The 118,909-nt window shown below is 36.1% G+C and overlaps 2 protein-coding genes across 6 annotated transcripts; one reads left to right on the top strand and one right to left on the bottom strand.

Moving 5' to 3' along the window:
* Nucleotides 1-1,931: 1,931 nt before the first annotated feature.
* On the top strand, nucleotides 1,932-84,070 carry UGGT2 (UDP-glucose glycoprotein glucosyltransferase 2). Of its 5 annotated transcripts, XM_029960976.1 has the most exons (38): nucleotides 1,932-2,010; nucleotides 9,590-9,720; nucleotides 10,855-10,967; nucleotides 15,157-15,331; nucleotides 17,135-17,231; nucleotides 18,284-18,365; nucleotides 20,428-20,528; nucleotides 23,482-23,581; nucleotides 27,403-27,463; nucleotides 32,454-32,545; nucleotides 34,071-34,221; nucleotides 35,196-35,315; nucleotides 37,852-37,937; nucleotides 41,480-41,615; nucleotides 43,008-43,139; nucleotides 44,510-44,674; nucleotides 45,121-45,244; nucleotides 45,333-45,431; nucleotides 47,506-47,600; nucleotides 50,077-50,283; nucleotides 51,605-51,736; nucleotides 53,654-53,781; nucleotides 55,008-55,103; nucleotides 56,813-56,915; nucleotides 61,611-61,690; nucleotides 63,039-63,228; nucleotides 64,095-64,253; nucleotides 65,382-65,467; nucleotides 69,662-69,746; nucleotides 71,428-71,510; nucleotides 74,754-74,852; nucleotides 75,531-75,615; nucleotides 76,086-76,268; nucleotides 77,524-77,684; nucleotides 77,979-78,093; nucleotides 81,074-81,190; nucleotides 82,226-82,370; nucleotides 83,242-84,070. In XM_029960976.1, the coding sequence occupies exons 2-38, from the start codon at nucleotides 9,709-9,711 to the stop codon at nucleotides 83,262-83,264; spliced, it is 4,218 nt and encodes a 1,405-aa protein (XP_029816836.1). In that variant the 5' UTR covers nucleotides 1,932-2,010; nucleotides 9,590-9,708; the 3' UTR covers nucleotides 83,265-84,070. The 5 variants fall into 5 exon arrangements, with proteins under 5 accessions (XP_029816836.1, XP_029816834.1, XP_029816837.1 ...); XM_029960974.1 differs by lacking the exons at nucleotides 1,932-2,010; nucleotides 81,074-81,190; nucleotides 82,226-82,370; nucleotides 83,242-84,070 and adding an exon at nucleotides 78,442-78,553 and having other exon boundaries at nucleotides 9,599-9,720; XM_029960975.1 differs by lacking the exons at nucleotides 1,932-2,010; nucleotides 9,590-9,720; nucleotides 10,855-10,967; nucleotides 15,157-15,331 and adding an exon at nucleotides 16,379-16,445.
* A 2,427-nt stretch (nucleotides 84,071-86,497) lies between these two features.
* On the bottom strand, nucleotides 86,498-116,688 carry DNAJC3 (DnaJ heat shock protein family (Hsp40) member C3). The gene is made up of 12 exons (XM_029960999.1): nucleotides 116,553-116,688; nucleotides 113,383-113,493; nucleotides 110,791-110,915; nucleotides 109,599-109,673; nucleotides 100,862-101,014; nucleotides 99,380-99,561; nucleotides 97,556-97,675; nucleotides 95,718-95,823; nucleotides 95,495-95,615; nucleotides 91,546-91,678; nucleotides 90,609-90,757; nucleotides 86,498-90,170 (listed from the first exon to the last, which is right to left on the bottom strand). Exons 1-12 carry the CDS (start codon nucleotides 116,686-116,688, stop codon nucleotides 90,013-90,015), a joined length of 1,569 nt encoding a protein of 522 aa, XP_029816859.1. The 3' UTR covers nucleotides 86,498-90,012.
* Nucleotides 116,689-118,909: the final 2,221 nt, after the last annotated feature.

Below are 118,909 nucleotides of genomic sequence, written 5' to 3'. Positions count from 1 at the left end.
TGGAGGCGAGGTGCGTGCAGCCTCCTCCTCCTTCTCCTCCTCCTCTTCCTCCCAGCTGCGGTTCCTGCCCTGCTGTCTCCTGGGGGGCAGGACGAGGGAGGGACCCCCTTTTCCCTCCGCTGAGCGGGAAGGCCGGCTGTCAGAGGGGGATGGCCGCGTTTCTCCCAGTCGGAGGGTGTGTTACAGTACTCCTTGGGTGTAAGGCTGAACTGCTTTCTCCCCTCGTGAAACGGTGCGGATGGTGCGGGCAGAGTCCCACGCTTCGAGTGCGCTGTGCAAGCGGCTTCGTTTGTAGCCTGCTCAGACGTTTTGCAGGTCTTTAGGTTGAGGAAATGTAATGAGCCAATGTACACAATCACTGTCTTCCACTGAGTAACAGGATCTCTTCTATCTCACCCTTCATTAAATGATTTTAAAGGTATTGTGAACATGTGAAGCTGTAGTAGTAAAACATTTTTTTTTAAAAAAGATATTGTTAACTTGTAATAATAGTTTCAGCCTGGAGAAGAGAAGGGTTCAGGGTGAACTAATTGTGGCCTTCCAGTACCTGAAGGGGACCTACAGGAAAGATGGAGAGGAACTTTTTAGAAGTTGACACAACAAAGGATAATGAATTCAAACTGAAAGAGGGTGTGTTTAGATTACATAGAAGCAAGAAATTCTTTACTGTGAGGCATTGAAACAGGTCGTCCAGAGAGGCTGTGGATGCTTCATCCTCGGAAGTGTTCAAGGCCAGGCTGGATGGGGCTTTGAGCAGCCTGGTCTAGCGGAAGGCCCACAGCAGCGGGGCTGGAACTAGATGATCTTTAAGGTCCCTTCCAAACCCAAATCGTTCTGTGATTTACAATAGGAAGTGAAAATGTTTTCCAGTTTTATGTGTTTGAGACTTCCCTGCCTGTTTGCCTTAAATTTGTTTTGGTTTTAAACTTATTTGCTGCTGTTCAGAGAACTCCCATGAAAGGGAGAGCTGCAAGCTTCTGTAATCAAAGGAGGGGCAAACTTCCAAAGTAAAGATTAGAAAACAATTCAGTCATGCTACCAAGTGGAAGTTTTTGGCAGACATAAGCAGAGGGAAAATAAGCAACTGATGTTACCTTAAGGAAAAAAACTTAAAAAGCGTTACCAGTAAACTGTAGAATCACAGAATGGTTTGGGTTGGAAGGGACCTTCAGATAAAGATCATTTAGTTCCAGCCTCCCTGCCGTGGGCAGGAACACCTTTCACTAGACCAGGTTGCTCGAAGCCCCATCCAAGCTGGCCTTAAATACTTCCAGGAATGGGGCATCCTCAGCTTCTCTGGGTAACTTGTTCCAGTGCCTTACTGCCCTAAGAATAAAGAATTTCTTCAGTGTATCTCACCTAAATTTCACCTCTTTCAGTTTGAAATTAAAAAATGAAAGAATGGTATTTGGAATAGAGCAAACTTTATCTTTTATGCTTTGTAAGAATTAAGCCATTTCAGAAATTGATGATCTCCCCCCTGCAAAGCAAAGTAGACATTGCCATTGATGGAAGCCTGTAATGTAATGAAAAACTATAACCTGACAGAGTATATGTTCTTATTCATGTATTTAACCACTATTAAATAAAGCTTGCTTAGTGAAGTGATTTTATTTATAACTGTGTATTGGAATAGCTGTGGAAAAATAAAGTGAAAAATTTGGGGGTTTTCTGTATCAAGAGAATAGTCTACCTGTTTTACAGCTCTCATTGTTGACTTTGGATGGTAGTACTTTGTTCAAAATCTCTTTTAATCAAAGTACACCTCTGTTCAGTGTTTTATGCTACAGAGATATTAGAAGGTCATTGAATATGTAACACTTGGTTGCTGCTGGATATTTATTATTTTAAACAACTGAAGGTTTTTACTGTGTTACATCTTTGGACGAAGTCAACCTGTAGACAATTCATTTTTATTTTTGAACAGTGAATTCATTGCAGAGGATGGTAATGAGAAGTTTTGGCAGTTCTTGGAAACTGTACGGGAATTAACAGTTTATAAGCAAGGAGGTAAGTTAAACAACATGCTAGTTTTTAATACATTATCTTGCACTGTATTTAATTTTGAGACAGAACACATTAACTGGTTCCAGGCAGGTCAAGCCTAACTCTTCCATTATTGCTTATTAGATAGTTTTTTTTCAGAGAGTTGTAGCATATCCTTGAGAACAATACTTGTAGAGGAGTTAAAAAAAAAAAAAGAACACAAGATGAACTAAACTTACAATATGGAACAGAAGTGTAAAGATTAAAGATACCTATCTGAGTATGTGACTCAGCAAGAGCTTATAGGATATTGAGACTTCCTGTTTTCTCTAAGGTGGATGCTTGTAGGGGAGAGAATCCCACAAATAACTAAAGGAAAAAATTAAAAGAGTTACCAGAAAAGGTGTAATACTTGTAGATGGTATAGAGACTGTTTTCTAGCATCAATACAGGTGTTTTAGAATACAGTTTTATCACTGACAAAATAGGATTAAAAATACCTTGCATGATTAGACAAATGAATATTGTTAAAAATTTGGAGAGAAGAACAAAGCATAAAAGAAGCATAAAAAGCCAGCTGAGAAGATACCTTGGAGAGCAGTTTACTAGAAATGTCCATGGTAATGAAAAATCGAGAAACCTACCGGTGGCTTTACACCAGGTTGGTCAGTATTAGACCTGCTTGGTAGGTCAACAGATGAACAAGGTGAAAAAAAGTGTAAAAACAAGATAAGGCTGCTTCATTTTACTCTTTACTTCAGAATAGTACAACACTTCAGACATGAGTGTGAGGACCTAACACCACTTGTGGAAGAGACTTCAGGGAAATTGAATGTTAAATCAGTAGTTAAAAGCTAACAAATTGCAGAAAGATCATGTAGAAAATGGCAGTGAGAAATGAAGGTACATGAAAAATGCTGTATAGGGGAGAGAGAACTTGAGAAACAATGTGTTTCAACAATTGTGACCGACTGAATAAAAGTTAAAAATTTGTGGTATCAATGTGAAAATGGTCTTTGAGTGCTCAGCAGTGGGAGAAATTGAGAAGCTGAAAGAAAAGGCTGTGTCATTAGGGGGGCCTTTACAAGCTGGAGAGAGAGGAGAACAGAAACATCGGGAAATTCAGCAAAGGCACTTTACAGACTCGGCAACAGTGTAATCTTGGCACTTACTCTCAAAAAGCAGTTTCTTTGAGAAACAGACTTGGGGATCCTTGTAAACAGTTGCATTATATTATGCCTGAGAAGACTAACTACATGCCAGGCTGCCGCAGCAAGAGTGTAGCCCGCAGGTCAAGGAAAATGACCGCTGTATGGGGCACTTGTAAATGTGTCTGGAATACTGGGCCCAGGTTGGGGGTCCCTTTTAAAAGTCAAGAGTTCAGTATTGGAGGAAGTATAGGAGTGGATCCCCAGAAGGATTAGGGAGCTGGAGCAGACTCCTGAGAAAAGGCTGAGAGAACTGGGTTTTATTGAACCTGAGAAAGAGAACAGTAAGGAGAGACCTCATATCTCCAGCTTTCTAATAGAATTGTGTAGGGAAGATGGAACTAAACCCTTCCTGAAGGTACACAGCAGTATGAAGAAAAAGCAAAGGGCACAAGTTGCAACATGAAATTTGGCAGAAAATATTTCTGCCATAGGGTCGGGTAGGCACTGGAACAGCCTGCCCCAGGAGGCTGCAGAATCTACATTCTTGGAGGTACTCAAAACTCTGCTGCATGAGGCCTTGAGCAGCCTAATCAAGCCTTGAATTAGATCTCTAAGTAACAGTTTGGATGAGGTGACCTCCAGAAATCACTTTTGACTTGAATTATTTTTTTTTTTCTATGAGTGGTTTAGATGCAGTTATTATTGCTTTGAGACAAGACTGCTGTATTAGATGATCTGTCAGAGTTTTTTTATCAGCCATCTCTTTTCTGCTTGCTTGGACACACTTCCCAAGGAATTTGAAATTTTAGTGATGTTTATTGTTTGTGACACAGGTGTCTGTTGAAATCAGCTGTTAATTAAATACCTACTCCACGTGGATAAACTGTGATTAAGAATAAATAAATTACCAATAGGATGATCTCCATGACCAGTCATGCCAGTGAAGTGTTAGATGCTGGTGGTGGGGAATCTTGAGATGTACTAAAATATTACTTTAATTAAGCATATTGAGGAATTGATGTGTATATTTATCACTATGGCCAACACACATCTGTGTTGATAATGCAGAAAAATTTGAAGTTCTGGCACCCAGTGGCTTTCCTAAAAGTCAGTTTGTAGTTGGAGTAGTCTTATATAAGCAAACCAATGCTCTTCATGAACAGGATGTGAAGGAAAGATTCAGTTTTAGAGAAAAGCAAAGTGGTTACTTAATGACTAAATCACATCAATATTGATTCTTCCAACTTAAGACTGTCTTACTGAAAGTCAACATGCAAAGTATAAAGTGGAAATAATATGAGCATCATATATATGCAGCAATAGTTAAGTCATTTTTAGTAGAGAATTCTACAGTAGGTTTACAATAAAATGATCAGCTTGAGTGAAGAATCTGGTACTGCAATACTGGAGTGGCACAGTTACTGAGAGATGTGTAGTGGTTCACCTCTGAGGAGGTGTTCTCTATGTGGTATGGAATGGGTTCTGCCTTAGCTGTTGCGTGTCAGGACACATTGACGTAGGGGGATGTTCATGATGCATTATAGCTGATGTAACAACAACTACCTGAGCAGATAAAAGGATCTGGCTTAAAAAGAGTTGGTTGGCCTGATGGCCTTTTCAGTTCTTCTCTGGGTGATACTGAGACCAGATAGGATGAATAAGCAGGAAATAAAAACATTGGTTTTTAAAGTAGAAACATTTTCATAAAAGGTGAAGAATTACTATATTTGAAGCTGAAAATCTGGGTTTATAGAAGAATCGGATGATAGATTTATATCCCAGCATACTGTTGAACTTTAGAAGAGTCATGAAGTATTAAAGCTAAAAGGCAACTTAAAAAACTGAATATGGTGGCTTTTTTCTTTTAAATAATTCCTTGGATGATTTTCAATCTGGTCTTTTTATCAGTTCTCAGAACTTGTAGTTTTAAATTTAGAATAATCAAATGAACATCTGTTGTTAATTTGTTCATTTAAAATATTCAGCCTCAGCAAATTATGTCTATTAATGGTCTCTTTAGCTATGATATATGTAGCAATGTAAAAGATTTGGTAGGAATTACATAAATGGAATTTGGTAAAGCATTTAGTCTGGTGATGCATTTGATGGTTTTAACATTTTTTTTTTAATATGAACTCGAATCAACTCGGGCATCATTTTGATTATACCCTATGGAAAACATCAGTAACGAAGGTTAGCGATGGGATACACTGTATTAAATTAGAGTGAGGTCTTCAGGTAGCATGGACAGCTTGTTTATGTCCTCTTAATATGCAACATAGTTTCTGCCAGGCTTGTGAAATACTTAGAAATGCAGATGGTGGTATTTTGGGCTGCAGGTATGTTATAAAGAAATCAAAGCTACAAAAATTTCATATTAAAACCAGCAGTTACTGAACACTAAATGTGTCATTTTAAACTTGCTGCTGCTTTTATATCTCTAAAGGTTAATTTATGAATACAGAGTGAAGGTAAGTAGCCAGTTCCCTGCCGACTAATTATCACTTGAGTGTTTACTGATTTCCCAAGTGCTTTTTATATATTGAATTTTCAGCATAAATATATATTACAGACCAAAACAAAAGCAACAAACAAACATATTTTCTCTAGGGAAACTTTCTCTGAAAAAAATGTAGCAGTATATTACATATAAGCAACAGTCCTACAAATTATTTGTTGTAATCTAGAAGACTACACATTATTCACATATCACTAAATTAGATAAATATTTTTATGTGCGTATCAACCTTAAAGATTCTAGAGGAATCATTTTCACAAGCATAGCACTTGTATGCTAATCATGCAATAAAACAAAGTATTCCCTCTCTACAGGCATTTTAAATGTCATAGAGATTTGACTGGCCAGTGATTGCCTGAACTGCCATTACCTGGCATCTCTAATTCCCTAGCTGATCTATGGATACAGATATACACATCTATGCAGTTGGAACAACCACCATATTCTATCCATCAAAATAACGATCCCAGCATGCTGTGGTTTTTCTGATTGATTACATCCCTTAGGTTTACTCTGTCTACCTCCTGTGCCTCAGTAGTTTGAATTCTCACATGGGTCACCAGCATATTCTGCTTAATTTTGTGCTCTGTGTGCATGAGGTCTGAGGAGCTGTGGTGTAAACTTTTCCTTTCCTTTTGGTACTGCCCTGGTTGTCTGTTTTAAATTATTATTAACTTACCTGTGATGAAATACTGCTGTAGATTGTGGGTAGTAATATTCAACATTTAAATGTGGGTCTGCTTAGCTAGCTATTCAGTTCTTGCTGTAGTCAATCAATTTGGCTACAGGAGTTGAGAGAGCTATTCAGATGACAAATTAAGGCATCTTTAGAGTGAGCTAAATAGCTTTTGAGGTTTTGTTGGCTTTATCTCTCGTGGCTGGAATGAAATTTTATAGATACGTAGCTCATACATGTGCATTCAGATGTCTGAAATCTGGAGTTGTATCCTGTTAATGTGTTCTCATTTATTTTTAAATCCACTTCATTAATGATTTATTGGTAATATGCTATCATGCAGGATTTTATAACCAAAAAAACCTGGTACTTTGTGATTCCCTGTAACATCTTAAGAGATTTATTCTGTCTTCTACTCTCTGGCATAGAGTACAGTGTTAAAAGGAGCTTGGAGGGCAAGTAATGATCAAGTTTCAAGGATCCAATACTACGTGAAAATAATTTGCAAAACGGAAACCATAGTTCTCATTAACTGAGATTGGCTCAGTTGGTTAGAGCATGGTACTAATAACATCAAGGTCAGGGTTCAATTCCTGTATGGGTCATTCACTTAAGAGGTGGACTCGATGATCCTTGTGAGTCCCTTCCAACTCAGAATATTCTGTGTGATTCTGTGTATGTAATAAACTTTAAAAATTGTTTTTGCATTATGTGGATCATGTAGCATTTCATGTGCTTTAATTTGTCTTGCTGAAGTTTAAAGTACAGTTGTATTCTGAATGAAGCCAGCAGCATTAATAGAAGTTGAAGTAGTAGGAGTGGATGCATGATCTGGTAAATGTATCCTTGTCAATGTTATACAATCATTTTTGAAGGCACATAACTATCTTTTTTTTAACTTATTAAAATCATTATGATAATCATCTTCCAGAAAAAAAAAGCTGTTTTAAATACAGCAGTGAAAGCACAGCTGGAATTTGTAAGCCAAAGAATTTAAAGACTAGGTAAAAATACTTTATTGAGGAGGTATCATTAGAATTGTCTATTTAATAGCTCTTCATTGTCTTCAATAGGATGTTATTTGGGGCTGAGTGGAGAGGCAAAAATTTTGGATTTCACTTTTATTTTTGTGGAGATACTTTGAAGAAAATTTGAAAATATAGTTATTGAAAAAACGTTTCAATCTGGAAGGGTTTGCCCCTTGCAAATTTTTACATTCATTGTTTTGAATGTGTGAAGCCAAATTTATCTCATTTAGAATCAAAGAATCATTAAGGTTGGAAAAGGCCTCCAAGATCGAGTCCAACCTTTGACTGATCACCACTCTGCCAACTCAACCATAGCACCAAGTGCCACATCCAGTTATTTCTTGAACACCTTCAGGGATAGTGACTCTACCACCTTCCCGGGCAGCTCATTCCAGTGCTTAACCACCCAGTGAAGAAATTCTTCCTGATGTCTAGCATGAACCTCCCCTGGCATAGCTTGAGGCCATTTCCTTTTGTCTTGTTGCTGGTTGCCTGGGAGAAGAGGCCAATCCCCACCTGGCTACATCCTCCTTTGATGTAGTTGTAGAGAGTGATGAGGTCATCCCTGAATTTCCTTTTCTCCAGGCTAAACAGCCCAACACTACCAACTGGTCCTCGCAGGACGTGCACTCTAGAGCCTTCACCAGCTTTGTTGCTATTTGAGTTCTGCCAGGGCTACGTGTAGGTATAGAAAACATAGAAGAGATGGGTTTTTCATCCTTTGAATTTAATGTAAGACAGTAATAATCGTATGTCGTGGTTTAACTCCAGGCAGCGATGAAGTACCACATGCCTGCTCTCTGTGTCCCTTCAGTGAGACAAGGAAGAGAGTTGGGAAAGGTGAAACCTGTGAGTTGAGATAAGAACAGTTTAATAATAGAAATAAAGTAAAATATAATAATAATAATAGGAAAAAGAGGAAAGAGGAACAAAACTTGTGCCAAGTGATGCACAGTATAGTTGCTCACCACCCACTAACCTATGTCCAGCCCATCCCTGAGCAAGGATCACTGCTCCTGGCCAAGTCCCCTCAGTTTATAAACGGAGCATGACATTTTATGGTATGGAATAGCCCTTTGGGCAGCTAGGGTCAGCCTCTCCTGGCCATGCCCACTTCTGGCTTCTTGTGCACCTCCTCGCTGGCAGAGCATGGGAAACTGAAAAGTCCTTGCGTAGGGTAAGCACTACTTGGCCACAACTAAAACACTAGTGTGTTATCCATGTTATTCTCATATTGAATCCAAAACACAGCCCTGTACCAGCTACTAGGAAGAAAATTAACTCTATCCCAGCTGAAACCAGGCATATAAAATTTATGGGAAGGAGCTTTCTTAAAATGCAGATTATATACTTTTATAATCTTAGGTTTTTCCTAGTGAATTACAGCAAACTCAGCCTTTCTAAATAATGAGTTTTAAGAAGAAGGAGGCAGAAAGGAGATACTAGAGGCTTTAGAGCAAAAGAATATTTTTTGACAACCACAACAGGGTTGTAAAAGGAAAATGAGAGGATAGGAGGTACTTAGTTATGAAAATTGAATATGCCTCTAGAATGAGAAAAGACGGCTAATTTTTTCCAACCAATGTTCTGTATTATCACTTCTGTCATTCCTGGACACCATCCACCTATCTTCTTACTTAGAGTCCTGATCTTGTCCTTGAAAACACAAGGTATGCAGGGAGAAGGGAAGTACTTCACCTGTTACATCCATTCTCACACTCTTGTTTATCACGTATTTTTAGGGGAGAAACAGATTATGTGAGAGTAGCCCAAAGAATTTTATTTATGTAAGCTGCATTGTTGGAGTGTTTCAAGGCTAAATGCGAGGAAATTATTTGTAAAATAATGCTGGTTGAAAGTAAGTAACCTTGAACATTTTTGTTAAAAGGGTGGCATAATCTTGACAAACAGAAATGAGGGAATAAATTCTGTTCAGGGCTTTCCGTATGTATCTTAGAAGAGACATTATTGTATTGAGTGGATTTATATATTGCTGAAAATATTTGAGATATTAACTAGTGCTATTGAGCTCTCTTTTCTTCTATTTGTGCTGTATGAGACCTTTAGATTGGTAGTAAAGTAAGCAATTGTCAGTGGACAATATTCAAGATTTTTGAACTGCCAAGCAGCGCTAGCATTAATGTTTGCCTATTATGTAGTGTGGGTAGATATACCACATCATTTGTGGCTAAATACTAAAAGTTTGTCTTCTTTTTTTTTTCTTCAACAGATTCAGAGTATTCCTATTACAATTTAATCTTGAAAAAAGCAGGACAATTTTTATCCAATTTGCAAATCAATCTGTTGAAGTTTGCACTTTCCATACGGGCTTATTCTCCAACTGTTCAGATGTTTCAGCAGGTGACTGTATTATCTGATGTATTTGATACATGATTAAATGTGGTATTTTGGTTACAGAGTAGAGAATGTTCATTGTTACAGTTCAATAAAATGTATGCCGATATTATTTGGAATCAAACATGGTCCGTTCACAGAGGTGGTGTTTTATAAGCTGGTTATACTGACAGGAATAAATATTGATGTTCAATTGTATTGATAGCATTACTTGCAGGGTACAATTTTTTGCAGTTGATCACTTTATAAAACTCGAGTTGTGGGGATTTTTTGCATTGCTTTAAATAATCCTACAGGAATTCAGACATACCCAAATTAGGACATTTCCTGTAGCTTCAAGTAATTTATATCTATTATGTAGTGGATTTCTCATCTGTTGTGATTTTTGTATTTGAAAAGTTGAAAAATAAGGTAAATAAGTACCTGCTTTATTAACAAAAGAGTGGGAGGGCATAAATTCACTCTGCTTCTAAGCCTAAAACTGCTCCTCCTCCTTTCAGCAATACCATCTTCATGATAAAGTAAGAAATCCATTTTTCTGAAAGGTAATAAGCTATAATAAAGTTAGGGGGTTTTGCAAGTGTTCTTTAGAGGAATATCATCATCTCAGACTCATGTCTTTTGACTTTTATTTTGCAGCGTGTGAATCTGGATTCATTGGCATGCAGTCATATGATTCCCACTTTACATAGCTGAACAGAGTTAAAAAAAAAAGCAGGGGGTGAGAAGGAGAGAAAACCAAAAATTTACATCAATTATTTGGGATTTATTGGTTTAGAAATTTAATCTTTGTACATTAACATGATTGCGGATAGCAACTAAAATTAAAAATGTCTCAGAGTACAGGCTGTGATTTCAGCCAGTGGAGAAGATTCCTCAGCCCTGTCTTTACAGAACATAAATAGACTTGTATTTTCTGCAGTATGACTCTATTTGATAGACTACATCTCACAAAGGTTATAAGGTCTTAATCTTCTAATATTTTTCTTTTTTTTTTTTTTACGTGTACCCAATTTTGAATGGGCTTAATTGGAAACACAACTTAATGGCAGCTGTTGAGTTATTTTAATCAAAGGGATGTGAGTTTAAGTTGAAGTGCAATCAAAGTGTTCTGGTTGAGTGTAATTGTTGAAATATTAGATTGCAGCTGATGAACCTCCACCAGAAGGCTGCAGTGCATTTGTGGTTATCCATGAGAAGCACACCTGTAAGACTAATGAAATAAAAAAGCTGCTGAAGAAGGCTACTAAGAGGTAAATGTAGTGATTTAAGAGGAAAAATAGGTTACTAAAGAGGAAAATGTATTATTGCATGTAAAGTCATAGTACTTTGAAATTTTATGCCAAGCTCATAAAGCCCAGTTTACTAGATCTTTAAAGTCATACCCTTTTAAAGTATATGTTATTTTAAAAGACTTACTTTTGATTTTGAAATACTTTAAACACTTCATGTTAAGAGAATTCATCAATTATGAATTGAAGTAGGGTTTTAAAATAAAATCATAGAGCTTTGCTCATCTGATCACATGGATAATTTTGTATTTCTTCAGGGTTTTTGGGGTTTTTTTTATACGGAATAGTCAAGTTTAAGTTACTGTGTACTTTCTGTACAAACTTACAGTTTCATGTGCCTGAGACAGTACTCTCCTGACAGACCTTTCTACGTCGTCAGTGCCACTGCACTTGAGGTTTTCTAGATTGCAAGGGCTTGGCACAGGAGTGGAAGAGAAGTCTGCCTCAGCTGGCATAACCTTTCCTCACCTTGTGCTAGACTTTGCACTTATCAAGCCTTTCTGGAGTCTGGGCATCAGCCCAGAATTAATTTGACCTGTGAACTAAAATATGCAGAACCTATTAAAATAACAGTAACAAAATAATGAAAGCATAATATTTAATCTCTGTTTAAAAAAAAAATTAATTTGTGTTTTTTCAAGACCTGTGTATAACATTTTTTTCTTTGAGTTTTTTTTCCTGCAGTGGCCAAGGTGACCATAATATACATTAGTGCCCATACCCTCAGCCACTTCATGAAGATAGGCAGAACTGAAAGATGATTTAGTAGGGTATATTTCTTGGATTTTGCTTTCTGTCAAATATAAATTGTGGGGAAAAAAAATGAAAACCTGTAAACTTGTCTCTTTGTGGTTAGTTGCTTCTGAGAACAATTTTGTCTTCCCCATATGTGATTTATGGTATATTCTAAGTCTATTGATTCAATTACAACCTACTAAATCATTGTCTTTTACTTATTCAATAGCCAGGGTTTTTGAAAAAACAGTCAATTGTCTATTTTACTATGTCCCATTTTTAACTATTATGGTCTACTAACAAATGTCTCTTACTTTCTTAGATAAAAGCCAAAATATAGTACAAATGTGATCATACATTAAAGCATCGTAAGACCTTAACATTTTATTACAGTGTCTGAATATAATTATCTTTTAAAGCAGTTAACTGGATTCAGCACATTCTCCATTCTGGAGATACTATTCCCAAATTTACAAGATTCTGGAAAATCACAGTACTAAACAATAGAATCCCAAATTATTCAGAAGTGAGAGAGTTAGACTTCTGGAAATCATTAACTTTAGGAATGTGCAACAAAATTGAAGTTTTTTTCTGATTGATTGGTCTTGTATTTTTGGTAGTTTTGCATGCACCAGTCACATTACAACCTTTAGAGTTGCAGGGACAAAATCTTGATAAATTTCATCTCCTCTCCACCCCAAAAGTAGTTGTGTCACTCAAATATTTAGAGTTCCTGGACCTAGACTTTGAGAAAAACACATTCACCTTCACATATTCAGGTAATCGTTTCCACTATTATTTTCATTTGTACTCTGCTTAGCAGATGTTTTTCACTTCTGCAGGACATGTTTAGCCTAGGTGATAGAGATAAGGCTGTGCTCCTGTTCTTTCTTTTCTATATGGTGAACAAATGATATATAAGACAGTATGCCATCTTGCTGTTGGTTCCTCTAAACCAGTCATTCTTTTTATCTATCCTGTATGAAGAGAGATCATTATGATTTATTGATTTCTTTGTATTTCAAACTATTTTCTGTTGTGTTTCATTTTCTGTCTGTCATGACTCTTCTACTTAAGCTGGGCCAGTTTAAGCTATGCTTTCAGTTGTGTCCTAAAGTTCACATTTGGATGAGGACACTAGAAATATTCTAATTTGATATCAATATATCAATATCCAGTTATATATTGGATTGATAGCTTCAAATGTCTCTGGAAGAGAAGAAGAGACTGCAGCATAGTTTTATGTGGGTGGATCCATCAACTCAACTCAAGATTCAGGAAGTCTCAGGCTCTTTGGATCCAGGAGAGCCCAAATATTCTGCCTATCAAAGTCAGGGTTTTGCTTCACGCAGTCCTTTATGTAGCAGCTACTGTGATTTTGCCTGTTACACTTTCAGCTGTGTTGCAATGGACTGCTCGGCTCTAATAGGGAGTGTTTTGTGTGAAAGTGCAGTGGCTGCTCAAGGGCTCTGTCGAAGGACATGTGGTTAAATGGGATTTCTTATCTTGCAAACTGTCTAAAACACAATACTAAGACCGCTGGGGATGTTGCTGCTAAGAGAAGAAGCATTAATTGGAGTCACGTTTTGTTCAAAACAGTCAGTGCCTTAGGTTTGTCAGTACATGCATCTGCTATCATGTTCCTTCTGCATCCTGTCCTGGCAACTGTCTAGGCAAGCATATAGTTGCCTATACTATCCTAGTGACTGATTAGCAAGTGCTGAACTCCACATCCATGTAATTTTTTTTATCTTTTTTTTTTGTCAGCCCAGCTGTTCTTCCTTGCTTTTCAGGCAGCCTTCTTATGAGAATCTCTTATGGCAGGAAATTAATTAGCTTTCAGCTCTAAGAGCAAGAGAATCAATTCCTTTGCACAGTGTTGAAGAGAAACAGAGAACAGAGGCTTATCTTGGATTTACAAGGGTTGAACACCTTAATTCTCCTATCCAAGGTCATTAGGGTAGCTCTATGCAGTGTTATTTCACTGCAGCACTTAATTTTTTAGTGAAGCATGTTCATTAGCGTATGAAACGCTTTCTTTGAGTCTGTCAGTGTTCAGGAAGGTCATGGCAGCACTTGGTAACCACCTTAGTTAAGGTGGTTAAGGCTAGTTAAGAAAAGTGAAACTTTTAGGGTTTTCACTCTTAAAAGTGACTGTGACAGTTCTTGTCTCTCTGGATATGAGAAGGAAGCTGCACAAGCCACATCCTGTGTATAATGCTTTCACTGGGGCAGATCTGGGTCAGTTCTTGAACGGAGCTTACTCATTCAGGAGTTGTTTTAGACTCCCAGGTGACACCTGCTTGGTCAGCCTCATCCAGTGATAGCAGTGGCAAAGCTTGCCTGATATTCCTGTGACACATGGCCACACACACCGAAGTTAATTCTCGAACTTGGCCCCTCCTTTTATTTCTGCCTTACAAATGAAGTCTGTAGTTGCATACCTACAGAACTTACATAGGACGTTGATGTTAAGACCCTGAGTAACCTGATACAAATTGTCCCTGCTTTGAGTGAGAATTTGCAGCAGATTACCTCCAAAGGTCCTTTGTAGTGCATGTTATTGTGTGATTCTTACATTGAAGATATTTCTAAGCTTTGCATCACAGAAACTGGTGTGTATGGAGTTCTGCTCACACCTTTCTAGTATGACTTTTCAGTGAGTGTCTACTACACAAATTTATTGTGTTTTGGATTAAAGTTTCATAACTTTCAAATGTGGCTGTGCAAAGGCTTTGAAAAGAAATGTGCTCATCCATAATTACCACCTTGCATATATTGCTCAGTGATATCCTCTGTTACTTCTCCATCTTTCCCATGTTTTATTCAAAAGATGTTTTTAGTCATCTAAGAAATCATTGCAGTATAACTTTTCTAGTCATGGTTTTCAGTGAGAAGGGTAGGCAGGCAGTCAAAATTTGCAAAATTAGCTAAATTAAGAGAGCTTGATGGTGTTAAAGTAGTATAACCCCAGTTAGTGTCCGTGTGTGTTAGCAGCTTTCTCAAATGTCACAAAATATCCCTCTGCTACTCTGTTACTCGCTGATTGCTCTGTACATTTCTAATAGATGTAATGAATCATTCAAATTAAAAGCTTCAAGCTGTTACTGATTATTGCAACAAAATCTCCAAGTGCTATGCTTTTCATTTGCTTTGTGTGGTAATTTGATAAAATATATTAAAGTAGAATAAACTGAAAAGTCAACATCAACTATAAATAATTTTAATTTGTGAATTTGGTGTTCTAGGCTCATCTGTGAGCAATCATGATTATTTTGTGATGCTTTTAACATGGCTTGTATACTTTTAGGATATAAGCCTTCACTGTTTTTTTCAATTATGAAGTAGAAAAATTGCCACTGTTTTAATTTATTTTCTGACTATGTAATATCACAAGTATTTGTTTTAAAACCAGACCCAGGCCATATCTTTTTAAAGGAGACCATAAATTCCCAGCTGTCAAAGAGGATGGCCCAGTGGTTGTTCTGTATGCAGAAATGGGTACAAAAGACTTTGCCAAATTCCACAAGATTTTATCTGAGAAGGCACAAAAGGAGGAAATTGTTTATGTTCTCCGGCATTATGTTCAGGTATGTAATTAAAATCAGCAATCTTTCAGTAAACTGTTAGTATTCTGTCTTTGTTTTGCTTGCTTTTTGACAAAACACATTTTCTGCATTTATTTTTGCATTTACCTACATGATGTGCAATATATGCTCTAATTTTAAAACTTTCTAGCTGAAGTGATTCACTTAATACAAATTTTGAAGCTGGGAAAGCATGATAATATTATCTAATCTTGCATGCAAGAGCTATTTGCATCACTGATTGATCTTGAAATACCTCTTTTTTGGTTTAATGTCTGGATTTAGTACACCATAGAAAGATCTTGGGTGAATTTTGGTATAGCAGACTGAACATTATAATAGCAAGAACTAGAAAAATGGAAAGCAGAATAGAAAATGAAGTTGAAACATTATTAATTATACTTATGTTCTTATAAATGCTCAATATGATCTCGTATGTGCATTGTAGTACAGCAGTGTGGGCTGTCACGGTCAGTGTCATTGACTAGTTTTTTGATGTTTGCATTCCACAGTGTCAGTATTTGAAACATAATGTTTCTGAATTCTTTCCTTAACTTACTCTTCTCCCTGAAACAAAGCAAATAAAATACCAGTACATGGAACTGTATTGTCCCCAGTTTTGGTTTTGGAAGGCTTTTATAATTTATATTCAAAGAACAGCTCTTAAATAGTGTGACAAATATGAGAATAACCTGATGAAGTGAGAGCTTGCTGTGATTCATGTAGACCAGACATTTCAGGGAGATGAGCTACGTAGTTTGCAGATGACTTTGAATTGTTTGCTCATAGTAATGAAATAGAGAATTTGAGGATGCCAGTCTTGAATTGTAAGTTGTGTGGGTTATAGTTTTTACCGAACTTGGTTCTTTTATGCTCTTTTATTTCAATTAAATGCCTACTTGCATATTAAATGTCTCATTGTTCTGCCTGGCTTATGCACCATGGTCCCCCCAAACATGTGTTGTCTTCCTGCCTGCACTTTTTCTCTCTTCAGATCTCTGTCCCCTTTTCTTTCTTCCTCACAACCTCCATTTTTATTCTTTGGTTCCCACTGAGACGGATCCTCCCTCCTTTTTTACATTAAATGCCAGAAGAGGGAGCATTGAGTACAGAAGAGGTACGATCTCTCTGCTGTCTTTTTTTTTTTGCCAGTATCAGCTAGACTATTTACAGAGTGCAGTGCTCTCTCTGCACTGAGATTTGCTTAGAGGATGGACAGAGAAAACCCCCAGCCCTACTGGGTTTTCACTTGTGGGTTGGAGGATTCTCAGTACAGAATGATTCTTAGAAATTGCAAGCTAAAGCTGAAAGGCTTTTAAGAAATTACTGCTGTGCGTGTGCAAATTGCATTTTGGAAAGGGCATTTCCATTTGGGGCAAATTAGGGCACATTTTCAGATACAAATATTCTCTGTGTAATTACAGTATTGAATTTCAAACTTCCACTCCCAAGTTAGAAGTACTTATTTGTTTCTAACAAAGTGGCAACTTGATTTTAGCAGTGATACTCTTAATACGTTGTCTTAATCTGCCTTGCAGAAATTGATTAACTGTTTTCTCAAAACTTTTTAAAAGAATCAATCTGATGCAAAAATAGAGAATTGCTTCCTAACATGCTGAAGGTCTGGTAACATTAGAAAGAAATTCATAGCAGTTTAAAATGTGAATTGTGAAGTATCGATAGTTGTATACGGTGCTATGAGCTCTTCCTGTTCTAGTCCTTCTTGAGTATTATATATTGTTAATCTCCTATGAATACCTTTTTAACTTATATTTTTTCTTCTGTTAAAATAATATCGTCAAGCAGAAACCAGGTCCCAGGAAAATGTATTTATCTGGATATAGTGTGGAACTTGCAATAAAGAGTACAGAATATAAAGCAGTAGATGACACGCAGGTTAAAGGTATGTGCTTTTTTAATTTATTGATATCTCATTGGAGATACGATTGAAATGTGTTAGAATCTTCAGTTTGTACAATCTTCAGTCATTAATGTTTTGAGGGCTATGCTTAATTTCTTTCTACAGAAGGAAATCTCAGGTATTAGGAACTAAGACATCAAAATACATGAGAACATTTATAAAGATCTGTGCTTAGGATACAGTTTATTATCTAAGCTCTAATTGTTGTTTTCTCTGGATCTTCAAAACATAACCCAGTCTTCTTTCAGTAAGTTTAAAATTGCTTAATCTTTCTCCTTCAGTTACTTCATATTTGTTGGCATCTCTCATGTGCTGGTGACTACAGTATCTACCCATTAGTGTTTGAGGGGTGAGGGTTTTTTTTCTGAATTTATGTGGAAATATTTTCACAATCTCCTGTAGGAAAGATGTGATGTGTCCTAGCATTGGGAGCAGTGTATATTACATGTTGAAATGAGGCATTTACCACAGGAAGTGGTAGCTATAGCATGTTGACACAGAGAAGTTGCTTTGCATGGACGTTTACAAGATATAATGAAAGTTAACTCTCTTTGGTAAGACTAAGGTTTAAAAACCTTTGAGTCATGTAAAAAAATAGTTTAACCTTTTAAAGGTAAAGAAACTGATCTCTGACTTAGATCAAATTCCAGCTGGAGATTCATGCGCTTAACAGTCATCAGGCTTTTCAAGCATAAATTTGGTAGTAGTTGGCTGATAAGAGTTATATCTTATCACTTAATAAAACTGAGAAATGGCTGTTTTGGGAAGTGAACTGTTTAACTATATCAATTTCATTTATATAAAAAATGTTACCATTGGATGAATCATATTTATAAATTAATTTGGATGTTGTGAAGTTTTGTAAAGTAATTAATTCTGATGCCAAAATGTGTAAATATAAATCTAATTAAAATTACATCTGGGAATGACGACTTTCTGATTGTGTGTTTCTGTTAACTGCTTTATAATTCATAAGAACATAACAGAACAGTAACTTTCTTGGCTTATGTTGTCTACATGTGCTATGTGTTCAGGAGCAAATGAGACAAAAGAAGAGGAAGATGAGGAAGAGGAAGAGGAAAGTGATGTCCAGGGATTTCTCTTTGGCAAATTAAAGTGAGTTGATACAAGTTTTAACTAAATGTCTGCATTTTTTTCTGGAACCTGAACCAATTTTTTAATTTTTTTTTTTTAATAGAAAACGTAAGATTTATGTTGGAAATTTTTTTATTGGGTGAAAATACTGATTTTTGGGGGGGGGTATGTCTTCTGAATGTAAAGATGCAACTGTTGTTTATTCTGTGAATTCCAATTTATTCCTTGTAGTTTTCTAATTCTCTGTGAACCTATACAGTAAACTTTTTAAAATAAAAAAAATCTGTCTGGATAGCAGTCACAAAAACTTAGAACACCATGTTTTCATATTGGTAAGATACTTAGAATCAAAATGTTGTTTTTTTAAAAATGCAAATAGTTGCACAATGAACACAAATCCATGTGCCGTAGCTACATAAGGTCTTTTTAAGAAGGATAGTAGTTAATTTCATAGGAGTGATATTTCGTGGAAGATGTGCTTATTATAGATATCTTATTGTGGAGTTGGTGAATTTGTGTTCCGGCAGGAACTCTTATCTCCAGGTTGCAATCTGTTAGATGAAATTGAATGTTACCCTATCGAGGGCTCCTTCCAGTCCTCAGTTGTGGATACATTTCGTGGTTTCAGTCATCCAAAGTGCTTCCCTTTTCCTGTAACAGATCCATGCAGAGAATCATGAATTGTTTTTAATTCAGGAAAAACACCAAGACTGTGGGTCTTCTCTGGTGTCATTCTGTCTCTTACCACTGAAAGCAAAAAGTAAACTTGTTTGTAGATAATTGTCACTAAGCTGTGAGTCTCAGAGTTCAGAGCATCTAATTCTGTCTAAATTCTTGAGAGCCCATCCCCTTTCCTGCCTTTTTTAAACAGATTGAGTTAGAAGTGCATCTAGATCTGCAGGCTCCCTTGTTTCACCTGGATATTAGAGACCTTCCACAGCAGGTCATACCAAATGCTTATGTCATATCTTTATCTGAGCTTTTTTCTTCTTGGATTCTGATAGGTTTAGCTATACTTAGTTTCTTGATGTTGCACTGTGACTGGTTTGTGAAGCTGTCAGATAATTCTTCAGACTTTTTGACATTGTCTCTAGACTCTTTTTTTTTTCTCTTCTCTGTTTCATACAGGAGGTGAAATAGATATTTCAGTCTGTAAATTGTCCCTCAGGTATACCCATGCTAAACATTATAGTTTTCTCAGCTGTGAAATAGTTATGAATGGAAGCAGAAGACATAAAATCTTTAGAAATCTAATGGAGATTGTTCAAGGATATCTTGGAGCAGGCTGAAGTGTTTGCCCTCAGAACTTCTTTACACTACCCTATTATCTTTTCAAAACAAAGAGCTAAGCTTTTGGGTACCATGCTCTTCTTCAGGTCAGACTAGTGATTTGTGTGCTCAGTAGTTTGATTTTGTCAGCAATGTTAATTTATAACAGATGTTCTCAACATTGTCTTGCCTTTATCTTTTGTAAGTAATGCCACAAACTCTGCATACAGTTACAGTCAATGTATAGTACAGTTAATATACAGTTACATTATGCTATAATAAACAAACTACACAGTTTACCTGTATTGTGTGTTGATACTGTTTAATCTTTGAGTTCATTTATTCCATCAGAATTTATGTGGCAGGTTTTGAGGCAGATCACTACAAAACAATTGAACTCCTTATATCTAGTAAGAATTTCCTCATGGAGAGGGTTGTTAGGCATTGGGAAAAGCTGCCTGGAGAAGTGGTTGAGTCTCCATCCCTGGATAGATGTGGCACTGAGGAACATGGTTTAATAGTGGACTTGGCAGGGCTGGGTTAATGGTCAGACTTGATGCTCTGATGATCTTCAAGGTCTGTTCCAACCTAAATGATTCTACTCTTAAGACTCTAATTAACTGATTTTTAGTCTTCAGTAATCACCTTTTCTTACCACAAATCTTTTTTTTTTTTTAAGAATGAATTCAAGTTTTCATTCTTGATTGTTACCCTAAAGATACAGTATTAGCTGTGAGCAATATTGTGGGTGAAAGCAAACATTGATGGATGTAATTGATTCTGCCTTTGTTAAAAGGATAATGTTTTATTGTAGACAGATATATCCTGATCTGAAAAATAACCTGAAAAAGTTTAAAAAACATCTAATTGAAACTACTAACAACATGGAACCGCTGAAGGTTTGGGAGCTACAGGGTATGTATTGTATTTTTTTCTGGACTAACACAATACTCTATTTAATTTTCCTTTGTTATGTTGATGTATTAACATCGCAATAAAAGCATCTTTTAAAAAGAGACACAGTTTCATAAAAAGGCTGTATTACATTAAGTATTTAAAAGGCATGTGTTGGTATCTTCTATGTAGAAAATAAAGAAACATTGAAGTAATTTTATAAGATAGAGAAGTAATTTTATAAGATGCCTGTTTTTTTTCCTGATGTGCAATCTTGGGTATTAAATTTAGTTTCAGATTTTTTTTTAGAGGTCAGGCAAAAGGTATGACTCTTGTGTCAGGATGAAATACATGTTAAAGACAGTTTGTTTAATTCATAAATTCTAACTTTTATCAGTGTCCTGGAGTTCACATTGATACATTTTTTAATGTAACATCAAATGGAAGAACATGCTTTTAAAAGCTTTCCTGAAGAAAAGGAGAACAAATCAACAAATCTGTATAAGTTGATTTCTCAACAGCTTCTGTGTTGGTGACCTGCAGGACATTCTGTAGCTTGAATGAAATTATAAACCACTCTAATACAGGTCCCTAAAATGTCATGACACTTAAGTTTAGGCAACAAAATTTTTCCTGTTACATTCTTCAATTTCAGAGGGCAACCTGATCAAAAATGATTTGCCTTCATACTACTGCAGTGAAGGAGGCTGAGCTTTAGTTTCTTTTTGGGACCCTGGTGTTATGGAGCTTGCTAGCAGTGTCCAGTCTGATATTAGGTATTTGTGATAATTGTATTTCACTTGCAGTCTTCTATGTGTGAACTTCAACTACTGGATTTATCTTTGTCCAGAATAAAAAACAATTGAAAAACACTGCTTTTAAGTTCTCCTGAGAAACCTACTTTGCAAGCAAATAGAAACTACTCTTTTTGACTATTTAATTTTGTTTACATTATTGAATACCACTCAGTTGATGTTAAAGCAGAAGAAGTGAAACTTCGATCCCTTTAACATACACATTCAAAAGCCAGCACAAGGTCTTTATTTAGTGGTGGTCTTTTCTGTGGTGTCATGGCTGTATAAAGAAAACATGAAATTGGTGCTAACCCCCAAGAAACCAGTTCTTAGTGTTGAAAGTAGTTACGCTTTGTGATGCTGTTTGTTTAGTTGTAGTGACTGTTATTCAGGGTCTTCTTAGACGGGGGTCTCCAGCCCCAATTTTTATGGTGCTCTTGTTTTGATACTCTTACTGCTGACATGACAGGGTGCTTTCTTTAGTTCATTCTTAATGACTAATTATACTGGCTGAATTAATGGCTCAGCTTCTCTCTGATTTCCTTTAATTAGCTTCCAAGTAAAAATTTAACTAAATTTAAGCAAAACTACTTCAGCTATAGGGCATACTTCTATTTATAAATGAACCTAAACACCATTCAAGAGTTGTCTTTCAAGAGCTTTTATATTTTAGATAAGTAATTAGTAAGTACATTTTCCCCAAGGTGCCTTACACTGCACTCTCAGCTGTGTCAAGGTGCTGCAAGGGTAGGTCGGTAAGTGACAGCCCCAACCAGAGATAACCAAGAATGTCAAAAGATGTCAGTTGGCCTCAGTTTGAATATTCATACTCTAGCTGTTCAGCATAAAATGGAATTTACTAACAATTTGTGAAGGATTTTAAGCATGTGCTCTTAAGTTCACCGCAGGTAAGACATCACTATCTGTAGTAACAGCAGCAACTGGGTGTTGCTTCACCTGATGACAAGTTATGTGCCTGTTGAAAGGGATCTGAAACGTACTTTTTAAAAGAGCAATCTCTTTTTATACTTTTTTTTTATAAGTATTAAGAAATACCAAGGTAACATTCCACCTCTCACCTTTCTTTGCAGCCAAGGTATACTTTATCAGGCTAAACTAAGAGTGTATGTTATTTACTTTCCTTCAGCCTTCTTTTTTTTTTTTAATTCCTAATTACTTTGAAAAGTCGGTGCAAAGTTTTAGTAGGCAGCATCCTCAATTATTTTCTGCCCAGCACTTTTTACAATATGTGGCATCAGCTTTCCTCAAACTCAATAATCCAAGGCTTTCAGTTTCTGCTCAGGTGTCTTAACTAGCAAATTAGGAGGAAGAAGCATTATTGCCCTGAGGTAGTTAAGCAGACTGTATCCAAGGTACATGGAAGCACCTGGTATATTATTGTCTTACCTCATCGGTACCAAAATTGGAGTTTCCCAATTCTTAAGTGCCAAAATTTGCCACACTCAAGTTAGATGCCAGAGACAGCTAACTGAATTCCATCATTGTTTTTTTAGTGCATAGACAAATGAATTTTAAACTGTTCTGAAATCTGAAAATTTACTTCATTCTGAGAAAAAGCATAGAGAGAAAAATGAAATCCCTTTAAAAATTGTGCTGGACACTTAGGAGAACCTGATATTTGACAGATTGACCTTTCTTTCACAAGTCTCCGTTTTCTTTCTGTGAAATTGCTGTTACTTTTGAAAACTGTACTATTCACGTGCTCAGTGCAACCTTCTATGTTAAATATATCTGTTCTCTGAAAATCTTGTTAAGTTCTGGAGCTGGAAAAATCTTACTCTTTCCTGCAGTTCTGGTTTTCCATGGATTGGTTTGTATCTAGGTTTGAGTGTGAGATACCCTTGTGATAACACCGTAATACCATGTGATGAATGGTCTGGGTTTGTTTCAGTGTGTTTCTGTAAATTTAGAAATTACACGTACAATGTGTATGTTCAAGAAAGTTAAGCAGAATTCTGTAGAAAATCCTGAATTTGATATTCCAACTTTCAAGTGACCATCTTTTCAACCTTAATAATGTTACTTCTTGCTGAATCATTGATTGAAACATAAAATACGTTAATAGTGAGTGTTTATATAGAACACTTTTCTGATTGTAGGCAGTAATGATTGGGAGTGATATTTCCAGTGATCTTGTTTTTTATTTCCCCCTATGCCAGATCTTAGTTTTCAAGCAGCTGCTCGAGTTATGTCTGCCCCTGTTTATGATGCTTTAAAGGTAATGAAAGACATTGCTCAGAACTTCCCAATAAGAGCCAGGTATGATACTTAAACTTGTTTTTCAAAAACTGTTTTCATGTTTGCATTTGAATTTAATGACAGTAATACAGATTTATATCCAAATCCCGCAGTCAGATATTCATGTATGACAGCTTGCTAGATAGATCCCAGGCAATTTGAGTAGAAGATGACTCCAGGGAGAGCTCATGATTGATCTCTTAAATGTTTCCTATCTGATGCAGGGGATGCCATGAAGACATGCTAATTCTTCAGGCTCTTATGGTTGAATGCGTAGTCCTTATGGATTTTACTGGATTGGTATTTTCTGGGGTGGAAATTTCTGTTGAATAATTAGCAGATTCTAGTCACAGTAGGAAGAGGCAACATTGTATTAATAAATTTCAGGGGGATCCACACACATTAGTTCTAAGCACAACATTGCTTGGAGATTGGGCCCTGGCTACTGTATGTTAGCGTTCTTACTGGGGAAGATCTGTCTTCCATAAGAGATTACTTAATAGAAGATCAAGATAAATATTAAATAAATGGATGTGGCCTCAATATTGTCTGTCCTAATATTAAAAATTACTTTTCCTGTAAGCCAATTTTATTATAATTGAGAAATGCTTTTCTTCATACTTAGTAAGTTCTTCATGTAATCCTATCAGCAATATTTGCTTGAATACTGAATTAAATGTGATGCTAAATAGGGTTCTTAACTCAGAGTGCTTTCACATTTTACCACTCTTGTTTAATTATCACAGTGTTTCATTGTCACCCCTGATTGTCTGTTAGAGAAAATCTACACTGTAATGGAAAAGCTACCATTGTAACATCTTGTTTCAAGGAAGCAAAATGCCTTTTAAAATGCCTGAAGCATAATTATTATGAAGTAGTATGATATAAGTTTACGTTCAGGTTATCAATCAGAAAATTCAGCTTTCCAGTAGGAGATAGTGGAAGTGTACATAATGTTGAACTTCAAGGCAAGTTCCATTCTTTAAAGGACAGGGAAAAGTCATTTTGAAGTATGCTAGGTGACATTTAAATAATTGATTTAAAAAGTCATTAAATTGTTACGCGACAGGAGTTGAAATGGGATGTATTTGTGGCATTAGAGAGCACAGTTTACCTACTCCTCAAACATTTTATGGGTAAAAGTATAAGAAGACTTTAAAATTATTAAAAGAGGAATCATGTATTCTAACATGGTAATCTAGCATGTTATTTTTAACGTGAGAGATTACAGATATTTAAATAATTTAAATTTAGTAGGCCTGCATTGACAACAAACTTAAATCCAAGGGGCATTGTGTAAAAACAGTGCACAGAATAGATTTCATTAATAAGGTAATCGTGCTTAACTTGATGAGTCAAAAGTACTAATTTGGAAAAATAAAAATGAGAATAAACAAGACATGAAGACATATTGCTTAATCACTTTAGATAGATAACTGATCATTATATTAATAGTATTTTAAGATTGTTTCAGTTTCAGACAGTTTATATATGAAAAGAACTATTTCTAATTTTGCAAATTATGCTTTGAAAAGGCTGTATAAAAATTTTAGAACTGTAGTTATGAAAATAAAAATTAAATATTATATGTTCCTTAAAAATGGAGGAGTCTGTTAGACCATAAAAAAAATAATGTACCATTCCTCTGAAAGTTTCTTTCACTTTCTAATTTACAGCCTGCATTTTGTGTCTCAGTATTTCCAGCTGAAAAGGTTAGTCTGAGGTAGATTTTACAAAATGTCATCAGATGTAGACAGTGTAACAACTGATATATGTCATGGCGACATTTTGATAATTCATTTTATAGGGTATTTTTCATCTTTGTTTTGTTGTATACTTGTCATATTATTGCATTCTTAAAGAACAGATAATGAAGTATTATAATGTTCTGTTACTTACTATTTATTAATCATTCATGAATGTTAACTTTATGACCATGTGAAAGGTTTCGTTTTTTCCTTCAATACTCAGTACTATGTATATGTATATATATATATATATATTTATATATATGTATATATGTACTTGTCCAGGTAAGAACAAAGATGCACAAAATTATATGATAGAGAATATTTCAACTTTAAGGTCATATTAGAACATTTCTTCATCATGTAGAAAGATAAATAGTATCCATTTACTTGCTAGAAGTAGAAAAACTTGCATAAAAACTTTGTGAAGCTCTGAACAAATCGAACAAATGACAGAATTCAAAATGAACAGATGCCTTTCACAGGTACTTCTGTTACCTCAGATTCGTAGGGTGTTCTTTTCCAGGACCAGCCATCACACCCTCTCCGTAAAATCTTGCTAGAATCCTGCATTGTCAACTGCCATGCATAGACAAGGAGCTATTTAATAATTCCTAAGGGTGTTGCTTTCCTGTTACCAAAACTATCAGTAAAGCTTACCTTTTGCTGATAGGTATTTTGCTTCCTTGCTAAGATTGGACCGGCTTTGTATTGTCTTTTCCAGCTTTTCGTTTTTTTCACATTCATGTTTTATTTTTCTGCCTAACTACTCACAGTAGGAGCCATTTGGAAATGGTTGTCCTTTTTCTCTGCATTTTTTTTAACTGTGTGTGCAGAATGAAGCATCACTTCTGAGAGCTAAAGGACCTACTATTTATGTTGAGTTCAGCATGATAAAAATCAGCTGGTTTTGTTTTCCCTAACATATATTTAATTCAGGACTCTCTAAAACCAAGCTTGGAAATCATAGTGTTTGCTCCTAACAAGTAGTCTCTCTGATTGTCTGGAAAGCTTGAATAGTTGTTTAAAATAAACTGATTTTATGTCTTACTTCTGACATATTGTGAGCAATGTGGAGTATACTAGCAAGATCTATTCTGAATCAGTTTCTTTGGGGAGGAAGTGAGGATTTATATTATTAAATAACTGCTTTGTTATCCATAAGTATTGAAGTTGGCTTCATATAGGAGCATTCTCAGTTTGCTTGGTTAACTTTCAGGTTTAAGACGATTCCAGTTTTTCTTGAAGCCCCATACAATTTGCTAAAACATGTACAACCTTGTTTTGAAAAAAAATGCTTGTATAGGCAACTAGCATATTTTTTTTGGCATTTATCAGGACAGTCAGGTTTAGGTTTTCTTAAAATATGGAAAGATTAATTTGCCTCTGGAAGTATTTTAAGATAACCTGACATACAATACACTGTGGCAGAGGAAGATAAAATAGTTTTCCAGAACATTCAGAGGTAAAAAAAGACAAATCAATGCATTATCTTTGAAAGGTAGAATGACTAAGGAAATTAAAATTTTGACTGTCTGTTAATGCTTAACATTTTCAAGGGTCTCAATCAGTGAATCTCTTTTTTAAGTCTCACCTAATTTTAAGTGGTCATTCTTTGCGTTTTCCTTGCCTTTATCCAGACAAATCCTTACCTGTCTGTGCTGTAATGTTGAGTAGCATGAAGTTAGTAACAGTAACTTAAAATATACAAATATGGGTTGTATTTAGGTAATAATTTAGATGACCAAGCAGCTTACTTTTTGTATGCATGTTATTTTCCAGAAAAAAAACACCAAAACTACAAGAGAAAAAATTGAGAGTGGTAAAACATATGTTGATTATATTACTTCAACAAAACCTAGTCTGAATTTGAAACCTGGGTTTACTAGAGTAATATGGAACAATATTTGGTTTGAAAATACAAAATTTATGACACTGCATCACTCTTCTTTTTAAGATTTAATTACAGCATTCTTCAATTACAGATGTTTTATTAAAGTGCATTGGATGTTTTATTAAAATACCTATTTCACATTATTTAATGATATTTTGAAAATGTGGTGGTTGAGTGATACAAATATTTTATTTTAACAGATCACTGACAAGAGTGACCATAGACAAGGAAATGCGAAATGAAATAGAAGAAAATCAGAAGGTTTGTTTTTATTTCAAGTAGACATTTGAGTTACTATCATATTGCTGCTTTTGGAGATTTTTATTAGTGTAGCAACTTTCACATGGTTGCTATCAGAGAAAAAGAGTTAATTGGTCTAAAAATCTGTTACTAGATAGGTAACATTTAAATGCCCAATTCAAATAGTTTACTTTCTGCTGTTCATGACACTTTTTCCCATCTCTTTTTTGGCTTTATAGAACTAGGCAAGGCCAAACAATTTTCACAGAGTGTTGTGTTGAGTCACAAATCGTGTGCTGTGAAAGCAAAATAGGTATCAGTTAATTTTTCTAGAGCTTTGTTGCTGAATCTAGGCCTGCTGCTTACATTATGGTCAGCACATGCTAGCTTTGAGCTTTCCACGCTCCAGAATCCACATTCTCAGAATCACACATGCAACTATTCTGCGAAGTGTTTCAAACATCTGGTGGTTTTATTTTTGTCCTTGAGTCACTGCATCTTTTGTTCCTTGTGTCACATGAGGAGCCCTTTATCCTGTGATTTTGACTGATCTGAGATTTATCCTGAGATGCCACTTTGTGTTTGAGTTCATGATGTCTCTTGTATTCTGTTCGGTGGTTGGACTTTTTCTTTCAAGTTGAGTGTTATAGTTAAATGTTAACCACCATGCTTTTAGGAGTGGTCTCATGAAATGACATCCATAGCACTGCCCTTGTCCTGATCTTCAGAACATGTATCTTCAGAACATGTATTTTTGTATGGTGTTAAGATTGACCAACCACTGTATTACTTATGGCACTCCTGTACTTCTGCAACATTTTCATGTATCATATTGCTTTGTATCCATTCAGGCCTTTTCCTCTTGCCTTGCCAAGGCTAGTATCTCCAGGGGAATGCCTTTCCAGTTTCTTCCAACCTTCCAAAACAGAGAAAGTGAACAATGTACCTGTTGCACTGGTTGCTTGTCATCTTTATTGTAGCAAAAATATCACATAAATGTGTTAGAGCTCTCCACTATGCAAAACTAATGTAAGGCTTTCCAGTGTCTTGAGTGTTACCTGCCCAAATAGTGACAGGATCGAGTGTTAAATCCTTGTAAATGGTTAAGCAAACAATTGTGGAGGCCTTTTTCTGTCCTTTGGTGATTGCACTTGGGGCTGGTATATGGAGAAGATATTTCATGTATTTCAGCATTTCACTGCCTTGACCCCTTCAGCTTTCTTGTGTGCAGAGTGCATGTTTGATTTTTGGGTTTTCACAGAGATCTTCTTAAATTGAAGCTCTGTTAATGCAAAAATCAAAACTAACTGCTTAATCAAAAACTACTCCTCCACCCTAAAATGCAAAAAAAAAAAAAAAAGTAAAAAAAGTAAAGGTCTACCATGAATTGAAGTGGTAATTAGTAAGTATAAGGATTAGGAAAAGTAACTTAAAATTTGGATTGAAATGAAGTATGTATTTAGGCAAAACTATATATGTATATATAAACTGTTATGACAATGAAGATGTAGTCAATGGACATCAAAAACAATTTAACTTGTTCAGTGTTTCTTTTATGGGGCACAACTGAGTTACCTAAGCCTAAATTTGTGATGTCATTTGAGATGCTACAGGTTATCCAAGATAGCCACACAGGTCTGGCATATGTGTCCACTGGGACATCCATTCCCTTCTGCCTCACCTGTATTTTCCAGTCCAAAGATATATTGCCCTGAAACAAATTACATGAGCTGAATCACTCATATGATTCCATGACTGTATTAACTACATTAAGAGGATTTTATGCACCTCTCACACTGAGTTTAAATTTCCTACTGCATCCTTCGTGTAGTCTAAAGGCTACAGGCCTTTCGACAGCTGAAAACAAAAATCTGTTGAATAAAAGTAGGGAAACTTCCTGAACACTGCTACTTGAGCACAATAACTTGGAATGTGCATTCTTGAACTGCAGTACATCCATCTAGCAGCAGGAGAGATATGGTCCCATGCTGTGTGTAACTGGATGATTCCCTCTCAAGATAATGAAAGTTGAATAGGAAATGCAACGGGAGGAAATAAAGGTATTGTAAGTTGAAAGACATGTGATGATTTAGGTGTAATGAATTGATACCTAACCAAGAAATAGACAAAGAACTGCTATAGAGAAAAGAAAAAAATAAAATCTCATTAAACACAACTCACAACTTCCAGTGCAATAATTTGCTGACAGTTTAGCAAGAAAATACTATATGACTATTATCAGCCTTAAATTCTAGTATGGGCTGCCTAAATACTCCATCCATCAATGTTTTTATGGCAAATTGGATGCGCTTCTGAACAATCAAGTGCCTAGCATCAAAATTGTATCATGAGTCTCACCTCTGATTTATCAATGTCTATAAGTATCTGAAGGGAGGGCATCAAGAGGATGGTACCAAGCAATAGGACAAGAGGAAACTGATGCACAGGAAGTTCCACGTAAATATGATGAAGAACTTCTTTGCTATGTGGGTGACCATGCACTGGAACAGATTGTCCAGAAAAGTTGTGGAGTCTCCCTCACTGGAGATATTCAAGAACCATCTTGATGCAATCCTATGCCATGTGCTGCTCTACCTGCTTGAGCAGGAATGTTGGACCAGGCAACCTCCTCTGTGGTCCCTTCCAACCTGACACATCCAGTGATTCAGCTCAGATCTTTTTCTACTGCAGTACTGAAGAATTTGACAAACTTTTAATCCCATTTCAATACCCAGTGAATTATAATTTTTTCATTATTCTTGCATTCATTTTAGTTAGTGTTTTTATGACCTACATCAGCCAGTTACAGTCTTTTTCAGTATCTATGTATACATGAATGTCTGGCTTATGACAGTAAGCTTCAGTAGTGATAAGAGATCTCATATCCTAAATGCTGATTTTGGTGCTTCAGTGAGAGGGCTGTTCTAGCTGATCTCACAAGATCTGTGTAAGAGCTCTGAAGGATACTGGTAAGACTGCTGGAGACTGTAATCATCTTTATATTTATTGTTCACTGCTTGAGTCCAGTGGCATTGAGAGGGATTGCTTTGTGGTCAGAGCACTTCATAGCACAATGCTGTTATTAACCCTTAGTCCAAGTTCGATTTGTTAAGTACAGGAAAATTCCAGTATACCTAGGACTGGCTGGTGCAGAGGAGGCTCATGGCTGTGTGCCTGGCTGTTTCAGTTTGTCTTTTCTGCCTGTTTTGTTTGTGTCTCAGGATCAAACTATGTAGGTAAAATGACTGGAAGTGTTACCTGCTGCAAGGGCGCTTGGTATTGTCAGGTACTTGTGAATTTTGGCTGCTTAGAAGGGATGTGTCGAGTGAGACCTTGGGAGAGCATGTAATTGAAGCTGTAGTAGGAAAAATGTAAATGTCAGACACTAGCCACTACTTCTAGTTGGTTTTTAATGTTTGCATGAGATTTCACAAAGATAAATACAAAGTCCAACACTTGGACTGGAGTAATCCAAAGCAACAATTAGTTGTAAGGAAGATAGAAGTCCTTCTTCTGTACCAAGTTCTGGGACATACAAAAAAAGGAAAAAAATCTGTAATTTACATGAGTATAGGATTGGGAATAAAGTGGGGTTTACAAATTAGGAAACTAATAAATTATCTCTTTTCAGTTTGGTTTTCAAAGTCAAGGACAGATATTGGACTTAAATAAACATTCTTTCTATGTTAGACTTATCACAGGTGCAGTTTTCCTTCATGGAGAACCCTGCCTTTCATAAACTAGTATTAGGTACTATTGTATATTTTCATTCTGCTTGGGGTTTTGGAAATGTTTATATATACTAAGGAATATGGTACATTCTCAATGAGTGATGAGCAATAATGCACGTATGTTCGATTACAAGGAGCTTCAAGGAAACTGTTGTCTCATTTATGTAGGTTTGCACTTGTAATGCCACAAACCAGTTAGCTTTGAGTTTATTTGCATTTTACTGTGTGAAAGTAACCACCCTGTTTTAAAGAAATAATACTATTTTTAATATATGCTCATTTTTTTCTTTCATTTGTTCAGTGACAGGCTTATAAGTGGAGTAATATATGCAGCCCGAGTTACTTGCTTTAAATGTGCTTTTCTTCAAAGTGCATGTTTTGTTCACACTTATTTTATTTAGCAAGTGGGAGCTAAATGGGTAAAAATATTTTTTTTTGCCTTTTTTTTGCATATTTTTTTACTTACTATTCCTCTACTGGGAATTAAGACAGATCCAGAAATCTGATTCCTATGGGGTGAGTTGGGATACACTACTGCTGTTGCTTCTGTTACTTATCTTGATACAGCCACCTGAGATTGAACCAGATAGTTCCTCAGAGCTCTCCTCAGAGACATACTTTACTCCCTAAATGCTTCTGTTGTATTTGTTTATTGTGGGTCTCTTTTCTTCTTTGCAAAGTAAAGATATGCTATGCTATCCCTTTCTAATCGGCATTTTTCCTGAGGTCCCCTTGTTAGAGGAGATTTTGGGTTTCTTGTCTGTTTTTCTTAATTCCCTAAAACAATTGCGAATAGACTTTTTTTGGAATTGAGAGATGTTGTGCTATTGCAAAAGCTGCTTTCAGGTGGAGGGTCTGAAGGACACATGTAAGTTCTCATTCCTGAACAGATATGTAGAATTTTTCAAAAACTTACAAGACATATTTCTGTATGTGTATTTTCACTTTCTGTTGGCAAACATTGAGAATGTGTCTTTTTTTCTGCCTTGTACAGATAGGGACACTGTAGATTGTTTTGGGGGGAATTACCAGCTGTTTTCATTTGTATTTGTACAAAGTGTATTAAATAGCACTCATTGATGTCGGTATTTTTTCCAACACTCAAATACAAGAAGGAATTGTGTGGAAGAGAATTGGTGTGTATATTTTGCAGAATTTCTTTAGGGCTTTTATAGATATGTGATATAGATTTATAGATATATGTGTGTGTATGTATTTATATATGTGTGTTTGTGGTTGACATATGCCTAAATAAGTAAGCAGTACTTTTTACTTTTTAGCATTTTCATGAAACACTTGGAATCCAACCTGGAGAAGCACATTTGTTTCTAAATGGCCTTCCTATTGACTTGGATTTTCATGATCCTTTTAGGTAAGATGGTACATCTTGTTTGAAGATTACAGAATTACTAATAATACTGGAAAAGTTGTGCTCATGGTGATAATCTCATCTGTTGCATGAGGGGGGGCCTGGATGTCCTCCAGTAGAGAGAACACTGGTTTACAGTGGTTTTGCTTTGAATATGAACATTGTATAAGTAGTTGAAAACAGCATTTTTTCTTGGATGTTTTTTCTAATTTACTTAAAATTTTACTTACCATGTAAAATTAATTTGGAAATGGAAGGAATCCAATCAGCAGCTGTAAAAAGGTGGGGAAAGTACTTTTGACAGTAAATTAAATGTTTTCATATCCCTGTTTATTAAAAATTAAAAAAAAAAATTGCAGGCATTAAATTTAGATATCCAACAGCTTGGGTTACTTTTGACATGCTTGCAAGTCTCTATCTGGCCACCTTTTATAATAACTTCTGTTAATGCAAAGGTAGTATGCTTTTTGGTATAAGAAATCTTTTTCTAGTTTGTGCAATTATAGTATAATTATTTTGGGTGTGACTTGCCTCTTTTATGCAAGCACTCAAGCCACAAACATCTTCTGTTGCATTCTTCTGTGTTGTCAAGGACAACAAACAGGACTACTTCAAAATTGTTTTTGATGGCCTGCAAAACTGTTAGTAAATCTACTAATTTGTCACAGTCTATAATTATTTATTTTCAATTTTTAACTCATGTCTTATTTTCTTTTCCATAAAGATTCTTAAACTTTCTTGGGCTTAGTATTTATGCTTGCAATTTTACCTATTTTTTTGTCAACCAGAGTTTTGAGATGGAGTGACTTGAATCTTTCATAGTAATTATGCATTTTTTAATGATAGTGCTGGGTTTCATTTCAACATATTTTAGAAGAAAGCTTTAGGAATAGAGAAGACTCAAAATGAAGCAGGATAGAAATGAAGGCAGTTGTAAAATCTTGCAAGCCGTGTTCTACAGTGGAGTACTTCAGGGTTTGTTTCCTTCCCAGATTTGAACTTTCAGATTGTAGCAGGTGTTCTAGAGTCCCACTTGGTTTTCTGGGAAACTTTAGAGGTGTGGCTGTGTGTTTCCTCCATGCTGTTTTCAGGGTTCTGCAGTGATGCAGACTTAGAGCTCACCTGTGTCCCTATCATGTACTGCCTACTTCTCTGCCTACTTGCAAAGCTTCCTCTTAGGATACCCCAGCTTGGGTTTCTGCCTCGGCCAGGACAGTACAGCAAGAAACCTTGTGCTCTGCTGTCCTGCCACGTCTTACTAAAGATGGATAAAATTGCTTCATATACAATAAATGTGAATCAACAAAAGAGTTGTATTGTCTCTTGTAGTTCTGTTTTGAAGTAAGTTAAGGATGTACAATTAGGGTGTTACTAACTGATACATTTTTTCAACATTAGTCTGTGGGAGAATATAGAAAGAAAAATATTTCTAAGACTGTTAATATGAGGATTATTTTTAGTATGAAAAATAGTTTTTATGTCATGACAAGACTTCTGTGTAGACATGTATTTTATCTTCCTGAAAAAGTATCTTAGAGACTCTTAAACTGGAAGGAAAAGTGATGCATGGCCTTCATGAACTTGGAATCAAAGAGGAGATCCTGAGTAAATTTATGAGGTTGCATATACATCCTACAGATAACAGTTATGCACTAGATATTCGTCACTCTTCGATAGTAGTAAGTAATTTTAAAATTATTTATTTAAATATTACATATATGATAATTCTATGTATGAGATAAACTATCTTTTTTGATAGTGTAATTGAAATACTAGTCCTAAGACTATATTTTTGAGGATGATATTCCTTCAATATATTTGAGGAGTAATTTTCTCTAGTTTATACCTTATTAAAATTTTAAGACGTAAGATATTTAAAAGAAAAGAAAAATGTATCTGAGAGTGGTTTCACACTTACAGCAATAGAATTTGACTTTACAGCAATTAAGCTAGCCACATAATACTATGTGGTATCATCCTGTTATGCAAGACTTCTAAGTGTAGTTTACAGGTATGATAAATGAATTGTGGACCACATAAATATTTTGTTTCTAACTGACCAATGACTGAGCTTCAAAATATATGCAGGTTTCACTATAAAGGTTATATACCGGTGAAAAAGGCACTAAAATAAAATTATTTTTACCTGAAAGAGCCATATTTCACTCTTCTGCTTGCCAAGGCTTACACAGAAAGGACTAGAAGAACAAATTGACCACATATGGATTCGTTATTTTGGTATATCCAAAGTGCTGTTACTGCACGTTAAAGATAAATACTGTATTTGGATTACAAGGTGGTTATGCTGGGTTACCCACATATATGTGATATGTTGTTATGATGTTTGTATTGTGAAAGTAGCTTCCACACTTGAAAAAAATGATTTTATTCACATCCTTATGCATAGTACAAATTGTCCTTTTTCCTTTTCCATCCATTAATAGTTTCATGTGTACTGCAAATGAAAACAGTTTGACTGGAAAAAAAAAGAGATTAATTTTAGAAGCTACTTTCTGTTACTATTTAAAAAAAAAAGGGAAGACATTTTATTCTTTGCAGTCTTTCCATGTGTTTCAAAATATTATTATTTATGCCCATGTATTTTACTCAGTGTTCAGTGTGTGTTTTTTAAGTGACTGCCTTTTTGTTTCAGTGGATTAATAATATCGAACAAGATCACAGCTATAGCACATGGCCTGAAAGCTATCAGGAACTGCTAAGACCCACACTTCCTGGAGTTCTGCAGCAGATTAGACGCAATTTACATAATTTGGTAAGTTTGGAGAACTTAATATTTTTGCATAGCGTATCTATTAATATGTGAACAGACAGTTTATTAAAAAATACACATGCTGGATTTATTGTTAAGATTTGTTTTCTATGTGGATCTGCTAATAATAGTGAAGAGTGCTTTGTCTAGTGAGTCATATGCAGTTATTGTCTGATTTCCAGAAATGGACTTGGGCACAGTTTTGTCAGGAGTTTTTGTGTTCCTTTCCATGTTACACATAGATAATTCACTAATATAGAAGAATTTTTTCATAGTACACTACTGAGGGAACTGTCCTTGTTTTAGAGATGGTGAACAGATGTACAAAAAGATTTATGTTTTAAAGGATACGAATTATGAGTGTCTTGTAGCCTAATTTTTCCTCTGCATATAGCATTCTGTATCCCTTAGTGAGTTAAGGAAGCAGCTATTGCTGATTTAAAATATAAAAGGTATGAACTATAGAATCATAAAATGGTTTGGGTTGGAAAGGACCATTAAAGGTTATCTAGCCCAACCCTCCTGCAGTGACCAGTGACATCTTCAACAAGACCAGGTTGCTCAGAACCTCATCCAGTCTGTCCTTTACCAGTTTAAATAGTGGTCCCTCCACAGCTTCTCTGGGCAACCGGTTCCCCTGTGACACCTTTGGTACCTCACCACCCTCATTTCTTCATATTCAATGTAAATCTGCCCTCTTTTAGTTCAAAACTGTTATCTCTTGTTCTGTTACTACAGTGTCACTGCTACTGGTATAAAGCCTCTCTCCATTTTTCTTATAAGTTTCCCTCTACTCATAGGAGAGGTTCTCTAGCCATCTGATTGTTTTTGTGGCCCTCCTTTGGACCTGCTCCAACTGGTCCATGTCTTTCCCATACTGAGGGCCCCAGAGCTGGATACTCCAGGTGGGGTCTCACCAGAGTGGAGCAGAGGGGCAGAATCACCTCCTTTGACCTGCTGGTCATGTTTCTTTTGATGCAGCCCAGGATAAAATTCACTTCCTGGGCTGCAAGCACACACTGCCAGCTCATGTCTAGCCTCTCATCCACCAGCACCTGCAAATCTTTCTCTGCAAGGCTGTTGTCAATACCTTCATCCCTCAGCCTGCATTGTAAACTGGGAGTTGCCTCAACCCAGGTGCAGCACTCGGCCTTGCTGAACCTCTTGAGATTCCCATGGACACACTTCTTGAGCTTGTTCAGGTCCCTCTGGATGGCATCCCGTCCTTCAGTTGTGTCAGTTGCACCACTCAGCTTGGTGTCATCTGCAAATTTGCTGAGGGTGCTCTCAATCACTTGGTCTGTGTCACTAATGAAGATATTGAGTAACACTGGTCACAATACAGACCAGATATTGAGCTGGATGCAACCATCCCACCAATTTCTGATTAGGTCATCCATCAGCTCCATCTCTCTCCAATTTAAAGAGAAGGATGTTGTGGAGAACCATGTCAAAGGCCTTACAGAAACCCAGATTGATGAAATCTGTAGCACTTTGCTTGTCCATTGATGCAGTTGTTTAAAGTGACACTAAGTTCAGTATATAAAAAGACAGTGAAATTACAAGCAATGTGTAATAAAAAATGTATGTTTCTATGAAGCATACATAGAAACAAAAATAAATATTGGCTTAAAACTTTAATTAAAAGATAGAGCTTTGGGAAAGAATTCTTCCTTTCTGTTCACATATTTTTGTAGTCACTCTTTCACTTCTAATGAAGCATAAGATGTGTGTAATATGAAGTAGATTGCATTATTTATTCAGAGTTAAATTTGTTAAATGTAACAACTGTATTATAGAAGTCTACAACATATCATTTAACTATAATCTGAGGGGGAGAGCAATCAAAATTTTGCAAGTTATTCTGCTGCATTTCATCTGCTTTAGCAAATATGATACATTCTAAGGGGAGTTTGCAGTGCAAAGCTGAATAAATAAGGTACAGATGTCATAATTAAATCTACATAAGGATAATCTATCTATGCAGATACATCCCACTTTTAGGTTCTATGCATGCCTGAAAGATCTAATTTTATATTCTAAGCTACACTAAGTGAGAGACTACAAAAATATATGAGACAGAAAGGAAGAATTCTTTCCCAAAGCTCCATCTTTTAACTAAAGTTTTAAGCCAATATATTCCATTTATTTATTTTTGTTTGGTTTTCACAACAGAGAGTCAGTTAAAAGAACTAACATAAAAATAGTCATTATATCCTTTTTAAAATAAAGTTCATTAATATAAACAAAGTAATGGCACAGAGTCTTTCAAATGAGAAAACAGTATCACTTGGTTTGAAGTTCAATAAATGGTTAAATCCTGTTTTCAGCATTTGATCCAAATGCATTAGTTCTGAAGTTATTTTCATTTATGCTTTTAATGTTTTCTTACAATGAATGCTCTAAAAAATTGAAAACAGTTGAGGCGTACAGCTCCTTTGGAAATTAATGTTCTTATCTTGGATTTTATGTCTGACAAAAAAATAAAAGCAGACATCAAGAATAAATGTTGGCTGCATGATATGTTTTCTCTTCTTAGGTACTTTTTGTTGATCCTGTCCAAGAAGATACAGGTGATTACATGAAAGTGGCAGAGTTATTCTACCATTATAATGTACCACTTAGGTAAGGAAAACTGAAAATCTTGAGGAAGAGTCTTTAAATAAGGTTACTTTCCGTTTTTTCTTCTTCATCTTCATCTTCTGTTTTGCTAGACAAAGATGTGAATTTAAATGAAGTCCAACTCAACCACGTTCTAATAAGACACATTGGTTACCCACTTGTGTCAAGCTTACTCAGGTATTAAGTCTTCTTAAGCAAATAGATTGCAAGGGATAATGTACTTGACTGTGTGTAAAATGAACTGCAAAAGTCTGATAAAAATTTGTTTTGTCAAATAGTCCCACTGCAGGCCCTTGTGAAGCTGCATCGTAATCAAAATATGCTGTAATTAAAACATATTTTGAGAGAATTTTTTAAATTCAATTATTTCAGTTGAGGTTGCTTTACTTAACTTTGGTTTTATATAAAAACTTTTAAGACTAAAGCAAGATTGTCCTCATCAAGTTTTGAATTTCTAAAAATTAGCTGTCTGGGTCTGAACTAGTTAGCATTTGAGATAAAGACACTTTTAGGGAACAGTCTGGTTAATCTGAGATGCCTACTTTTAAGAAAAAATGAATTGTTTCGTTTTTATGAAAAAGGAAACTGTTTATTTCCACAGCTTACAAATGAAGGGTTTCCAAGGTTTAGCAAGATGAATTCCATGTTAATTATTTAAAATCTTCTTGGGAAATGTTTTTTGTTTCCTCAATAAATTACATGGTTTTCCTTTTTCTTTAAAATTTTACTATCTCTGATAATTGTTTTATTTTTCTTAATGTTTTATTTTTCAATTACAAAAACATAATGCAGGACAGATATTAGTTACATGTGCGTTTTGTCACTACCTGGGAGACAATACTCCTTCAGTCCTTGAGGAGAATATAGCCTAGAACATGATTTGCCTTTTGTGATACATAACAGCATAAGAGTAGCTAAACTGGGTCAGGGTAAAGATCCATTTTGGTCAGTCTGTCTACAAGAAGCCACAAGGAATTGTCTTGGTATGATAAAAAGCATAGTGGAACCAGTTTCTTTACCTGAGTATTTTTCTGGCATTCATGCATTTAGAGATCAAAGAATTCCTAGGATACTTAGGATACTTAGCTATCCTCAATGGGTTTCTGTTCCACAAACTTTTCTGGTTTTCCCTCAAATTCCTGTAAAGTTTTAGCACCCCCAGTATCCTTTTCCGGGTATTTTCACAGTTGAACTATGTGATGAAAAACTGCTTTATTTGTTTTGAGCCAGAGTTTTAGTAGCTTCATTTACTGTCTCTGCGCTCTTATAAATAGGAACCTAAGCAGTCTATCCCTCTCTCTCTTGATTTTATAGGTGTCATGACTTTATAAAGCTCTGCTGTGTTCAACAGCACTCATTTCATTCCCTAGGTTACAAGTTATTCTTTTCCTGAAAGCTGTTCCAAAGTTTGTTTTATTTTCTGAGTTATCTCTCTCCAGACTTTCCTAGAGTTAATATGTCTTCTCTGAGATGAGAGCAACAGCCATGTACACAGTATTCAAGATGTAGACAAGTCATGGGGTCTATCTTGTCATGTGATATTTAGTTTTGCTGACTGTTCCTATGGCATCCAGGTGACATAAGTCTTTGAGAAAAGTTATTTGCAATAGTGAGATGTAAAAAATGGGAGAAGCAATTAGTTGTAGAACATGTTGCATCTTTATGCATTGATTATTATTTGTATCTTTTTAGAAAACTTGCTGTATTTCTTAATCCCTCTGTCCTGTGATCTGATACACACCTGATTGTCCTGAACACCTGTCTAAATGATTTTATACTGATAAGACAGATTTCATTTTAATAGCCTTAAGATATCTAATGTGAAGTGGCTATCTAAGTGAAAAGCTGACTTCCTAAATCAACCTACTGATTGTAAATATGAAGGTCCACTGAAGCATGGGCTCAGCCTTGCAGGTGGTCGTGTCGTTGTAGTAGCTCTCATGTATCACAGGACCAGCAGGTGCCTCCTGTTCTTGTAGCAGCTATGGCAGAACTGTACGCTTCGTGGAAATACTTGCAAGAAGCACGGTGTTTTGGATAGCAGGAGCCAGATTTGGGTCTCTGATAGTTCTTCAGAAAGACTGTAATTCTCTTGTTTTGCCTTGCAATTTACCTCTTTTCTATAGTTGGCATAAATTTCGATCTTTCAACCAGCTGCTGCATGTGGGACATTATCCAGTGCTGTCATATGTGTGGTCAGGAATAGGCAGCAGCTTATACAGCTGTAGTTCATAGACGGCTGTGGTTGTGTAAGCCATTTTGCGCATTATTAGATGGTTTTGGTTGCAGGTTGGCAACCAGAGACATCTCTACCTGTAGGTTGGCTATAAAGTAAATGTAGAGGAGAAAAAAATTGAATCGCTGCTTCCGTAGAGATTTCTCATGGAGCAGCCTTTTGGTGGCCTGTTAGGTTTGTTTTGGGACAAGTGACAGCTAAAGACAGAGGATTTTGCTGCAGATCTAGTATGTATAGCATTAACTGCAGGTGCTCAGCATGATTCAAGGATGTGTTCTGGAAAACTACATGCTGCCCCAGAGTGCGAAATATTTGCATAAAATCTCTATTTCTGATTCATAAAAGTATCTGGTTTTTACCGTCTTCCTCATGGCTCTCTCCCATTACACAAGCAGGTTTCATGTTAAAATGCTGGTTAAAATGCAGTTCTAAGAAAATGTATTGATAGTAGAGAGTGGAAGGCTTGGAAATGTTTAGAAGGGTTCTGATGGCTTTGGACTCACAAAATTCTGGATGACTGGCAGAATCCATCTTCCTAGTCTTCATCTTTTAATGGAAACGGCTATGTTCATGAATAGGCATATATTTTTTCCTCTTCAGAATCCATAAGTTCTAGCCATGGACATAGATGTGCTCTGTCACTTGGGACTCAGCAGAAGGATTTTTCGTGTCCTTTTCCTATATCATGTATGATGTGGAATGGACTGTAATGATCAGAATTCCTTTCCAATAGTGAAGTAGAGACCAGAAGGATCCTTATTTGTTCTTGGCAGGGAATATAACTTCAGATATCTTCAGTTTTCTCTCTCCTGGGTGTTTAGTTTGGGAAAGACTTTGTGCTTTAGTCATGCTGCTATTTGCAGTCTGTTTGACCAGATTGTCTCATTGCTCAAAGTCTTTGTTCCCCTGAGAAACAAGATCTTCACATCAGTGTCTTGGACTTTTAGGCTTTCTGGATGTTGTGGTTTTACCCCAGCCTGCAGTTAAAGCCCTCAGAGCCGCTGGGTCACTGCTCCTTGGTGAAATGGGGTAGAGAATTGGAAGAGTAAAAGTGAGAGAACATGTGGGTTGAGATAAAGACTAATAGGTAAAGCAAAACCCATGAACACGAACAAAGCAAAACAAGGAATTCATTCACCACTTCCCTTGGGCAGGCAGGTTTTCAGCCATCTCTAGGTACAGGGTTTTCATCACTAAGTGTTGGGCAGATTACTTAAATGCAAACATCTTATTCTTCTGTGTTGGTATTAGAATGCGTGTGAAGCGGATATTGTTTTAAGATGTATGATCTCTTTTTGCTTGTTTATAGAATTGGAATTGTTTTCATTTTAAATACAAAAGAAGAAATTGATGGAAATGAAGATGCTGGAATAGCTCTTTGGAGAAGTTTTAGTTACATTGCGGAGGAATATGACACCTTTCAGGCCTTTACCTCAATAATTAAGGTTAGTTCATTCACGAGAAATCACCTTTTTTCTTCTTTTTTATTAAAATTTGTTAATTTTTAATATAATTAGGATTTTACTACCGTGTGATAACATGAGATGTATGCATTTACTTTATACAGAAATGTTAGAAACATGTGTAGCATTAATATTCTATTATTTGCAGAAATACTTTCCTTCCCCAGAAACCAACTTGCTCTTTTCATTTTACCTATCAACAGGCTGTCTTTAATAATATAAAAAATTAGATACATGCCTTTCAGCTTTTAGTATTTTCTTATGAAAAATTATAATGCTTGATAATGCTTGAGCTGTTCATGAATGTACAAAACATAGAGACGCTCCAGGCTTGCAGCTTAATGCTTGACACAGGCTTTCTTTGTGAGAGAATGCAGGTTCTTGTAAAGACAGGAGGTGAGAGATGAATGGAGGAAAATAAAGTGAGCAGTCCATGTAAAGGCTCTGCAGGTAAAAATTACATCAGAGAATGTGGTATTAATGCATAACATTTTTACTTACATTTCTTTTCTGTTTTTCTTTTTAGTGCTTAGAAACTGATGTCATGGATAAACTTAGAGAGCTTAAGATGAAAGAAATTAAAGTAACTAGGATTACCCTGGAAGAGAAATCCACAGATGTTAGGGAGCTGACATGCATGGGTGACAATTATCCCTGACCAGAATCACGAAATATAATTTACAGTGTGCTTTTTAAAATGTTGTGTTCCTCTTTTTACTTTGTTTCATAATATAAAAAGGAGAGAATGATAAATATAATTAAAAGATTGCAAAAATATAATCAATAAAATACAAGTTTGAGATACTCAGATCTATAGAGGAAAATGTATTGTTCCTCATTTGAAAAGAAGTGGATTGAATATTTTTCCCTTCAAATTTCTATTGTATGTTTAATGAAAGTAATAAAATATTATTCTATGAAATAAAATAACATTTCTAAGGAAAAATTATTACTGTAGGAAAAAGTATCACTGACTAATTTAGGCTTGGATTAATCCCATATAGATTCAGGTAACTACCCATGATTAGGTAGTTTATTGAAAGAACTTAGATTGCTTCTCTAATTAGTGGAGAGAAATAACCTTTCACATTCAACTCACATAAGTGTATTTCCTTTGCCACTTCAGATTTAGACTAAAGGTATAATAATACATTAATCAGAACAGTACTCTGATGTAAAATTGTGTATATGAGCAATGGTGATAATTACTAAAGCAATATAAAAACTTCAATACAGCAATATAAAATTATATTGATACAAAATTTGATAGAGCATTATAAAAAATTATTGTTTATATACTTTTATTAATTTTATTGAGTTATGTTTGACAATTCACCACATTTTTTTAATTTCTTTCTGTTATAATTTTTACAGATGTACCATGAAGTGAGAGATGGAAGTGTTCTAACAGTAGATGATGTGAAAGATGTCCTTAGAAGTGAATACCCCAATGCTGATGTTCAGAGTATACTAGGTGTTCATTCTGAATATGATGAAGGGAGGAAGGTATGTTGAGAGCCAAGTGTTAAGAAATACTGCAGTGTAATACTTAATGCATTTGCTAAGCTGAAGGATTGTTAAATGTTAAAGTAAGTAGATAGAGCACCTTTGAGTCATTTTCTTCAGCTACCATTCAGTCATTAATGGAAATGCTGCAGGGATTTCTGCATTACTACTCTCACTATGAAAATTTACTCTTGCCTGCTGCATTCAGGAGCACAAGTTTTTTTTTTAGTAGTCATGTCAAGTGGTCTCTCTCATGCTGTAGAAATTATATGTGTCTCTGGGTGAAGAGCTGAAACCTGTCTTCTAGGTGGATCATTGTTTTCTTTAATTCTGCCTTCTGGTTATAATATCCTTCGGGAAAGACAGCTGTGGATTTTTATTTAAAGGCTGTAGAGAAGACATTTTTATCTGTGATTGAGTAGACAGTTTTCTGCTAAAACATACATAAAATACCTTTTTTCTCTGTGTGTCTTCAGCCATACTGTTCATACAGTCTTGTGTTCTTGACTCCATTTAATTTATTTCCTTTTAAAATTTGTTATCTAATGTGTATTATATTTCTTTAAAAAGATGTATTGGGGCAGCCAGAAAAAAAGGGTGCTCTATGCCTTACGCTGTTTATTCCTCACTGGAACGAAGTCTAGAGGCTTTGTGTGGCAGGGCAGTTTGAATCTGTCCTGGAAACAGGTGGGTACAGTTAGGAGAAGAAAGTCTCCCACAGAGAATATTAAAGACAGAAAAATAGTCAGCCACCAGGAAGAAGTCCCCTGTACAAGCGGGGACAGTGAGACTGTGTTGAAGACCAAGGAGGAGACAGTGGGATGACAGAAAGATGAACACATAGATATTGCAAGAAAACATGAAACAATGCAGAATATAAGAAGGGAGAGTTGCTTACAATACATCTTTATTTCTCTTTGTCTCACTGACTTTTCTAACTTTGAGGAAAAATCAGCTTGTTCTGATTTCTTATCAAATAAGACTTCACTTATGAACGTAAAAGCCTTTTGAGGTTTTTTTAGGGTACTTTCTTTGGGAAAAGAAAACTTTGTCTCAAGGTTTTTCTCTAATGTTGTTGCTTAATTTTTTTTTTCCTAAGAATGTTAAGCAAAATAAAAGAATATTTCTCAGCAAGTTTAAAACACCATCTACAGAGCTATGATTTCTTTTGTCATTCTGTTTGAGAAATGAGTCCCATCTGTTCCTCTGTGCTTTCCAAACGCTTCTTGTTTTTTCCCTGCTACTCATGAGAAGGTGTGACAGTGAAGAGTGCGTGGAGATTAGAGTTCATCCTCTCTTGATATTAGTTTCATTTTTTGCAGCAGTCAGCCACAGTCTGTTTAATCCTGTGATATTTCTGATGTGATCAGGCAGGAGCAACCTTTTATAAAAGGAGTGGCCTGGGCCCATTGCCTCAAGTGCTGTTTAATGGCGTGCCCTTTAATAGAGACGAGATGGATGTTGAAGAGTTAGAGACAGTTATTCTTCAGAGGATTATTGATGCCACCAAGTTCTTCCAGCGGGCAGTGTTCATGGTATGTTCAACATTCCTGAACGAAGGCAAGATGAAATATTTGGCAGTAAATTGTTTGAGTCATGTTTATCTATTAAGTTTTTTATAATGAGATGGCTTGGAATTAATAATAGCACACCTGCAGTTACATTGTTACATTAATTTGTGGTCATGGTTTTGAAACAGTACATTTAAATTATTCAAGACTGGAGGATCAACTGAGCATATAGTAATTATATTGGTTTTTTCAACCAGAAACTGAGACTACACTGCACTTGTTCATTGAAAAATGTACATCTGATATTTTGAAATACTGTCTGTCTGATATAACTTATGTGGTTTTGACTTGACATAGTCCATAATTTGGTGTATATAGAAGCTTTAAGCTCAGTTGAAAGACTGTACAAATACTTGGTCTTTGTCTTGAAACTATAAAAGTACAGATTTAATTTTTTTCTCTTACTACAGGGTTTGCTAAATGATCACATGAATGCAATAGATTTTCTTATGGACCAGAACAACATAGTTTCCCGTATAAACCCCACTATTCTTGGAGCAGAAAGAAGATACATACCTTTCAGACCCACATCCGGTAACTACTTTTCTCAGATTGGCTGTTGTTATGATTTTTCTTTTTTTTTTTTTTTAATGTTTAACATGTTGCATTTTACATTTTGCAGTTCCATTTGATGTGGAAGACTTCTCTACTTTCTCCTTTTTGGACTCACAAGATAAAAGTGCTGTAATTTCAGACAACATGAAGTATTTAACAAAAAAGGGTATATTAATTTCCTGTATGGGTTATCTGTCTATCTGTATATAGATATTACATAGTTAAATTGTTGAAGTTTGCCAGTAAAATATCCTGAATAAGTCAGTATCCCAAGGATCGCATATAAACAACTACATTTTCTAATATCCTAGTACCTTCTTTAAGGAGCCAGATCACATCCTAATATTATAAGCATAAATTATAATTAACAGGATAGTTATTTTCAAATTTGTAGTTTTGAAATGGGTTGGATGTGGTGACTAGTTGTTTTTTGTTTCACAAACATAAAGTTTAAAAGCTTTGCAAGACTTTTCAGCTTTGGAAACAGACGCAGTTTTCAAACTAATATGATTTTACTTGAGAATGTTAGAGGATATTAAGTTTTCAAGTGACTCTTAGCTGCACCATTATCAAATGCAGAATATATAGTCTTTGTAATATCTGTACCAAAATTAGGTATATCTGTAATTTCAGGAATAATTGATTATATATCTTATTTATTAGCATAAGTATCTTCTTATTTTTCACCTAGTTAGATGGTTTAATTTTGCTATATGAAGCTTTGTCTTTTTGTAGAAAAGAAATAAAATATATTCTGATAAGCTCTGTCAGGGGAAGTTTAGGTTGGATATTAGGAAGAAGTTTTTTACGGAGAGAGTAATCAGACATTGGAATGGGCTGCCCAGGGAGGTGGTGGATTCACCATCCCTGGAGGTTTTTAAGATGAGACTGGATGTGGCACTTAGTGCCATGGTCTAGTAACCACGGCGGTGTTGGATCAAGGGTTGGACTGGATGATCTCGGAGGTCTTTTCCAACCCAGTTGATTCTATGATTCTATGATATTATCACTCATTGATACATTTTATATTTATTAAAACTCAAATTTTTTGTATATTTGAACTATTTTTTAATGTAAACATTCTTATTGCATATAGAAGTACATTCCCTTGGAGTTAGAGGAAATTACAAGAGGGGGCATATTTCTGCATAGAATTTTACCTTATTTACTTCTAGGAGGGAACAGTTAACAATTGCTCTTAACTAGTCCATCAAGAGACAGAATAACCATGTTAACAAAGTGCTGTTCTTTCAGTGATTTTTATGTAATATTTACAGAGTTTTTACTTATTCCGTTTTCAGAAGTAAATGCCAAATACTTAAATTTCTTCAGAATACAGTTATTTGGCTCTGTTCGATTCTGTGTCTTCAACCATAGGGACATCCCAGCTAGCTGTCAAATGACTGACTTTCAATTTTAGGCTTATTTGTAAGATTGAGATCTCTTGTGTAAAGCCCATAACCTTTAAACTGGAATCTATGTTTCATATCTCTGTCCCCAGTATGTTTCTCTAGACCACAGCAAGAGTTAATAATAACCTCTTCCTAGAATCTCACCAGAACCTTTGAAAATTTCTGTCTATATGTATTACCTTTTAGGGGATATATGATAGACCTGGGTAGACTGATATTCTTCTACAGATAATTTTGCAGAATTTTTCACATACCATTCCTCTTCTGTGACAAGTAAAGAACAGGAGACTGCAGAGCAGAAAAATAGGAAATTTTCTGCAAATACACTTACACAGTAGTTTACTTTCTTTGGACTGTATTTATTATTATTCCCATTTGTGTCCAGAAGGTTTTTTCCAGCATTTAGTTGAAGGACTCTACTGCCAGAGAAAGTGGTTAGCCTAGTTTATGCATTCTTGTAACTACTTAATTCTTCTCATTTCTGGCTATATGAGCAGCCTCCAATCCAATGTTCAGAAGTAACCTCTGGTAAAGCAGATCTTGTTAATTGGAGCTATCTTATTACTTAGGGCCCTTTTGTTTCAGTGCTGCAACAATGACTTGGCTCTTTTAGTGACTTTGTCCTATTAACATGGTAAATTACCTTCTAAGAATCCTATTTCAATTCAGAGAACAAAAGATTCTGATGTGGCAAAGATTAATCTTGCAATTGAAGTCAGCAGTCAAACATACACATAAATTTTGAAATCTCAAACAGAATTAATTCATTATTCATTAGTTGTGAGAAGATTCTCCAGAAAGTAATGCAGGATTTTCTTTAATTTTCAGATGAAGATGCATTATATGCTGTTACTATCTGGATTATTGCTGATTTTGATAAGCCATCTGGTAGACGACTGCTTTCTAATGCCTTGAAAAGCCTGGTGAGTTTCTAGTAGGTTTTATGAAATTAATTATTATGAATATGTTCTTAACAACGCTCTGCACATTCAATAATTATACTGCTACATAAAGGTGTAACAACATTTTTTTTGTGGGTCAGGTGCATACTTGAGAGACTGTGCTTTTGTTTTGCCCAACTGCCCCCCTGAAATGATCATTTGGTTGGTTCATGGGCTCATGACACAGGAGAGAAACTGTGACACTGTGTACTAAAAGGGTGAATGTCTTCCCAGTTACAGACTTTCTCCCATCAGGTAGCCTAGCATGTGACCTGGGCCAAGGAATTTAGCATACTGCCTGTTGATGTGAGCCATTATGCAGTGTTCTCCTGTTATATGGCATAGCTGTGGTCATGAAGCGACCATTTTTTCATGTACTGTTTGTGTGCTTCAAAGACAGATTAATTTTTGTGTGTGTGTTCTTAATATGTTAGGAGGATCATCCACATTCATGAGTTTGCTTTTTTTTTTAAGTTCTGTATTAATAATAGGATTTAAAGTATAAAATACAAATATGTAAATATACTTTATAAAGTATAAATGTCTCATGTGAATATAAATGATGAAAAACTCTCAGTTCGGGTCAGGTTAGGAGAGTGCTTAAACTGAAATTGGGAAAGCATCTACATTTTCCAATCAGGAATGAAATAGGAACCACCCTAAGGGAATTAGAAGATTGGTATCTTGCAGAGAGCCTGTGATAACAAGTATGTATTAGAGAGAGGCTTTAAAAAACGTAAAGAGGAATATTCAGTACAAGTCCTTGTTACAGAAAAACAATTTCAGTGACCCAAGCTTGACATGTCTTCCATCTGTAGTTTCGTTTTCTGCCCACCACTTCAGCAGAGGAAAAATTCCATATTCCCAGCTAAGAGGTGAGAACTGCCTAGGCAAGTCCCCATGTGTTAGTAAGGAGAATCTAGGAAAAAAAACTATTAGAAAAAACCATTCTGAATAAGGTTTGTTGAATCTTCAATGCAACAGCAGTTTAATTGGTTGTCTTCATTCTAATTCATAGATTGATTCACATAAACCTCCTGTACTGCTTGGTCTAGTGACTTTCAAGTGTCATGACAAAAAAACAGAACCAGTATTTTTCTGAAGTCCACTGATTTGTATGGAGGTTCTCCTTTCTAGTCCCTTTTGTCTGTCAAATCAGCGTCTAGTAGAATTTCTGATAGTTGCAGAATTGGCACAAACACCTCTTGCTCATGACTTGCCATCAGCATTTGAAGAAAAAGTGCAAGAATCTGGGCGGGAAAGTGGCTGAAGGAAATTCACTTTTAACTATTCCAACTAATATATACTGTTTTGAAAACTACAAATATATTTTTACTTCATTTGAAAAAAAAGCTAGAGATGTCTTAGCTGGAAGAGACCTTTAGAGTTCATCCAGTTCAGCCTCCCACTCAGAGTGGGATTACTGCCTTTATTAGATCAGGTCAACTGTAGGTGTGTCTGAAGGATTCCTGGAAATCTCCAAGGAGGCAACTCTGTCCCCTCCCTTTAGAATTTGCTCTGGTGTTGCACTGCCTTCCTAGTACAGTTTTTTCTGCCAGGCCAAAATTTGTGACCATTAACCCTTGTTATACTCTGCTGCTACCAAGAAGGATTTGGCCCCAGTCATGTTTTTCGTTCCCCTTCAGTAGCAGTTGGTTGCTATTAGAGTCCCTTGTAGCCTCCTCTTTGCCAGACTGAGCAAGCCCAGGTTCTTCAAGTACTTCCTCGTAGTCTTCTGACCATCTTAAAAGCCCTTTGCTGAAGCCTCTCCAGCATTTCAATATCTTTTACTGCACTGGGGGGGGGACCATAACTGTTTTAACAAAGTTTTTCTCAAGGGCTGCAATTTAAAGTTTGCTAAAGTTTAGTGTGTTGAGTACCAGTGATTGCACTACTTATTTTTTTATTCCTAACTGCAGTAAAGTCCATTTACCTTTTCTTCAGTTAGTGATGCTATTTGATCCTACCTTAGAATCCTCATGCTCTCTGGTAAAATTTGAGTGGCATCACTGACTTTAGCAGGTGAAAGATTTTTCTGCTGATTAAGATTAAAGGGGTAAGTGGATAAATTTGCTTGCATTTATTTTATGTTTAGTTTGATAGTTTTTGAAAAACAGAAAAATGTCTACAAAACCAGTTCTGAAGTCTGTAAATGAACACTTGTGTATATCCTTTGTTAAAAATACTCTTCTGCAAAATGCTCAAAGGCAATTGTTCTATTAAAAAAACCCTTCTCTTTAAAATATGTATTACACAATAGGTAAATCCTTTCTAATCATGTTTTAACTCCTAGTTGAAATTATGAATTATATTACGGCATTGAAGTATATTTTCTAAAGACAAATAGCTGCAAAAAAATTAAATACTTAAGTTCATTTCACAGAGACACGAATACACTACATAACAGCAGATGGAACTGTAAATGAATGTGCTTATTATTCTGTATTTTTCTTTGCAGAAAACAAGCAGTCATACACGAGTAGGGATTTTGAACAATCCTTCATCAAAAATAAAGGAATCTAACACAGCCATTGCAAGAGGAATTTTGTCTGCTTTTCTAACACAAAATAACAGCAACTTAAAAAGTTTCCTCAGTAAACTCAGTAAGGAAGAGACAGCAAAATCCCTTGCTGCTGGAACTAAAATTACTAAATTCCTCATCCCAGTGAGTAAAAACTAAATTAGATTACTTTCTTTTTCATTTTACATATATTTTATTGTAAGGGGGCATGGTTGAGAGTGACAGTGTGTGGCCAAATATTACTAAGTTTATAACCCTTATACAGTTTCTGCTCAAGCAGATTTGGATTTTTGGCAACTTTTATACAGTTGAAGAATAAAGAATTTATTTAAAGTCAAGCAAGAGTACTGAAAAATAGAAAGTACAGATACTGGATAACCGAAACCAAAATAGTTTATTTTTTAATTGTTGATTTTTTTTGATAACTCTCAGTTAAAATTACAATATTAATGTTTTTCAAGAATTAAGACTTCAGAAGTAACTTTTTACTGCTGCTGTGGTTGTGAGCAGTAGTAGGCACAGACTGAAGCATTATACAGTTCTGGACAACATTTTCTGCTGTGTTTTTATGCAAATTCATTGGTTTAAAATACAAATGTTGCTGATTTCAAATTTCTCATGTGGAGTGGAGCTGAGTTATCAAATAACAACTGCTAACTACAGGTTTTGTTTCAGAAGGAGCTATAAATTGTCATCTTTTTAAATAGGAGGTGTTGCAAAACTAAGAGAACTCTGGCAACATACTGGAAAATTAATTAGTTACTTTGAGTCATACTTTTATTTCTTTAATAGATTTTGAAAGACGTAAAGGTAGATAATCAAGCAGGCATGTTACTGATTTATCTTGTTTTGTTTATTCTGATACATTAGTTGTATCTGAACGAATCTATTTGCTTGGTCTGCATATTACTAGTGAAGAAATACATATCAGGAGAGTTTAATATAGCAAGATAATTTTGACAGGTAAGGCACAGTGCCAGTGTAAGTTTTGACATTTTTTCCCACTTTGGACATGGATTTGTTGTATGTCTTACTGGATGATGTTGGCTTCCCCAAAACATATTCAAGTTGTACCCAGTGGCCACATGAATGACTGTTAGGTTTTTGGGGTATTATGGATTTTTTGTACATCTTTTTCCTAAAAGTGAGAATATAGTTCAGTTCTTAACAGAAAATGTTATTTTTCATGCAGCTGTGTGCTGGATTGTGGAAAAAGTGCTTACCCTCAGGCTCAGTTTACCTCTCACGGTTATTCAGAGTTGCCCCAGGGTAAAAACAGCACCCTAGCTAATTGTGAGACCTTGGCTCCACAACAACAGTTGTGTACTTACACTGAAGTTGAGGTTGTTTTGCTTTGATTTCTCATTACCACATAACTTAAAAAAAAATCTTTGATTACCTCATCTGTTACAAAATTTATTTTTGCTGAATCATTCCACCCTCTTATGCTTTACCTTTGCTTTAGGGAATGGATGGCAATACTTTTGAGAAGAAGTACAACACTTTAGGACTGGATTTAATTAAAACCCACCAGATGTTCTGCCAAGAGGTTCTTAAACTGCTTCCTGGGCAAATGGCTGTTATGAGCAATGGCAGGGTAAGAAAGAAAGTAATTCATCACTCAGTCTTCTTGTAGGAATTTTTTACTTCCTGGAACTTCAGTTTCAAGCTAAAGAAAATGCATTATAATAATTTCCCAGTTATTCATCCTATAGTTAGAGAATGGTATGAATGTTTGCCTTTGGGGTTTTTTAGTTTGTTTTACTCCTGTTTTTTTCATGAGCTCTATTCCATTGAAGCTGCTATGTATGTGTGTAATTCCCACAGCTATTTTAGAGTTAATCTGACGAAATTCTCTAAATGGTTTAATATCTGATTTTTTTATTTATGATATTTAAGAATAAATTTTGATCCTGAGCTTACCTATATTATACCACATAAATAAATATATATAAATTACATTGTCTAGGTTAGTATTTCAAGCTGTAAAACACCACATTTTTTATAAATATTAAGTTGTTTTATAGTCTTAATTCTTAATATTCAGATAAAAGTATAGTAATTTTTTTGTTTCTTATATGTATATCCTGGAACCAATAGCCTTAATTCCAGTGTGTCTGTAGGTGAACTGTGGTTTAAAAAATACAATGTTGCATTCAATATTTAGTACTTTTTAAATGACAGTCAGTATCTTACATTGTAAATAAAATCTATACAGATTACTCCTTTACTCTTTTCTATTTTCTGTTTATTGCTCCAGCATTAGAAAGAAAGAGATACTGTGTTGGCATCTCATTACTGGAACCTCTCTTTAAATTGTGACTTTAGTTATTTTTGTGCATCCTAAATGCTTCTGAGATGCAACTGAAACACCTCTAATAGACACACAGAAAACATTTCTGTTGATGAAGCATAAAAGAATTGTTGGCTTTTTTGGTGTCAACTCCCCCATAGCTAAATATGCAATGTTATTTTATAAATTATTATTACTGTTTTCTATGCCTAAAAAGCTCAAATAATGTCATATTTTAAGTTTTGGGGAAATAGGTTTCCTAAAAATACTTGGATAAATTTGATAATGCACATTCCATCTGAATGTGTGTTTTCACTTAAAAGATTACTTTAAAAAAAAGATATGGGATATCCTTCACTTCTATCCTAGCTATTTCAGCACTTTAGTTTCATGAGCAAATTAATTTTTTTTCTAGTTATAACTTGTACAAAATTAGCATGGTATTTTATAATCACACTGTGGTTTCATCTATCTCATACATCATTAATACTGATAAACAGTCAAAAGTGAAATAACTCCAGAGAGGTTACATAACCTCTCATTTTCAGGAAGCAGTTGAATTTTGGGAGAGAGGCGTTCAACGCCAAACTTACATCATGACATTCTACATCCTGGGCACTGTGTAAGGTGACTTGGGTCCATTTAGCTTGGTGGAAGTTGAGTAGAAAATCCAAACAGCATCCTCAAAGCTATTTTCTGGCACTTCAAGGCACCTTCTTTTCCTTCAGACACCAAAATAACATAGTAGTTCTATATCTTGTCTCTTATTCTGCATTTCTTATCCTTTACTCTTTTCTTTCTTTCTGTACATTCTGCTTAGAATGGATAGAAAGCCTTGAGAAGTTAAGATTGTGCTCACAGAATTAAACAACTAAATAGTGTAGTAGACAGACAGTAATTTGAGTTTAAATTAATGTACCTAACAGAACTTCTTCTTAACCTTAGAGTTGTTATTTCTAAGTAGTGTGTTCCTTTACAAAGGGACGTATAATGAAAGATAGTATTTTTTGTGATTGAAAATTAACTGTAATCACATAACTGTAAAAACCTAATTCTGCATGGTTACTATAAAGTTTAGTGTTTTATAGTTACTAATATTGAAGTGTATGGGGATGGGGGTTGAATATTGTGCATTCATTTAAAATATTAATGTATTTTTACTTACAAATGGAACAGTATTGGGACATTCCACACTTAATGACATTTTTTTCTCTATCTAAGGTACTGGGTCCTTTAGATGAAAATGAATTCTATGCAGAAGACTTTGATTTGTTAGAAAAGATAACATACAGTACCTCTGCGGAGAAGATTAAAGCTCTTGTCAAAGAGATGGGAAACAGCAGTAAAAGGTAAAATTCTCTTGCATTTTGAGGCTTTATGATGTACTGTCTTGTTTATTGCCTGTGACAAATTAATTATCTTTTTGCATGGGAAAATATGAACAAAGGTTCAAGTATATAGTCATAGTACTCTCCATGCTATATATATACACTCTACATGCACTTAAAGTGTTTGTTGTTTGAATGCTGTATATTTGCTATCCTCTTACTTAGCATTTGAATACTTCTGTGCAGACAGGTTTGTCTGTCCTTCATTGCCTGGTTAGCATTTCCCTGACAGACTTAATATACTTATCTACTCCAGCCTTTACCCCGTTTTCCAGAAGAAATTACACATCTGCTAAATTCTGTATCACCTTTATGCTTGGCTGATTATGCTATTTAACATAGTTTTCCACTATATATATAAACTGTGTATTTTGGTTTTCAACTGCCTGTGTCATCCTGCTGGTGACAGCCTCTTTGTTGCCTCATTGTTACAGCACAGAGGAGAATAAAAGGCATCCTGTGTTACTCAAAAGAAGTGCACTCTCTTGTCATCGCACATATATGTGATGAGGTTAAGGCATAAGAGATCCCTGTGTGTCCAAAAAATCACATCCTCTCCAACTCACCTCATCTCATGTGTGCAGACAACATTCACACATGTAGAGATGAGTTCTAGACATCTTTTAGTCTAAGGATCCAGATGATGTACAAAGAAGAGAGAAAAATTATATTATTTTTACAATATCTGTTGGCTTTTAAGTCTGAGTATCATTTCTGTTATCTGGAAGGACTGGCACAACTGAAAGAATCACTACCAGAAAAAAAAAATCAGCAAGAGTTAGATATCCAGGAGACAAGTAGTGAGAAGCAAAACATTCAGACAAATATTGTGACTTAGTGACACTGAAAAAAAAATAAGAAAAAGAAGGAATAAAGAGTTATAAATGTCAGCAGATTGTAGCATCGAAACTGTGTGGCTGAATTATAATTATGCAAATTTTGCATCAGTTAAAATTAAGTGTGCAGTTCACAAGCTCTAAGGCTGTAGTGGTTCTTGGGCATTGTCATGCTAAAGGTTTTAGTCCTCAGAGCTACAAATACTGAGGTGATAATTCCTTTAAAGAGTCCAGGTTTGGGATATGGGCTTCTTAAATATTATGCAGACAGACAGACAGACAGACATTAGAATATAAATGTTTTATTCCTTTTCTAATGAAAAAGAACTATATGTGCTTTATTTAATATAGTGGCAGTGATTTGATTATGAAAATAGATGCCCTGCTGTCATCTTTGCCTAAAACAGAGACGAGACAGGATGCTGAATTACTTAAAGAGCAGCACAGGTAAGTTCTGTCTGTCGTGATAATGCATTTACAGTACTTTCATATAGAAATTAGAATGTACTGATGACTACATGAGGTCTCTGGAAACTTGAGTAAGCATTCCAGTTTGGAAAGAAGTTGTTGATTCTGTGTCTGTATGAACAACCTGTTCATCTGCCATAGCATAATGTGTTTTTACTTTTTTCTTAATAAATTAATTAGTAATACCTAATGATTTTCCAACCTTATACTTTGCTGAAAAAGGAGTGATTACAATTGATGTGAATAGGAGTGGTTGATTCAGAGTTAGAAAACTTGGAGTCAATACACTTACTAAGATGTTAGAAGGAGTTCCACTGATTAGAACTAAAAGAAGTCTCCACTAATTTTTGTTAATGTGGAAAACTAGCACAGCTTTTTATGTCTGTGGATCTTGATTACTGTTGCCAAGACTGATATACATGTTCTTATACCTGGATAACAGTTTATGGCTTAGCAGTGTCATTCTTGACCACAGCTAATACAACTAGATTACATTAAAATGCAAATTAATAGGGCTCACTGGCAGCTAATTCCTTAAGGAAAAGCGAACCCCCTGTCATCAGCCAGCAGATTTAGACCTGGGAAGCTCATGTGTCTTTAGTATCCTTACTTGTGTGTTGACTCCTTGTGTTTGGAATACTGCATTTAGAAAGTGAATATGCCCTGTCACCTTTTGTTGTTATTGTTGATGAATGAGACCTGAAGTACCAAGATGAGCATCTGTGAATCCTGTCCTCTCTGTAAGGGGATACTGGTTTTAAATTAAGCTTAGCTGGGGCAAGCTTATTGGAGAGACAGGTACATTTTTTAAAAGGACATATGGTAACACGAGAACTATGATCAAGCTACAGATTTTTGAAATGTTATTTTGGAATCCCTACTTGTTTTACTGGTAAATGTCCTCCAGTGTGCTGTGCTTGGTGGGCTGCCCCTGTTGTTGAAAACAGGAGTAAAATCAGTAGTAGCCTGTTTTAAGAGGCTAACACCTTTGTCAAAGTTAGTTACTGACTAGTAACAGTCAGTACTGTGCTGCTACCATACCTTTTGTGGAAAACAAATTCAGACAGTCCCTTTTGTGTATTTACAGCACATTGGTTTTTGTCTTTTTTAAAGTGAGGTTTACTAACATTTCCTTCCTGTCAATCTAGAGTACTTTAAATAGCGTCTCCCTGACTTAGTCTAATCAAGTTTATCAAACTAAATTATTTTCTGGAACACATAAAGCTAATCCATCTTGTCAAGTTTCACACTTCTCAGTTGCCATTTTTCCAACTGCTTGGTTCTTTTTCTTTTTTCTAAATTGTAGCACTGCCAGCACTTGTCTCATCTGATGGTTCTAGATGTTGGTGAAGGAAACTGTAGATGAGTATCAAAAAGGCCATATTTTTCCAAGTTTTACTATGGTTTATTCTATTAATTTTGTTGTGAGGAATGTATCTAATCAATAACCAGTATAGAACTATGCAGATCAATGCTAAATTTTTAATGTCTGTTCTCATTTAGCTTCCCTAGTGATATCACAGAGAGTAATCATGATTATTGCTTGAAATGAGGGAAGTGTCTTCTTGAATAGTAAAATCTGAAGTGCTTCTGATATTACAAATTCATGCCTAAAAATGCTTGTCATTTCCACAAATTCAGTTCAGAGTTTTCATTTTTAATGAATATTTTTAATACTTTTTTAACAGTGTAGTAAAAGTCGACCCTCAACAAAATGAACCATTCTATGATGTTATTGCTATTGTGGATCCATTGACAAGAGAAGCACAGAAGATGTCTCATTTATTGATTGTAAGATGGTGGTAATTTTTTTTAATTTACGTATTTGTAGCTTAATTTTTACTAAACTTGTTCTAATTTTCATGTACAGTATAATAAAAGGCTAAACAAAATTTAGTTTTTTTTCTTTTAAATATGTGTTTAGTTATTTTAATTCATATAAAAAAGTTGGGGGTGACCTAATTCATCATTGTGAGTACTGTATTTGCAAGTGAAGTTCATATGCCCCATGCACCAGTCCTCTTAAAGAGCACTTATGGACTCACTTTTATAGTGAATAGAAGGAAAGGAGGAGATTGTCTACATAATACAGAGGAATAGAATCTTCCATCTCAAATTTTTAAGAGACATATGCTTCATTCTATTAAACCAGATCACCTTAGTTTTCCAAGGTACTCAGTTGAGGTGGTCTAAATCTGACCTGTTATATCATCATAAGAAGATTGGACTATAAACCTTTCAGCTCTTGGAGGGGTATTTCTCAGTTGATTAATGCTACTGAGTATTTCTAGATGGTCTTCCATTGTGTGTAGCTATTGATCTTTGAAAGAGAAATGGGCCTAAAAACATAGCTGCTAAAATGATTTTCTTTTTTCACTTACTGCAGAATATCACTGCCTCAGGTTCCTTTATAGTTTCCCATAAAAATGCAAATTTTTTCTTCACTTTATGGTCTGCTACAGTTCTGAAGCCTGTAACTTATCTTCTTTTTTCTTCAGTAATTATGCAAGTTTTGTAAATTCTTATATTACTTTTTCCCCTCACATTTTCATACCCTTTTTTGTCAAAGGTTGAAGCATCCACTCTCTCTTCATATATAATAGTGAAGCAAAGTAAAATGTTTTAAAAGATTCGTGAAAATTCTGATATTTCAGGACACTGAAATACTAGCTTTTCTCTAGAATGAGATCTTTCATTTCACTATTCTCAGTTAAAATGAAAGCTTGTATTACCAAATGAAAATATTTCCATGTTGAAATTGACTGGAAACTCTCCATTTAGCCAGAAGTTCATATTAGGAGTATAAATCATGTTAAGAACCTTGCAGTTCAGACCAGAAGCCTTCATTCCTCCTGGCACAACAGGTGCCCTCATGCATGCCTGGGCAAATGACTCCCATGGTGAACCAAGCTGTTCAGCTATCCCAGATCCTACTGGATTCACAGGAGCTCTAGTTTTATTCAAGAAGCCAGCCTTTAGGAGAGAATAATAAAATGCTGTTGAAAGTAAACAAATCAGAACTGTTTTAATGTAGATGACACTTTTTGGTAATATTTTTAAAAAACTAAAAATAACCTGGAAATTATATATTAAAAATATATATAATTATCTGGAAAGCCACCACGTCCTGGTGTTGAGACAAAACAGGCATACAAATACAGCAAGCCCCAGATTCAAAGTTCTTAAATGGATGCCTTTCTTACTGTATATATGGGTGACTTAAATACTGTAAACTTTAAGCACCTGAATGTATTTGTATTTAAAGGTTCTTCTTTTGAGTAACATAATTGGATTCGTGCCCAGTCTATTGTTTTGGTAACCATTCATGGTGCAAAATTTGTGTAGTAGCTACCATAGCAAACACATGATTCTTGCCCAGTCTGCATTGAATATGTCCATTTCATGATTTTATTTTTTTTTTACCGTGGTGAAACCAGGCTATTATATTACTTTCTGTGTCACTTTCTACAGAGAAATCTTTTGTTTTGTTTTTTTTTTTTTAAATATCAACAAAAAGTTACTCAGATTAAGTGGAATTGAAATTGAGAAGGGTGTAAATATGTATAGGTAAAATGTAATCTAAAATTTACTGCTTAGTCTGAGAATCTGGCAATTTAAGGATGGAGGTATGGTATGAGTCAGATCATGAATGAGAGCTGAGTAAAGGCTTCTGTCTGGTTTTAAAATATATACTGGATTGTACCATAAGAACTGCTCTATATCCTTTCCAGAGTGAGGCAGATAGCACTCTCCATATAATGTGTGTTTTCCCTTTTTCAGAAGTTTCGTTACAGCCTTGGGCATCAAGTATTTCCAGATAAGGCACAGGCACTGTCTATAGTAAATATTTAAATACCTGCCATAACTTAACCATGATCGGACCACATAAGTTCCTAGCAGAATATATGGAATGGCTAATTAGTTCTGAAGTTAGGAAGGTGATCTCTAAGGTGATGTGGAAAAAAATTGAAATTCCTTCTGCTAAAATGGAGGACAAAATCGAAGAGTTGTGTTGTTTTTAACTCATGGTTCACCAAAAACAGCTGAAAAATTATTATACGTACTCTTAGGATTGTCTACCTTTCTTTTTCTTGTTCCAGTAGGTGTCCAGTAATTTAAAAATGTGGAAAGAAAAATCAAACCTTTTCTTTTTTTCCTGTCAGTTATCTTTTGCCTTTTTTCCTAGATTCATTCTGTCCTCAGAGAGAAACTCTTATTCCATCCCTTAAGTAAAAGGAGTCCTGGAAGGAGCCCTTTTGATAATATAGTCTGATTTCCTATAAAACACGGGTCATAGGACTTCTTTTTATCAATTAGTATCTGAAGTAGAAATAATTTCTTAATCAATTCCTAATTTAAATATTATCAAGTAGTTGAGTGCAAATTGGAGCTCCTACTGAGCTTTTCCAGTGGGTAAGTAACCTGACTTGGACTTGGCATTATGGATTTTTATTTAGATCCATGCTGTAAGCATTCATCTTCTCATTATTTTGCCAGTTCTGTTGAAGATTCTATTATAAGAGTTTGTTTTCAGTTTAGATGCATTGTATTATGGTAACATTCACAAACAATTCCACGTGATTGATTGAATAATCATGGTTTAGTGAGTTAATGCTCTTCAGATGAGTTGTGGTAACTTAAGTGTTTTGCAGAGTGACTACATATGCACAATAGAACTTGCTCTTAAATAATTTTCAGACCTAGTAAACTGAAATAATTCAGCCACTTTTTACAGTATGAAATGCTCTGTGAATTAAATTTACATTAAATTCGAATTTTCTGATTTAAAGTAAACAGACTGAACTCTTCATGTATCCTATAAAAGAGGCTTTCCAGTCTTATAACCATTTTCATGTGTTGCTTTATGTCCTGGCTTTTGGTGTCCTTATAAGACCTAAATAACAGAACCAAATTCAGTATTCCAGAAGTTGAATTGTTGAAAAACACAGAAATAATGCATTATTGTCTTATTTGTCATTTCCTATTTAAATTCCTTTGAAATGTTAATTAAGAATGGCGTTATTCTTTTTGCTACTGTACTAAATGTCATGGTCAGCTGATGAATTAGGATGATACCTCAGCCTTTTGCACGATCATTTCATTTTACACACAACATCCTATCAATGCAGATTGCTGAAGTGTATCATTCCTGCTATAATGGGATGAGGGGTTTGTGTTGTTTAGAGGTGAAGTCCAATACATTTATATCATGATTTTTATTCTGAATGATAGATATTTGAGTCACTTGGACCTCTATTTTAATGGTCTTAAACTTCCATCACGTAATACTTTCCCTTCTTATGCTTCCAGTGCTGTTGGGTTCCCGTTTCTTGGTTCTTCACTTGTTCCATAGCCTTTATTTTTTGTTCAGTAGTTTTCCAGTGATGGTATTCAGGTGACACAAAGGAATGAGGAACTAGGAATAGAACAGGTCCCTAGGGCCATGTAAAGTTACAGCACTGTAGTAAAGAATGTGTGTAAGCCATGGGTTGAACTGAGGAAAGAAAAAATACAGTTATAATAAAAGAGAAACTTAACAATGACCGTTGTCTTGCTTTGTTCCCAATTTATTTGCCCTTATAATTTTCGATTTTAGCCCCAGTGGTATCAATATTCTAACTTAGCTTTTATATCTTATTGACTATTCTAATAATATCCATAAATGTAGACACAGATGCTTTATACTTTCAGATAAGCACTTTGTATCAGAAAGCACAGAAATGAAGATAACTTGATAAAGGTTTTTTTGGGTGCTTTAAATAAATTAATAACATTGTTAGCTTTAAAAAAAACAGATTGCTCATTAAATTAAGAAAAAGCTATTGTCCTAATTTTATGGTTCTTATGTAAAATCATCCATAACATTAGTATTTTAGAAATAAACAGATGAAGAAACTGAGAAAAAAAAAGTAGAAATGTATTAACTTACTGAAATTTTTTGAAGTTGATTGAATGATTTAATACATTGTTAATGTATTGTTGACTTGTAAAATTATTAAGTAACTAAATATTAAAATAATTCTCTGTATTCAGCAATTTTCTGTATACAACTATTTTAATAAGAATGAAAGTAACCATTTTAAGACAAGTTATTGAGTAAAAGGTATGTGTTTGTACTTAGAGAACTTCAAGTGTTTTAAAATCTTCTAGAAAACACAATGTAAGAAAGGTGATAATATAATTTACTCAAGTATTGGAAAATGGGAGCAGCTGCTCTTCGTAAAACAGCATCACTAGGAGAAAACATTAACATTTTGACTATCAAGAATAGCATGTGCTAAATCATGCAGTTTTAGAAAAGGTCATATCTTTATTTGGAATATCTGACAACATCCTTTAATAGACAGATATATTTAGAACATTAAGCAATCTGAGATTTCTACTGAAACTTGAGAAATTATAGGACGTCACAAGGATGACTTTGGCTTATTTTCAAGGTTTGGTGATTACCAAGAACCATTTCTTAAAGAGATTTTTTTTCTGTAGGTACTCAAGGACGTTATCAATATGAAGCTCAGGTTATTTTTGAATTGCAAATCTAAGCTGTCAGAACTGCCACTGAAGAGGTAAGTAGTTTCTAGCTTTTCTTCTATGATCTTGCTCAGTTTGGGAAAACAACCTTAACAGTGTATGTTCCCTTAAAAAAAATAACATTGCTCTGTGTTTCTGGATTCTTTTTTCGTTGAATGTTACCTTAGCAGCTTGCATTTGTCTAGAGAAAAAATTTTGTTCTAAGGTGTCAAGCATGGGATCACAGGGAAGTGATCCAGTCCATCAAATGCACCTCTAATAAACAGACCTCATAGAAATCAGTGGAGAGTCTTTTATGCCTATGAAAACTCATAGAGGAAGGTGGTCTGCATAACTTGATCCCTTCTTACAGCCTACTGTCTGTGCAATGAATTTGACAGATTCAGTACTCTTAATAATGAAATTCATCTGAATAAATGTACAGTCTGCAGTATTTCAGAAAGAAGATTAGATCCTGAAAGTACTACCATAAATTGAAGTTTCTTTCAATTCTCTGTAGAAAACAAGGTTTGCTAATTTAGTGATAGACATTTACACTGAAATGAATTCCTCAGAGAGGATTCCTTTCCCTCTAGGAGAAATGTTTAAGCACAGCCATCTCTTTGGCAGATATTTTACCTCTAATTTTAATAAATTTATTACTAATTCCCTATGAGAGAGGTAGGTGGTAGTGCCTGCCCTTTAGCCAGTGGGCTGGAGAATTAATCACTTGCCCACAAAACAGAAGTCCTTAGTTTCTCTTTGGTTTGAGAGGAATTACTCATATCTCTTAGACTGCAAGAGTGTCTGAATCATCAGTCTTCTGAGTATCTTGTGTGAACATTGTCATGATTACTTTTAAAGCTGGGCACTTTGCAGATGTTAATGCCTGGCTCTTTTCTTGTGCTTGGGAGAACTTTCAGCTGTGGAATAAATGGGGTAAAGAGCTGGAGAGGAATAGAGAGACCACTGCCTTTCCTCTGTTCTGTCTTTTCTTCTGCTAGCGTCAGGAGCAGTTCTAAAAGACTCTTTTGTTTTAATAGAGATTAGTCCCTCTGCTTAGTTCAGTGATACAGAATCTGAGAATAGGAGGCTGTTCACGGTCAAGATGTTCAGATGCACCTCTTGGCTATTCACCTTCACAGCCCTTAGAATATTAGTGGAAAATATGCACTTTCACAGCAAAAAATTATCAAAAGCAAATAGATGTGTTCATCTACCAGCCCGTTTGAGTTCCTGTTGGTATTGTCTGATGGTATTCCAAAAGCATAGGGAACTACTGTGCTTCTAAACTTCATTAATTTGGTAAACATTCCCTATATTTTAAAGTATTTTAGAAGAACTTCATGTTTGGAACTTTTTGCTTTAGTACAAATATTTTTTCTAACACTTCTTTTTCAACAGCTTCTATCGGTTTGTTCTGGAACCAGAATTAAATTATGGGATTAACAAACACCTTCCTTCTGAGCCTGTGGCAAAATTCCTAGAATTGCCAGAATCGCCTCTTTTGACTCTAAACATGATCACTCCAGAAAGCTGGCTGGTTGAAGCAGTAAACAGTTCATGTGATCTCGATAACATTCATTTACAGGAGGTAAGTAATAGTTTTTAAACACTATAAAACTTGTGTTGGACCTTCTACTTCAAGAGGGAAATGGAAATACTGTGAGATTTTTTTTTTTTGTGTCTGTTCTCCAGAAATATTTTCTTTGGTAGTTGATTATTTAGTCAGTATTTTACCATTTCTATTGTCATGGTCTTTCTTTCATTTTCTCTTGCTTAAAAAAAGACAAACCTTAAAAGAAACCAATGAAACAGAAAAAAATCAGAATGCAGAGTACAAGTCAAGGCAATTTACCTGCTATGTTAAGCTTTATGTTTACAAAAATAAGTAAAGCAATTAAAGGATTCTTTATGGTAGCTTCCTAGTTCTTTTTTATTTTTATATATATTTTTGGTAGTAATAGGATTAACCTAGGTAAATCTTCAAATAAACCTGAATATATGACTGTTCTTTAATGTAGGTTAAAATGTCTTTCACCCTCATTTAATTCACAGTTCTTTTAATTATATTTTAATCCCTCATCTTCAAAGTCACTAGATTTGTTTTGGTCAGTAAGCTAATGCAGAATATTGGGGGTGTTTGATTGACCAGAACTGTGTATTTGGAAGGTGTATTGTGAAAATAAAAGTTGGGATTTACCTTACCAAAGCGGAGATGACTCAACTTCCTCAGCAGTCAGTGGAGAGAAGGTACCTCCAGGCAGTGATCCTTCCTCTTAATCTTGGATACCTGTTTTATAATTGAGTGAAGTTCCTTCTGGAAGGACCTTTCTGGGGTTTTTTGACTCTTGAATTAAGTTGGGGTAAATCCCATACAACATATTTGCCTCTGTAATATGTTGCTTTTTCCCACACGGTTAAATGACGTAATGTAATGATGAAATGTTCCTTCCATAGGTAAAAGGGGCAGTTATAGCAGAATATGAACTGGAATATATATTGCTTGAAGGGCATTGCTTTGATGTGACAACTGGACAACCTCCTCGAGGGTTACAGTTCACTTTGGGCACAAAGAATAATCCTGTCGTGGTTGATACTATTGTGATGGCCAACCTCGTAAGTGTTAAGTACACGAATAGTCATTACAGTTGCACACTCTGTGAGAATTCTTTATGAGCATCTTGTTCTTTAAATCCATTTCTCTGTGTTGCAAGCTTAGTAATGCTAAAAGCAACAGGCACATCCTGGAGTTGAGACCATCTTTAATTTGCTGAACTTTCCTCCTGCTCCTCCTCTGATCCTAGTATAGGTTTGGCTATGGCCTAATTTTAGGCTCTAACCTGAAGTGCCTAAACTGGGAGCCTAATTACCTTTAGTAGATGGTAGGAGGTAGTTATATTGAGATGGAGATTCCACTGACAAATGTAAGGTATGATTCACATTCTGGTTAAAATAACCGGTTTTGTTATACAATGATCCAGGCAAAAGAAGGCTCTTATTTTAGACCCTTCAGGTAAACTTACAGCCTGTATGGGACATATCCACACTTCAGAATTCCTCTCATCGTGCAAAGTAATTATTTTTTGGTTTGGCAGTCTGTAGAGCAGAAGACCCTGTTATTTCTGAAATGAAAGATTTGTTTCCTATTGGCTAAGGTAATTTGATAGGGAAGGATTTTGATTAATAAGACCTCTTACCTATCTACTGTTCTCTGTTCTTTGTAAATACTATATCACAAGGAATAAAATTATTAATAAACTATAAATCTTTGATTTTTACACAAATACTGAATACGGTTTCAACAGTAGATGATATTTGGCATGATGAAACTTTTAATGATTCCTCATATTTCAAAGCTTGTTCCACCTGACTTTCACACAGTGATAGCTATTTGCAGTGTTCATAAAATGGAAAGGAGCTGTGTTGACACAGAAAGTTGTTCAGGACAAAAATTTTAAGTTTCAAAGAAGGTTTTCAATTTAGGGTCCGTTCAGTAATTTATTTCTTTACTGCTCACTAACTTGCTGTCCTTGATGGATTTTTTTTGTATACAAGTCAAATTCAGTTAGAAATGAATGGAGCACTGAAAAACATTATTATGGACATGCAGGAAAGGTGATAGTTGGTTGCATCACTGACACATTTCTTTTAGGGCTAGTTTAAATGTTGGATAATTGATTTCTGTGTATGTAGATGGTTGAGTCTGAAATGCAGATGGAAGAAGTGCCTGTCTTTTTTTCATAGGGATATTTTCAGCTGAAAGCAAATCCAGGAGCTTGGACACTGAGGTTGCGTAAAGGAAGATCTGAAGAGATTTATCAGGTTTTTTCGTAAGTATTAATCCATCATTTGGAAACACACTTATAAATGAATCTGAAAGTGCAACGTATTTGGAAAAGATCTGACAATACTGAAGGAAAATGAGCAAAAATAGCATTACAAAAAAGAACAAGATGCAAATGGTGATTTGAAGTTTGTAAGAGATACCTTATTTCCTGATAGTGTAAGTTGTTATTTGATGGCTTCATGTGGTTTTTCTTGAAGGCATTTGAATATATTAATGCATAATAAGCCTAAACTGCTCAGCTGGGCTTGATGCGAGCAAGGTCTCTTACTATAGTTACACAACTACCAGACACTTGCTCTGTTAGTTCCATGCATGGTTAACATTATCATACAACTGTTCACACCAAATTCTGTAGAAATGTCACTCATAGTTTTGTTGATTAATATTTTGACATTCCCAACATATTGAATATGTAATTCCAAGAATATGTCAAGTGGAGCATTGCTAGCACTCCAGCAGTGTCTTTATCAGCTGGAGGAAGCACCACAAATTTCCCTCTCATCATTTTTTTTCAGTCCTGAGGGTGCCTTTGAATGTAGACTTATTGATAGGAGGCATCTTTTTTTTATATAGGATTATTATATTCATTTCTAGAGTTTTTTTCTTCAATTAATTCTAAGTGTTTCTTAGTTGTCTAAGTCATCTAAGAATCATTTTTGTTTACACCTTCACCTTAAAATGTAGAAGCACCCTTCAATTCGAGACCCTGGCTGCACGTTGAGTGCACCACATTTCCCTCTCTTGGGAGAAACCTCTGTATATGGAAAGAAAGTTGTACTCCTGTAAATGACATATAGTTGGCATCTCTATGGCTTCTAAATCTGTAATTTCCATGGTTGATTTTCATATAAAGGAAGATATGCTAGCTGTCATTCCAACTATTCCTTGAAAGAATCATCTTTTTCTCATGTTTTATGTAACAGCACGGATCTGTAGCATATGAGGGCTTCCTCTTGAAGTTTTAGATCAAATCCCTTCTAGAGGAGCAGTATTGTTTTGTTTTATCTTAACTTCAGTTCTTCGTTCCTTTTTTTTTTTTTCCCCTTATCTCTCTTCTCCTTCAGTGTAATTCTGTGACCTGAAGCAAGCCTACATCCTATGAAATATTTCTTATTGGAGCTCAGGAATACATAGTTCCGTATGTTGTTATTCATCAGCTACTATTAAAAAAATTAAAAAACTTGATTAACCTCTTTATGGTTATGAATATTTAGTTAATACATCACTTTCAGTGTTACAGGGAGAAATCTTAATGGAATGTTAGGTTCATTCTATTTGTTTACAGTTTTCAATTTTTTTTTCCCCAGAAACCACTCGCAATCTGTTGAAAAAGCAGAAAAGCATAGTCTTTACCCTAAGAAGATCACTTAATCTCCACCCACTGTGGCTATATGATTTGTCTAATTTAGCATTCAATTCTTAAGATATAAAAAGTGATTTATGTAAGATGACATGGTTAAAAGAATAATGTAGTGAGGTGTAGTTGAATTAGAAAATTAAACAAAATGAAACAAAACCATTCTACATTTTAGGCTGCATCAAAGGAAACTTAAATCATCTACTGTTTTGTAAGATTACTGATTTTCCCTAAGAAGAAATACAAATGGGCTTAATTGAGCTCAGCTAAGTCAGGAAAACTAATACTTGATTAAGAATCTAAACAGTAGCATTTATTTCATTTAATTATTACATGCCATGTAATAATTACATGCTTAGGGTACACCTGCAAAAGTATGTTTGGGAGGCCGTACCAGGATCTTTGGTATTTCTTTTACAGGTATCAGTATTATTAGTATGAAATTGCTATCAGAACTCAGGCAACTATTTGATAGGATGGAATTTTGCCAAGAGGTATTGCAGTATATTTTCCATCCTTATATATTAGTAATGTCCTCTCCTGTTGAAACGTGAGATGATCTGTTTTCTTTGAGGCACAGGCCTGTACATTATAATAGCAGCTTTAGGAGAAATACAGGAATTTGAAGTTACAGCACTTTCTACATCTCAATGCTTATTTGCTTCTCCTGTAGTTGCATCTAATAGACATGCAAGTAATTTATTTTTACTTTCTGTAAATACACAACGCTTGAAAAAGCTACCTCTATTTTCTTGAACACTGCTTCTAACAAGGATCATTATTTTGAAGCAGTCACAATGTTATTAATAAATTACTATGAATATTAGGAAAATGAAAATTATTGTACCCAGCAATAGTCTGAGCACTGCTTATTATTGAAACTTTGATTCTGTGAAGTTGGTGGAAAAACAAGCAAGTATTACAAGAGAAGGCTGCAGAAAGTAGTTTATATCTAAAGATATATATATACAATCCTGCTGAAGACTTCATTTTTTAAAATGGCAGGTAGATATAATTTATTAGACTTTGATGCAGACTGCATAGCTGAAAGTTATATCTTTTATAATTTGGCCAAGGAGTTTTTCTGTTTGTTTCTTTAAGGGTCTCCATTTGTTGAACTTGAATGCTTTTGTTCCCCATATGGAAAATTATAATTTATATTATATTGATACTTATTCGTATTTATATTAAAAGCACCTAAGTGTTTTGAAACATTTTAAAGTGACATAAGTAGTCTGCTAGAGAAGTTTAGCTTTGTACAACAATTATATAACAATAAAGTAGTTTTTGTTACATATGTTATAGTGCTGCCAGTGTACGAGACATTTTGCTTGTATTTAAAAAGGTTGTTCATACTGACAGAAATTCATCAAACTGAGGGCTGTGCAGAGTGAAGCAGTTGGCACTCAGTAAAGATGGAGCCCACAGTGAGGGATCCACAAAAGAGATTTAGGGAGACAAAACAGTGTTGTTAAATTTACATCCAAACCAAACACTTTGAGAATATTGTAAACATTTTGGAAAAAACATCTCTTTCATCAGAGCTGCAGAGCTACCAACAGAATTCACAGCATAGAGATTTTGAGGTAACAGTGAATAAGAGAGAAGATTCTGGTTGTGTAAAAACTGAGGGCAAAAATGGGAACACTGGGCTGGCTGTCAGCAGTTTGTGCTTGGATCTAGTTGTACTATTTTAAAGCTTTTTAATGGCACAGTTTATTTAAAATGCAGAACTGTGCCTGTTGACTGCTTTAGGTCCCTGTGATAAGAAGATCATTGTTGACTGAGTGTGCATAAATGCAATATTTTAAAAGTGTGAACATACAACTAAATCAGAGTAAAAAAGTCAAGATAATCCTGAACATTGTTTTGTGCAAGAATAGGCCATTTCTATGAAACTAGGTGATCATAGGCACACAAAAATGTATTAAATAGAAAATTCATATAACTGTATAAAATCTTGTCATGTTTAGGTAAGAGGTATGAAAGAGATTGAATCAAGATCTAAATACTTCTGTTTTCTAGGGGGAAAAATGATGCCTAAAGGGTAGCAGGTTACTTTCTTTAACCCATTTTTTGTAGACGCAGCCTTAGCAAGAGGAAACCACATAGTACTGTTAAAGACAGAAAAGATTGAAGGAAAAATACATGGGCTATTGAGGTATAAAAGCTCGGAAAATTGAGAATTATGTTATTTTACTGTATCACAGAGTGACAGCAACATTTTTGTACTTGTTATTCAGTGGACTGCAGTACAGTTTTGAGATGCCTGAATGGTTTAAGCTGATGTTCAGTGGGGCATATGTTCATGAGGTGCTTGCACAGCCTTGTCTTTAGGGGTACAGTTTCCAAAGCTAACTAGTTGAAAGCCAATCTTTACTATCTTAGCACTGTGATGAAGCTTTCCCTATACTTTTTAAAGCAGGTTTATTTTAAAAGTACATTTAATGCCATTGCACAGCAATTTCTAAGATATTTTCCATATTTGAAAAATAAATTTTAGTTCAGTGTTTGAATGCAGTATATACCCGTTTAATACATAATAGCATGTTCAGCTCCAAGTTGCTGCATTTTTTCATTGATTGATAAATTTCCCTGTGAAAATCCAGATTAAAAAGCGAGGGCTACCACTGTGGACAATGTCTAGTGATGCTTAAAACTCAGAAAGTTTATGAAGTTAAAATACAGTTAGGTGAAACTGAAGAAATTTTGTTTCTATAAATAACAACAATTCTAAACCTTACACTCTAATTAAATGCAAGTAACAATGCATGTTTTAATGAGACAGTACCTTTGCATGGGTTCTTTTTCTCCTCACAGCCATGAAGGAACAGATTCTGTTGCTGACCTGACAGACATTATTGTGGTATTAAACAACTTCAGAAGCAAAATTATCAAAGTTCAAGTATGTATGCAGCATTTCCTTATATGAAATGTGGCTTATGCTTACATGTCTTAGGCTATATTTAATTGAAAGGTGTATACTGAAATATATAATTTAGATGTTGTGCAATTAAAGAGAAGGATGTGCAAATTAATGTAGTTAATTTGATCCAATCAGGTTATACTAATTGCATGGGAGATTGTTAAATAGCGGTTAAACATAGATAAGATTTATCTCATCTAGCTCAAGTTGTCCAAATGTGTAGTCTAGATGACTTAAATTCCCTCTATGCGTAGCAGAATGAGAGAGAGTCCAAAGGTCTACTAATCCCAGCTTATATATGTATTTAAACCAGCAACATGACCACCTCTAGAGACATTCATTTCTCTCCAGTGATGAGAGAGGGATTTTTTATGAAGTCCAGATACCAAAGTGGAAGTTAAAATTAGGTGTATTGAATTTTACCCTAAGCTACCAAATTTGTGTAAGTGAAATTACGTTACTTCCATTCTTAAAACTGCATCAAAAAGAGCTAATTAAGCATGAGTTATATTCAGGAGAAAGAACCTCATAGTATTATATATTTTCCTCTGTTTTGTAAATAATATTTTGTGTAGATTTCCTTGTATGTTTTCCTCTGTTTTGTAAATAATATTTTGTGTAGATTTCCTTGGTATGTTGTATCCTAATTTTAGACATCGAGAAGGAGAGTGAACAATGCAAATGTAAGTACAAGAGGAATTTTTAAAACCGCAGACATGTGTCTCTTCCCCAGTCCTGTAACTGAAAGTTTCCAGAACCCAGAGAAAATGTGTAAAACTCTGGAACATGATGAGCCTACCTTTAAACCACAGAAAAAGGATAAAAGGGTGCCATTTGGGTTAAAATATGAAAATTATTTGATGCGAGAGGTGGCATGTATTAAGCTTATAGCTAGAATATGTAAGGTCTGTCATTCAGTTGAACTGCAGAATCACTTCAGTGATGTGTAGGATGGGGCTTCAGGACCATTAGCTAAAAAGACTCGTGATGCAGTGGGAACAGAAATCTGTAAGCATTGGCTTGACAGTATGATCATGTGCAATTAATATGATTAGAATTGAGTATGTTCAGACATTGAGGGTTTTAGAAGCTATTTGGTTTTCAAAAGCAATTAGGTTTATTTTAATCAAGGAAATTAAAGCAGCAAATGAAATTGATTTGGAGGCTTTATTATGCACCTGGATAAGACAGCAGAAATTGCTGAAGTTGTGTGGGAGAGCTTATGTTTCAGTGACAAATTTGGCACTTTCTCCTTGTGAAGGGCTTATGAGAATGACAATTTCCCTTCAGGTAAGTTCCACTGTGTGGTGCAACACCCTGCTACACTTCTGCCAGCTAATGGCTGGATCACGAACTCATGAGTGTAGAAAATGAGGTAGAGTTCCCCACACTTGTAGTTAGTGTTTGCATAAAGAAGTACAGAGGGCTTGAACATGCTGTTTGATTTATTAATCACCATTTAATACAGCAAGTTCTGTACATAGTTTAAAAGTATGTAGTTCAATGCAGTTCAGTAAGTATTTTACTGAAGTAGAAATTGGTCCAGATGTTGATCCAGCTCTAGCCAGTTAGTACAGCATAGTTAGATATCACAGTTGAAGTAGTAATTACTATCAACCAACTTCCTAAATTACACAAAGACATTTATTTTACTGACTAGGTACAGAAAAAGCCTGATAAAATGAATGAAGATCTCCTTACAGATGGAACAGGAAAATATGGAAATCTGGAATCAGTTACAAGGTAATGCATAATTTGCTTCTAGTTTAACTGTTCCAGCACATGTTTATTATTACTCACAGCAAGTAAGTGTTTCCTACTTGATAGTGATATGTAATATGTAAAAAGGCTATTCAAGGGATTTATAATAATAAATACAAGGAGAGGAAAGAAAAGCTACAATGTCATGTACCTCTCCTTACTTCTTTTTTTAATCCTTCTTTTGCATTTCTAGTTCCTGTTCATTTCCCCCACTGGTTTTTTATTTTTTTGGGGTAGGGAATCAATCTCAATGTGAAAATCCCAGCCAGTTATGTGGTACTCAGATACGTGAAAATAAACATCAGAAAGCAGGCCGATGGTGCTTGTCTGCTGCTAAACATTATTTATGAAATCTCAAGAAATGTTTTATATGTCAATAAAATACCTTTTACTTTAAAGTCTGAGTTCTATAAGTAATTGCAATAAACATCTCAAGCTTTACATTTGAGGCTAATAACATTGTAGTATTTCTAATTTGCTGTTTTAAAAGGTTTTCTTGCATTTTCAGTAGCTTTGGCAATGGTTCTCAGGTGCAGACTGTTAATGAAAATAAAGAGAAGGCATAGCAGTTCTACTTTATCTAGTAAAAAGTTGACCCCAGTTAATCCTCTAACACACGTCTCTTGGTAGATCCAAGGCTGGGTTCTGTTTCAGCTTTATCATCTCTCTTGAAAAGACCTCTTGTACCACAAGTACCTGGACATTATATTGAGTCTCTGTTGCTGATGTTATGTTTATCACCATTTATCCACAGATGATTTTCCTTGTACAGTATCACAGAATCATAGAATGGTATGGGTAGGAGGGAACCCTAAAGATCCCCTATTCCCAACCCCCCCCCCCATGTGCAAGGACATCTTACACTACATCAAGTGGCTCAAGGACTTATCCAACGTGGCTTTGAACACTGCCAGGTTGGGGCATCCACAACCTCCCTGGGCAGCCTGTTGCAGGATCTCATCACCCTCACAGTAAAGAATTTCTTCCTAATATCTAACCTAAATTTCCCCTCTTTCAATTTATACCCATATTGACTAGATTCAGAAACCCTCCCAGACTACTATACTACAACTCTCAAAAATTTTTTCATGAAGTCACAGGTCAAGGAAGTGGACCAACATTTCTGCACAAAGGTGTCTCTTTTCAGAAGGATGTTAGATAAAGGAATTTTTCAAACTTCCCACTTCTAATTGGCTGCATCAAAGGATGTATGTGCGGTGATCAAGATCTTAACTTCCTCTAACAAGGTTACGAGGCCAGAGATCTCCCAGTCTTTCAGGTCTTGCCTTTTACCACAGTTGGTCGGTTCATCAGTGTGCATCAGGCTTAGAGCTTAGCTGGGCAATTGAAGCCCCTCACTCAATAAGTTTATTTCTTCTTCCCATTGATTCAAAGTTGTGGCTCAAGGGCACGATGTGAGGCGTGCCCTTTCTGTCAGCCTCTTGCTATCCAGGGACTTGTCAAATATCCTTCCTCTTTGTTATCCCAGAATGAAAAGAATATCACCAGCACATTACTCATTAGAGGAAGTCACGTGTGCTCTGACATGGGACACATGCATACCATTGCCCAAGTCCTTTCATAACTGAGCAGCCCTTTCCCAATTGACTGCTTTTCCCATGTGACCTTACAGGTCAGTCCAGCAGCTTGTTCAATTCGGAAGATCTCTGCCTTTTTGTAGATCTTTTCTTAATCAATATTTTCAAGATCCTTTCATGAAAACCTGATTTTATTTTTTTTCACACGATGGTTGCATTATAAAGACCTTGAGAGTCTTTTGGTCCTGCTGTCACTACGATAAGAAACAAGATAAAAAGTGAAGAAGGAAGACTGGCTGCTTGGGACTGTGAGCTGCAATCTGTTTAGCCTGTGAAAGTTCAATGCTAGTTGGGAGGTTGCCATCTTTAGAGATGCCATACAGTGCAGTCAGCGCTGCTCCACTGACTTTCTTCTGCATTTGCTATAGTCCTGAACAGGTACAACTGTGCTCTTAACCATGGCTGAGTGAAAAGAATGTGAGTAATCTTTCTCAAAAAGATCATTCGTATGACTTACATTGCAGCCTTTAGGATTTCAGCATTATATTAGTGGAGTGATATGAACTCTTTTGAATATGTTGGAGATCTGAGACTTGTCTCATTTGTTCTTAAAGATTATGAGGGATACTTCTTTTTTACTTTCTAAAGGATACTTTAAAAAGGGATGTAACCAGAAGAAAAGTTAATAGGAGTGACTCATGCAATCTAAGTGTGTGAAGAATGACTGACCTCAAAAAAAAAAAAAAAAAGACTACTGAGGTGAATTTCCAACAATGTCAGGCCATACTGTAACAAATTTGGCTAAGGCAGCCTTTGCAGTTCTGAGATCAATGAAGCAGTGCTTGAGGAAGACTGCAGCCATTACATCCTGGCTGTGTGTACTGGAAGGCATACATGGTGAAAAACCAGTCCTGTTAGACTTTGGTATTCAAAATGAGCAAAAAATGCTGTGCAGCAGAAATAGAAAACATCTGGACAATGTACCTCAAATATATAGGTTAGCTTATAGGGAGAGTAATTGGATTAATTTAAGGAAGAATTCAGCGAGTATTATGAAAACCACTCAGGAAATCCTATCATCACAGACCACTGAATGGTATGAGGGTATTCTGGGAAAGGCTACTACTCCTCCGGCTTGCCATTTGCTGTTGGGATGGTAGTGAGTTAAATATGTGATTTGATTTGGTGTGACCATCTTTGTGTTATTTTCAGTCTGTATTTTAGGGAATATAGTCAGCTCAACCACCTATGAGGACTACTGCAGGCATTCTTCACCCCAAGAACATGGATTGGTTGTTTTGATGTAGAATGCATGTGGATGAGCAATGGAAAATAACTGGGTTTTAATTTAAAAACTACCAGTTCTCAAGATGATATGGCTGCATGTATTTCTGATTATTTTTACTCTGATAAAATGTGGAGTTCTTGTCAAATTTGAGTTCTGTTTGATTGAAACTGGAGGCTGCAGTCGTGCCATTGCTTGTCCTGAGTGACTGGGTATGAGATGTTGCTCCCAAAAGATTTTGGTATCGTAGGCATGTGCAGTGGGAGTGTAGTTGGTTACTATAGGATAAGTATTTCTTTTGTGTATTTTCTTACTTTTGATTCTTTATGAGCTTAATGATAATTTAGTATGGTTTTTTCTGCTGAATGTTTACTTTATATAATAATTCATAATAATTTTTAGATTTTCAGAAGAAATTCCAACAGAAGAGAAGGAAAAGAAAAGTGATATTCTTAACATTTTTTCTGTTGCTTCAGGCCATTTATATGAACGTTTTTTAAGGTAAGGAAAGGTAAAAGGGAAACTAAATTTTCATACTAGCACTAAGCAACTTAAAGAAACTGATTTTTTTAAACAAAATAAAAATAATAAATTGTCAATACATAGAAAGGTTGTATACAATGAGGACTATATTACTCTTTGCTTAAGAACAAAGTGATTCAACATAAAAATGTTCAAAAGTACCATTATTCTTTGAAGATAGAAAAATGTTCTCCTTGTCTTTCATGTGTGAAGTACAAACAAAAGATGAAGTTCAGCCTCTCTGTATAAAGATGTAACAGAAGTGACTTCATAATCTTGTATCTAGAATTGTATCTATTTGTGTTTAGTCCAAACTGTGGGTTTACTATATGCACATATGGTTACATAAGTTAATATAAGGTATTAATCATTATTCTAATTTTGTCAGGCATTCTCTGAGAATAAAACTTGTTAATAAATCCACTTTTGAAATTGTTCCTTCTGCTGTTGCTTAGCCAGTGTGAATAGAATAAGTCCATCTCAAAACAGTGTTGAACACATGCTCTTTAAAGCTTTTAATTAGAAATAGATAGAAAATTCTGCTTAAGTTGGGTAAAAGAAAATTATACTTAGAAAGTTTTAACACTTTTTAAGTGCAGTTGTAATGTAATGACCTGTGTGTATTTGTTTGTTTATTATAGACTTATATTTCCACAGAATTATGATGCTTTCTGTCCTACGTCATACAAAAACACCAGTTAAATTTTGGTTTCTGAAAAACTACCTCTCCCCTACATTTAAGGTAGGAGAAAAGTCTTTCTTTTATTATTTTTTTTCTTTAAAATTTTAAATAATTTTTTTAAAATTACAATGGAGTAACTGTATAATTCAAATTAAATTTTCACAGTGGAAAATGATCTCTGAGTGGATTAAATAGTTTTAAATACTAATAGTTTTAAATATTAATAGTTTTTAAAGTATTCTGTATAAGATTCTTCTCTTGTGGAATGCAAAGCTCAGTGATAAATTATAATAATTTATTCTCTTCTGCTAGTCTCCAAGAGCTTGCATAAAATGTTTTTACTACTGGTGTAGCCGAGGATACTGCTAAAACTAAAGAAACATTTCAGAAAGAAACATTTCATAATAAACTGTGTAGTCAGTGAGGCCAATACAGCTACAACTGTTTTGCACCAGTCAGTCTTTTTCCTTTTGAATCCTTCTGTGTCCCATTTATGTGCACCAAATAGGTTTTTTTTGTTTTTCTTCTAGGATGTTATTCCTCACATGGCTAAAAAGTATGGTTTCAACTATGAGTTAGTACAGTATAAGTGGCCCCGCTGGCTTTATCAACAGACAGAAAAACAGAGAATTATCTGGGGCTACAAAATTCTTTTCTTGGATGTTCTTTTCCCTTTGGCTGTGGATAAAATAATATTTGTCGATGCTGACCAGGTAAGAAAAAATAATAGTACATAAATAAATGTATGAGGAATTCATATGGCCTTAAATTGATGCAGTCTCATCCCCTATGGTCATTTATTCAGACGTTGGTCTTGTAAGAATACTGCAGCTGTATGAACAGAACCAGTGGTGTTGCAGAATGTGAAATGCAATAATTTCACTTGTCTTTAGTCATGTGGACATTGAGTCTCACTACACTGAGTTGTCCTAAATTGTCTGTGGAGAGAGAAAGGCACCTGGAGAGGTGAGTGTGATCTTAAACGGGCCTTTCACTGAAACTGTATTGGAGTGAATCAGTCTCTGGACTGATTGTGAGACGACTTCTCCACTGTCCAAGGAGTCTGAGGGGATTAGTTTGGACCATTTGAACAACTTCGAGATGGCTGAAATTTGTCAAGATTAATCTTGTCTCTATTTTAAATTTGTATGCAGTCTTTCACTGAGGAATGAGTATTGTATAATATACTGAAAGACAAAATGCTGTCTCCAAGAGATGAGGCATTGAAAAGTCTATCACAAGGTTGTTAAAAACGTCAGGACAAGTATTAATGTATTTTGGTCCTTTTCCAAAGCTTGAGAATAAATTGAATTTAGGTGTAGTAATGCAGACTGCAACTTTCTGCAGTTTCATCTGGATACACCATCTGGTAACACTGGTTGTCTGTCCTCACAGCTGTAAGGATTTCTCTCTACACCCAAATAGCTAAAACTTTTTTTTACCACTGATAAATTAGATGGAGAAGGATTGAACAGTAAATAAAGGACATTTTTAAAATGTCATTATAACCTATTTTTAAAAGTACTTTATCACTCGATACAAAGATTTTTCAAATGATGCAATAATTTTGGAATACCAAGTTAGGTAACAAATAGGAAGGATTCTGTAAAAGGGACATGCTTGGTAGAGTTTAGAAGTTATGCTTTTTCATTAAGGAATTTAGTCTTGGGCAACCAGAAACACTGATCTATGAATTAAAAAATATTGTGCCTGGTTTATTTAATTTACTTATTAAATGTGTTACACAGATGACCATTGTTAATAAGATAATAAACACTTTTTTTAACTTGAAGAATAATTGGGTAAATATCTTCTAGTGGAATATTTTATCTATACTCTGCTGTCGTAGTGTTTCAGGTTTTTTTTTAATCTAAAATAAAACTTTGTGAAACTTGCTGCAATACCTACCCTCATATGCATACCTTAGAAACAGTACTAAATTGTAGAAATAACTATATTCTTATTTAGATTGTGAGAAGTGACCTGAAAGAACTCAGAGATCTAGATCTAAATGGAGCTCCCTATGGATACACACCTTTCTGTGACAGCCGGAAGGAAATGGATGGGTACCGTTTCTGGAAATCAGGATACTGGGCATCACATCTTGGGAAAAGGAAATACCATATTAGGTAGGATAACATATTTTTGTGCAGTGTGTGCATTTAATTGAAATCTGGGTCTTGATATTGATCGCCGAGGCTTTCAAAACCAATTGCCCTCCAGTCGTTCTCAGCAAGAGATGAATAAGGCATGAATTCTGATGACATATTGATTTCACTTTTCTATTGTAGCTTTAGCCACTTAATTAAGAAAAATATTCCTTCAGGATGGGAACATGTTTTAGTTTCTTGTTACTTTTATTTATATTATCAAAAAGAAGGTGAAACTCCCCAACTTAATTTTTTTTTTTTAAAACTTTTTAGTGCCTTATATGTTGTGGATCTGAAGACGTTCAGAAAGATTGCAGCTGGAGACAGGCTTCGGGGCCAGTACCAGGCTCTTAGTCAAGATCCAAACAGTCTGTCAAATCTAGATCAGGTATAAATGGCTTTAAGCAACTTGGGGTTTATTTTCTTTATCTTTCTCAAATTGCATGGAATTGTTGTGTAGCTCAATGTGTATGTTATGTAATTGTAAAACTGTTTGCCATGTACTGCTGTTTTAGCACATTTTAAGTTGTGCATGTGAGCACAGTTCAGAAAACTGAACACTAAATGATTATTGTTTTAAATAATTGTTTAATGTGGAAAAAAATAAGGAAAAAACAACATAGAGAGCTGTTCACCTTTATTCTGATAATGGTAATTATATTCTTATTTGGGAAGAGCTTTTTCCTTTTTCTTCTTTTTTTTCATCAATGTAAATTTAATTTTTTTTTTTTGTAAGCTAACTGCAAAGGCACTCTGGTGGTTGCTGTACATCGTCACCCTGTGCTGGCTGTAGTCTTTATTTATGTAATTCCAGCAATTTTTAAACCCAAATGAGGTACATCAGGGTGCAGTCACAAGCGTGTAAGTGGATCCCATGGAAACATAACATATTTAAATTTATTACTTTTTTCCTGTAATAGAGGTTATTTAAATTGATAGAAGATGGATAGTAAACAGCTCATTACATTTCTGCCAGAGTCAATAATATTTATGTCTCACTTTGGGTGAACTGCAGAAGGCTTCATAAGTGAGATTGTCCCTGCTTTATTTGTTTTCCTCGTGGAATTCCTAAAGCACAAAAGGTTTTTACCTGCCTATAGCAGCAAAGGGATCCCACGGTAGCAAAGCCTACATCTCTCGGTGCCTACTTTCCACCCCCCTGCTCTGCAAGCAAATATTTCTCTCTTACATAAGGACATTATTGCCACTTGCTTTTTTTTTTTTTCCAGAAATAAAAGTAAAAATTGAAAATAGCAGTTCTTATAATACTGGACAAAGAAAAGTGGAAATAGAGCTACACTAAAAACTCAGAGTAGACTGGACACAGGGAGTTGGAGCAGCCTTTAGCTGTAATTGTTAAGAGCAAAAGACTGACATAACAGCAACACCCATATTTCACTTCTCTTTTTCTGGACAATGGAATGAATTGGTGTCCCTGTATCACACTTAGTCCTGATAGGATGTAGCTGTATGTTCTCCAAACATAGTCTTACCCATATGTGCAAGTTGTCTTTCACAAAGACCTTTAAATATTCAGAAGCTGGGTACAGAGCTTCCACTATAATGCTGATTTTCAGAAATAGTAATGAGATTTATCTAATGTTCTCAAAATGTTAAAAATGTGTCTCTATTTTAAGATTCTTATATTTTCAATTACAGCATTAATACATGGTGGCATATATCTCTTATAATAATAACTCTTGGATCAAATAAAAAACCACTTAAGGAGCAGATGTTAAGGTAGCTAAAGCTTGGCAGAAAGGAATTGGAATTAGTTGGAAAAATATTTCAAAGTAATATGTTCGTACTAATCTGGTTTCTGACTGTATTGATAGGAACTACTTTCTGTCTTAATTGCTACTACTTACACAAAATACAGCAATATTCCTAGAAATACAAACTACAGTGCAATGTATTTGAGTCCTGGAGAGCTTTCATCTACTGATAAGGATGCATTGTGATCTTTTTATTACTATTTTTACTTTAAATACCTGACTGGAGTGCTCACTGCTCTTCTCAAAGAAGAAGCAATCTCAGCTCTTTGCTCATCTGCCAGCACTGCTGCCTTCATGGGTGGTAGTTAAGGTTATGCTAATATAAACCACAAAAGAGAAATAGATGGAAGGGAAAATTGTGCTTTTAAATGCCAAGGAGAGTAAGTATAGAACTCCTAGGGAGAAAAATTACACATCATAAAAAATAGACTTCCAATACAGTAATTTTGTTTAGATTTTTTTTTTTAAATCATTCTTTTCTTCTGTTTACTTTAAATCCTGGCACTAGCAGCTGACTTTCTGCCCCATGTAACAATTTGTAAATCCACAACTCAGGAATTGTAGTAACTCAGGAATTGTGATTTCATTTACAAAGTCGTAGAGGCACAACAGAAAACTAGTCTCTCTTCTTTTGAAATTGAGATGGTGATAAACCATTTTTTAATCTTCCAAAAAATTGTAGAATTTAAGTTTTTCAAAAATTAAAGCATTTCACTTTTTAATGTCTTGGCTCTCAATTTACATTTGAATGTCTATATTTGAAATAAATTACGTCTTTCATAATGCAGCAATATGTGCTGTTTTATTCTGTCACATTTAGCAACATGAATTGGCAAAATAAGATGTGACTAATACTTATCACAGTACTGACATTTATTTTAAAGTATAATGTAGGGTTTGCACATGTGAGGGAGCTCACAAATGGATCTGCCAATTACACCTATTATTTTAACTATGGCCAGTGAATGACTGCCCGAGGTTTTTGTGATTTGTAAATGCTGCTCCCTACATTCAGCAAGATCTTCATTTGAAGTTTTCTTGATGAGAGTACCTGACTGCATAGTACAGGTTAGAAAAAAAAAAAAGTAAAGTAAGGAAGGTAGCTAGAATAGCAGTTTAATAGCTTTTCCTTCTCACGCTCGTGTTTCTGGAATCCATTTTCCTAGAAGTCGTCTAAATTTAGAGTAGTGGTGTAATCCTGCATTATATGGGTTTTGAGGGATATTTTTTTCCAATTTAAGGAATGGAGAGATGGTTTAAGTTTTGCTCTTTAGCAGTATTTATGGTATGACATGCAGTACCACGAGTCTGAACCACGAGTATCAGACAGAAGTATTGTTATGTCAAGCTAAGGAAAGACAGATGTAAGTACAAGAAAAAAATTGCTTAGTAAATGAGAGGTGGAATTGGCATCAAAATGAGCATGACTAAGTTTTGAATCTACTTGAAAAAGAACTAGGTGAGCACTGAGAAGGAAATGTAAGAAGAAGAAAATGTAAGAGTAATAGGCAAAGATTCTACTTTTAAGTAGCTGCTTGATAACCAGTTACATTACATTCAATGCTAATTTATGATTTTACAAAATTTGTACAGGATCTCCCCAATAACATGATTCATCAAGTAGCCATTAAGTCTCTCCCTCAGGAGTGGCTTTGGTGTGAAACCTGGTGTGATGATCAGTCCAAGAAAAAGGCTAAAACAATAGACTTGGTGAGTTGATCCTGACTTGAATTAGTTTTATAGATTAACAACTTTGCTGTGATTTCTGTGGCTTTTAAGTATATGTCATGTCATGAAGGCAGCCTTGATGGAAGGCACTGGAACACTCAGTCCTTTTCCTCTCCTGGTTGCTCTTACAAATTTCTTACATTAAAGCTGAAAACTGTACCAAAAAATTAAGTGTTGCTGTCTCTTAACTGGACAAGATTGAGGCTTTTCACACCCATACATGTATTTTCCTAATAATTTTTCCATACTCAGCCTGGTTTCTAGAGCTGTGATGAACTACTGTTAACGCTCTGGGCATTGTGTGCTGCTGTTGCACTCCCTACATAGAAGGTTCCTCCAGAACTCGATGATTATAGGACTTAATATTATTATGGTTTCTTTGTCTATTTCATCACTATAAACAGGAGATAAAGCAAAGCTTAAAAAGTGTAATGTTCAGGGGATTATCCATGTCTAGAAAGAAGAAAGTGTACTTTCTTTGGGAATAGAAACAGAAAGAGAAAATCTTCCTCTCTCATTATTAAACCCCATCCCACCCTCTTTCATTCCCCATTATCATGTATCACTTGATACTGAGATTTCCATTTATATTATTTTATGGAAGTAGTCAATACATTTTTCTAGACAACACTAGAGGAAGCATCATAAATGTAATAAAAAAACCTTTATCAGATTCAACCTCAGTGTGCCAATGTATATCTTGCATCTCCCCATGTAACTTTGTCTAAATCTTAGTAGTCTTGTCCTGGCCATCTCTGTGCTATACATATAGTCAGGAGCAGGGGGAAAAGGAAAAGTATTTACAATTATATGTTGTGAGTTATTTGAATTATTTGAACAGGATTTATTTGCAATTTTAGTGTAATTTTTTTAATAATAATTTCAATAATAATGTCCAAGTGACTGACCTTGCATGACTGACATTGCAAATGCTGACAAAATTATTTGAGCTAAGTTCTCTGAGGAGATGTTATTTTCACATTTGCTTTGTTTACATCTAATGTTTTAAACTTTCAGTGCAACAATCCCCAAACCAAAGAACCAAAATTAGAGGCTGCTGCCCGGATAGTTCCTGAATGGGTTGACTACGACTCTGAGATACGAAAGTTAATACAGCAAATTGAAAAAGAGAAGAAAAATCTAACATCGTTATTTCAAAAAGGTAATTTACATGCATATTCATCTGTTAGCTTTTAAAAATTAAATATTAATATAGTTGAAATTAAGATTGCAGTCAGTAAGCACAAATCTTTTATTTGTGTAATTTTCCCTGTTCTTAGAGAAATTGTGTGGGTTTTTATGGTTGTGTTATGCTTCTTTACATAAGAGTTACACTGAGAGGATAAAATCTTTTGTTTCGTGCCAGAATCTAAGAGAATGTTTCGTGGTGTCCTGTTCTTGGACCTCAAACACAACTGTCACATGTCATTTGAGGCACAAATATTAAATAAAGCATATTAGCTTAGACGTCACTTAGATAACCTAAAGCTCATGTCTGTTAAGCAGTAGGTAACTCAGTCTCTGTTAAGTTGTCTCCAGGCTCATGTATGCAGCCTTTTTGCACCAGACTAAATTGTGGTTTAGGCTACAAATAGAGTTTATCTTATTTATTTACTAATGTGTTTTAAACTGAGTTTGTTAAATAGTATGAGAAAAAAATCCAAACAACCAACAACAAAACCACCAAAAAACCCCAACACACTTATAGAACTTCTATTAAGACTTCTTGGAGTAATGTGAAACAAAACAAAAGAAAAAGATGCTCTCAGCCCTTAAGGTTGAAGAAAAAACTTGGCAGATATATATTTAAAAGTCTTGAGTCAAGGCACAAATTCACTTTCACTTATAAAGAATTCTTAGTGGTTTTTATTCTTTGTGAAAGCTTATGCTCAACTTTTAGCAAGGCTCCAAAAGTGAAGTTCATGTTGCATGACTGACTAGCAGCAAATGGAAAGTAAAGAGCTTTCTTCACATTTTACAGAACTGTCTTTATCTAACTTGTTTTTATAATTTCTTTTTCCCTTTGGTTACAGGTCTTAAACATGATGAACTTTAGTACAGCCCTTGAACAACAATGGTGACAACTCAAGAGTCTTCTGGAAAAGACTGAAGGGGAGTTACAAATGTTACAATGGCACTATTTGCAACATTCTTTAATGTTAAGTCAAATATTTTATAACTTATAGTGTTATTTAAAACATTTTAAATGCAATACAAAACTGAGAAATCCACAGGTACTTGGGGTTGTGGCTTTTTTTATCCAGTGTGGAGTTTGTTTTTCTTTTCCTTCTTTAAAGTACAGTTTGCCCAGAGGATTTTAGAATACGTTGAAAGTGGTGTTCAACTTCTCAAAGATATGTTGTCAGTCTGGGGGAGGACATACACATTAAGTATGTACATGAAAACTGGTTTGTGCATATTACATGCATTAAGTTTATGTATTAAAACATCAAGAGTTTTGGTTATATGTCTATAGTTTTGTCCCTGGAGAACTGCTGTGGTCACAAGGAAGTATCTCAGTGTAGCAAAGATAAGACACAAAAAATAACTTTAGTAATTTAGACCACACAAAGACAAGTCAACTTGGAAGCTAAAAACAAGGAATGACACTTTTCATTTATTGTGCAGGATTGCTGCACTCTTACAAATTTTAAAAACTAAGTTTTGATTCTTAGGCTCCTTTTGGTCACTTAAATAGTGTGTCATAAAATTCCATTATGACTTTGGTTAAGGTGGCTTTCCAACCAGCACACATTGCATCAGAAGGTCAGTACCTGAAAGCTGTTTCTACTTGGTTTTGATTATCATCATCCTGTTTAAAACTGAAAATAAAATAATGAAATATGTGAGTATTTTTGATTATCAGTGGTGTTTCCTATAATTTTCTAAGTCTGTACTCACAAAACTGTTGCTTTAGTGGGCTACTGACATTTTGATCCCACAAAAATTGCAGGGAAAAGTTCTTGCAATACACATATTTGAAAAGGAGGAATTTATTACTTAAACTGAAATCTAGTGCCTTAAATATATACTCTGTTGTTTAGACTGTGCTGGTTTCAAAATTGGACTGGATGAGACCACAAATTCTTGTAAGAACAACTTCATGCAGTCTTTCAGTCTAAATGCTTGAAATTACAAAAGACAAGGCAATTTGCACTAAGTGGGTGAATCTACAGTGAGTTGCATAGTATTTCCATACCAGCAAATAACTGAATAAACAATAAGAGAAATGAAGCCTATTTTGTATGTACTGTCATTGTCCTCAGATGTTGGCTGTTTACAATGGAAGAGCAAGTATTTAAAATTATGCCTTGCTGGTATTTTTCAATTCCTATTACTAAGAACATGAGATATGCAGATTTTATTTTTTTTACAGCTTTTTGTATTCTTTGTTGTTTTACCTTTATGCATTTTGAACAGTTTGAACGTGTCGCATACATTTTTTTAAATATCTTTTGTGGGATTTTCTTTGTATGAAGCACCCAATGGAGCATTTCCTGTGTGACCCACCAGCAGCAATCAGTAAACTCTCATGTCAGTTCCCTTTAACTGTCCCATTTCAGTGCAGCATCTGTTTTGTTATGCTTGTTCTCTAACATAGTTACTTCAGAATATCAGCCAGCAGGTCAAAAATACTGGAACATAAACTTGGTATTTTTATACCATATAGATGGACTTAAAATTGACCTAGCAGATGCATATGCACCATTACTATAAATTCCATGCATAAGAAGAAAATAACTGATATTCCATATTAGAGAAAAATACTTACTCTGCAGCAGCATTTCACATCCCTCTGCCTTGGTCTCTCATGCTTGGAGTGTACACTGGAAAGCTTGTTTTAAGGCAGAAGTTAATGGTTCTTCATCTGTAAGAAACCTTAGTTCTCTTATGAGTACCTGTGTGGGAAGTTTCTGTTATGCAGTATAAAAAGTGGATAGTTTATGCACTGATTTTGTGTTCAGGTTTTCTGTAGCATCCTGTTCTTTTTTGAATTGGATTACTTCTACAGGCTTTAAAAAAGGAAATAGCTGTTTAAATACTATTTCCTTGAGATTACTTAAGTGATTAGAATATAATTTTTAGAAATGCAATTTGCTGGAGGTATTTTTGAAGATGTAAAAGGTGTCATGCAATTTCCTGCAGTGTTTTATATATTTGTAAAAAAATTTTTACAATATTTTTTCTGCATAATACTACTTTCAAAGAAAGCTCTTTTTTTTGAGATTATACATTGGTTTATAGAACAAGAAGGGTCCCACCAATATATTCACTACTTGTTAAAGATCTCTTGAAAGCAGCACTTTGAGTCATTAGCATATATTTTTAATGCCAAACCCATGTATTGTGTATATTGTACAAAATATTAAAAGGTGCCACTGGAGAAAAAAAATAATATTATTTTCTGTTCTCCATTTTTGTATTATACAATAGCCATTAAATACTTTGCTAGTAGATCCAAAGCAAAAAAATTGCAGCAAGTCCTTAAATGCCTTTAATCTACAGAAAGTGTTTTTGCAGGGAAGCAACAGCAACTAGGAACCTGCTGCAGGGTGAGAACTTTCTTAAGAGAGGCAGACCAAGCTTATTTGTTGTTTCCAAGCTGCATGCTCTGCCCTAGGAGCGGTGAGAAAACACATCCTGGATTAGTGGAGTGTTGCCACATGGTTTGAATTAGTAAATAAACAAAGTAATATTTGAACTATTCAAATGAAGGGTTTTTACAATTTATATCCATATTGCTATTATAGTGTCTTTTCTAGCTCTTAACTCTTCTTGGTATCAGCTTGTAAGTTTAGCAGAAAATGTATGAACCAGACATTAGTGCACTGCTGATGATGAGCCAGAGTTATAGTATTGAAAACATTTCTCTTTTACCCTTTTCCCTGCCTCACTCTGAAACATTGCAGAGTCATAGAACCATAGGATACCAGGTTGGAAGGGACCTCCAGGATTATCTGGTCCAGCCTTCTTTGGCAAAAGCACAGTCCAGACAAGATGGCCCAGCACTCTGTCAGGAAAAGCTTCATGTCCAACCATGTCCCTGGGGAGATTATTCCAAAGGCTGGTTGTTCTCACTGTGAAACTGGCGTTCAACAGGGTTTCTACAATTGCAGTAGTTGACTTCTACACATTCAAGTTTCTCTTACCACAGAATATGACTCCTCCCCCCTCTTCTCCCCTGCCTGCTGGCACTCTGGCAGCCTTGTACTGCATTTCTGCACAGCTCTAACTCCAAACCTGGAGAGCAGGATGAGCAAAGAAGGGCAGACAGATACACAGCAGTGCTTTCTTGTCATCATAAATATCTTTATTGTGAAAAATACCATAAAATAATTCCCACAGTTCTAGAAAAAAACAGTTCTTGCTTTTTAGATTCATGATTTCATATAAAGACATTTTATAATTCGAAACATTTGATAAATCTCTGGCTAGCTTTACTTATCCTTCTTATAACATAAAACTGCTACTTAGAGATTTGCTGAGGGAAAAAAAATTATTCTGCCATTTATGTTATGATTTTATGGATAAAAGTGTGTATTACAGAGCAAACAAACAATACCTTACAATAAGGCACTTTTAAATACAACTAACCTGCTATGCTATCTTGGCTAGTTTCTGGCAAAGCTCCTATAAATCACAGCCCTAAACAGAAGAATAATTCTTGTTCCAAACATTGGTCTGAAAACTGAAATGATAACAAGCTTTATGTTTTTTTTAAAAAAAGTTTAAGCTGACACATTTTCTGCATATGTCACAAGTTTGAGCACTTCAGTCTGTAGTTCACTTTGAATCTGTTTTAACACTGATCATCAGTACATCAGTATTAAACATGTACCAAGTATAATATGCCCCCCCACCTTCCTTTTAAAATAAGTTGGAAACAGGTTTATTAAAACTGAAAGAATTCAACAGAGGAAGTTTGCATCTACATACAGGCCAATTATGGTAACGATGCTTCATGCACATCTCAGGGTTGACAAACTAGCAAGACATTTATTCCAACGTTCAGTTATTGAACATTATTGCACTACAGACACCCACTAATAAATAAAAATGCAAGTTCAGCTTCCTTGCACGTTGCCTGCACCATGAACACTCAGCATGTTACCAGCGCTTCATTTTCCAAAGTCGCATCAGGAAATGCATCACTGTATCTGGAGAGCCTTGCAATGTAAATGGTTTCTTTTTAACAAACTTCGTCTTTCTGCGTTTCCAGAAGTACCTCAAAGCCCTTAGGAATAGCACTGGGGTGGTAACACTTCTTGTAAACAGCTGCTGCTCAATACTAGTAAAGCTTTGTTCTCCACTGTCATTTTTTGCCTTTGTTTCCAAGAACCTTTCTTTCATGGAACAAATCCATGAACAGCATTCAGGTACTAATCATCTTCCTTCTTCTACTGACTACATTCAACCCTTATTTTTTTTTCTTAAAATGTAATTTTCCCTTTCCCATTCATTCTCAAAATGCACATGGTCCTTTTTGGTTCCTGAATGCTCCCAGCGTACACTAGAACTGTCCTGCTGCCCCAGAGAAACAAACCCGTGCTGCTCCAACATCAGTGCCTTGTATGAAGAATTTACTCATGAGGGACCATCTTATTCCTTCCCTAGAAGAAAAAAAAAAAGTAAACCCCAGGAAACACTTCTCTCAGCTCTGGTTTTTAAAACAGAGAAGGGAGAGGGATGAGGGGGAAAAAAAAAAAAAGGAACACGGGCAGTTCTTGGAAAGACATTTCATTCCCATCTCTTCCCCAGCACACAAACACAGCTGTCTGTGGTCCTTGTTGTGATGTGCAGCCCAACCACACTCCTGTACAAAATGTGACATATTGCTTACACTGCTCATTCAATACTCATTTAAAAACGGCCCCTTCTGTAGTGAACGAGCCGATACAGAAGGGTTTGCACAGAGCAATGGCTCATGCACACACACACACACACACAGAGCAACCACCAGGAACCACCCTGCCCACAACAGGCATGGCTGGGTTGACCTCCCCCTCAGGGGCTGAGAGGAGCCACGGGGGGACACATGAGAGCCACCTGTCCGTCCTTTATGTACTCCAGCAACAAGCAGATGCACAGAGGCCAATTCCACAGGGCAACAGGTTACTCGCTGTGCAGCAAGTTCCTGTGTCTGAGACCCAGAGAGTCATGCCAGCCTAGAGTGCTCTGAACAGTGTCCTGAGCATCTGGTACAGAGCTTAAGCAAAAAACTTTCCAACAGGTCAAAGGCACAAGCTGAACTAGGAAGTCATTCAACTTGGGAAACATCTGACACTGGGGTTTCACAGGCTGCTGGGGTGGTTTTGAACCAAAAACTCTTAGACCACCACACTGCTACCCAGCTTGAAGATAAATTTCTGCTGAACGCGTGGCTTTGCAATTATGTTCATGAAGTACTTGGGCAGGAGCCAAGGGTTATGCTCCAACAGCAACTTTGACTATAGTAAGATAAAATGCACTTTCAGACTGAAGGCCTTATTTGCCTATTCCATTTGTTTCACTGCGGCTGCTTATGGTTTCAAATGCCACAAGTTGAAGTGAGAGAGGGTTCCTATCAACTGATTATTGTTTTCCAGTTAAAATGCAATCAACACTGATGAACCGTAATTCTGCGTTCTAAGAAAATGGTTGCTGATGAAACTCATCAGTTACAGAACAGAGGACTCCTCACTCCTCCCAGCTACAGCCCTGGAAACACTGTACATCACACTCTCACAGTTCCATCAACCGCACCAAACCAATTTTAACTATGTGCATATAGAAAAAAATAAACTAGACTTCTGGCTAGTGGGAAGTTAGTCCCTCTTTTTGCACACATTTGTTTCTGCAGTACCGTGGCTGTTACACAAAACACAAAATTACTTCAATTTCCCAAAGTATTAATTCCCTGTTGCACCACCCAACAGAAATGAAGTTGTATTACAGGAGTCAATATCACATTCCTGGTCAGCAGTACACTCACCTCACAACCTCTCTTAGTTCTGAATTTTTGTACAGAACTAACAAATTGCTGCACAGTCAGGGATATGTCACAACAAATTTTCTGCTCAAATCTCAAGCAGGTATTTTGTTAAAGTGCAAACTACTCAAGAATCATACCCAAATAAACAACCCAAATGACATTCAGAAAAAAAAGTGTGGGTTTTTTTTTTTTTTAGTTTCATAGTTGACCATTACCACCCAGGAAATCACCCCAATCCATTAATGAGCAAAGCGAGCAGACATTTTCAAATACAGTTACTCCCAAGCACTCTTTTTCCAGAGCGATTGCTGGGACTGGTTCAGCACACAGGCTCTTCTCCCGCCTGTGGTGCTGCCGACACCAACACAGCAGGTGCTCACCAGGGTTTCCTCTTAAGAGATGGATCGTTCTGCTGAGCATGACCAACAGTTTGTTAATGTGGAGACTACTGTATCTACCCCTGCCATGTTTATTAGGCCCCGATCCAGAAAAATATTTACATGCATTTTTATCTTTAAGCATATACTTGAGTCCTAAATTTAAGCGTTGTCCTAAGTAGCATCTTATTGTTTTTTCCATCCATGGGAATAAACATGTCCTGCATATCCACAACAAATACAAAGGCAGTACAACTCCCCCCCCCAGCCAGTGTGAGCTTGTCAAGCAAACCCACTGAATACCAAAAGAAAGAAAGACCTTCCTTCTAGTGCAGTAAGACTCTGGGTTAAGGACAACATTAGAAATTAAGATTTTGGGTCTTGAACTGAGAGACTTTTTATTTTTCAATGAATTGAGTAAAAAACAGCAGCAGCCACCAGAAACAGTCTTGGCTCTAACTGAAGTGAAATTTGAATGTAAATGGTCCTCCTCCAGAACCAAAGGGGTTGAATCCTTGCCACGTGTTCCAGTTCCTGTGGAAAGGGTTGCTGCCACCCTGCTGACTCTCTGCATCCAGTGGGTCCTCTCCTGCATCAAACTTCCGTCTCATTTCTGGAGGAAAGAAAGCCAAGATGGAATTATGGCAGAGTAATAACAGGGCTTCCCTGGAACACTTCAGGTGCTGTTATAATCTAAATGCAATTTGCAATAGCACTCGAGGCAGGAGACACCCGTATCCTTGAAGTAAGCATATCCAGAGTTACTCGATCCTAGAAATCTCTGCAAGATGATATCCCAAAAAGAGATCTTTGAAATAATAATTTTTGACTTTTAACAAAAATCACTGAAACACTGAAATAAATAATTCCAGGTTTACATCTGACTTCATATGACATACTGGATGCAAGTATTAGTGCACTACTTTCTCAAGAGAGATAAGGGGAGAAAGGGAAAAAGAGGGAAGCTGTAATGCCTGTTATGACTTACACTTGCTGTGTTTTTAACTTACTGTAAAAAAGTAATTAAAAAATGAAGTCACTGCATCATTACCTGGGTCAGTGAGGACTTCTTTAGCAGCTGCTATATCAATAAATTTTTTCTCTGCTTTCTTCTTTTCTTCCTCACTCTGGAAGTTATCAGGATGCCACTGGGATGCCAGCTTTCTGTAAGCTTTTATGATTTCTTGCTTTCGAGCATTTCTGGATGGATAAAATTATAACTAACTTAATTCTCTAAATCACGTCACACTAGTGAATCTACAGGTTAATTTTAAACACTGAGACAGTAATTAAGGGCATTAGGAAAATTATGAGTTAGTTAACCTTCTGCAAATGGCACTGAAGATTCTTTATGCAAAACGAAGCAGGTTTCAACTTCAAACAAAGATTACTCCCTCTTTTACTTCACCACCCACTAACTTTCCTTGGAAATATGCTACTGCCAGATACTATGCAGAACAGAGTTCCCAGTCTGAAGAATTTGCAATCATAACAAAAAGCACAAAAAGCAGAGATCAAATTAGTTCACGACTGGAAGGATGACCAATACTAGTTCAGAACTGGACATTTGTTTGCTCCTCATTAGAAAGGAAGTTGTTGGTTTCTCAAGGTTAATGGCAGAAGTATTTTTGATACCTTTCACTGAGTCCTTCCAAACTCTTCCAATCTATCACACTATCTGCCACAATTTTATTTTTTGTTGCTTTCAGTAATTCTTGCCAGTCCTCATTTCTTTCCCAATTCATTCATCTACTAAGAATTTCCTGCTGAATTATTTATTTCCCCTCTCACCAATGCTGTTTTTCCATTCCTTCTACAGGAATTTTAAATAGGTGCTACTTACAAGTTGAACACTACTAAATTAGTACAACAGAAAAGTGAAGGTAGCAAGATAAAGGAACAGCAGAACAAATTCAAGTGATCAGTCCTATCTGCGCTGGTTTAAATAACCAACTTTCACATCATCATCTCTGGAATTAATATCTCACCTTTTTACTCCCAGGATTTTATAGTAATCCCTCTTCTGTGATTGCTTCAGCATTCTCTGGGCACGTTCTAGCCCCTCCCGAATCTGCTGGTCATTCTCACTGTTGGCTTGAGCAGTCTCATAGTCTTTAATAGCTTTTATAAAAAAAGCAAATGAAAGAAGATTACACAACTCTACAAACTTCAATTTAAAGAACTCAACCACTCCACAGAATTGAAGCTTTGCTATTACCATATACAAACAGCAAAACTTTCATTTCAACTTGACGTTTGAGTTTTTCTCCCTAAATTAGAAAACCTTGGAGTAGAGGAAATTCACTTTCACATATAAATTAGGTAATTTTCTTTCTTTAGGTTCAATTACACTGGTGGGAAATGAGGGAGAAGGGAGGTTACCAGACTCCGGTCACAACACTCTCTTGATGTTGCAACAGGAATAACATAACAAGTATCTAGGCCTGGGAGGAGGAAAAAGAGACCAAGAAGTAAGATTCAGCAACTAGTATGTGAAGAGCCCACTGCACGATGTTAGTCCCACATTGCTGTTCAGCTGAAGGATGCATTACCCAGAGTCTTTAAGTTAATATTCATTCTTCTCCCCCAGTCTGCACTCTATCAACATGACAGAAAGTCTCTTCTCTTTAATGACAGTAAAGACAAATTTCAGACTACCAATAAGTTCATACTGTTAGTGAAAGGTAAATACTGGCTTTTGACACCTCTGCATACATAGTACGCAGACAGTTATATTTTAAGGGTTTTTTTTTTTCCAAAGGCATACTCTCACTCTATTTCAAGAGTTGCATTTCTCAGGAACGAAAGCAAGAGAGATGCTGTAATGTAATTTGTAAAACATTCCAGGTCTACACTATTTTTTTAAGTAAAATCTATTATTATTGTAAGTGGTAACTGAATGCTTAAGACACCAAGTTTATATATTCTTTGATATCAAAATTTATCAAGGGAAGTAACTATCTAAGTCTTTAATGACACTGCTCTTCTTTCGCTGTTATAATCCTCAAGGTCTCATTTGCAGCTCCCAATCTCCTAGGTTTCTCAAGTTAGATAAAGTACTTGCATCAGATTATTTCCAAGCAGATGCTATTTCTCAGCAGGTGTTACATTTGTTTTTCACTGTTTCTGAGCAAGACAGCAGGAAGTGCTAATGAATTTGTACTACCCAGACATCTGATACCACTGCAATCTTGTTTTAGTTATTGGAAAAAAAAAATTCCAAAAGGTATTGCCAGTGCCCCAACAATTTCATAGGCTATTACAAGCCAAACAAAATTTCTATTCATTTTCTCATCACTGGACACTCATTTTCTGCTTGAACAAAGCATTTTGGCTTCTGCTGATATTTTTAGTAATTTGTCCAGTCATTAAAAAACCAAAACAAAAACCCCAAGAGTGTGAACTAATGTGTGCGTCCAATATATGCTGTTGAAAGCAATAAAAATAATGAAAATGCAGGGATTTCATTATGCTGCTTTACTGCTCCAATAATTTTAAGCACCAGTGTACTTAATCTGCTTCACATGGTACTAGAAGGTCCCACCACAACGTCCTGCCAAATGCAGATCAGACTGCTCAGCTTCACTGAGCGCCACATCACCGACAGCACGCACCACTGTGGGAAAACAATCTGCTTCAGGGATCAACTATTTGCCATGACAGTATTAAACTTCTCTTCTTTTTTTTAAATCAACTCCCTTATTTAAAGACCGTGAGCATTAAGCACATGGGAAGGTAAGTTTTTCAGTGCTGCACACTGCAGAGTGAAAGTGCCCAGCAAGTACATTTTACACTTTCACACTCCAGTGCAGGAATTTTCCTCTTTCAGAGAGCTAATTGCTCTTCTCACTTGAGTGGTGAGGGTTGGAAGCAGGTGGAGCAGGATGGCAGCTTCCTGATGACAAGAAGTTCGATATGAAACTAGCAGACTTATTACTAATTCACGGTATGTCAAGTGAGATATATTAATCAATTCTTTTAAGCCACTATTTCTAAAAGCACTAGTACCTCCAAACCAACAGAAGAGCCACTGCTGCTGCTTACTGGCCTGCTATTCCAGAAAGCATCCTTTCTTCTTTTCATCCTGTTCCACGACATAAAAGGAACAACTAGTTTCCAGTGTCACTTTCAATTTAAATACTTCAGTCAAATCTAACTCTCCTTCTTTCAATACAAGACTCTTCACAACCTCTCAAAAGGTAATCACACCGTAACTCTAGACAACTCTGCTGGCTTTGGAATCTTGCCTGCATTTTTAGAAGAGACCGAGATCAATTCTGCATGTGCATTAATGGCCAAGTTATCAAACATGAGTAACTGCAGACAACCTACACCCATGCCAAGACTGTTAGAGCAATAAAAGAACCAGTTACGCTCTTACTGAAACCTCTAAAGTAGTAGTGGGGGGGGAAATAAAAAAATAAATTAAAAAATTAAAAATTAAAAAAAAAAAAGAAAAAAAAATACTATATCTTGATCAACTTTGAAACAGCAAGGCAGCTTTTTTTCCTTCAACAAAACTTGTGCTTTAGACAGATAGACTTCTGTACTTATGAGGTATGCCAGAAAGGGAGTCATTACACATCTGTTGCTGTAGACAAACCCTGGATCTCATGTGATTATAAAGTAATTAAAACCATTTGATTAACTCAGCTATACATACCAAAGTGCATCTTGAACATTTAGCAATAATCGCCTTCAAAGTTCTGAATCACATTATCTTTGAAATTTCCTATCTTTAACATGAAAATAGCTGCCTCTAGCTTGAAAACTTTTTGAGGGAAGAATCAGTATGCCCCTTTAAATATGAGATCACAATTTTAATTGCTCTACTGTTCTCTCTAGCAAAGAGGAATCAGCGATCATTTTACAGCAGTTAAAACTGAAGGATAAATGAAGACACCTTCAGGCAGACTAACGTTAATGGGCTGTAATACTGTTGATGGAGGCTCTGCTGGAAGGCAGAGCGGAACTACAACCACCTCACTCCTGTCAAGGGCAGGAGGAAGGCATGGGACATGCTAAAGAACAGGGATCTGACAAAGCACAGTTCTACTCTAGCATGGTGGTTCACTTGGAATGAGGCTAGGCCAAACTCAGCAGGCACCAGCTCTCCCAGATCCCAGGTATGTCCTCTCTCTGTTTCCTTATATCCTATTATATGGAGGCATTTGCTGCAGCACAAGACCAAGCTGGCTCCCTGCATTTATGTAGAACCTATAAAACTTTTCTTTCCTCTAATTTGCAAGAGTTGAGTCAGCACCCCTGGAGGTTTTTAAAAGACATGTACATGTGGCACTAGGGAACATGGTGCAGTGGTGGACTTGGTAGTGCTGGGTTACTGGACTTGATAATCCTAGAAGTTGTTTCTATGACTATGTGTAATAGTATGCATTTTACAAAAAGTCTGTATGGAAAATGCAGCCTCAGGAATAGAGTCAGTTTACTGCTTTCAGCAGCACTAGAGATCTGCAGAGGTGAAGCAATGGCCATTAACTTCCTCTGCCCACAACACATGCCAGGGAATAGAACAGTATTATTTTCATGCTGCCATCTCAAGACGTTAAAATTGCAGTCCTAAAAAGGATTTACATCAACTGAACTATAATTACCTTTTACCTCTAAACACATTTGTCTGACATTGCTGATTATATAAAACATGTTTAAGTAGATTAAGCTGTACAGTCCCACAAAACATCCTGAACACGGTCCGTTATTGTAAAGACAACTATGCCATAGATAATACAAGTGCACTCCACTTACACTAATCAAGACAAAATTACCACCAGATATTTCTGTAAATCTGCAACTACCAGTGCTAATTAAGGATGACAGTATAGTGTAGAATCAAAGTGCATGTTAAAAAAAAGCCTTTGAAACACTGAGTGCATTTTAAACGTCCACAAAAAAGTATGTGTCAACTGCATACAACTGTACCTTCTTCATACAGGTCTTCCAGCAAATAAGCTTCTGCTCTGTCTTTCAGAGCATTCACGTTGGTTGGTTCCATTTGCAGAACTTCTGTACAAAGTTTTATGGCTTCTGTAGACTGCTGATTCTAGAGAGAAGAAAGTAAAACAAAATTCACGTAGTTGTGGGGGGTTTGTTTGCTGTTTGTTTGTCTTAAAGAAATTTACAGAGGGAGAATAATCAGAATTACCTTTGATAAGCAGTGACAGATTCTTTCTTTGGCACGAGTAGCATAAACTGGGACTTCTGGCTCAGTTTTCATTACAGATTCGTATTTACTGATAGCATCTTCATACCTGTTTAAATCATAAAGCAAAATATCATGAAATGTGATCACTATCTCAGGGTGTTGCAGTTTATTTACAAATCTTGAAATTCACAGATTTTCACATCCTCCTAGTAATGCACCTTAACTTTAACAGCCTTAAAGGTGAGGTGTGAGACAATAGTATGAAGAAAATTTGCAGTCATTTCAAGAATTACATCCCCATTCCCTTTTCTGTGCTATGAGACAGAAGAGCTGGTAGGCTTTTGCAGAAGACAGTAACTACCATCCCTCACCACGCACAGACAACAGTCTCTAGATGTGCCTCCTGTCCAACAAGCCACTCTACACCTAAAAATAAGCATCTCCCTCTCCAATATCTGAGATGGACCAAGTCTGAAGTCTTACTGCAAGCACTGTACTATCTGCACACTACAAAAGGTACCACCTATTCTATAGCTACAAAAAAGCTCTTTAGGCCAGCTTGAATTAGGCGGTTGTTTTCTCCTTTTCTTCTCCACAAGTCACACAGTAAAATGTCTTTTTGCTGCAAAGGTCTCAAAAATGCTAAAGTTGCATGGTTTGAGCAAGAAATGTATTAGAACATTTACCTAAAAAGGCAAGAGAACGATTGAACCCATGGGTTGCTATACAAGCTAGAGAAATTCAAGCTCTCAGAAGATTCCCTGAAACAGGACTGATACTGGATTAAGTGAAGAGAGTCCAAACAGACTGACAGCTTAATCAAATTGGCCTCAGTTGTGCTTATTCAGGTTCCTGATGTATTTCATTTTAAAGCACCACCTTGACAATGTCTAATGATTTGTGAGAGCTCCTTACAGTTGGATGTCATGCGCTTGAGAACATGAAAAACTGAAGTAAAGCAAGAAGTAGAAGAATACAGAAGCATGAAAAAAAAAAAAAAGCCCATCAGTCAGATCCATTTTTGCTATCAAGGCACTGCAGAGTTATTAGGGAGTTTTAGTCTAGAGATGTGGTCCTTTAATCACAGAATAGCTGAGATTGGAAGGGACTTCTGGAAGTCATCTGGTCCAACCCCACTGCTCATGCAGGGCCACCTACAGCAGGCTGCCCAGGAGTGTCCAAACAGTTTTTTAATAACTCCAAAACAGGGAGACTCTACAATCTCCCTGGGCAACCTGCACGACTGCAAACGAGGGGGTAGTAGAAAGCATTTCACTATGTTCAAAGGGAATTTCTTGTTTCAGTTTGCACCCATTGGCCTGATTCTGATACAGGGCATCACTGATCAGAGCCTGGCTCTGCCCTCTTTGCACCCTCCCTTCAGGTATTTTGATGAGATGACCCTGTAGCAGAAAAGGCTCAAACAGTCCCAGTCATCTCAGCCTTTCCTTGCAGTCCCTCCATCATTTTAGTGGGATTTTGTTGGACTTTCTCAGTAGTTTCATCTCTCTGGCACTCCAGGTGTGGCCTCATCAGTTCTGAGTAATAATATATGAGAGCTGAAAACTATTATCCCTATCTTGGTCTTACTACCTGCTGCAGAAAGAAGTTCAGTATGCAAAGAGAAGACAGTGGCATCAGAAGGAATCAGAACAGGATTGTCGCTATGCGAGTCAATATTTATTTTAATTGTAATTTGAGAGCTGTGCTCAGTTATCCACTTCAACTGACAGATGCAAAAAGCATCACTTAATCAGCTCCTCAATCAATAAGTTCGTGCCTCCATAGCAGTTTTTTTCCTTTTTTTTTTTTTTTTAAATATAGGAGTGAATACTTACCTGCCTCCTCTGATGAATTCCTCTGCTGACTCAATCTGCTTATTGAGTTTCTTTACTTGCTTATAGAGAGAGAAACACTGCTTATGATCTTGGTCCAGTTTCAGACACTCCCGGACTTCACTTTTCACAGGGAGGTAAGGAGAAGGTAAAAAAAAAATAAAATATGTCACCACATATTATGAAATTTTAACTAGAGACACAATGCAACATATACAAACTGTCCACAACAACAGCTGACTTCTTTACACAATCTCTCTCCTCATCCAAAAAATTACTTTTAAGTGAGACATCAACAAAAAGTCTTCCAGAACATAAGAGGGTTATTTGTTTGGTTTGGGTTTTAATTATTCTCTGTTGTCAAATATGCAAAAGATTAAGTGTTACATGTGATACATGGAATCCCAGCCAAGCCTGAGCCTGACTTTTCGTTGTGAAGACTGCTCTTTAATAAGATTCTGATTAGGGCAGATACCTCTCCAAATTGTCAAATGTTTAAAAAAAGTACAGTAATCACCGCACAACCACAGTGTTATTTTCAGAAAGAGATCACAAAATCTGATTTTGTTCCTAAGGACACACAAAAAAATCTCAGTATTTGAAAATCACTAGGCCTGTAAAGGTAAGAAAAAGAAACCCAGAGAATGCCAAGGACAAAAGTAAGCATCCAACGAGTCCAAGAGCTACTGAACTCTTAATATATCTTATGATGCGAAAAAAATAAAATAAAGGTATTAGATAAGAATGAAGGAACTCTTCATTATTACCCCTTCAATTCTGTTTCCATTACGTTCTTCAACAGTGCTCTTAACTGTACTTTTAAAAATCAAAAATCTATTCTTGAAATCACTATGCAAAGTGATGTCCAGCTACCAAAACTCACCACAGAAGTGATCTATGAGCTCCCAAGACTAAGTATACTCTAGAAAGGGGATGTGTAATGCAAACCAATTGCCCAGCTAAAAAATGAATTTTTGCCATTACAATCCATCACATGCAGTTTCCATCAATTAGCCGAGAAAAGAAAGTCAGGCTTTTTCAGTTCTCTTCATCTCTTATTGAAGACATTCTGTGGCAGAAACCATACTGGAAGGAATCTGGAGATGAAGGTAGCGCATCTGAGATTATGACTGCCACAGAAACCACTCCTGGGCAAACAGGAGGATTACACCATCTGTCCAGCCAGGCACAGAGTAAAAACCTAACAGTTCAGATTGGGCAAGGGCAGTTATCTGCCAGATTGACAAGGGACATATGGGAGTAAGACCTTAAACATAACTCAATATGAATAAAAGAGTAGGACACTATCAAAAAGTCATCCAAAATGCTGGACACTGTCTGCAGGAATGAAAGACCAAAAGCTCAGGACCCCTGGCTCTTCATAGCTGGGTGCTCCTGGATTTTTTATTTATTCTTAAGTCTGTAACCTTAATGCACACATTTTTGTTTGCATTGTAAACTTCACTTGAATAGAGGTTCAAGGTTAAAAAAAAGGCTCCACCAAAGCAAGTTTAGAGTAGCACTTCCATCTAGGATGGAGAAATACAATGAAGACAGTACTTGCAAGCGACTCCGACGGACATGCACTCTGGCTTCTACTTTAGCAAAGAAGATGCCTGGAACCATCGATGGCTGGTCTGCCAAGCATAAACATGGTGTCTTCACTGCCTGTTCTTAGCTTCTAGAAAGGAGCTTCCTTTATCAGATCCAGACCACAGCTGCTACTACATCCAAAACTCACACAATACAGATATTTCATGGTTTATCATGACCTATATAATTACATTTTCTGTCAATTGTAATTATTACAGCAAATAGTAAAATTACCTGAGTGATAATTCATGGTCCCCCAGCTGATAATATATTCTGCTGATTTTATAGAAGGCTTCAGTATTATCATTCTTTAATTTGGCAGCAGCTTTCAAGTCACTAATAGCTTTGCTTGGTTCCCCTTCCTTTATATAACACTCTGCTCGAAGTTCCCGTAGCTCTGCATCCCAAACACAAACCTTAAGAAATCAAAATTAAAGCTTGGTTTTGGTCCATAACACTTCACTTCTTTTCCTTCCCAAAACAAAAATCCCATTTAATTTCACTTTGCCAACTGCAATAGCATAAGGTTCAAGTTGCATGCAGAGATCAAGAAATTAGCATCTCTGCTTCCTGGTGGATGCTGTGATGCACCTGCCCAAATCGAAAACAAAGGCCTGCAAATTTTGTAAATGATTCAATGAGCTCATGCAGGGAGATGAATTAAATCTACTGGCACTACTTAAACTAAGACAGTCTGTTGAGCCTCCAGGAAAGGATATCGGAATCATAAATTATTATATCTTCCCAAAAGAAAAGAGGTAATGAACAGCAAGGACCAAGCTGTCAGTTGTCCTCTAGGAAGAAGCCCATGGGTAAGATGCAGCTTCACAAAATTTGACCTTAGTGTTCAGATTTTAAAAATACAGAAAGGTAATAATGTAACAGTAGGGAAAAAATAATTACTCAAAAGGAACTGCCCACCAAAATTTGGTTTAGAGAACTAATTCTGCGTCTTATCAGTTGTTTGTAAACTATCATTTCCGGAGGAGGCTTTTCTGCTTTTCCCCATTCCCCACCCATAGACAAATTCCCACACTTTAGCAGTTTCTTCACCAAAAGCTCCAATGTTTTAAATTCCAAGTTAACAATGCTAATTTGTATGTGAAGAATCATAGCAGTTAACTGTTTTTTAATGTATATTTCTATATGACACACAAAATGCCCACACCACTGAGTTATTTACACATACATTATCAGACTACCTATACTAATACATTCAACAAATAGAGATACCTAAGGAACAAGTTGAAAATTGAGTTAGCTATAAACATTTTTAACTTTGTGGGGTTTTTTCTATCTTTTGTTACTTTAGTTTCTCAAGACAAAAAATTGGCAATGAAAATCCAGACGAAAAAACCTACACCTCCTGTATTTGGTAAAACTTCATTGATTTCAGAACAAATTTTTTCCAAGCTTCCCCAAACACCAAACTGTGGGAAAAAGGAAAGTATAACCAATAAAGCTATCTATAACAGAAGTTCAGCTGAAGTTGTATCTTTAACCCAAACTACAAAACTATTATTTTGACTTTTTCTGCAGATAGTGCTCAGCCTTCTCCACTCCCTAACTTCCTTATGGAGTCACAGTGCTCAGCAAAACTAAACCAGTTACACCAAGTGTTTTCACATCAGTGAAGAAGTTATTAAACAAAAACACACAGATGTCAGAGAGAAGCTCTTACTTTCCTTTCTCAGGACAATTTTACTTAACACTTACTGCCAAGATTTCATCAAGAAGAGAAATAGCGGCTTCATAATCCTCTTGCTGGTAAGCAGACAGTGCTTGTGAATGCAGGCGCTGCAGCTCATCAGATTTTGTCAGCTGAGTCTGGGCTTCTTTTTCCTCATTATTGCTAGGATTGGATTTGAGCTGCAAACATTAACAAAGAGAGAGACTGAAATGCTTGTTCAAGGATCTCTGTCCCATTAACAGTCATATCATGGAGAACTGACTAAAGCTGCACATAAAGCAAAATTAGTTTCAAAATTCCACTGGAAGTGTTCCTACCTCTAAACTTGAGAAAAAAGGAAGACATTCTGAGCTCCAATACAAGATGTCAGAAGTTAAAGAAATCCAATTCCTCTCCCTCACCATGCTTGATCATTTACCACTGGACATACCACATGCAACAGTCACTGCCCCTTCATCACCCACGGAAGTTGAGCACCTCTCGAATGTAGCCTAATTCACCTCTCTGCAGACAGTTATTAAACACTGGATTCCTCAGCATCAGCAGACAGTATAATCACATGGCATAAATTGCATCTCTCACTTTAAGCACAAAACACATTTATAAATTCATGACAGAAACAAATGAAACATGTCTCAGATAATATTACTGTAAAGCTATGTTTCTTGACATTTTCCCCCCAAAGAGTGGTTACAGCAGCAAGTTAAGAGGTTACAGCTGGGAGAAAGCCTCAGCTGGGATCAGCTGAGTGTTTATGCACCTTTCTTCTAGCTTTAAACAAGTCTAAAATTTTGTCTACAGGGACTCTCAATTCTCAAACCCCTCTCTCTGAGCAAGCAGAAGGGGTTATATGGTATTTGTCTTCATTTGTTTAAACAGCTTTAAATTTTCAAAGAAAAAAAAAAACAATCTCACAGGCAACTTTGGTGTCACCCAGGAAGATAAATATGGGCCAGAAGGAATCTCAGCCATTCTCTTTGCAAAGCCAGGAAGTAATTTGTAGGATTAGTGTAGTTTGAACAAAGCACTGCTTCATACTTGTTGCTGATCAGAATGACTTCCAAAGTTTTAAAAGGGACAGATCAGCATGACTTCATTTTTTGTTGTTTGTTTTAAACTCAAAACTTGCACTATCTTGCATTCTATACACAGAATGTTGTCTAAAGTGACTGAGTCCTCAAAGACATCCAGTACTTTTTTCTTTCCTCATTTATCTCAAAGTGGCCTCTTCCCTTTTTTTCCACCACTAAGTTCTTGAAACACTCATATTTTGTGCTTATGTCTCTAATGTAATTCAACTTCAGCCCTCAGAAGTCCTTTAACATAACTTCCCCTGGTTCTAACATTTAAGTATATGAAAGGAAAGAGCCTAAATGCAACATCAAAAGCATGCACAGCTCACACACTTTGTCTTCAATTCTTCATTTTAAGTCTTTTTGAACCTTAGGTAGTTGATTCTTGCCAGGTAAAATGAAACAAGCTGTACTTAGACCCAAAAGTTCTCCTTTATTCCCTACACTGTCCTTCAGCAAGAGAAGATGAATTTGATCAAAGAGTTTTCTTCTTTGTAAGCTGATTCCTAATACAAGTCTCAAAGAGGCTTTTTTTCTGGTTAGAACTCTGCTTATAAACCCTTGATGCTATGCATCCACTTTCACCCCAAAATCTAGAGGTTGTAATAAAGGCAAATTTCTGCACCTGTAATTTTAAAAGTACCAAGTCTACAAAATTCTCTGAAGTTGTGAGTTCTTCAGTTCCAGCTGACTTGTTTGATTTCTCCCTCAATTTCTCAGCATTTTCTTCTTAAAAATTAAGAGCTTTTGCTATGGATGAGCTTTACACTTCCATTTAAACTTATCTCACAATAACATTGCACATCTTAGACACACAGTATGTTTCATGTAGCTTATTTGGAGAAAAGGTCAGTGGAATATGAAAAGCAATGTTACAATCATGCAGACAAGGCCAATAGTAATAAAGACCATTTGAGTGAAACATCCTAGATAATTCTAGGTAGTACAAAATGTCCAGTCAACAAAGAAAGGAAAATTTTTCAGGCTATCATTCAAACTAAAGCCATCAAGCATTCGTGTCTTTCTGCACTATGATCACAGGACTGTCACATCACTACCAATAACGAATCACATTTCAATCTCCTTTTTCTGTGAAATAGTAAGTTTGGGGGTAACAAATCAGAACAACTGCTTGCACTAAGTGTGCTAGATGCCCAAGAAAGGAGCTAAGTATTGAGAAAACTCTTCAGATGAATTTAATACAGGTCTAAGGCAAACCTAACACTCCTCTGCATGCTTCACCAGCAGCCTGAAAGCACAAAGCCAGGGGCTGTGCTCTGCTCAGTTCTGCAGGACAAGCACATTGCTACCACTGAGCTGTTCTCAGCACAGTATCCTTTGCTCTCTTTGAGGTTTACTACATTTAGATTACAACACTAAAGTAGCTGCAGTTTAACTTGCAGCAACAAGAACTAGCCATGTGTTAACATCAGCTTTCGTTCACTCTACTCCCCCCGCCAACCCTGTGCCTAATTCCTTTACAGAAAACAAAGTACACAGGAACGGCTTTGTTACTGTAAGTAATTGTCTATCACAGATTTACTACTATATGTGCTGCTTTATTTTATAGCCTTACCTCAGTACAGGGGAGAAACAACCCTAGTGTAAGCAAAACCCCACTTTCCCCCCTTCAAGTAAGCAAGACTGAAGATAAGAAAATCATCATCCTCACTCAATTTATCAAGTTGAGTGTTAACAGCATTTGCATGTGTTTTTCTCTGTTACTCTCGGTGATGAAATTAGCTTCTTCCAGAATTTTCCCTCAAGAATTGACTCAAAACTTTGCAACATTACCTTGCTGCACCCAGGACAGTACAAAAAGGTATTAGAAGTTCAGTTCATGAAACCCAGCATTTATTTTTTTTTTTTTTGCAAGATCATTATCCTTTTGCAAGATCCTCTCTAAGGATCATTTCTACTCCAAGTAGACAGTCTTGCACTTGCAGTTAAATATCAAGATTTAAAAGTTTTCTGATGGGAAAAGCATTTTAACAAGCTAAACAATTCATGCTGGTTGGTTTTCAAGAAGCAACCTAACACCCCCACCACACCAAACCTGTCATCCCTTATTGTATTTCCCAAGTCCATCAATGACCTTTCTAACCACACAGAGGTTGCACCAGCACACACAAGGCAACATAAAAATACAACGCAGCACTACTTCAGAAAAATGTTGTTAATAGAAGGACATTGACACAGCCAAACCAGTATATCAGCAGTGACAAAACACTGAAGCAAGACCAATGCTAAACTACCCAGGATCCATCTGCACTTTGTGTGTTGGATGCTGCTATCCTGAAGATGCCATATGCCTGTTTGAATTAATTAGCATATCACAATGTGTTGCACATACATATATCTTACCATTATGCTTTCTGGATCAGCAATATGCTTTTAATTTAACAAGGCTTTACAGCACTGTCTGTTAGCATGCTAAAAAAAGGATCCCCCAAAACAGAACACTTAAACCGGAAATCACTTGGAACAAGTAACTGCTGCTTATGAAGTTTGCTAAGAACCCTTTGCTTCAGGATGTTTTTTTCAGAAGCATAGGGAAAAGTTACAAAACATGGCTAAGCAAATTCAGTGGTTTACCATAACCTCTCCTGCTTTCCAGCTACATAGTCCTACAACTTCCTTTGTAATGGCCCATTAACGATACAGGGAAAAGCTGGGGACTTTGTACAAGAACTCTAATGAAGAAGAGTTACAACCACTTTGAGGGGAAAAAAACCAAAACCATAACCTCAAAAACCATACTCTCAAAGAGCACAGATTAAAGATATATAGGCAGTTCATCTTATAAACAGAAACTGTCAACTCAAAAAACTTCAACACTGTTGTTTGAAAAAAAAATTATTTTTACAACTCCCAAATGTTACAGACACTCTGTTCCTATACCTTGCTTACAGTGGTCCAGTGCCACTAACACAGACATATCTCTACACTTCTAAAGCTGTTTTATGTTCTTGCTTTTCAAACCTAAACACACAGACCATGAAATCAAATAATCTTGTGAAAAACATTCTGAGGGGAACTGAAGGAACCTCCATGGTTTGTATCTAAGATCAAGACATCACACACTCACAGTGCACAAAGGAAAGCCCTGCACTAATACCATATTAAGTAACACAGCTATAATGATAGACAGAAGGAAAAAAATGCAAGGATAACTTAAATACCTTTTATTCTTTAACCAGGAAGCTACAGATAATCACAGTACCACAGAGGGATATATTTGGGAACATCTAATGTTTCTCTAACCACTTTGACGTGGTTAAGAGAGCTGCGAATACCCAACCCAAATTTGCCTAGCAACTGAAAACATGTTACCTTACAGTGCCTTAAGATGGTCTCTCCCACCTACATCCAAAACAGTATTATTACACATACCAACCAACCATGGAAAACAATTGTCCAGTGTATTTTGCCAGAGTCAAGGGCTTCTCTAGACTAGAATGCAATTTGCAGATGTACCGAGCTCAGACACTTGGTCTTGGCTGACATCTAGTGGAGTTGGAAGATGTGCCTTCAGTTTCCAGCTCTGAAGTGATTGTTCTTTTAAGGCAGACAGAATTGCTTATTTAGGACACCTCAATATACAGTATTTATTGCAACAAACTGCAACTACGAATGTTACAGTCAGTCTTAACAAAGACTAGAATTTAAAAGAGACAGTCCTTTCCACACTTTCCAATAGACTAGACAGAAGTTCTATTCTACTTTTGTTCATTCTACAGAATTCAGCTACTCAAAGGCTTGTCATTTTCTCTAGAACACAAGCATAGTCACAGACAACACACAGGGCCGCCAGGATTTGCATCGCTTTTGTCACCTTTCCAGAAGGCCTTCCATCAACCAAAGCACACCAATATTCCTTTTATTTTTAGTAAAAATCACATTTTTACAGATAAACTAAACATTCCAGGGCTTTAATTGCTTGACATGACTGCCGATGTGCCCACAGATCTGTCCTATTGACTTCTATTACTCAGAAACTCCTAACTGAACCAGAAAGAACTTGATATTAAACCACATGAACACTCAAGAAAGTTACAGTAGAGAAACAAATACTATTCATACAGCATGAGCACAGCTTTCTAAAAATCACTGAAGGAGTTCTACTTAATCCTTTTTTCATGTGTAAAATGTGGTCTGTGTAAAGAATTCCATCAGCTTGGTGCATTTGTTGGGCAAAAGGAGAGGTTTCTAGAAATGCAGTACTGCTTAATATGAGAAGGCATGTCTGAATCTCACCCTCTATCCAAACCTCATGATTAAATTCAGCCAACAGGAAGGACAGAGTAGGGTATAAAAAAGACAATCTAAAAATAACACATGAAGGCTGGAGTCTCAAGCGGCTCTGCTCCCAAAAAGGAATACTGCATCCTTTCCAGTCAGGCATTCCCACTGCCTGCTCTCACACTGGCACTGCATCACAAGACAGCCAGTACTGACACAACATAGAGGGCAGGAGTATACAGAGAAACCACTCTGCTTAGCAATCATTTAAGTTTAAAGAAGTTTAGGGTGCTCACCATGAAACTTTTTCCATATACTATGAAACTTTATAGAAACCATTTGAGGATATGATTTTTTTTCTTTTCACTAGGATAGTTTTACTATTACACGTAAAGAATAGTTTTGATGATTTTTTTAAGCTCTACACAAAACCACTGGTCCTACAAGCTGAGAAAGTTTACCTGTCATCCTCCCCTCCATTTAGATGGGCTGAATGTTTCTTGCTTTTTCTCTCCCTCAAAAATGACTGCATCTCCTGAACTGCTGAGATCCCTTTTAAGGAGTGTAACTCAAAGAGAAGGGATAGGAAGAAAAAAAAGCTTTTCAGTGTCTCCACTGGGATTCAACAGATTTCTGGAATATGCTAAGAGAAAACAGCATTTTAAGGATGGCTCATTATATCAGTCACCTTGCAGTTTTGGTAGGCACAGAAAGCAACATTGGGACACTTACTCTTAATGCAAGCATCCTACAGGGAACTACAAACCATATCACTCCTACACATCTGTCCTTGAGCAGTCCAAGTAAAATTAGTCTTCTTAGATTCCACACTCTGACCCGGTTTCTCCAGTTCAAGAGTGGGGAATATTTTAAAGTCTGATCTACTATTCCCTTTAAATCAACACCTGATCCAAACAATCTCTTGTGTGAAATCATGTAAGAGATAACAGATCCACTATTATTCAAGGGTATACAATCTACTTCAAAGGTGGATGGCATTACCAGGAGAAAGCCCATCCCATCTACACAACTATTGCCTCAGGAAAGAAATATTACAACTGAAGGTAAAAACTCTCACATTTAACACCTTGCAGTTCTTTTCTGTAAGCATATGACATTCTCAGGCTCACCTATTCTGGGTGACATCCTGAAACCCTACACATTACAGAAAGTAGGTTGTTTTCCTTCAAATTAAGCCTTTCCTTTCAGTGAGGAGGATGGATAGAGTAAAAGATTGTTTCAGTTTTTAAATACAGCATTTCCACCCAATCTTTCCATGACACTCATCTTCTGCAAACTCAAACATATGACCAGGCTGCTGCATTCCTACTGAGTTACACTTGACTGCAGATTTAGACCCCATGCACTACTAATGTGGGATGGCCCAAGTACATCTCCAATTTACCTCCAGATTTGGACACCAAAGTTTGCTGATGAGCTACATGCTCACCCAGAATGAGAGCATTCTAATTAGCTGATAACCAGCCAACACAGTGAGAGGCTAGAGGGCTGTTCAGATCCTGACCTACATTTATTCAGTTAAGAAGCAGAATCATACACTGTATGCTCTGTTCACATGTAAAACACACTATTTTAGGTGGCCAAGTCTACAACTAAACTCTAGCTTCAGATCCCACTGGCATTTTTTTGCATCATATCTTTTAGTAGCAGATGGAACTTTCATTTCAAGGTACAACTTAGTCCTTTCAGCTTTTGACCACTGACTTAAAATAAGACCCCTACTGCTCTTGGTAGAAAAGAGAGGGTCTGGATTCAAGTCTTGAAATCATTTAGAAAGCTATTCAATACCTAACACCTTCTTCCTTCTCTCCTCCCCTCTCATTTACAAAAAACAAAACCCAAAGGACCACAGAATATCAACACACTTCACAGCATTGTGACTAATTTCCTCTCCTCTTGAGATTAAATGCAATTTCATATTTATATGGAAACATACTGACAGAGTATACCACATATTTTAGAGATGCAGAGAACTGGTAGAATAAGCAGTCTGACTATCTAAAAAAATTTAGAAGAAAAAAAGGGAAACCTTTCAAAGAAATAGGTATTCTTCTTAAAAGATTCAAGGTATGTAGTGTAATCTAATCTCCTCCTCATATGAATAAATTAAACTATTACAAATGATTACTTTAATATTGGCTCATTTTTCTTGAATATACTGTACTTAACTGAGAATTGTGCTCTTCAAAAGAGACCACTTGCCAGTTCTCTAAGTACATGGGCAATGCTGTTCACAGAACAAAGGAAGCTGGAAGTAAGATTTAGAACCAATATGGTATCTTCTTAAGCCAGCTTCTGAGAAGAAACTCTGTTCCACTTCAGATTTAAAGCCTGAGGACTGAAATTATTTGACTGACCAAAGGCAGCAATCTAAATTTTTGCAGCTAGTTTGGCAAAAGGGAAAGATACTTGGCAGTTGACTGAAGAAACAATTCCACACGCAGCATTAAGCAATATTTCACAGAACAGGAACTGCAAAGAGATACACACACACACAAATTCACAATTGCTACTGCAGCAACTGTGTCCTCAGTTACCCAGAGCTCAACGACGCTCTCCCACATTTGCAATCAGCAGGGTTGCACTGCTATCAGACCACACACTCCTAAGAAACTCACAGGGGAAGCAGCAGCAGCTGGAGGAGCCATTGCTACATAAATTTCAGAATAAGCTACTGCAGCTCTGCTACAAACACAGACTGCCTCCTGCAAGAGCCACTCCTCCCAACTGTCCTGTAGAGCATATGGGATAACCACTCCAGTTTTGTCATCCACGTTCACTAACAGGATTTCCATTAAACATCTGCAACCTGCAACACACAACTACTTTCTCCACCACACTCTTCAAGGAAAGTTAACATGATGGCACTAGTTACACCTGCAAATTCTATTTATTTTGGCATAAGAGACAGCTGTTCAAACTAGAAACTATTGAAGAATAAGCAAGAATAAGAATTAATCTTATTTATACTCATATTTACATGAATTTTGTGCAATAGAGAGGAAATCAAGCTTCACATTCTCTTAAGGACCTTTCTCCTGGGGTTAGATCAGTTTACTTGTGCAGTGTAGGGCTAAAAAACACCCATCGAAACTATAAACAGTCCAAGTGAGTTTATGAATGAAGATTGCTCCCTAGTACAGCTGTCATCAAGCAGAGATCGTGAAGAGTCAAGTACACACAAAGAAGACTTTTCGAAATGCTACATTGTTTCAGTCAACACTCGATTTCATCCTCATCACTACACTGCAACTTTACTGGTCATTTATTCATACCAGGTAGCTTAGCTACCGCTTTAAAGAGCAGGAAAGACAAATCCAGGCATGCATACCATATATACCATAGAGCATCAGAGCTGAGATATGACCTTGGCTCAGAACCCAACCTTGAAAGCAGTGATGTAGTTCAACTTAGGTTTCCAGCTTACCACGTTTTTAAAGTCATCCTCTGCTTCATCAAATTTTCCTTGCTTAAGCAGTAAGTGTCCCCTCTGTAATCTTGCCTGAAATGAAACATCAGATAATTTCTTTTGATTTACAAACAGGAATTCAGCAAAGTATGAACACAAGTTTGAAAGTACAAAACTTCAGTTTCCTTCAGCAGGAAAAAAGAAGTTTGATTTTAGTACAGCTAACAAGCTGAAATAGAGATCACAACACCCATTCTTTGTCTTCTACATTTAACAATGTTTTTATAAGGCCTCTTTAATGGTAAAGTATTGTTCTGCACCAGAGCAATACTTTGTTTTTGAGGGACAAAAAGCAGTCACAGTTTTTATGAGCACCTGCAACTCATGGAAAGAACTCATTTGAAGACTTGCGCAAACAAAAGTGAATGTTGACTTTACATCACTTTCCTGATTATAACTGCTTACAGATTAAGAAAATAGCATAAATAATAAACAATAAATAATTACCACATTTAATTCTTCCACTAAATTCAGAATAGAAACAATGTGCAAAGACAAGTTATTTATTTATAAGGCTTTGATTTATGATAGGATGTTTTCTTACAACAATGAATTTAACATTTGCTTCTTCATTGTAAACTATACAGGACATGCCACTGCCCATGGAAAAGGCAGATGACAGAATCAGACAGAGAGGACTCCAGCATCACTCTCCAAGTAGTGAGGCAGCCTCCATATACAGTAGGCACAAGTGAGAAAGGAGTAAGGTAATCAGAACCTGCAACAATCCCATAGGAAGGCAGTGAGATTAGGACAGTTCCTGTGGAGAAGAGATCTCTCAAATCAAATGCTGATTAAGACAGAAAAAAAAGAGAAAACTGTGTGCTCTCTTCTCCCTGACCCAGATGGCACAGCCTTGGTGACAAAGAGAAGAATAACCACAAGTGAGAAAACGGAAGAGTTTAGCAAAAATCCATGAAGAACATGTACTTAATAAACTACTAGTTGTTCAAATAACTGGCTAGACTGTACTCAGCATAGCTGCAAATTAAAGCACATACACCACTATTATTTTATCCTATTTAAAGCCTTCAGAGTGTATTCTCTATTCCTGTTGAGCAAAATCTGACAAAAAACCCCCAACCTTCTTTGAAGCAGGTTTGTTTTTTTTTTTTACACTTGATTCTTCTTCAATTCCAGTAATACTTACTGATGTGAAATCCTGCTTTAATTCAACCACTTTACTTAAATCACGAATTGCAGCTTTAGATTTGCCCATGGCTAAGTACACTGTGGCTCTTCTGTAATAAGCAATGTAGTTATCAGAGTCTCCTTCTGCAAATGAACAAACAATAATCAGAATACTATCTTAAAGCAACTGAAACCTCATGTACAGCGAAATTGCAATGACTAAAAATATATTAACTTACTTTTAAGCCACTGGAAACAATGGTATTTATTAAGACACAGCATTTGTAACATTATCCAAGCAGTATTTTCTATGCAGTTTGATAATGTAACAATAAAGATTACAGAAACACAGTAAATGCCACATAATTGAGAGCACTGGAGGTTAAATATGTACATGTTTTTTTAGCTTTGCACAGAACAGCCACTACATACTAACCCTTCACCTCCAGCTGTAGGCCTACATGTGAAAGCATGTTAATTCATCATTTTCCAGCCCAGTCCTTGATCACCAAATAGGATGCAAGAAAATAACGAGTACGTTAGTCCAACGCCATCACAGACACAAACTCTTTCTATCATCCACTGAAATAGCAGCAACTTCTTTCTCGAATAATAAAATGGGCACCAACACCCCCTCTCATCAGCACACAAATGCATAAGCCTTATCAAAGCCTAAAGGCTAACTGCAGGGCCCATACACTCTATGTTGTCTTCTGGTCAAAATTCCAAGATCCAGCAATTTTAACTCTCTCTAGGGTAGCACATACACATACACCCGTACAGGAGGCAAACCTCAGTCTCTGAAACCAAAAACAATTTTCTTAACATTCTTCTCTATGCAGGTATTTCAAACAAAAAGGTAACAGTTACTGTAGGCTCTCAAGGAAAAGTAACTTAAACCACCCAACCAATCATATGCAGTAAAAGACAGGAAACTTTTTACTGTACTATTAAAAACATAATAATCAACCCAGAATTTGTGCACAAGAACATCCATATGAAGCATTTTTCTTCCTCACTTCATCTGAGGTTAAGTTGAATTTTCAAATAAATGAAAGAAATAGCATTGCCAAAAATCGTATGGTTAGCAACCGAGTTTCATAGCTGGCCATCTCCATTACCAAACCACTAGTTCAGTTCTCACTGGAAAAGATATCTGCACTCTTGCTCTACAATGTCTTGGCTGTGGAAATGCTAATCTCCAGGGTTCAAGTTTAATAACTCCCACACTGCATGCCACCTTGCCAGGATTATGGGCATCAAATAAATTCACATACATCTCTGTAGGCTACAACTACAAATCAACAATTGAAATTAAGGAACTTTATTAATACACAAAGATGAAAGATAGGAAAAAGCTAACAGAGAAAAGCACCAGATAGATAGTTTTGCCTCAGTACCCCAGTAACAGCAATGAACACCAGCTGACACCCAGAGAGAAGTTATAAGCCATCAACTTGATGGGATTAAAGAAAGAGTTGCAAATTCAACTGAAGAAAGATAATATGGACAGTAGCTTTCTTCTATTTCAGAAGTTTGCAAAAAACAAAAACAGGCTGGTTGAGGCAAGACAAAGAGATCTATTTACCTCACAGCCTTCAATCCTGTAGTACAGATAAAAAAGAATTCATGCCCCTTCTACAAGCACAGTTGGCAAATCACGCTTAAAATCTTTTCAAAGAGGCAAAACACGAAGAAGTAGTAGTCTGATGAAAATTAGGCAATCAGGCTCAAATTAGCATCCAACTAAGAATCCCATCAAGGTCACAACTGAAGTGGTTACACCATAGTTCTACAAGCTGCTCAAGCACAGTTGGCAAAGCAGAGGGTTTCACCTGCAGGCACCTCACTGTTCCTCCCACCTCATACCACTGCTGCCTCTGCACCACCACCAGCAACTGCACAGCCACAGCCTCCACTGGACTTCTCACCAAATCCAAGTTAAATCTTCCCGACCAATAGTAAAGGAGTAAGTAAACCACGCTGTAATGCAGATCCCACAGAAATGCTTTGGCAGCAACACGCAAACAAAAGGAGTAATAGAATGCCTCTTGGAATGGGGAGCTTCCACAACACAGAAAAAAAGGAAGTTGTCCCCTCCACTCCCTTATATAAAGGAAGTTGATCTCAAACTTGTAGCACCAGTTTCACTGAGGTATCACACACTTCAAGATTTAATTAAGAAAAAATAAAAAGGGAGAAAGACTATTCTAAACATTAATTTTTTTACAGACTTGGATGGAAGTCAGCCTTTCAAAGACATACTTTGAAAAATGTCATAGATATAAAACCTCATCGTGATGGCATTAGATACACAGGGAATACCTCATTAAAAGATATCAGAATCAATTATAATTCCTTTCATACAGCTCACTTGCAGAACAGCAGTGCCTTCGTGTTTATGTATGATGTAGTTAATTTTTCTTTTATCAAAACCAAAGGATAAGTATTCTACTGCATCTCTGTTGGCTCCTGTCCAAACTGCTGCATAAGGGTGCCCCAATTTCTATGACTCATGGAATGCAATTTGTAAGAAAGTAGGATACTTAATGAAGCAAAAAAACCCACCCAAAGGTATTTCAGTGCAAGAGTCATTCCCTGAGATACATACCTATAGCTGCATGAAAGTGAGATAAAGCATCTGCTAGCTGTCCTGCAGCCAATAATTTCTTTCCCATTTCAAGTTGTTTTTCTACTTCTGCATTTATTCCACACTCAGCTCCTTAAAGAAAAACAAAAAGATCAAGGTTTGGAATGACCAGTTTGATTATACCAAACAAACACAGTGATAAAACATCTAACAAATTATTGAAATGGAGGCAGAAGTCACATCTTCCTGTACTTTCGATTATCTGAGTGGTCTTTTCCAAACTAATTGATTGTGTGGTTCTGTAAAGCAACCTGCAGCCTACTAAGCTCATAGCATGTCCAAATAAGGATGTGTCAAACTAGATAAAACATCATAAAGCACCACATTGTGACAAGTCACCAAATACGCATTTCTACTCCTGTCTATATATTCAGTAATACACTTTTGCACATCAAGATTTTTACATCAACTACAAATACAGTTTGACCAACTACATTTCTGTGCTGGCTTTCAACCTCAGAGGAACCTGGAAAAGTACTCATAACTCACAGAGAACAAATATACAAAGGCTAAGTTAAATTTCATGACCGTGATGTTATGTCAGTACTTAACTGAGAACTGTTAGCTACTTAGAGACCGGCTTCTCACCTATTGCACTTTTGTCTCATCTTCATAGCTCGCACTTCCAGAGCGAAGTTTTGACAAAAATAATTAAAAATTCTCACTCCCTTTTCATTTAACCAGTAGCATGAAAATCATACTAAGGTAGTAATTCTTGGAAGTGCCAGTTTCAGTTTAAAGCTAATAAATTGCTGCTGCTCAACCAACAGCAAAAGACTACTGTTGGGAAGAAATGAGCAGCTGAGTGCAGGTCCATGCTGTACATACATCAATTCAGCAACAGGTTTTTCATTGGTCCTGCTTCCAGCAGTCTTCAGATGAGGGCAGAATTTCACTACAAATTACCTACCAGCTTGTGACTATTAAAACTTTTACACTACCAGTAGTTTCCTTTTCCTAATGCCTAAATTTAAGCAAGGGAATACACTGGAATCCTGAATAAGCATATTACATTAAAACCCAGTGATTCATAATTTATTTCACTCAGGTTTTGTATTGAGCTAATTCAGATAGGCATTTGAATTAATTTTAAATATGAAAATGTAGTCACACTTGGAAGCTGTTTCTCACAGGTTGAATAAAAGCATTATACTACACTGATATCCAAATTTCTCACACTGAAAGGTAATTAAACAACAAAGTATTTGTAATGAAAAAACAGTAATTTCTGATCACCAAGTCATCAAGATTTTAGACCCAGGAGTTCACAACACCTGGGATCTTAATTTAATTTTCTTTCCCACTCCTTAATACAGTTTCATAATTCCTTTAATTCCATAAGAAAATCATGGAGTTGTCTATACTAAAGTGAATAAAATACCCCACATATCCACTAGACAAAGCTTTGTCTACTAACAGATTGATAATAATTCAGCAAACTGGACTCAAGGGCTTCAGATAAATTGTTTTAGAACAATAACAGCAAACAAATTCCTTTTTTTAATTAATGGAAACTACTTTATGAAATAAGCCCCAAATTTCCAGTGAATACTTTTTTGTTTAAGTAGATGACATTAAAATAACAATTATTTATCATATAGACAATTTGAGGATCTTATTAAATGACATATTTTAAAATAAATTCTAGGTATGTATAGCTCTGAATACAATACAAATAGCTCCACTGATAATGGACAGTAATTTTTTTTCACACAAAAAATTTTTCCAGGAAGTTTTTATATAAACATCCAATTTTTAGAAGAAAAGGACATTCTTCCTTGCCCGTTTTGCTGCTTCTCTAGGTTTGATCAAGTAGTCCAGTGTCCTCTAAAATGATAAAAGCACGCATTGGAGAAAAAAATCAACACAACAAAAGAACTCAAAACAGTTTCAAGCATCTGAAGGAGTGTCCTTGTTTCCCATTTAGTCACACCAGGGTAGGTCCAAGAATATATTTTTCCACAATAAGCTGCACCTACACAATTTGGTGTCTTTCAAACACATTATGTTCAGTACAGTTCGACAGTTACATAATCCTTTAGGCAGGAGAGATGTCTTTTTCTGTGAGAATACTGAGGGCAATTAATAAAAGAAATGGGACGGGTGACCACAGTGGCAAACAAGTAAACAATAAAAGCAGGAGTAACATAAATAAAGAAGGCAAATTGTGAAGGACTGTAGGTTCCCTGCAGAACAAGACTAATTATACTTGACATACATTAAACCTTGGCACTGCAAATAGCTGAACATCATAAACTGATGTGTCAATCTCCAGAAGCAACCTGTACCATCAGCCTAATCATGATGAAAAGTGACATTTACTGTAACTACTCAGGAACACTGTATGCTGACCTGATAGTTGGGCTGCTTAGTCACAGAAATCTATTGCTTATTCGTTGTCTGGCTGTAGGCAAACAACTGCTCTAACTAAACCAGCCCACAACAGACATCTGAAAACTGATAACATAAGCACAGGAGTCCAAGGACTCAGATTCTGTGCAACTATTTGGGTACCTATTCACTGTGTGGTCTAGGAATGAGCCTAAAAACTAAAGTTCAGACAGAGCAAAAAAACCAAATCCACCCCACAGAGCTTTTTCCAACAGATACACAGTCATTGGTGAGCTGGATACCAAGGGCCCAGCTGAAGAAGCTCTGTATGCTCCAGCAAGAAACTAAATTTACACAACAGACATGCAAGCATAATATTTATTTTTAAAACTTCCAAATATTTTAATTTGAATATGATTTCTAAAGCCTGACTAATTGTTATCTATTCACCAAGGGCCTCAGATGACCACACACAGGAGACCCAGCTGTCAAATCAAGTCAGATATTCTGGATAAATTCAGGGTCTGTAGTCCTGGTACTGCTGCAAGAGTGAAAGAGTCAAAAAAAACCCCCAAAAACCACAAACACCAAAACACCCAATCAAACACAAAACCCCAAACTATTCCCAGATAATTGGTACCAGCCCTGACAACTCACGGGACAACAGTTAGAAGGCACAGGGAACATAAGCAGGTGCAGGTAACCTGTTTTTCCAGATAAATGCACTCACTTCAAACAAATTGTAACTTCCTGGTAGGATTTCTGTTTTATTAGAATAATTGGTGCTAATATGTAGGTACCTAAGTACACAAACTTCAACCATATCCTCATATAATCGGTCACATTTGCAGTGTAAAAACTCAAGGAAGCCCTGCAACCCGAGAAGAGTTTCAAGATGTTACGTTTATCTACATACTCCTCTTTTTCCTCCTCCATAAAATTTCCGCCTTTTTTTTTAAATCTTGTTCCTAAGCTGAGTAACAAGACTATGAAAATAAACAGAATTAATTCCTACTCTGTAAGAGAAAAAGTTGTTTCAAAGGCAAAGAAGAAGCGCATATGTCACTAATCTTAACTACACTCATCTAAACCTTTTTTTCTTACATAGAGGAGCTTAATGATTGTCTCATCTTGTCTTTTGCAAAGTTTTTTGATCAGAATGACCCTGTGTTTAGCACAACCGGTCTTAAGTTCGCTGTTATTTTTAAACAGGTTTAGGCTTTAATTTATGTATGTCTGCAAGTATGGTTTTCAAGCACAACACTGAACAAAGTAAGATATGGACAAGCAACCACAGTTTCAGAAGCAATACTTCTGAGGTTCACAGAGTCTCAGAGTATCCAGCTGAGCCACTGTAACTTCCACCCATCAAGTTTTTATTCCTTCTGTTTGCAAAGCAAGTCGGTAAATATAGCTGAGAGTGGCAAAGAAAAAACCCCGCCCCCAAGTAGCCTTTGCTATTTGGAGCGAGTTAAAAAAAAAGCTCCCGAACTCAGGGCTGAAACACACGGTGGGGGGAGGAAAAGAAACACTTGATGCTTGTGGTCCAACAGTAACGAACTGAGCTCTATATACTCAGAGCCCATTTATTCTTCCCCATATTACATTTCCTTTCTTCTACTGCCAGGAAGGAGAGGGCGAAAGCGAACAACACTCCTCTGTCCTCCTTAGCAGCCTCTTTTTGTTGTGATTAGTGTGGACAAACAGCCTCGAAGAATGGATCTTCCCAAGAGAGGATCTGCGTCAAATCCAGCACAAGTCCGGGTATTTGAACAGGTGGAACTCAGGGAGTACAACAGCGACCTGTCACAATCACCAAGTATTCTAAAACCTTTCTGGTGTATTTTCCAGCCAGATATTAATAGACATAATTGTAAGATACAAAGTTAACACAGAATGATTCTTCCACAGATTCATGACTCAGATGACACACGGCAGACTTCCATTATAAAAACATTAAGATACAAATTTAGATGTGAATATGAACTCATCTTTGAGCTCGAAGATGAGTAATATGGGGGGGGGGGGAATCTAGATACTTAAATAATGTAAGCCCCCCTCCCCTAAGTTCTCTAAATACACATTCTGGAAAAATGAACTCATGAACTAAGAGGGTAGTTTAGTAAACAAGATCCAGAATCACCACTTCTCATTCTGTTACTGAAGTCTACATCTTTATTAAATGAAGTTAAGAAAATGTCCCCCAAATTAGGCAATGTGACTTTATAAGTCCAAATAGCCATTAAATCACATACTTCAAATAGGTTGGCAACTCTAAATAAAAGAATCCTAGCAGGAGCACCACTGTCAAAATCTCAGGGGGAAAAGAAAAGTATACTTTGACAAAAGTTATTGCTTGTCTTCTAACACCACTAGAATGCGTATTAAAAAAAAAGGCAATTTGACACCACAGTATGTAGTCTTATAAGACAGAGTATCTGCCACAGTATGTTCCTGTTGCCACCCGGTCAGCTGAACTATTCTTTAATTTGGTGTATCAACTGAATTTTTAATGTTAGCCTTCAGCCCACAGACTTATTCTGACTATTGATACCTTTAGTTCCACTTCATCTGCCACTGCCAGTTAAAGAACGTCCCTCAGGTGAAACTCTGACAACAAACACTATTGTATAACCGAGTTAGAAATTTAACAGAAACCTGTGAAAAAATTCTGGCTACACAGGTGTTGCTGACAGCATACTCTGAAAGTAAACAACCCGCACGAAGTGCAGATAAGCTGAACCTCAAATACTAATGGTGAGAGGGGGGAAAAAAATAAAGGAACAACAGAAACCATAACAACAAAACACAATCAGGAACAAATGCAACACAACTGTCAGAAGCCTCAGCGAATCTGTACGTGTGGCACTAATACCGGCTGTGGCCGAGGAGGGCCACTGGAAAAACCTCTGAACTTGGAACTAAACGAAATCCATACCGGAGTGAGACATTCACGGACAGCACGGAACGGCCGATGCTGTCCCTCCCCAGCACCCGAAGACACCACGGCATCCCGAGGGCGCACAGTGGCTGTCGGCAGCCTCACCCCATCCATGAGCAATCCCGGGAAAGCGAAGCGAACACACACAGCGAGCCACGTCAAGCCGCACCGAACCAAGAACTCCGATTAACCCCAGCAGCTCACCGGCAGCGGCGG

This window comes from Manacus vitellinus, unplaced genomic scaffold, assembly GCF_001715985.3.
Source record: "Manacus vitellinus isolate BGI_N305 unplaced genomic scaffold, ASM171598v3 scaffold_2_pilon, whole genome shotgun sequence".
Classification (NCBI taxonomy): domain Eukaryota; kingdom Metazoa; phylum Chordata; class Aves; order Passeriformes; family Pipridae; genus Manacus; species Manacus vitellinus.
The sequence above is the reverse complement of the archived record's forward strand: the minus strand, read 5'-3'. Positions and strand labels throughout refer to the sequence as shown.

Excerpts from the sequence above, each read along its gene's own strand:
- UGGT2 (XM_029960976.1), top strand. Across the intron at positions 18,366-20,427 it reads TTTCTCTTTGGCAAATTAAA|ACAGATATATCCTGATCTGA; the intron begins GTGAGTTGATAC and ends GTTTTATTGTAG. Across the intron at positions 74,853-75,530 it reads TTATATGAACGTTTTTTAAG|AATTATGATGCTTTCTGTCC; the intron begins GTAAGGAAAGGT and ends ATATTTCCACAG.
- DNAJC3 (XM_029960999.1), bottom strand. The coding sequence starts at position 116,688 with ATGGAGGAGGAAAAAGAGGAGTATGTAGATAAACGTAACATCTTGAAA. Across the intron at positions 99,562-100,861 it reads TTCTTGATGAAATCTTGGCA|GTTTGTGTTTGGGATGCAGA; the intron begins GTAAGTGTTAAG and ends TGATTTCTTAAG. Across the intron at positions 90,758-91,545 it reads AAAATCCTGGGAGTAAAAAG|AAATGCTCGAAAGCAAGAAA; the intron begins GTGAGATATTAA and ends TTATCCATCCAG.